Consider the following 121,896-nt stretch of genomic DNA (forward strand, 5'->3'; position numbering starts at 1 on the left):
AAGTTTTAACACCAGTTTTAAAGTCCCTACACTGGCTCCCTGTAGCTCAAAGAATAGACTTTAAAATACTGTTGTTAGTTTACAAATCACTGAACGGCTTAGCACCACAATACATTAAAGATCTGCTGTTGTTGTATCAACCTTCCAGACCTCTCAGGTCTTCCGGTTCTGGTCTGCTCTGCATCCCCAGAACCAGAACCAAACGAGGAGAAGCAGCTTTCAGCATCTATGCACCACAAATTTGGAACAAACTTCCAGAAAACTGTAAAACAGCTGAAACACTGAGTTCTTTTAAATCTCAACTGAAAACCCACCTGTTTAGGATTGTATTTGAAACGTAATCAATTACAAATTTAACCTGACTTAATGCTTTGTTTTGATTGTTGATTCTATGTTGCATTGTGTTTCTGTGTTTGTAATGATGTAAAGCACTTTGAAATGCCTTGCTGCTGAAATGTGCTATACAAATAAAATTTGATTGATTGATTGATTTAAAAAAAGGTCACATACATATAAGCCATTGAAGAGTCGAGTTAAATCCAGGAGGGTCTGGATAAAAAGATACTGGAGGCTGCAACAGACTTCACATTGTGCTAGAGTCTTAATTCTATAACTAAAGCCCAATGTGTTAATCTACTTATTCTAATCTAAATAGAGGAGAAGGTAAAGAAAGAAAATAAGGTGCAGAAGTTGGACTGTAACAGGTGCAGCGCACAACATGCAACTCCGCCCCGCTTTGCTCTCATTAATCCCTCATCCCAGAAGATTTGCACTTGACTCACCCTGTGGATATAAGAAGTGGCAAGAAGATGTTTAACAAAAGCTAATAACAGGGGAAGTTACAATACTAAGAAAAGTCAGAGGTCTGAAAGTCCTTTAAACTGGTAGCAGATTAACATAAGATGTCAGGTTTACTTTGGGCTCAGGCCTCCAAATTAGACTCAATTAGTTGGGTTGGATCAGGTTCGGACACGACGTCCACATGCTTGGGGCGCGTCGGATTTTTTAGGCCCAATCTAAACTCTAGACTGTGCTGGAAGTTCATCTTGTAACACCAGACGCAGTGTTAGAGTGGCCTAGATAAAGTCCATACATAAATCTAAACAGTGCAAAAAAGATTAGAGCAAATCAGAGCAAAGGGAAAATTAACCACACACTTTTCAGAATGTGAATTCTAAATGTTATAAACCATTTATTTTTTTCTTGGACTTCACAAAGATGCTCTGCTTTGTGTTAGTCTATTATCCCAAATCCTAATAGAAGACGGGTAAAAGTGGGAATACTTTTGCTATGCACTCTAGAGGCTTCTGAGAGGCAGCTTTATAGCTTTGAATAATTCATTACTTACATCATCATCGATGTGATTCTTATCCCCTCTGCACCTCTGAGCTTTACAAGGCACTGTAAAAGCAAACCAGATCAGACAGGCTCACAACTCTGAGAACTTGGTAATAAAACCAATCTGCTCTCCAGGATTGAGCAGATTGGTTGATCTGTTTGAAAAGGTGTTTCCTGGAAAGAGGGGCCCTCTTGTAATTCACCCGTTTCCAACCTCTCTTCCCTTTGTTTGCCACAGAGTTGTGGCCTCGGCATTTCTTTTCCACTCATCCAGACGTAGAGAGGCTACTTTCCACACCTATAACAGTGGACGTTGGACACTGGCGTCACATTTCCAGAACTGTGCGATAAAATCATCTACCACATGGCACATGTTGTCAGTATTATGCTGAGTAAATAGTTAATAAGCTCTCCTGTGGAATGAAACTGGACACACCTTCATCTACTCTTTGTGCTGTGCCTGTAGCATCAGATAGGCAACCTTTACAACTGTTGGACATATGGGATGTGCGGCTCTTTTACAATCTTATTTTACTCCAGTAATGTTTGTTGTAACCAATATTAAGCTACCAAACAGAAAAATACAAAACATCCCTGGAGAAAACTTTACAGAGCCAAGGGATAATGCCAGCTGCATATTACTACTTACTAGATGCTAAAATCTGAGATTGCTGGCAATAAAAAATGGTATCGGCTTTCATTTCTCTTTTTGTTGCAGTCTGGCCAAACTATTCACGAGGGATATATGCAGTTGCTTTTTTAGCTGCTCTCACTTTACCACTACGCCAACAACAATATGCATCTGTTGGAAAAAACAAAGAAACGAGTCACATTTAATGAAATTTCAAGTCTTGTCACAACTCTAAAGTGTAAATGTCACAAAGCGTCATTTGCTGATGCATGTACTGAGTGTTGTTTGGAATAAAGCAAGGCAAGTTTGTGTAGCTCTGATTACACACAAGGCAATCCAAAATGGCTTATAAAAAATGAACACTAAAATATTAAACACATGAAATACATCGACGATGATAGTGCGCGTCACAGTTAAGCGTCACATAAAGAGAAAGAAATGTCAAAATGCCAGCTTGAACAAACACAAAGGTAACACAGAAGCAGGGATAAGGAGCAGAACGATATTACGCAAGACTATTCTTTTTGGGATTTTTTGTTGCATGTAATTCACTTTCAAGTGGACATTTTATTAACAAAAACAATCCAGAACGGAGTAAATCCCATTCTTGGCTCACTAATTTGCCTCTTTTCTGATAGCAGTAATGTTCTCAGGGGTTCTAGGAGTTTGTTTCAGAGCTGAGGCGTATAAACCAAATCCCGCCTCACCTTGATTAATTCTATTCAAGGAAACACAGACTGAGTGGGTCTCAGCTCATCTGAGAGGTCCACATGGTTTCTGCCCGACAACTCTTACGGACCATTACCAAGAATTTAAAGTCTAACTTTTTTCGAAAAATATAAGGCAAGGGCTGCAAACTGAGGTTTTAATTGGCAAATGAAAAAATTTTTGGGAAAAATATCTAAATATAGTTTCTTGAGAGTTCCTGAAAGTCACTTCCTTATGATTTTGCCCCTTTTTGATGTATTGAATCATTCAGATGGATGAATTGTATTGCAGAGATGTAAAAGGCCTAAAGCAGGTTTGTGACTGAGGACAAGATGGCACCATAGAGGTCCTGTTCGAATATATGCAAGTCTTATATCAGTAAAAGTGCATGACAAGCTAACGTTGGAAACTTTCAAATATGCAACATCAGTGCAGTGACAGGATTTGCAATTCACCTTGGAGTACTAATGAGGGAAAACACAATGCATTTGGGTTGTGTTAACCAGAATACATGTTAACCATCTGCAGAGTAACATAACAACTTAGGATCTGGAAACATGGCAGACTTTCTCAGAAAGGAAATGACTTTTTCTACTAACTAACTTCTCAGAATCCGTTCTACTCAAATATCTCTGTCGTCTGTCTCAGGCTGGCCTGTGAAAGTGGATAATTGGTGAGACTAATGTAAGTCAGTGGTCCGTTTAGAGACACACACAAAGACATAGCAACGTAGTCATTGAATGATTAGGGATCTTCTTATGGGGTGCTGCTTTTAGAGTGCATTTACATATATTTTACCTTTTTCTGCACATTTTAAAAGTGACGTTTCTGTTAAGTAATGTGGGTCTCAATGTATAAAATTTGTAAATGTAACTCGAAAACTAATTGAATAGCAAGAACTGCAAGCACTTAACAGGTTCTGAACTGGACTGAGCAGGTAGCTCTTCACTAACAGTCAACTAACATTTAGAGAAATGCGACCATTCTACATCAAGAAAAACTGTGAAGGGTTTCCGACACTGTTGCCGAGGGGAAACAGATTCAGATGTAGGAACTTGACTAACTTCAACACCGCAGAATCAAAAAGTTGAACTGCTCAGAACCATGAAGTTCAGAATGTGGTCCCTCTGGTGGCAGATATTTCTATAAGCATATATATTCTGCATAATTGAGTTTTTCCACTACAAAAACTATTGCAGCATTGTCTCAGCGTGGGATGTTCTCCAACAATCAAAGTTAGCCAGATAAAAACATTAGCACGTGGTGTGTAGGATATCCTGGTCTTGCCTGTGAAGCCGTCCATCTCCAGGTATTTACTCAGGTGGGAATGGCAAACTCAAAGTTACTGATTAATTGCTGACGATCATTTAATTATTGTAATTATGCTGGAGCATAATTATTTACTTTGGTAACAAAAGTAAATATACAGAATCAAACTGAGAACCAGAGACATCATAACATGCTTTGTTTTTGTTTTTAGCAATTATATTGTCTTTGTGTGCTTTAGCATTACTGCTAACCCACAGGCAAAGCTAATATATATAGAAACATCAACGTCTAGAATGTTTTTTCATTTTTATTCACTATTCAATGATTACTACATTCATTTAGCATACATGCTGCCTCACGCTTTCTGATTTTAGTTCTTTGAATCATTTTCTTGAGAATTTTTTTATATTTTGCACCGGCTAATGCTAGCTTGAAGAGCAATTGAATACGACTGAGCCAACTATAGCATAGCAAATAACATTTCAATTAGTAATTTTCGCCTATATTTTACAATAATGATTGAAAAACAGATTGGACATTATGATATCCAATAATAAAAAATGTATTTCTAGAATATCTATTAGGGGGTGTCGTGTGGCGCAGTGGTTAGCGTGGGCAGCTCACATTTAGAGGCTATAAACAGACGTAGCTAACTAACATCTACCGTTTCTTTGCTGCATGTCTTTTCCACTTCCTGTCAGATTACTGTCAATTAAACGCTTCTAGTGCCAACAATTGTTTTATAAAAACAAAAATCTATTAGCTTTATTTTATTTATTTTTTTTTACATTTTTTTTCCTTCAGCTTCCGTCTCACTTCCTCTGGAATGAATACTCGTCTCTGCAGAAAGCCGTGCTGCAACCCTGAAACACAGCTATAGTATTACGGTAATGAGACTTTTGCTTCAAGGCCGAATCCACTGAATGCTCAGCCACAAACAAAATTATGCTTTGATGGAGAAAACATTGCGCGTCCTGACTTGTATGTGTTGTCAAATCTAACCATCCGAAACAACCATTCAAATCTAAGCCTTGGGATCTTTGTAAACTCTCTCCATTATTTACCTTTTATCCTGAAAAATTCAGCTTTTCAGATTTAAACAAAGCCTCTGTGTGCTTTTTCTTTCTCATCTGAACGTTTTCACTCCCATTTATTTACCCACTAAGCACATGATTTGAGGTTTACTAAAGCCATTTTAGCCTTGCATAACTACACCTGCTCTGACCTACATTATAAAAGCCTAGGCAACACTAAACACATACAGTGTAGAGTAACTTCAGAGGCATGCAACAGGTGATTTAATCTTGTGCTGCAGGCCAAAGCTAATCCATCATTCAACCAATTGTTTACAGAACAGTAACAAGGCAGTGCTATCTGCAGGAATACCAGCATTGCTTTAAATGAAATGGACCACATCTGATAAGAGTTGTCATCAGTTGCCAGCTGTTATTTCCTATTGTTTATCAAGTTATCTTGTATCCATGCGACTGCACTACGCATCCTCAAAACATTCTGAAACATTTTCAAAAGGTGATTTTTCTCTATTAGGGCAGTGGTCAACATTAGCTTGAGACTCCCATAATAACAGGAACATATGCTAGCTTGTCAGATATGACAGTGACTTTTGGTGTGAAGACACCAAATGGCATTGTCCCTGATTGACCTTTCATTGCTGCCTATCTCGGTATGCAATTCCTTCTTGCTACTCGAGTGGAGATTCAGCAGGTAGCCGGAGGCGCTCAGAAGATTGAGGTTTTGTCAGCGCAGAACCATGGAGGCAATTGCATAGTAAGTGTGAGGTATTTCCACCCTGAAACAATCTGTAAACAAAACATGAGCAACACACAGAGCTTAAAAGCAAAATGTCAAACGTTCTGCAGATTCTAACATTTTTATCCAACCTTCTTTACTCTTCTACCCTCTTATAAATCAGTATAAATACAGCTGTTCTACCCTAAACAAACAGTCACACCCGCAGCATCAGATAAAAAGCACATCATGTTGAGATGGCCAAGTCAAAGTCCAAACCGAAATCCAATTGATGAGCAGTAGCTTGACTGTAAAACTAATGTACACTTTATTACTTCGCGTTGATCCGTCATACACAGTTCTGAAGAAGACTGTGAAGTGACACATTTCTAAAGGCACAGAGTTTATGATCAAACTGACTGGTTTTACATTCATTTTTATGTTACCCATTAGATTCAGATGCTAAATATAAATTCCCTCCTATAAAGAAAATTCTGTGCTCTTACAATAATCAGTACATGTAGCAAGGGAACTGTCATATGATCAGGCTCGTTTTGGTCACATGTCAAGCATCAATTTCGAAGAAACGAAGCGGCCACTTAGGATAACCGTCTATTTTTTAATTGATGGTTGCCCTAAATGCTTGCTCTTACTAAGTATGTTCAAAATATGATTCTGCTTCACCAAATTTCAGACCCTTTACTCTACTTTACAAAGGTAAATACATTTGTTGAGTGGTGTGATAAGAATTATCTGACCATTAACATTGTACCACTCATGTTAGCATCAGTGGTTAGAATTGTACCCCACTGTCCATCCACAGGCAGGAGATAAATCTGGTCACTTCTTATAGCTATCTGGGTATTCATCTGGCTAACCCAGGCATGTCAAACATACGGCCCGCGGGCCGGACCCGGCCCGTTGGATGATTTAATCCGGCCCGGCATAAATTTCTGAGTATGTCAAAAAAAAAAGCGAGTCTCTAGCTCATTTCTATCAAAAATTCTGATTTTTTAAAAATAAATACAAACCAAATGCTCCCTCCGGCCGCTAGAGGGCAGTAAATGTGTAAAAGCGCTCACGTCCAGCATGCGGCACTGACACGAGTTAGTAACAGGATGTAAACATTCGCAATGTGATGCGTCCAAGTAAAAATAAACTGGCAATCTTACTTCACCATTCACCACTACTAAACAAGTTATCGGTCAACACACCCTTCCCAAAATGGCACTGTCAAAAAAAAGAAAAGTGGACACAGAATGCAGAGGGTTCCAGAAAAAATGGACTGAGAAGTATTTATTCACGGAAGTGAACGCAAAACCAGTGTGCTTGGTATGTAATCAGCAAGTTGCAGTATTCAAAGAGTTTAATATTCGGCGCCACTATGAGACTCATCATAAAGAAAAGTTTGACCACTTGAATGGACAAATAAGGAAAGACGAGATAAACAAATTGGTCGCTGGTCTGAAGAAACAGCAGTCTACTTTTACACGCAGCCGCGATATTTCTGATGAGGCTGTAAGAGCCAGCTACATTATTGCCAACGAGCTAGTGCAGGCATCCAAGCCATTTTCTGATGGGGAGTTTGTAAAAACATGCATGCTGAAGGCTGCAGAAGTCGTGTGCCCTGAAAAGCGACCTGCTTTTGCCAATATTAGTCTAACAAGGAACACTGTCGCAGATCGGGTGACAGAACTCTCAAGTGACTTGAGCAGCCAACTGAAAGAGAAAATCAAGTCATTTATCGCATTTTCAATTGCAATAGATGAGAGTACCGATGTCACAGATATTGCTCAACTGGCCATATTCATTAGAGGTGTTGATGAAACTTTGACCATCACCGAGGAGCTTCTTGAAATGGTGCCTATGAATAACACCACAACAGCAGATGACATTTTCAGCGCTCTCGTTGGCGCGCTGGACAAGGTGGGAGCGGACTGGTCCCGTGCCGTGAGCCTGGCTACCGACGGTGCGCCATCAATGATCGGGAGAAAGGCAGGCGTTGCCACAAAATTCCGTGACAAAGTACAGACTGCAAATGGAGGACAAGAGTTTTGGATATTTCATTGCATTTTACATCAGGAGGCGTTATGTTGTAAAACACTGCAAATGGACCATGTTATGAGTGTGGTTGTGAAAACTGTCAATTTCATCAGAGCGCGCGGGCTAAATCACCGTCAGTTTGACACATTTCTCAGTGATAATGACATTCATGCTGGCCTACCATACCACACTGACGTGCGGTGGTTAAGCAGAGGTGCAGTACTTAAGCGCTTCTTTGAGCTACGAGGGGAAATTGGACAGTTCATGGAGAAGAAGGGATGCCCAGTAAAGGAACTTAAATGCAAGGAATGGGTGCAGGATCTTGCGTTCATGGTTGATATTACACAACACTTGAATACACTTAACACTAAATTGCAGGGCCGTAACAGAGTTGTCACTCAATATTACGACAGCATAAGTGCGTTCAAGATGAAACTGTCACTGTGGGAGACGCAGCTATCCAACGGTGACACCGCGCATTTCTCTTGTCTCACAGCTGTGCGTCCGGAGGCACCGGGCCGTCCCGATAATGATTTGGATAAATATAAAGATAACATAACAGATTTGCTGCAAGAGTTTGAGCAGAGGTTTCAGGTATTCGGTGAACTTCAAAACAAATTTGGCTTTTTTCGCTTGCCATTTACAGCGAAGCCTTCTGATATGCCAGCTGACATTCAACTCGAGCTTATTGACTTGCAGTGTGATTCCGCTATGAAGGATAAATTTAGGTCAGTGGGATTGGATACGTTTTATCAATATCTCGTGCCAGGTTACCCCAAATTAACAGCCATGGCTGCAAAGGTTCTATCCATGTTTGGGACTACTTATCTTTGTGAACAGGTGTTTTCGGTAATGAATAATAATAAAACAAAGCAGCGCTCAAGGTTAACAAATAAACACTTGAATGACATTGTTAAATGTGCTGCTACTCAGGATTTGACACCTAATATCGATGCACTTGTGAAGGCAAAAAGATGCCAAGTTTCAGGAGCCAGCAGCAGCAAGTAGACTGCAGGAGTGCATTGAGAGAGAGAAAAAAAAGTGGGATGACACAAAATTTGTTTGCACTCGTGAATACAGATAATTAAAAATAAGATTCATCTGATTTCATATTAAAGACAATTGATATTGTGCAGTTTGTTCTCAGCTTCAGTAGGCCCAGCCTAGTAGTTTGATCTGACGTAGTCTAATCTTATTGCCCATGCACTGCACTTTTTGTATTTACTTCAAAGCAGTATGACAATTAAGGCGAAAATATTTTTTTCATAGCTCCCACTTGAGTTTGTTATTGTGGTGAGTTGGTTCAGGTGTAAAACTGCATTCAATCAACTGTTAAAATAAACCAGTTAACACCTTCATACCCAAACATGAAAATCATTTTTTTCCATTGTTTGTTGAATAAATGTGTTGTGCTCAGAAAAGATCCCTTGTCATCTATAATTATAATATGTAGGGTAGGCCACAAATGTAGGCTGAATGATAACACATAGTACTGAAAAACAAAGCTAAATATTTGGAGTTGACATTCTTTTACTGATCCGGCCCACCTGAGAACAGAAAGTCTGGATCCGGCCCCAGAGTCAAACTGAGTTTGACATGCCTGGGCTAACCTCTTAAACTGGAGTGACCATGTATGCTACCAGTTACAGAAAAGAGTGAGAGTAAGAGGCAAAGAATCCTAAAAACTAAACTGAACAGTTTTAAATACTCTTTTACCCTCCTCCATCAAAATTTTGATCAAACTTTAAATGGCATTTAGAGGCCTGGAAGGTGTACAATGGCTTTGGATGTTGTTCTTGTTTTTTGTTTTTTTTTACACTGTTGTATATGTGTTTCTAGCTGTTTATATCAATTTTATATGTATTTGTTTTCTGTCTGGGCAGCTGCCACTATGCACCTTGAGTCCATGACAAATTTTCTTTAGGGAACAATAAAGTATATTCTGTTGTATTCTATAAAATGGCAGTAGGCGCCTGGAAAAATACATGATGCAGCCTCTTTAAAAGCACTCCAAAACAAAGGGAGGGACGAAGAGTCTGCAGAAAAATGATCTAATATTGACTTGATGATCCTCAGAAGTACTGCAGTCATGGTTAGCAGCGTCGCAGTGGATAATCATAGCAACATGAGGTCAGCGCATGTACCACAACAAGGCAATTAAGTCCTTCAAATGGCTGACCACAAGCCCACTCATGGCTAAACACACTCAAGACCAGACTTGGCCAGTTTATACTGCCACAGGATCCCTGTTAGATGGTTGTTTCCTAAGAGATGTGCGTCAGTGCATCTGCCTTGGCCCCTTCAAACAAACACACACACACACCGACTTAAAAATGGACATCAGAAAGATCCTTGATGAAAGCACCTTAAGTAATTGGTAATTGAATCTTTGCTCCTGTGCCTTGTCTGTGTTCTCATGTGAAGCAGTAGAATATCATAAAGGCAAGACACACAGATCATCTGTACTCATAAACAGGTTCACAATATACTGTCCTCATTCCCGCTGCTGTACCACTGCCATTAATCCAGGAATAAATTGTGTGGACTGCATGGATTAGAAACCACCATTGGGGCTGCTGTAATGAGAAATGTGTTTTCTGTGCAAGAAGGCCAAGTCAGTAACAAAGAACCCCTAGTACTCACAAAAATGAGTCACCAAGCGATAACCTGAGTAGGACTGAATGGTGGAACAGTTGGTGTCGAGCAGTAAAGAGGTTCTGGGTTCGAATCCTTGCCTGGTCTCTCCCAGTGCATGCGTGGGTACTTCAGCTTCCTCCCACAGTCCATGAATTCCTCTTCTTTGTCAAATCTCACTCTAAAAGGTTCATGTATGTTTCGGTTCCACCCCACTTGGGAGCATCTTCATACAGTTTGTTCCTCACTATTGTAGGAGAGAAAATAGGAAGGAACATGGGCGGGCATCTTTGAGAGTATGTGTCTTGTTTTTGCTGTTTTTTGTAGTGTTGCTGGATAAACTACAATACTGCTTGTTGGAGTTACAAAAATAGTGAAGCCACTCCACTATCCTTCTACTGTTCAAACAATGCAATTTTACTTTTTGGCAGATTTAGTGGCTTTTAGCTGACAGTTTAGAAAACAGGAGAGAGGAATAGAAAAAGCCTCGACAGGTTTGGTTCCTAAACTCAGTGGCGTTGCAGCAAATACCAGCCTGTACTTATGGGGCGCCATAAACACAGGCGCCTGCACCATGCTGGAATCCGGGGAATTACCTTTCACATAAACACAGGTTTGCTGGAGTCACGGAAAATTGCAGTTTGTATGTACTCAGGTTATCTCAAATAGAAATTTGAGCAATTAGTGAAATCTAGTGAAGATGAATGTTTTAGATGAAGGAGAATGACTGAAGGTGGGGTTATTAAAGATGCTTAGATTCCAATGACCTAAACTGGCAGGATAAAAACTAAAAACAACTGTAGTACACTAGGGAGAGAAGCAAAAAAAAACTAAGATGGTCTGATAAATAGAAAGTCAGAAATAATCTATTCTGGGAAGAGTGGCAGAGACAGATGTACTCATGGTCTCAAGTTCTTTCATTCCCTTTCCCTTCTCTCTACCCCTTTAATTGAGTCACATTTCCAGTTTTGCAAAAATGTAGAAAAAAAGTGAGACGTATGGAAAAAAAAAAAAGATTTCAGGGAGGGCCTGTAGGGACATAAACAGGAAGTGCACTGGGTGCATTCCTTAACAGTGAGCCGGTGTATGACCCAGACAGCAGTATGAAAGAAGGAAGGTGGAGTTTTCAAGATCTGCAATCCATTGAACAAAACTCCCCAATTTGCTTACAACTTATTGTATGATTGTGTATTATTGATGCTGCAATAATTTTCTTTTTTAATTAATATTTACCCTCCCTCCCCACATCCCCAGGACGTTTTCATTCTTATTCTTCCATAAGCTATAAGGCAATATGGCAATAAACACTATGGAGCTTGAATAAACCTGAACCTCATTTGTGTGTGGTTTAACACGTGTTCACATTGCAATCATCTGCTTGGGCTTCTCAATACATATGTATATGTATATAAATAAAGGAAAGGCATTTCTCGATTGTCTTGCCGGGCAGGAAATGGTGCATACTCAGCATTCACAAAGAACAGTTCCTGAAAAGCACAACCCACGTTAGCAACCCATTTGCCACCTCTGAAAGGTAATGCTTATTTTCTTGCTTTTTGATCTACTCTAATGTGTAAGAATAACTTCTTGCTTGCGGATACTGAAGAAGTTACTTTGTAGATTTAAAATTAAATGGAATCATCTGCATGTTTGGTGAAAGGACGTAATGAAAACTAGAAGCATTTAAATGAGGAACGTTTTGAATATCACATAGCACTCCAAAACAGTGACGTGCGGTGAGGTTCATAGCTGGGGAGGCACTGACTTAATCATAATAAGATTTACAAATATAGACACCTTGCATGTTATTGTTTACATACACAAATTTTGCGCGTGAGGACAACGCTGGAGGGCAAAAAGACTATTCTTTTACATGCCATCCATAGCAACGCTGCCGTGGTAGAATAATTCCGTTAATTCAATGAAACTTGGAAATGCAGGTATTATTAATTTAGTGCTGTGCTCCACAACGAAGGGAAAAACCGTTGAAGTACAACTCAAAACCACTTCTTTCTCACCCTCTGTATCGGCCAAGCTACACACAGACTGCCACAGCAACCGACAACAAAGCCTTACCTGTCAAGTCTCCCGTTTTGACCAGGAAACTACCATTTTGTACCCCCTTTTCCGTCGTACTCGTATTATTATTTTCCCGTAAATATCCCGGATTGTGCCGCCGGCTCTCACGTTAGTTTTCTCGCAGGTCTTACTAAACCCCCCCTATCTTAGGGGCAGTAGACCAACCTAGATGTGACCATGCTGGCATAAAAACATATCTTGGGAATTAAAAAGCTACTGTCCTAGCTCTTCAGTTTTCATATGCATTTGCAGGTGTGTTTCTTCTGTCTTCTTCACTGAAAGGGATCTTATGATTTGTTTTGGTTATTAAAACTGTTGTATCTCTGCCTTTTCAGCCAGTTATGGACATCGTTAACCCCCTGAAGTCCCTTGTAGGGTCTGTTCTGTCCACTGCTGTTGAGATCTATAAACTAGCTGAGAAAGTGAAGGCCAATAAAAAACAATGTCACCGTATTGGGGAGCGAGTAAAAGCCTTGGAGAGGGTGGTTAATTCAATCGACTCCATAGAAGCAGCCCAGCTCTCTGCAGAGGTGACAAAAACCCTGGAGGAATTATCGACCGTCCTCAACTCAACTTTTGGACTAATTGAGAAATTCACTTCGTCAAACTGGATGAAACGTTTGTATAAGACCAGCAGCCATGCAGGGGAATTCCAAATGGTAAATGATCGCCTCAGTGACAGCTTCCAAAACCTGACTATAGCTCTGCAACTGAAGCAAGGAAGTGACATGGGCAAGCTGCTAACGGGGGCCTTCACGCGGGAGGAAGATGAGAAGGACCGGAAGGAAGATGAAAAAGAATTAAACAGAAGTGAGAAGAGACATTTTGGCATTACATCATCCTCCTCTTACTTAAATGACTTCCATGTTTTAGAGCACTCAGGGAACTTTGAAAAGTTTTTCATAACCCATCTCATTAGATAGCAAAGCAGAACCTTAATCAGCTAACCAATGACAGCCGCCAAACACGACAACACATGGCCACACACCAACTTCTTTTCTCCCAAATTTTCCTAACTGCAACGGTAGGCTAAGAAAGCAAATGAGTAGAAGTGATAATTCATTACTAGTGTTGGGTGCATCATTACAGCAGCGTTTGTTTGTTCCTCAGTGCTCATGGAATACATGGAATATGTGGAGACCATGCGAACAGATCTGGAAGATGTCAAAAGCAATGTAGCTCAAGTCGTGGAGATGTGTGAGTACATGGTCATTTAACTGGAAATAATGTTGGCACACCAAACGGACCTACTCAGTTTATTTTCAGTGTGTACAAGCATCGCAGCTATAAAGTAAAATGTATGGTTAAATATTACAACTGTGTTGTCATGATGAGACTGCACTGTCTAACCCTTCATGACAATTTATCATCCAATTCCTTGGAAACAAATATTTTACCTTCCTTTCAGTGACCTAAATGGTGTGATGTGCTAAGTGCTAAGTCAGTGAGTGAATGTGGAGTCACAGTATACAAATTTGATTTTGTCAACGAATGTCACACCCTTCCCAATAGCTCTGAAAAAAGTCTAATCCAAATTTGTTGTTTGTTTACAGGCCTTGAGCAAAATGATTTTAACCAGGCTTTTATGTGATATTATAAATAATTTAAATTCCTATTTAAAATATCTTTTAGCCTGAGCCATAATAATTACATACCTTGAGATCATTTGTAGCAAAGGAAGCATCAGCAGCTACACACACAAAAAATATGTACTTGTAACAACATTTGAAAAGCCCAGCACTTTTTGCTTGACTTAACATCAATGCTAATTTGCTGTTTTTGGATTAACCGATTAATAATTGGATAGGAAAAGGTGCCATTACAGAATAGCAGGATACTTTTTCCAGAATTTGAACCATGTGAAGCTAATGATATGCCATATGAGTTGTTCTGCATATAACATGTTTAGAGACAAATGTGTTTCCAATAGTTTATTCATCACGAGTAGTCTAATTTAAGCTGCACTATGTAAATTTTCTTAAAGTTTTAAGAATCTGGGGGTGGGTGGAGTCTAGCTTCTCCACCTCCTCCCTGTGCTATTATTGCCATCTGCAGAAATACACCACTCCTGGTCAAACGCAACTAGTCAGAGTCAGGATCAAGGTCTTATTGAAGTAAATCATGCTCATGTACTCACTGTTCAATGTATTAATGACAGAGAAACAAGTTCTCTGCCATTACAGGAAAACTGTTTATTCGCCGTCATTGATAGCCATGCTTAATACCCTGAGCATTCATGACAAGCTATGCTATTGGGAGGACGCTGTAGCATGTAGCAGAGAGTAAGGAGGAGGCTATGAGTTAGATTTTTTCCACAGATTATCTGTCTCATATTATACTGTCACAACAAAGTGACAGTTTTAATACATATGTAAAAAAAAAAAAAATGTTTTGCAAAGTTACATACTGCAGCTTTAATCATTTCTGCTCTGTTTCGACGTACAGCTTCACATCGGAGGGCTCCCTTGATATTTTCAAGTAAAAGTTTTTGCCCCGGTACAATGCCTGTCTACTTTGGAACATTGTAATTAACATGTGTTGTTCCATTTTCTTTCAGTGAAGAAGCCAAAAATCATTACCATGGACATCCGAGTAATTAAAGAAGATGAACTCTGTATTCCAAATTTGGACGAATTGGACAACCTGACAGACCAAGGGCCACAGGTCTACAGAGGAACATTCAAGGACTTCACAGTGGCCGCCAAGATATTCACCAATTTGAACACCACTGCAGCGTCTGTGCCACAGTTTATCTAAATATTGATATACAACGCAGGAATAATAACAGTATTAGGATGCTTTTATACTAATTTAATTCATATTTACCAAATTTACTGTTTTACTGTAACTCTTCCTCAATTCCTTCCAATATTTTAGGTCACATGTTGGTCACATAGAACAATATTTTGTTTCTCCTTAACCTTTTTGTCTGTTTTGTGGCTTTGGGAGGTTAGCCAAAGTACAGGAAACTAGACAAGTTTTAAAATAATGGGTCATAAATTTGATTTGATCAAGCTGACAAGCTCTCTTGTTTTTAACTAGACCTCAGAAATAAAAACTAATCCCATGTACTATAGTTTCTGTAAAGCTGTAGATTTGGAAAGAGTTGTTATATGTGCATGACAAAAGCATTTCTTTACAAAAGCTTAATTACAGTAAACATTCTTGTCAATTGCAGGGAGATAAAGTCTGACTTCAAAAAAGAAGTTGAAACCATGAAAAGGTTTGAGTCTCCTAACATCTTGCGAATGTTTGGCATCTGCATCCTGGATGAGGACAGTAAGTAAGGATGCATGCACAGATCAGAATTACCTAAACAGCAAAAATATAAAATCTTTTATCTGCCTGCAGCTCCTAATACTAAGTACCTCATCATTATGGAGTACTGTGAGAAAGGAAGTCTCCGAGAAGTTCTGAGCTCTGAATGTGACTTGTCCTGGACCAGGAAAGTTAGCATGTGCCGGGATGTAGCGCAGGGTCTTTACCGGTAAGTCTGCAAGAATACGTTATTTGTCTTTGGTTTGAATGATGAAGAAATTCTCTAGTGTAGAGCTCATGGAGGTTTTCTGACTCTCACAAATCGGGTTTGAGCCTCGGCTTTTGCTAATTTCTTTCTCACGCTGCCCAGACAAAGTTCACAAAACGTAAGAGCATTGGTTCCAGGACGGAGGTTTTTAACTAGTCATTCAAAACAGGGCTGTTTGCTTTAATGGCTCTCAATTTTGTCTCTCCTTTCCAGTAACTTTCTGTGTTACTGGGGAGAGCGACAGACGCACTCCACGTTCTGAACCAGAAATAGGCATGCTGGCTGCTGGGCTAGTAATGCGCCAAGAAATTTACTGTAAAACATCTGGTACAGCAGCATGTCGGCCCATCATTCCTCTGGATGCAAAAAAATTGATGTCACCTGGCAGATCAAATGATCAGGTGCACAGAACACTCCCTGGGGCAGAGCACACATCAATATGTGCATATAGACAGGTAGCTGGGAGAACAAGAGAAGTTTTTAGGCCTTCATGATCAGCTCGGAATGATCAGAAAAAAGACAAGAGTTTGAGTTTTGAATGCAAGATTCCAATGTGCACAGAGATGCACTTAAAAGGTTTGCAAATATGCCAATGGTGAAAATAAATCTACAGTTTACATGTACAACAGTGCAAGAGGTACTGTATGTTTGACTTTTGTTTTTTTCCCCTTTCCCCTCCAGGGGGTCTTTTGTGGACTCTAGTGTCCCTTATATGAAAGTAGGCTGACAGGAAAGGGGGAAAGAGAGGGGGGAAGACATGCGACAAATATTGCCGGGTCCGGGAATCAAACCCGTCGAGGACTCAAGGCCTCCAAACGTGGGTTGCGGTATCCCCTACGTCACCACAGCACGCACCATGTTTGACATTTTTGACATGGATGTTTGATCTCCTTAGGCTATAATCAGTTCCTCTGTCTTAAGCTGTGACATTTCAGAATTCTGAATCTCTGAGAAAGTGAGCATGAAAATCTCTGCTGAACATAAGTGTGATCAGGGATGATAAGAGTGGTTCTACAGTGAACTCTGCATGAACAGATGTGTTGTAGAGATAATGGAATACCACAAATGGTGGAGATGCAGCACCAAATAGGGTTACTGTGTTTATTACTGAATCCTCATACTGTCTCAACCATACTATGCCTCACCCAGGCCAAATCTCACTCCAAACCCGAATCAAAAGTTAGCAACAAAACAGGCAGGTGCAAAAACAAGTTAGCCTTAAACCATAGTGGTACAGGCTTACAAAGTTTTACACACAGTTAAGTCACAACCCCACATACAACAGTAGATGGCGTTACTTTCCACTGGCCCACCACTATCGTAGTAAAACAGGTCCAGGGAGATTTTATTACACCCATGCCCCGGCCACAACCCCGTTTAATCCACTATCCTTATCTGTCCCACTACTCAAGTGTCCTTTAATCTAAGTAGAATCTGGAAACGATATCGAGGTGTATCACCAAGCAACCTGTAAGTTGCCACACAGATAAACAAAGTTAAACATACTCATAGACACACTTATTTATCTCAACCCAACTTTGCTCAATTTTCAACAACATACATACTGGAAGATTTTTAACTACAAGATTGCATCAGAACCCAACCTCTCTACTTCTCTACTTCTCAATACCACATAGGTAACAAAAACGTTAATCGTTCCCTATGTGGTACATTATCTGGCAAAGGTTTCCAACACAAAAACAAGATTGGAAAAGATTTGGGACCCTGATGATGAGTCCAGCATACAAACCTTTCCACTAAATCAATAATGTTTTTATTTATTATCTTACATTTCTATTATAAAAATACTTTTGCTTTATCTTATTTATCATTTAGTTTTATTTCTAAAGAGAATCATAAAATCATGCACCATTGGGAGTTTTGAGCCAACTCTTGGCCCCGACCTCCCACTGAGCCACTAGAACAGGCCCTTCTCAGGACTGTGATTGTAACCAGGCAAAAGGTTAAATGGCACCTCAATACCATAAAGATGCCAACAAACAAGCCATTTTATTTTTGTCCGATGCTGATATATTAAAAAGTGACTAACATCACAACAATTCTGCTGTTGATATCAATAAATCAGGCATCCCTAATGATGATTTTTGTCAGTCTGTTGCAGGATTGGGCCAATTGTCCTCTTTTTGTTTTTGGAAATCAAAATATGGTCACCTTAGCTAATCAAGCTGAAAATGGTTTGACGCTAAAATTAAGATGTGTTATTGATGTCTCCTAGACTGCATCAGACCGAGCAGAAAAGTAAGCTTCACACTGACATCACCAGCAAAAAGTTCTTTGTGGATAAGAACTACGGAGTCAAGGTAGTGAAGCTAAAGCCTCCCGCGATTACTCCATGGCAACTCTTCCACACTTCTCAGGCTGTTCTTCTTTCCAGCTGGGCGGTTTGGAACTGGCTCAAACTGAGACGTCGCTGAGAAATGCAACGGTCAATAAGCGTAAGGACAAAGACATCAGTTCTCTGTGCTACTCCTCCCCCCAGATGCTATCTGAGGGCATGAAACACTACTGCAAAAAGTGTGAGATATACAGGTCAGTGTCATGAGAGACTGCTGCTCAACCAACTAGATATTCCAAACATCTAGTCTTTAAAGTTTTCCAAAACACTTGGTCATCCACAGTAACGCTCTTTTATCGGATTTTTTTCAGCTTGGGAATCGTAATGTGGGAAATTGCAACTCAGAGGAAGCCATTTTCAGGTGTGTATCTGCTTTGACAGACAAGGACGATCTCAATTTTTTCAAGTCATTCTAATCACTTTTATTTCTATATTTTTAAATTGTAATGACATAAGATAAAGTATATGAGATTTTACCATAGGCAAATGAATGCCCCAGTTCAAACACCAAGGGATTTTTATATGGATGTTTTGCTGAGAATTCTGTTGTTCTGGCCCAAATCCCTTTGGAGATACAATCGTTTTATTCAAAATAATGAATTGTGAAAATGTAGTGTCTGATCATAAGGTACTGTCAAGTTGCTTACCATGTCTATTTTGTCGTCAGGGTGCAAATTATACCACTAAAATCGAGGGGATTCGACTACTTTCCACAAGATGAAAGCAGATCTAAGCAATAATGGTTGTTTAGTTTTTTTATATATATAAATCTCAATCTATGTATCTGAATAAAATCCCTCACTCTTCCATTGAAGGATTCCTATCAAATGTATAAAAACATTAGTTATTAATCAGTGAAAGTTATTTTAGCAAAGGCAGCTACAGATAAAGGAGACATCATTATGAGTTGGTAATGAAATCAAAGTGTAAGTGTATTATAAATTAAACAATATAGCAACAGGAGGTCCAAAGTGTTTCTCGGTTTGATTAACAAATTAGGGGAAAATTGTCTAAAGTTTGATGAGCTACATAACTGTAGATAGTAGGCAAATTAGTATCAAGGGAGCAGTGCAGGTATTCTTTAATAAAAGGTAAGTTTTTCTGATATAGGCTGAGTTATGAGTTTTACGAGATAATAAATAATAATAATGGTAATAATATTAAAAAGGCACAGCTGGCTGGGCAGAGGGAAGTCTGGGTCTCCTTGTAATGCTCTGCTGAACGCATGTTTTTCTGCCAGTACATTTAATCATACTGGAACTATCTACTATAGTACAGCCCCACTGGTTTGGTGTGGACCAACAAAAGCAAGGTTATTTTGTGGCTAAATACATGCAGAATGTTGATGTGCAGAACAGTGACGTGCGGTCAGGGGAGGCAGAACCTCACCTGTTATCATGGAAAAATAATATATAATGATAAAAATAATTTATATTGCTATATTCACCCTATGGTATGTACTGTAAAGTATATATTTTTCATTTAGTTTAACCAATTCTGATTATTTTTTTCTTCAAAATCACTGGATTTTCGCATTTCCCCATTCAAATACTGGGAAGCGAAGCCCGTGAGGCAGCAGTGAGCTGAGCCTCACCTGGGATTGATCAACCTCTCACTAACTGCACTGGCTGCCACTCTATGAGAGCATGTTCCTCCTGTCTGTACGTCGCCAAAAAAAATGGCTAAAAAAAAATTTATGTATGAACTGATTTTCCATAATTTAGCTTATGTATATAATGTACAGTGTTTTTGTCACCACCTGTGTGTGTAACGTGATTCGTGTGCTGAGGAGCGATCAGAAACGGCAGAGAACAGATTAGAGGTGAGGCAGGCAGTTCTCTTGCCTCATGGCAGGGGGCGCTCGTGATCCCAGACATTGTGACTCCACAACTGCAGAGTAAGAGACAGTAACAGCGAGCTATCCATACAGTAAAGTCAAGTGCAGCTATATATTTATAGTTTTCTCCTCTTATCACAGCAATCACTTATTAATAATAGCAAAATAAACATTAAGCCTAAAACCAGACTACTGCAACAGGCTGAATGTTCTGCTGTTTGTGTGGGAAATATCTGAGTGTTTTTTTGTCAGTTCTATAATGTCTACCTTTTGTTTTTATTTCTTTTGAAAGAAGCAAACTGAACAAAACCATGATGTTACAATTAAACCACAACCTTACCCATGATTTTTTGTGTGCCATTACATCCTTAATATTTGTTTAAGGGAGTAGTGACGCCCATAAGCAATTACTCCATCCATTGAACTTTCCAGACGGATTCATGTCCAAGCCCTTGCATCCATGGTCTTGAACTGTTAAAAAGGTGAAATATAAGAAACACACACTTGAATTTAAAGTTTTCCTTTCCCACTTTCCAGATTATAGTGGTAATAAGGACACCCTTCATGTAAAAGTGGTTGAACAGCATTATCGAGAACCCGTTCCCCGTCAATGCCCCGAATCCCTGGAAGAGCTGATCGATGCCTGTAGAGGCCATCATTGCGCCCAAAGGCCACCTGCTGGAGGTACGTAATCATCGTGGTTTTTGCTGTGTTAGGTTGTGCTGTTATGTTTCAGAGCTGCTATAGATGAACACTAATCATTAATGAACTTTCAGTCGAATAATCCTCACTTCTTTGTATTTCTGCAGTGCTGGTGGATAAACTGCGATGCTTGTTGGTAAAGTTAGAGCAGCAGTGATGCTCCTCCGAAGTTCTCCTCCAGGTCCAATCAACCTCAGTGGAGGAATCAAAACTGCAGAGGTTTTCTGTAACATACTAACAATTAAGGGTTTTTTTAATTGATTTTAAGGATATTTTTTATTCAACTCATATTTCCTAATTAGAATCAACCTATTCTATTTTTAATAGCCAATCTCTGTATTCCTAATAACTTCATTAATGTTGAAAAGCAGTCTGAAGAAAGGTATTAATTGGTTTGCATACATTTGAACTAAAACTTGTATGTATCTTGTATTTTCATCAATGTATGGGCAGTGTTGATGCAGTACTTCTTGTTGCTTTGAACTTTCCTTTGTGACGTGTAATAAGTGCCTTATAGCCACTCCAGAGTGCTTTCTGGAAAACGTTTGAACACAAATTACAGAAAACCACACCAATGAAATTGTTATGAAATTTACAAAAGAGTTTTGAGTATAAATACACGGAAACATCAAGTGGAACATAAGGAGCAGCAAACATATTGAGACGTCAAGTAATTTGTCAGGAGAAGTAAAAAAGCATTTCACCCTCTTTATCGATGGTGCATAACAAAGCTGGAGTGCCAATTTGAAATCTCCTCTTGGAAAAGTTTAATGAGGTCCTAAAATTTCCATGATTTACTTGTAGAAATTCTCATACAGAAGAAATAAGTGTAAATGTAATTAAACTGCATCCTAAATGACTCCAAGCAAAATGTGAGCTCTAGTTAGCTCCTTGTACTTGCTTAATTTTTTTTTAACATGTCGGCGCTTCAAAAATGTGTCCTTTGATATGCTGTGGAGATTCTCTTGATCGTTTCTCCTCTTTTGGTCAAATTCTAGTTTGATTTTCTTTGTTGTCTGTGCATTTATTTGTAGTTTGAGGACTGGAGCTCAGATGGATCAGCTGCTATTCTGTGACATGCATCACAGGGTTAATTGGTCAATCTGAATTGCCCTTAAATATTTGCGTTTAGCTGCTGTCGCTGTTTCCACCCTAATCTTGGGTTGGCGTGCTTTGCCAATTCATTTTTTTCTTGGAGTTCCCATGTTCTCCCTATGAAAGTGCTGGTTTTCTCCAGGGACAACTAGTGGTCTCCAAAACATAAGTTAGCTTGATTAGAGAATGGCAAAATTGGATTGTGTCTCCTGTGAGGAAGGAGTCCTAACCATGTAGTCCTTTGGCAGCAACTAAAGTTACCAATTAACAAGGTTTTTCCTGAGTAATCGGTGCTACAATAGATACAAAAATGTGGATACTGAAACAAATCCAAGCATAATTGAAGCTATGCTTGAATTTTCTGGCAAATTCTTTTTCTCCATCCACTGTGGAGGCGAGTACAATCATTAATTGGACTCTGTACACAAGGTGTCTTTACGTAACGGTGTGTCAGCAATGGAGAAGAGCTCTGGCAGATTCGGATCTGAAGATGAGGAGGCACAGCTCAGGCTGCGACATAAATACATTACGCATTAAAAGAGCTCAAGCCAGACACTTTGCCACCCATCTCCTCTTTATCAGTCAATCATTTTGTGCGAGAGGTGACAGTTTGGTGTATCAACAACTTCTGTGCGCAGACATAAGTAACAGCCTTCAACTGACCCGTGAAGCCAGACTGAAAAGGAAGCTCCTCTGTTTCAAAGCTGCGAGGAACAGTTTGTTTCGTGCTAAATATTTCATGCGTGCTCAGTTTGTAGGGCAGTCAGTTCATGCTTACCAGCGTGATCTGAGGGGATTTGGAATTAGGAAGCACACTATAAATACATGAGAGCAAAGGTCTTTCAGAACAAAAAGCTACAGATTGATTGCAGCGCCAAAGTAGTTTGGTAAAGTCAGAGATATTCTATGAAGTCTTTGAAGGAAAAACATTGAAAAGCATTGATGCATTACTGGTAGACTGTTTTACAGTTTAGCAAAAAAACTGGCCTGATATATTTTCAAATATTTTCTATTGCTGTATTGTGTTATATTTACTGTTTTCACACCAATAAATCCTAAATCTGTTCCCAGTTAGCTTGTTTGTAGTCTTTGGGTAAGGCCGACAGAATTGCCAACTGTCCTGTTTTAGTTGGGACGTCCCGTACAATAATAGTTTGATTTGTCCCATTTTCTGTCTTAAATGTCCCATAACTTGACTTTTACCTGTAATGCACACAACAGATGGCGCTCCTACAAATGCCAAGTCGTAAATGCCCGCCACTGTATCAGACGAGTGTTTGTGTCCGTTCAGAGCCGTCTAGTCATGCACACCAGATGTAAGGAGTAATGCGTAAGTTGCTGTTTGTTCCGTGCATAATCGGAATACACGCAGGTATGAATAAACCTGCTAAAAATACTTTGCAGCTACAAAAAAAAGAACAACAAGAAGCAAAACAATGGGTTAGTCTTTAACCAGCACGGATCTACTGAAATGCACAAGAGACCAGAGGTGCTAGCAGTATTGGTGCATTAGACAGACATTGACAAAAAGATTGCAAGTGAAGTCCACCAAAATGTATAAACATGGAGGTAGCAATAATAGCACACTGTATGGTTAAGCTGGCTTTTTGGTCCATTACTGATTGTAAAGAAAATGCTCTTGAACAACAAAAGATGAGATGATTACAGTGATTGTACTGGGACATTCCTTGACTGGATTCCTTGACTTTTAAGAAGGCAGTGATGAAACCGCAAGTTATGTTTAACTGTTTCAACTTCACACTGAAGATATAACACTTGATAATGCTAATGTGAACTTTGAACAGCATCATTTTGTCCAGCAGTTACTTTAAAAAAAATCATAGTCATTGCATTCTTAAAGCCAACTGTGCGCTTTATAAACACCGACAGCTGAAAGCATCCTAATGATCAGTGCTCAGTGGATATTGAGTTTGTTTAAAAAATCTAGAATCTAGAACATTTGCTTTTTCTTTCAAATTTCTGAAATACGACCAAACTGGTGACACGATTTTCCCTGTTTTACCCACAGTGAGAAGTCTTCCCTTTTTCTACTACATCCCCCAGAATGCTGTGCTGTTCTGTATCGGAGTTTAGTGAATAGTCTGTAAAATGTGTTATCTATTGATAAGGTATCTTATGTATCGTGATATGTTATAGGTTTATTGTCCCGCGTTAAAAAAATCCATCGGTTAATCTTTATCGGTGGATGGATAAATGTAGAATTAATACGTTTCTCTAATTTGATGAAATGAAGATGTTAGAACTGAAGAAGCTGAGATCCTATCTATAATTATGACATAACCTTAGGCGCATTAGTCCACATCGGCTCCTTTGAAAACCTCATGATTTTTTTCCTACAATTTCTGATGCACTTAAGGTCAGACGTGACATGGTGTCGCATAATCAGACCTTCATTACTGTATGATTAGTTACCAGTGAAGCACTTAGCATCTGAATCCCTATTATCCCGTGCGTCTGCAGTGACGTTGTGTCAGGCTTATCTCATCCTCATGGCTGATTGCGCTGCCAGTAGATTTCACGATAGTTCCTGCTTTTCAAGAACGATTCTAAGACTCCAAGAACTAAAGGCCAAACAAAATGAGGAGGAGATGCGTTTTTCTGTCTTTGCACAACACAGATGAACACGCAACATTTGACCCTGAAAAGAGTCGAGAGTCCTACGAAGACAGGAGGAGAAAAGTTTGTGCTCAAAGGCAACTTGAACTATGAAGATATTCCAAAACGTATGTTGTTGAGAGGAACACAAAGCATCAGGAGACAACCTATACAAGAAGAATTTTAAAACTCCCTTAAGAGGGAAGGGAAAGAACTCAGAGAGAAAACCTTTGAGGTTTTCTTTCTGTGTTGCAGAAAGATTTTTGACATTGCATATATTGTTTTCACTTAATTTTTTAAGTGGCTTTGATTCACGTTTGTTGCTCTGCATAAGAACTTTACTTTGCCATTGTGGGGTAAGAAAACCTTTTTTTTACTAAACTGTTAACACCGATATGATTTTGATTTATAGAAATCAAGTTAGCATACTACTAGTGTCTTAATGCAGTAAGACTTACTGAAGGTCTCAGGTGTTTTGATAGGCTCAGCTGTTCCCTCTCCCTTCTTGAACTTGGGAGAAAGACATTTCAGATGAGGGAGTAGCTTGCAAATGTTGAGCATTTTCATTAAGACGCAGTGCTGCCAGGTAAAACCTGATTAAATAAAGTAGAAGACAATTGTATTTGTAAGTTCAGAGTGGCACACAAAACTCATCTAATAAAACACAAACGATTTTAAAATGGGAATAGCAATATCATAAATAGAAGTTGACGCTACGCAGCTATTTACCTGCACAGCATTCCCAAACGGGGGTCTCCATACTGCCGTAATTTCTTCCTCAATATCAGACAACAGTTGCTGAAGTGTTGGTTCCAACATCACAACACGTTGGTGTCGTCTGTGTGCCTTTGAATAAGCAAATATTAACACTGGCAACACTGACAAATTACATGGCAACGTGTAGTTTGTTGGGGAAGAAAATTGCACAACTACATGCCAAGTACCTTTTAAAATATTAATGTCATCACAATATGAATGAACACTTCTACCAAACAAGGCCTCAATCAGTTAGGCAACGTGAGGGTCAAGAACATCACTGAACAAAACTATACCAATCTGTTAATGTAGTAAATACTCCAAACATACAGGCGTCCTGTCCCCTAGGAGCTAAAAGCTAACACACAGCGCTAACATTAGCACAATGTACTGCTATCAAAACAAAATGGCCACGGCACATTCCAATATATTGCAAGGAAATAAAAAGTCTCTCTTTTAGGAAGTAGTATTGCTGCGTATTTCACCAAATGAAATAAAAATATTTTTGTGTTTACGTTCCCTCATTTGAACAGATGTTCGCCCGGTGCTGCGGTAGGCGCCTCGCTCACCTGGGCTGCGGCTTGCTAGGCGCTTCTCAGGTGTGAAGAGGAGTTTCCCGCTGTAAATAGGTTTTCCTCCTCAGCACAGCAAACAGCGGAAGCTCCTGTCACAATAACAACACCTCATATCGGCCATTCCCAGCATTAAACCCTGCACGGCCCTGAACTCTCCCCTTACTCCTTGTTCAATGTTAATCCAAACACCCACTCATGTCTATGGACACAGCTACCTGTTACCATTGACGGCGCGCGCTCACAGGTCACACGTATGAGCACGCGACTTCTTCTGGTGTTTTTTTCTCGCCAGTCGGAAAGAAACTGAAGGTGTGAATCACCGCCACCTACTGGTACGTAGTGTTGTTATTTTATATATTTTATTTATATATATATACAATATATATATACTGTAAATATATATAATATATATAATATATATATATATAAATATATAATATATATATAATATATATATACAGTATATATATATATATATTTACAGTATATATATACTGTAAATATATATAATATATATATAATATATATAATATATATATAATATATATATAAATATATATATATATATATATATATATATATATATATATATATATATATATATATATATATATATATATATATATATATATAAGTTTTCATTAAGAAACTTCTGAGGCCCTTATTCTAAACTACAATAATTTGTTGTTTTCTACTTTTGTTTCATTTCAACATTGAACATTGAATGTTTATTGCTGACCGGATAAAAAATAAAGACATACACAATTAAATTTGATTGAATTGAATTAAATTGTGTTTTCAATTGAGAAAACACAAAATAGCTGTGTTTTCTCTCATGGTCCCTGAATGCTGTGAACCCCGGAAATTTTGGCCTGTAGTGCATAAAATCTGAGCACTTGTTAATCAACTTAACTCCAAATAAAGCAAATTATAGAACACAGACAGGTGAAAATATCAAGTACCTGACTTGGCATGATGACTCAACAAAGGATTACACCGACATTCCTGTTTCCCAGTGCCGAGTGGAGAACGCATTTCCCCAAATTATCGAAGGCTGCACTGTTTTAGGAAACCTTCCTGATTAAAACTTCTCCTGCCTCATCAGTTTTGCTCTTGGCCTGTCACATTCTGTGCATATTGAGGAACTTGTCACTCCTCTTTCAGTCCTTCTGTGACGATTGTGGCATGTTTACAGCGGTCCACTGTCTGGAAATGTCCAGTGAGGTGTGTTTTTGCATAGTTTAATCGAGGGGTCAGGCCGTAAAGTGTAAATGTCATCACCGGAGAAACGGATATTATGTTTCCTGTTCTCATGCGTTTCTGTTGGTTTGGAGGACACACTGTCCAAAGCAGTCTGGGTCCTACATGTTTTCTGTGAGCTCCCAACTGCTTTTAGACGTTTTCTGTCTCTCTCTCTCACTCACATACGCACACACACACACACACACACGCACACACACAAACAGACAAACAGAGTCCAACGCAAGATGTCCTCTCTTTGTTTCTCTATAACATTCCCAGGGATAGAGTCTGCAGGATCGCTGCTGATAACACTGGACAGTGTGTCTCGCGGTTGACCCTGGAGCAAGTCTGAGGCAGGATTAAATGATGCAGAAGTAAAACTGAGATAAGAGCAAAATGGCTGCCTGGCTTTGATCTGCAGCGAGGCATCTTTTTTTTTTATTATGCAAAACCTTGCAGAACAATCCGTGAAGCATAGCAAACAGAACGTGCTCTGGTCAGACGGGATCATGATTCAACGTTTTGAACTACTTGTAAAGCATTGAGAGAACCTGAAACTGCACCTCGATCATACTCTCGTCATGGGAAAACATGGAGGTGGCAGCATGATGCTTTGGGGATGCCTTTCTTCGGCAGGGAAGGAAAATCGTTCAGAGAAAATCGAAACATACATGGAGGTTAATACAGGGCAGTACTAAAAGAAAACCTGTTAGAGGGTGCAATAGAAAATCAACAACACTAGACATACAATGGTTTAGTTCTAGGATTTCCACGTTAGAATGGCCTAGTCAAAGTCTAAACCAAAATACAAGTAATAATCTGTGGATTGGCCTGACTAAAGCTTAAATACTCAGCATCCAACCTGACCGAGAGTGAGCTATTACTCAGAAAAATATTCCATTCCTCATGAGTTTTGCAGCTGAGTGGTTCTATATTTGGAGACACAATCGACATCCAGTCGTTATGTTTGGTCCGGTTTGTTCAGATGTTTATCATTTCTTCAAATTTTAGTCCTTTGTTATTATTTAGGGATCATAACATGTCTCAATATGATTTACAGAGTTGGAAAAACGTGACTTCCCGATGTCTCGGTTGGTTACCGTGTTTTCCCAAGACATCATTTTCACTCTTAGTTTCCTTTCGGCAACGTCTCACATTTTTTTCTAACATTTCTCAGTAGCCAGTTTGATAACATTATTGCATAAATTGAATTGAAAATATTTTTCTGTGCAGAACTATATATGTCAGAGAGTCGTCTGTTGACTCTGCTACATTAATGTACTTTCCTTTTAAATCAGTGCCAATACCTGCCACAGCAAAAGTAAACCGCGTGAAAAATGATGTCACTTCCTCTTATTAAGAGCTCAAGCAACTTATTGTGAAAAACCGTAATTTCACTGGAGCCAGGAGCTTTTAGCATGTATGCTAGCAAGTGGAGTTAATCACAAAAATGCTTGAAATTGTCAATTTTGTTACCATCAAACTGAATTAGTTACGACATCACACAACTATTGAGTACTCACTTTAAAAGTTAATAATCACTATGCCATATAATCAATCCAGTAAAGATTAGAAGGGCAGTAAAAGCTGAGGGAATTATGTTTTGTTTCCTGACAGGTATTGTACTTCAAGTACAATACTTGAATGATATTTTAGACTTTATTAGATTCTAATGCAACAATCTCCTTTTTAAGGAACACAACAGATCTATTATTGTACAATATTGTTTCTGTTTTATGGTAAATGCCTGTTGAAGTTTATTTAAGAAGCTAATGCTTTAAAAAATTTAACCCTTTAATGAAATGAACCCTTTAATGTCAGTTCTGTTGTTTCAGGCGTCAACTCTAGTAATCTAGTGAATTAAAAAGAAAGAAAATTGTCTTTAGTGTCACACTGCTGATTGACTTTTTCTGTATAGGCACACTTTTGTTCTGAAAAATGTTTGTATTCATTGAGTTTCAGTGACAAATATTTACATCTATTCAACCAGTTCTGTTAATAATGAGGTTATTTTTAGTGTATTTTTAACGGCTCTAACAGGTCCTGTTTGTGGACTGTGGGAGGAAGCTGGAGTGACAGGAGAGAAGTGGTTGTTTCTGCGGAGAGTTTGCATTCAAATCCAGACCTCTGGCCAAGATTTGAATCTTCTCGCTGTGAGGCAGCAGTCCTACCAACTGCGGCACCGTGGTGTAACGACATAACAAATACATCTTTCCTTGAAACAAAAAGCAGGCGAAATTAACCGCTAATTATTTGTCAAAGTTTAATGTGTTTTCAGTGAAGAATTGATGGGAAACGATCTGTTGACTTTCCTTCCTATTGCTTTCAAAATGCCAAATGTGCCTTGAAACATAGAGTTGGCAGAAAAGGGCGTTCCATTTTTGTTGCTCTCCCAGTTATTGAAATCCTTTGCTCTCAGTTTCTAACCACAAAAGTTGAGTGTACAACTCATAATCCCAGTACTGAGGCCTCCTTTGTAAAAGCTTAGATTTTAAGCGGTATTCATTTTCTCATGCATGTGATGCAATTCCAAGTTTCAGATAGTTTCAGTCTTATATTTTGTTTGTTTCTCAGTGTACGTTTTCTTCAATAGGCCAATGGAATTACATCTAACAAGTAGGATCTCAGTAAGATGCCAATTGTTGCATTTCTGTTTAGGATTCTCAATAAGTTATCTTCATTCTTGCTGTTGCATTGTCTGCAAATTGAATCTAAAAAAAAAAAAAAAAAAAAAACATGAATAAATAAGAAAGACCAACAATAATTTTTGATTTTATGTAGTTTTATTTTTATTGGATTTTTCAATTTTCTTTGACTTCATTGCAAAAAGAAAAAGAAATGAACACCAACAATAAATAATACATTCAACAATAAAAATAATCCAGATATAGAGTAAACATTCAAGTGTACTTAGCCTTTATAAAAACCTACAGTAAAATGTAAACAGCCTTCTCTCCTCCTGAGCCGTGTGAGTCTCTGGCAGCTGTCCAAAAGGCGAAACGTCAACAAAGCAACAACTTGCGCATCGGCGCGCGCGAGTCTCACAAGGTATGAAGCCACGTCACAGATTAGGCTCTGACTGACAGAACAAGCTAACATTCTCATACGTCTTGTTGGCAGTGGTTGTTTTTTTTTCTTTTGAAAAAAAAAAGAAGAAGCAGACTCGGTTGTCCGGTCAGTGTCCTTTTGAAACGGTGCTGCGTTTAAGCGCGCGCGCGCGCGCGGCAGCATCAGCGACGGCATCGGCGGCGCCTTCAAAGCTCCGCTTTACGTCCGAGCGGCAGCCGGCCGCCCTGCACGCGCCAGGCTCCTTCTTCTTTTAAAAGATTGTTTTTTTTGTGTGTGCGTTTGTTTGCGCAAGTTTGCGCCTCGTGCTCTCTCCCCCTTAGCTTATCACGCACCTCTCTTTGTCCTTGCCGTGGCCGCCTCCGACGGCCTTCTCCTTAATGTACATGAGGTCGCTGTGGACGCTCGGCCTCCGCGCGCACGGAGTCACCACGCCGTACGCCTCCCCGATGTCCTTCATCTTCTTGTGCTTGAGCGACTTCCTGTGCAGCATGTCGCAGTACTGCACGGACACCTTCCGGTGCAGGTCGGGGCTCATCTCGTGAGGTAGCTTCGCCAGGGTAAACAGCGTCTGAAACATCTTGTCCACGTTCTCGTTGCGCTTGGCCGAGATCTCGAAGTAGGCGCACTTGTCGTCGCCGGCCACCAGCTGCTCGATCTCCTCCTGCTGCACCTGCCGGTGGAACTCCCGGTCGCCCTTGTTCCCGCAGATCACCAGAGGCACGTCGATGTTCTCCTTGATCTTGTTCTTCAGGCACGACTTGGTCTCGTAGATCTGCTTCTTGAGCCGCTGCACCTCCTGGAAAGACTCGCGGTTGTCCAAGCTGAAGACGAGAATGAACACGTCACCTGGAGAGAAAATTGGGGTTGGGGAATGAGTTGGTTAACTTCTTTTTTTTTTTTTTTTGCTAATGCACTACATTTGCTGAAAATGCGTTTTGCATTTGCACGAACTCGCAACGCCATGCACGGGGGAAAGCAAGGCGTGCGTAAATACGCACGAAAGCTGCAAAAACCAAAACCGGCGAGTAAAGTACCTGTCAGTATGGAGAGTCTCCTCATCGCGGGGAAAGGGTGATTCCCTGACGTATCCAGTATGTCCAGTTGGTAAACGTCCCCTTTGATGTTGTACAGTTTCCTGTGAAAGTCCTCGATGGTCGGCGTGTACTGCTCCTCGAACCGGCCGTTCAGGAACCGGGACACGATGGCCGTTTTCCCAACTTTGGTGGAGCCCAAAATCACCATCCTGTAGCAGTTCTTGGCGGGGATGTCAAAGTCGCTCTCGGATGGAGACATTTTCTTGATCATGGTTTATTCCCGATGGCTTGGATTGTGCGTAAAACGGAAAAGAAACTGGCGGTTTCCGTTTGCGGTTCTGTCTCAACGGCGGTCAGGAGTAGGGTATTTATGCGAGCTGGGGACCCCGCCCCCCTGTGAGAGCGTCACGGCTCAGTGAGTAGACACACGCTGCTGTGTGTGTGAAGCAGGAGAGAGGAGGGGAGGGGGAGTGGACAGAACTCCCACTGGTGCGTCAGTCTGTCAGTTCCAACGAAGACGGGACAGGAGCGCAAAATAAATAAATGAATGAATAAAAAAACAGGACATAATAATGACGGATGGGTCAGAGGCCAGCTGTTGTGCGTAAACCTGCAGTAGTTCACTAGTTTATCAGATTCATGTTCTCAAATGATTAACGAATTATGTTGTAAAATTGATTAAAAGAAAGAAAGACGGAAATGAATATTTGATAAAGAAATATAAATATAAATGATGCAGAGTAATCAAAATGCCGCGGTGTATTCCAAAACCAAACACACTGATTTATCCATCCAATGTGACTTTAGCAGGTTTAGAAAAACAAAAAGCCCAGCAGAGGGCGCTCGAGTCTGCGGTTATCTATAACGTGTGGCGCTGCTCGTGAGCGCGTGCTTTACCTATTGCGTGCACGTGGCAAAAAGAAAGAAAATAAGTGGATCCATCTGCTTGTTTACCTTCTCTCTCCAGCAGATTATTTCATCTCAGCTGTTTATTCCCCCGGTTGATCACCGGAGCTGAACGCAGGAGATGCTTCAGAGAGACAGCTGCAGGAAAGCGGGTTAAACAGCAACAACAACCAGCCTGCAGCACCAGTAAGCTGGCAGCACACACTGGCACCTGCGGGTCGATGGAATGTGACCCAATATCTGCAGGAATAATGAGATTATAACAGTTCGCTGTTAGCTTTTGCAGGTAGCTGCAAAAGCTGGGTTTTACAGTTGTGAGGTTAAACTCCCTGACTTTAGAAATAGTTTCAAACATGAAATCCTGAGGTTAAAAAAAGTTGTTTTTTTTGTGCAATTTAATGGTTTGACAAATTCAACTACAGTTTCTTGCAACAGAATTGGAGGCATTGCATTTAGAAAAAAAGGAGTCAATTTCTACCAACAAAACAAAACAAAACTGAAATTTTTAGATTATTCTGAGAAAAAAATTGGGACATTTCTGAGTGTGTGAGTTAAAGTAGACAATTGTGGACTTTTGGAAATGTTCTGTTTCAAAAGTTGAAAATATTCTACTTTTCGCCCAGCCCTGTGTGGACACTTATTCCTGAATTACACCTAAAGGGAAACATGGAGGTGACTGTATGGCATCACATTCCTGCCAGGAACCAGAGCAGCGTATTAAAAAAAATCAAGAGAGCGCACAGCTCTGATCTGTGACAAATATACAAATTACTGTTATTGTCACCTTTACAAAATACTGGCCTGTCATTTTTTGCCAAAAATAATTTTTCTTGCCTGAAACATCTTTTGGAAAAAAGAAGTGCTGATTTTTTTTTTTTCCAGTTTTTTTTAAAAAGCAAAATCACTTTTGTTTTTCAAGAAAAAGGGCCTTAAACTTGCAAAGATTGTTGAAGACCGCGCCCTAACTGCAGACAAAAAGTCACTTCTATTAAGTATGGACTCAAGGGGGATGAATTCAAAAGCACGCTGCACTTTTCAGATTTTCACCTTTGAAAAAATGAACAAAATCAAGAATAATTTTCCTTCTGCTTTAAACTTATGCACCGCGTCTGTCAAAAGTTTGTCGTTACAACACAATAAAATGCTAAGTAAAATGTCTAAGGGGTGAAACAGCCCTGAACATCTTTAAAGTGTGAAATAAGCCGGTACATTATTGAAGAGAGAAAAAAAATGCTGCGCAGAAAGCAATGGGACTAAAAGGCTCAGAGAGGAAATTTAAAGCCTACATTTTCCTCGTCTGTTTTCTATTCCGTCTCGAACCACTCAGCTGTTCATATCCACATAACAGCAGGAGGTGGGAAACACGCAGTAATTTGCATCCTCTGCTGCCAATTATCCGCGATTCTGAACAGAAACGAGGCCGAACACGTCTGAGAGCTCCCGATTTTTATTTATTTATTTATTTAAGGGAAAAAAAAAAAGCATGCCTGGAAACCAGGCAGCAGTGAGTCAGCGCGCAGCCTGGCCCGGAGAGCGGTGCACACGTCCAGTTCTCTGAATCTCTATCTGCTCAGATAAGCGCGCCGCGCGGTAAACTCTCAGCCTGAACGGACTGACTACAGTACAGTTCTGATGGAGTTCGTGGCTTATCTGCTCTGGTGGTGGAGAGGATCTGGGTTTTGTTTTGACTGTCTGAGCCGTCGTCAGAAATGGCTAATCTGGCTGTTTGGTGACAAAGGTCGGCGTGTGACTTGTTGATTCGGACACTTGGGAAGGCGTCTGCCCGAGACGTCAACCCAAATCCCTCTGATGGTCAACATGCTGCGCCGTTTACACACCTTCAGGAATTGTCTTTTATTATTACTATTATTATTTTTTTACGGATGAATTCTACTGAGATTGTCAAAATTATGTGTTCATAAGAATTATTACTCTTCATCTACCACTTTTAACTCTCAAAATAAATCCATTCTTGTTGGTCCCTGCTTCTAATAGTCATATTTAATAAATGTGAATATTCTTCCTGATGAGGCTCATTTGTCAATTTAAAAGTACCTTTTGGAAAAGAAAAACAACCTTTAAACTGGTATGAAGTGTCAAACCAACATTTCTGTATTGTAAAAATTTTTTTGTTTAGTGGTCTTTAGTGTGATATTCTAATTTTAAATGTTATGTTTTCATTAGCTGTAACAGAAAAATTATCATAAGTAACATAAATAAAGTCTAGAAAACACCAGGTATCTATCTATATAATGTGTTTCGCTTGGTGATAAAGCTCCTGAAATAAATGGACTTTTGAATAAGAATAAATAGTCAAATCCATTCTTCTCAAACAATATAGCGTAACTATGTCTTATTTTTGGGGTCTCCAAATTTGATTCTGAAGTTGTTTCTACTTGTTTTGTTCACTATCTAACCTTTAAAGTTCCAGCTAGCTCAGTTTAGTTTGGTTTTTTTCACCTTGTTTCTACGGTAGAGAGAGGAACCCGCTTTACCCGGCAAGACTGCATTGCTATTGTTTAGGTCTCGGTTCTGAACTACAAGCAGAGGAACCGCGAACATCCAGATGAAAACAGACGCTGCCTCCTGGGGCCAGACTTCAGGAAGGGCAGCCCTGGGCGGTAGCCCAGGGCAGCAGGTTTTGTGGGGGGGGAGCCCCAAACATTTAGCATGTCTTTGTAATGAGTACATGTTTTACAAACTTTTTGTCTTATATAAAACTCAAAGTCCTGTAAGAAATGTGGGTGTTTTAATATTATATTTTTGTGAACGTATTCAATAGTCAAACAGCTGAAAATTCTAAAGTCGTAGTCCGTCTTTTTGGGACCAACATGGAACCATCTCACATGGGTGAATAAACCTGATGTACTGTAACTTCCATGAGTGAAATGATTTATTGATTTATTTTTTGAATGACTCATTAAGTAAAATAATTACCCTTCAGATAGATTTTTGATCGATGAGACTAATAGGATATTAATAAATGACTCTGATAAACGTGACTACGTTTCAGCTGTTTGATTCATCGCCACATCCAGCTCAGGTCGTCCGTTTCTCTGCCGGTTTTGGTATGGAAACTAAACCACACTGACCCTCCTGTGTCCCATGACCCAGCTACCTGTGGGAGTCTGCTGTTTTTCTGAGTCATGACCCAGTTTCCACAGAGAATGTGTGTCTTAGGCCGACTTCGCAGCGTGAGACGTAATGTGGTCCGCCGTCTCTGTGCAAGAGAGGAAATCTGTACTTTCACTCGCGAACCGCTCAGGGAGGCAGAAAGACGTCGGACAGAGCAGCAGAAAATGAAAATCTGCTTATTAGAGATGAGAGTCTAATGGACGTGCTGAAATGGGGTGATAGCCGACGCGGTTTCAGACATTATCAAGCCATTAGTTCCATCACAACCACGTCCAAGGGCTGGGAGGAAATGAAAGTGGGGCGAGGGGGAACCGTAACGCGGCGGGAAACGGACAAAGCAACTGAGAAAAACAGGAAATCCAGAGGAGAGGAGGAAGAAATATAGCGGAAACAGTTTTTACACTTTTAAAAAAACTTTGAAAGTTTTTTTTTTCTCACTTTAAAAGTAAGAAATTTTTTTTTTTGAAAACTTAGCAGCTGGGACGACTTTGTCTGACAATTTCACCCAAAGCTAAACTGGTGCTCACACACTGGGTCAACGATGACTCTACAACATGTTTAATAAACCATTTCAATGGACATGAACATAAAAAAAACAACAAAAAAACAAGTTGATCAGTTGGAAAAATAAAAACAAAAAATTTCAATAAGTTGTATGCGTAAGCGTGGACTCCCTCAGACCCTTAAATCATCCTTTTCAGTTGAGTTGTTCACGATGAATCTCAAATTATACATAGAAAAGGTGTTTGAATGTTTTCGTCTCATTTTCTGTCTTACACACTCCTGGCTTTTTACCAGGGGCATGAACGTGTTGAGTAGAAATGTATAAAAAGCAGTTTATGACGTATACAACAATTTATATGAATAAAATTATCAAACTAATCCAGTGGGAACAGGAAGGGCTTTTCATCAGATTTACTGACATCTAATAAGTAGAGATGTTCTGATCTGATTCCAGGTATCGCTATTTTATTGGTCTTCTTCAAAAGCAGCTCAAATTTCTTGTGTCATGTGAGTTAAATCCTTCAGATTCTTTGCTTATGTCATATGACATATATATGTATACACATATCTCCAATCTCCCAGGAGAGTTCTGTGTAGAGCTGAGCAGAAAGCAGCTGAAACACCAGTCTTTAATATTTCTCCTGTTCAAAGTGAATGTGTTCTCTGTGTGAAGCAGGAGAATAAGTTTTACTTCAACTTTAGTCGACCCAAGGTCAACTTGAACTGTATCGAAAATATTTAATGAGCTAAATCATCAACCGCTAACATTAGCCTGGCTGTACACTTACACAAGCTGTACAACATGAAACACAGTAAGCATAGTTAGGCAAGTTTCTGTAGAATTGGATGTATAGATTTATTTTTAATAAAACACCAATAAACTTTGGTTGGGACAAAATATCAGACAAGACAAACTGCCTCATCAAAACTTTATAGGTTGGCCAATTAAACCAACCTATAATGACATTACTAATGTAGACTAATACTAAGAGCACACAATGTTCAGAACTGACTCTTAAGTCAATTACTATTTTTTTTTTTTACCATACCAAAGTCGGAAAGTTTTTAACAGTTTGTGTCCCACCTCCAAATGGAAACACAATTTTAGAGAACCCCAAATCGTTTTTCTGTTAAAATTTCGCCCTTTGCATGTATTCATACGGACAGCAAAAACGGCTCTTTTTGTGAAACCGCTGCTGCATTAGGCCGACCTCTAACCCGACCCCGACCCATAAACCCAAACGCCTCATATATATCACGCTTAAGAACAACGGCGGCGGATTACACGCTCCTCTTGCTGTTCATCAGTTTTAGAATGCGACGTGACGCTGAGAAGAAGCTCGACCTCATCATCGGTCCAGTCACGGTGTGTTGTTCACAGTTCTTCTCTTCTTGTTGTGTTTACCGCTAAGCTAGAGGTTTAAGACGTTCGAACAAGGCCACGTCACATCGGCGTCTACAGCACTGTCGTTTTTTGTCAACCTGAGATTCGACTTCTTTTCCTGCTGACTGAACGCTGGACTCATCTGACCTCAGGACACGTGTCCACTGTCCGTCCGTGTGAGGTATGTGTGCTCAGAAAACTTGGTGACCTTTCTTCATATAGGTGCCTTTTGTTCCTGGGTTCTGCGCTTGGACTGTAAAGTTTCATGTTTGTTTGCCTCATTATGTGTGAGATATTTGCTATGAGTGCTCAGAGGCATTTGGTAAGTAATGACAGTGCCTTGTAAATGTATTCAATAGGGTGGAATTTCATATTTTGTCACATTACAATCCCAAACACACATTCTATGGAATTTCATTTGACAGAGCAACATAATGTTGAGTCCTTGCCTTTTTTTCCCTCACAATATCTCAAGTCGGCCTTCACAATTATGTAAAAACATTGTATTGTGACTAACCAAGTGCTGTCAATCGATTAAAAAATGTAATTAGATTAATCACACTCTTGCGCTGTGATTAATCACAATTTCTAACTTCGTAAGCCTGAATTATAAATATGGATACAGTTGTGGTTCTTGCAAGAATGGCGCCCCAGGCAAGCTCCTTTCTCTGTCGCACTCCAACAAATTAAAATCCAAGCTATATTCTGATCATTTTTGTATCAGAAAGCTGGGATTTTCTACTTCTTAGGTTGGGACGCCCCTTTCTGATGCTACCCCGGTCAACTGCCAATATCGCCCATGTCAGACAGTGCCACTTTATGCATGTTTTTAAAAAAAAAACGTAATATTTTTTTTTTTTTTAGTTGAAAGTTGAAAAATGTTCCACTTTTGTTGCCGTCGCGGAAAACGTTCGCCTTTCGCGGCCGTTCGTCGTTCCCTGTGTGTCGAGTTCATAACGCCCTGCTGTTGCCTTGGTAACCCTCCACCGGAAAGAGGCTTTTAGGTCAAAATAGTAGTTTGATTAATCTGCGTTATATAATATTATTGTGTTGTTACCTTTGTTCACGTTGTTCTTGTATTTTTTTTGTGCATACAGTGATCTAAAGTAGGCTCCTACTTCCTGGTTTGTCACCCAGATTTTTTTCCTCTATGGTCTTAAAAATTTTCCCACCAAAATCTCCGTCTGGATAAGAAGGTGATGTGTAGACAGTCTGGTTCGTCTCCTGGTAAAAATGTAAGCTGTGTTTAAAATCAATGTAGAATCTAACAGAAAAGTGACTAACAGAGGATCTTCTTTAGGGTATTTTCCAGACCGTGTTGCTCTACTGATTAAAGCAGAATGACGATGTCTTAATGCAGGGTTGGACAAAGGGTGTGGAGGGTCAAGGGTCACACACGTTACAGATGTTTACAACCTTTACAAACTTATATGACCCTTTATTTCCTAGAACATTCTCTTAGGTTTAAAAACATAACAAAAATGTTTTGTTTTTTGGGCTTTGAGATTGATGTGTGTTTAAAAAATAAATTCAGCAACAAGTAAATCCTTGGAAAAATGAATAATTTGATTAATTCTGCTTTTAAAAAAAAAAAAAAATCTTATCACTTCACTTGACTGCCACCGATCAATCAGAAGCTTTTCTTTTTCACAATAGTCTTTTGAGATAATGGACAAAATTTTCCACAAAAACATAAAGTTGGTTGGTGAAGTCATTCAAAATATTCTAATTTTTTCCTTGATTCATTGAAATGAAGACCCAACGAGGCTGTATCTGGTTTACCTTGTTCAAGTAAACAAGCCTATTTAAATTTGGTAACTAAGCTGAAGGAAGAAAATTTAGTCTGATGGAAATAAGAGTCTGCTGAGCTCATTATACAGACTAATTCCAAGTCCAACGCTCCTAACAACGACATAACAGATGACTTCCTGAAGGCGGAGTCTCAGAAGGAGTAGGAGCTTCTTAAAGAGACAAAGGCCCAATTTCAAAGCGTCAAATCGCCATGCACATTTCCGGCTTTACAATCTCAGATAATATCTTAATTTTAATGTCATAAATTTATGCCTTTACATTATATAAAAAAAAACAACAAATTTCTTCTTTGGAATTTAGGATTTTTCTTGTAAATATGTGAAAAATAATCTAGAAATACTTGGAAGAAATGTATTTTTTCTTCTCTTATCTACAACGGCCCCAATACACAACGGCCCACTGTAGGTGAAAGCATCTTAACTTTGCTGGTCCTTGTTAGAGGTGACCTTTTCAAGTTGCTGTTGGAAGTCAGTGGAAACAGCCTGAGCGGAAACTGTTGCATAACGTCAAATATGTCTCTTTTTTTTTTATCATCATTTCCCTAAAAGTCTGTCTTTTCCTAGAAGCCATTCACTATTAGCCTGCTGTTCAAAAAAATGTCCAGGTACTGAGTGATAATGGATTTCACAGTGTCAGCGCTGTGAGGACGCAGGAGAGGAATACGGAGGGAGGAAATCAAAGAATCACCGAGAGACGTGGCGGTTTTATCGTCTGGACGTTTCCTTTTGTGGGGAACGAGGTGATGTCACCGCGCTGGCATTGTGACTCTTCTATTGTTGGTTGAGGTCTGCATTCATGGTGATTTGCTTCAACAAAGCAGCTACAGTGCCTTGGTAAGTATTCATGCCCATGTAGCATTTTACATGTCAACCCCCCCGCGCATCGTATCGACCTTAAAAACTGCTGCTTCAGGACCCGGAGAACTTGCATAACCCAGGCACGCCTGGGTTAGAAAGAAAGGAAAAAGAAAGCTGCGGTGTGTAACTTTTACAAAAATATGTTTTTTTTTCCATATTTGTTTCAACTGTCACCATTCTTTTACAGTACAACATCTAACATGAGACAGATCATCTGTGAAAAGATTGAGCTCCTCCACCTCCTCCCTGGGCTGCTATTGCTGTCTGAAGAAATACACCGCTCCCGGTCAAAAACAACCAATCACAGCCAAGAAGAGGGGCTTAGAGCTGTCAATCAACATTATAAACTCAATACTAGATGTGCTAATGGTGGAGAAACAGCTTACTGTTACAGATAAGCCGTTTATCCGCTGTCAAAAGAGGCTATGCTAACTAGCATTAGCATTCGTGGCAGTTTATGTTGTGGTGAAGCGTTGTTGGCAGAACTAAGACCCTCCTCCTGGCTCTGATTGGTTGTTTCTGATTGAGTTGGTGTATGTCTGCAGTTAGTACTGAGAGCGTTGAGAGAAGGCAGAGGAGATCAATATTTTCACAGATTATCTATCCTATATCATACTGTTACAACATACTGATAATGTTAATAAACACAACTCTGGAAAAAAATTAAGAAACCACTAAAATGACCAGTTTCTCTGATTTTACTTGTTATAGGTAAATGTTTGAGTAAAATGAACATTGTTCTTTTATTCCATGAACTACTGACAATATGTCTCCGAAATTCCAAGCAAATATTTTGTGTTTACTTGCAGAAAATGAGAAATGGTCAAAATAACAAAAATATATGCAGCGCTTTCAGAACATAAATAATGCAAAGACAAAAAAAGTTGATATTCATTTAGAAACAACAATACCAATGTTTTAACTCAAGAAGAGTTCAGAAATCAATATTTGGTGGAATAACCAGGAGGTTTTCAATGGGACTCAGTGCAGTGGTCTCTTCATTTTTTCCAGAGTTGTAAGTAAAAGCTATAAGAATTACTTTGTGCAGCTTTAAGCTTCCTGATTCATTTTAAGAAATAAGTCGCATCAACACACATTTCCCTGCGTTTCCGCTTAAGCGGTCCATCAACGCCTACAGCCGGTGTGCGTCCGTCCACACGCCCGGATGGGAATCCTCAGCCGCCCCACCAGCAGGTGAGGGATGCGATCACTCGTGTTTGCGGCGCTGATTTCTCTGCAGATAGATCTGCTCCGTGAATGGTCTGCAAATACAGGAGAACAAACATGCAGTAGGACAATAAATGCGGGAAGGGAACGCTGTACCACACGGTGCCAGGAGGTTGTATGTGTGTAGCGAACCGTGGCGGAGCTCATGGGTGCGGGAGCGTATGATAGGAAGATGTCTCCGGGTTTCCCTTGCTGACGGGGACAATATGTGTGCAAGATATCATTTCCATGGCACGTGGCTGACACACCTGAACCGGACTTCTGAAGAACTTGACACATTTGGAGAATGTGTGGGAGACTCATGGTTTCGTTTGATCTACAGACATATCATCTTACTAGAAATTTTAGTCACATTTGCTTACATTTTATTCTTTTGAAGGGATATTGGACACAACTAAATATGAGGAAATAATATTAGCAAGTAAGAGTACCCATGTACCTCTTAGTGTAGTAAAAGGGAACTCAGATAATCTGTTCCCAAACAGTGTTAGCTTCTGGTCCCCCTATAAATCTAAACATAGGCTTTAGAGGGTCAGAAATGAAACTGCTTGAATAAAGAAAAAAATGTATTACTGGAACATCCTTGCAGCAAGATTGTTTTACAATCTCTGGTAAACTCTTAAATAAACTAGCCAATTTCATAGCAAAGATCAGAAAATCCAACTTCTAAATGAGAAGGCAAAAAACTCCTCAGAGCACACAGTAATGTTTGATTACTTCAGGAAAAATAAAACCATGGCTTTAGAAATTAAATTGTAACTTCTGGTTAAAGAATACATGACACGAAGGTTACAAAAAGAGAACATATTCTTCCGGCTGATATTCAGGACTAAATGGGAAAACTGGAAACGTTTCTATAGCTGTGTTACCAAGGCTAACCTGAACTAAACAAACATTGACCTACTTTTGCCACCCACAGACATCTACAGATGGATTTTATTTTCATAATAATAAATAAAACATTGAGCTGGATTTGTTCTTTAAGTTTTCGTACTTTGAAATTCTGAGCTTTAAGACGTCAAGTGATGAATGTGAAAAACTGAATCAAATGATCAGAATTTTCCTTGCCTTTGCTTATTACACCTAATTAGGAGCAATTAGGTGTAATTGCTCCTAATTACACCTAATTAGGAGCAACTACAGAAACCAAAAGATGAATAAGTAGGAATAAAAAGTCAATTTTAATATTCACAAAGTGTTTTTTTAACCAACATTTCTCTCTCCCTTTTCTCCTAGATTTATGACGGTTGTGAGCTGACTGGGCTGCACGGGATTCACTTCATCACCACCTGTTCTCTGCTGGCCTCCTGCCTCTCTCACACTGGTGATTCTTACCAACTCACTGTGTGAGGTAATATTCCCTTAGCCACACACACTCATACATCTTAACTAATAGCACTACTGAGAATCAGTGAGACACACGTTAGACAAATATAGCACACGGCTCCCGTAATCAGCGCAGCGTGTGGTTAAATCTTTAGCTCCCCAGTGGACGAAAAATGACACCATGGCTGACCGGCGTCGCAGTCGTGACCCGCTCCTGTTGCCCAATATTAAATCTTCTTATACATGGATTGCTTTAATTGGCACGAAGACTAGCGTAGCGAATGAATTTGAGATTCAATGTTGGTTTTCCTACACTTGTCGGTCAGCCTGAACGCCTCATCTTGGGAAAGCTGATTGAGCACCTTGCTGCCATTGCTGCTTGATGTTCAGAGGATGCGAGTTAAGCAAACAAGACAACCCTGATGAGGAAGGAAACAGGCAAAAGGAGTTCATGAAAAGTAATTTATTGCTCAGTATTTACATGGATACTCTGTCATTTTCTCTTAGCTTTGTTTATTATGGCTTTGCGTGTTATGTTGGTATGTTCATAAAGAATGTAGATTAGTGCTCCCTGTTCAGTGTGTCTTGGTACACTGGGCAAACACCCATATATTCTGACGCATAAATATGTGCTTGTGATTGTCAGACAATATGCATGTATGAGTTAGAATGTAGTAGCAAATATACAGTCATGGTAAAAAAAAAAAAAAGACCACTCCTGTAGAGCTTCAGATTTACAAAAGTTAAAATGTAGCTAAACTCAAAGTCAATGTCTTTTAGTTGATAAACTGTAAATAGGGTTTAGAGGGTTCTATATAGGTTTTCTGTGTGAATTGTGACACTTTAGTGTAAATTTGATTGGTTCTGCAGTATTTTGCCTAAAACCATGTCAGTGCTGGTCAAATAGTCCCTAAGGAGTTGAATTTTCGTGCTGGTTCTGGTGGTAGAGCTTGGTACAGGTAAAACCAAAGTAGAGATGTTTGGTTTTAATACAAAATGCCAGGTTTGGTGTAAAACCAAACACAAACACCTCATCCCAAGTGTCAAGCCTGGTGTTGTACACATGATAGGCTGGGTCTGTTCACCAGCCATTCTGTTGACCAGTAAGTGTGTACCAAAGTAATCTAGAGCCATATGTGAGCCAATCTATTTGACAGAAGAAGCTGAGCCAAAACAGGGTCATCAATGACCTTACTCACATCAACAAAGCCATAGCAGACTGGCTCAAAAAGAAGCCTAAAGTTGCAGCAGTCCAGTCAAAATCCAGACCCTAACCTCAGTTGAAATGCTTGGTTGGGCCCTCAAGAGAGATTGAGGATCGTTTGTAAACCTCAATAAACGGAAATCATTCCCCCAAAGCAACATGGGAAGATGTGCAGGTTAGATTTAGTCAGGTAGAGTAACTAGGTTTACACACCAGACCTGATTTGGATCTAGACCCATTTCAAATCTGTCCACACTGAGTTTGAAAAACACAGAGTTTTTCAAGGTGCTTTCTTTATATCACGACTGTGCCTGCAATATATCTCAATTTGTGATTTACATCAAACAGCTGGATGTGATGTGTCTGTATGTTACCTGCTGAGTGGCAGAAACTCATTGTATTTCTCCTTATGTAAAGGTTCTTATTTTAGCTTTTTTCTGTGAGCTCAGATGTGCAGAAGCAGGTCATAGCAGATTTAGGTCACATTGCACAACCAGTAACATAAAATGTACTAACTAGAAAACTTTTAACGTTCGCAAAAAGAGCCTCTAAAGAAAGACGAGATGAAAGCAAAGAGGCAGGTTTCTAAAGCCAGCCGCTCTGCTTCACATATCTTTGTCTCTGCTGACAGATTGCGAATGAATTGGGTGAAATTTGGATTGAAACGCAGTTCATTAACAGCTGGTGCTTTTTAACAACTAAGAGCTCCTCTAATTAAACTCCTGATTTTATTTTGACACAACATCAGTTAATAAAAACTACTACTTATGAAATCAGAAAACACTGTCGATGGAGAGAACTGGGATTAAGGTCAAAACTCAAAGTAAATTTACAGATTCAGTAACATTTTATGTTACCGATTTTGTCCACAAGTCAAATTCTACACTGTTTAAATGGAAATTAACTTTTATTATCCAACAATGTTGCACTGAAGCTGCAGGAGTTCAGTCAAGAGGATTAGAGATGTTTTAAAATTCAATTCTGAAAATAGAAAGCCCATTTTTACTCTGCTGAATGCTGATCTGTGAAGAGTTATTTAATCGCAGGACTACTTTGGAAACAATTTTGGTGTAAGGACTTCAGCATGTTTTCAGATTTATGAATAAAATTACTCTGCAATGGACAAGAAAAAAAATTATTAGGACGAAAGATTACAAAATTTAATATATTTGGTATTAGTTTGCAGTTTGGTTTTGCAGTTTGTGATCATTTTTATTACTTTTTGAAAAATAAAACCAGGAGTTGAGAAATTAAATTTTAAACTCGAGCAAAAGAATATGTGACAACTGAGGTTACAACAAGAGAACATATTCTTTCAGCTGACATGAAGGAATAAGTGAGAAAACTTTACCCGTTTCTATGGCTGTGTTGGTTGATAAGGCCACTCTGAACTAAACACAAACATTGACCTACTTGTGCCACCCACAAACGTACAGAAATATTTGCTCTTTAAATTCCTGAGGTATAAAAACATATTTTATTAACCTATATTCGACTAATCATCACCTCTTTTCTCCTAGATTTATGACGGTTGTGAGCTGACTGGGCTGCATGGGATTCACTTCATCACCACCTGTTCTCTGCTGGGTTCCTGCCTCTCTCACACTGGTGATTCTTACCAACTCGAATCACTGTGTGGGGTAATATTCCCTTAGCCACACACACACACACACACGCACACACCCACCCCCACACACGCCCACACACACACCCCCACACACGCACACACACACGCCCACGCACACACACAAACACACCCCCACAAACACACACACACACACACACACACCCACCTCTTAACTAATAGTACTGTTAAGAATCAGTGAGACACACGTTAGACAAATATAGCACACGGCTCCCTTCATCATTGCAGAGTGTGGTTAAATTTGGTACCTGCACATCTTCAGTTTGCATGTAGCAGCAAATAATACAGAAAATCACACTCCTTCTTAAATCTTGATTTTGAGATATAAAGAATTTTAATTAGCCACGGGGTAAAAGCGGAGTGTACAAAAAGGGAGCAAAACTTTGCACAAATTTCCTCTTTCGAGTTAATTTGAGTCCCTTAAATCTCTGTAAACTGCAAACTTCATTGTGTTTTACTGAGGATATATATATATTTTTTTAATGTCTTAGGGGTGTAGATGCTTTTGCGAGAAAACATGCAGGTCCGTCTGTGTTTGAATCGATGGATACAGCCTCTTCTCAAAAGCACTCAGTAACCTAAAGCAACACTTTCGGTACAGCAGGGAATTTTCTTCAGCCAACAGAAAATTGAGAAGCCTGCCAACCCACGTCAGTCATCGAGACGTCTCCGTTTTACTGACAGAAGCAAAATAAAAAATAAATAAAAACCTACAGCAAGCCTTACATACACCCACACCCGTTCACAGAGCCCTCATACCACTTCTAGAACTATTGTCTGGCTGGTTTGTTTCAGTTTTGTTGCTACTTATTCTCTGTGGAGACGAACTTTAAAATGATTTCAAAATACTTATGAATCATATGTTAGAACAATAGAACATTGTTTTTTTTCCCCACCTGCATTTTCATGGTGAATGTCATTATTGAAGTATCTTTTTTTCTAACTCACTTTACCGGCGTGGGTTGAGTGACGTGTTGGGAGATGTTAGTGTGCCATGTGCTTACTTAAAACTTTCAATTCATTGTCCAAAACCAAAATAAACACATGTGAACACCCAATAAAACCCGGTGTGATAATCAGCTGGGGGTTTTTCCTCCACATCTCCTGAAACAGTGCAGCTAAACAGGTGGATGCCGGTGTTACGCCAGAAAATACACCGACAGTGTTGCTTTTTCAAAATAAAGTAAATTTTAACGTTTCATGACATTTAAATTGATGTCAAACTCTGATGATGATTAATATAGGGACACAAATATAGGCTATTCTGCCCTTATGGATCAGGCACATTGTCACAAAACCCCATCTGGAAATTGTTTTTTCAATATCGGAACCGATACAAATATTAATAACTCTAATACATTTGTGAGAAATGACAACAAGGCTTTTGAGACTTACCCTTCGAATGTTATGGCCACTTTGTAAGCCAGGGCCACCATGGCAGTAAGGACTAACCCAACAGGACTGGCACCACTGGAGACAGAACCAGAGAGAAAAACAGAAGTAAGATAAAAGGGTATGACGACATCCCTGAGACCGAAGGAGATTAACTTCACTGGGACACATAGACAAGAAAAGACTAAGAACTAAGAACTATCTGTCCTACATATTGCAGATGAGAAATGTGACACAGATTTCGATGGAACAACAATATCTTTATGTGTATGTGGAAGTGATCAGAATGCAGCCGTGTTAAAAAAAAAAAAAAAAATTCATTCAGTGACAACAAAAATAAATAAATCTATAACTCATAATGGGCAGGTGTGACTGACGTGCAAAAACCATTAGTTATAAAACAGCATAATATTGGCCAAAGTAAATAGCTTTTTGTGGAGGAAGGATGTAATTTGAAAAGCATAGTTTTTGAATAAATGAAAAAAAAGAGAAAAGTATGCTTCATATTTTGTAAATTCATTTTTAACCCAAAACGTCTGGAACTATTTCGAGCAACAAGGTGGCCATTGAAAAAACATGGAGCAAGAAGTGATTTGCCAGTGAAAGGAATAGTTTCAATTCTTTTAAAAAAAATCACATTCTTTAAAGAGTTTGTGATCTGTAATGAGTCACTTGACAAAACACATTCACAGTATCATCAGTTTTTTTTTTATCACTAAAGATTATTATTTGTTCCTGGAGTCTAGAGGTAAAGCTACCTTGGTTCTTTAAATGCTTCTCTGGGTTCTTTAGTGACTTTTTGGATGAGCTGTTTAACCACTCGGGTTGATTTTTGAGTCCTCTGGCCACTTCACCAATGTTCCATCTCAAACGGGTCTCACTAACTGTGTTTCCATCAATGTGTTTTTATGCGCATTGTGAAGTATCACATTACAAAGGTTTGTAAAAAAAAAAAAAAAGTTTGTCAAAATTCCAAATAAATTCCTCCCTCATCCACTGGTGAATCTGTGCCTTACCAGAGGAACAAAACTCAGAAAAATGGTTAAGTTCAAACCTCCGACTTAGAGGTTTGATGTAGGGATGTACATCAGAGGCAATAACGACGAATGAGTGGGTGAATGAATGTGATATTGTGTGTTTCCGGACGCAGTAAAAGGCTCTTATTATTTTTTTTAGTGCATGTATTTTTTTAGTGGATGTAGTGCATGGCTGCTGTTTAGTGCAGCCATGTGTAGCGTCAACGTCAGATGAAATTACGTTTTGCGTAGCCTGGTTGATTTGCTCCAAACCAGTAGATGGAAACACGGCTAATTTGAATTTTCTTTTTTTTCCCCCTTCTTTTGTAACATTTTTAAATTTAACTCACAATTTGCATGACAGTTTAATTCTTTTTCCAAGAAAGTAATTTAAGACCGGAGCTTTTTTAAGATGGCCGAAATCAGCTTACTCTTCATGGATTAGCTGCTAGCGTTAGCCTTAACAGAAAATGTGAAGGCTATTGCTGGCAGTTTAGCAGATGGTTTTAGTAGGTGACAGGTCAGCCAACTCACTACAGGCACGAGGTCGGCATGGTAACTTGTTTCACAGATAAATCGTACAAGCAGAACGACTCTGAAAGTTGCTTTAGTGTGGGTAAAGGTCATAATAACAAACAAAGTAATCTTTGCAGAAACCCCTAACCAAAATCAGCAAACCAAAAATACAATAACTCCTTGTCTAACACAAACATTAAGATGTCCACAGCCAATGCTCTCCTAAGCAACATCCAGGTCAAGCGTGTGGCAGAAGATCAGGCTGAAGGCTGAGGGAGATGAGTGGCTCTGCTGCTCTGCAGCGTTGCTATCTATGTTCCCTAAATCAGCAACTGTCATCAGTCAGCTGCGGCACACATCGCTGTCATGTGTCCACATCTCAGATTGTACAGATTGACATAAACAAAGGCCATTAAGGCTCATAGTGTATGGATTTTGGGGAGAACAAGGAACACCAATCAACCTGCCTGTTAATGCCTCCAAAGTTAGGAGGCATTAACAGGCCTTTACATTGAGAAGTAGATGATAAACTCTACATCCAGTTGCTGTTATTCCCTTTAGTTTGAAGCAGAATTGGCGGTAAAATATCTGCTGCTCAAGACTCATGTAATGGAACCCAAAAGGGGTCTACCCAACATGGGAACAGCAAAACTGCTGGGATGCAGCCATGTAGTTTTTTGTAGCTCTTCAAAAATCAACCAGCAGTATATGATGCCTAAACAGAGGTGCAGGAACTAAAGGAATTTGAAGATGCAATGAGAGAAGGGGAAGACATGCGGCAAATCTCACCAGGCCGGGAATCAAACCTGTGACCACCGCCACGAGGACTAAGGCCTCAATACGTGGGTTGTGCTTTGCCTCTGTGCCACAACAGCACCCAAGACCAAGCAACTTAAAAGTAATTTTTCAACAAGATATAGAGCAGAGGTGTCCCCGGATATAGAGGCTCGTTTTAAGTCAATAATTCCTTAATATTGATGAAAATGTACTTGTTCTATTGGCAGTTGAATTAACTTATAACCTAAAATGTCTTGTTATAAGTTAAATAATCTCCCATTGGAATAAGTAGTTCTTCATCAGTATTAAGGAATTATTGACTAAAAACAAGCCTCTACAGCTTGCTAAAAAGTTACTTGTAACTAGGTATTTCAAGTCTGCCAAGATATTTGCACTAGAAACTAGACCAAAACTACTTGATACTGCATTGATACTATAATATTAATGCAGACATTGGTACAATACATTTTCATTTAAAGTGTTTTCACATGACTTTGATTTCTATGTCAGCGATGGAACAGCTGCGATTACATTCCTCTCACGGCTTCAGTCAGCTTCAGATGTTATGCACAACATTCGACTCCCACTTATTCAGACGGACCAATCTGACGCCATGAGTCAGCGGACCTCGTTTCATGGTTTCTTTGTGCTACTGACCCACTTCCAAACCCCCGTTAGTACAAATATTATGACCAAACCTGGTCGCCGCCGGTTGACTTGATTGTGCCACGTTATGTCCATTTAGTTGACAGAAACACTCCCTGAATTTCCGCTTCCGCTTGGAAAGCGGCGAGGAAGTGACAATGGAACTGAAATACTATTTAAAAGTTGCCCCTTTCATTTTCTTTCACGCTGTGTGACTCAGCGTGATTCTCAGTACAAGCTCATTATCACCTGATCCAGAAACAGCAGAGCTCCCACTTTGGGGAAAGGCAAATTAACAAAATGTGACATTAGAATTTTATTATTCTCCCATTGATTTGTATGTTATTTTTGGTATAAGTAATCTCATGTAACTTTTTTATGGAAAAGAATGTCTTAGAACATAAATTAACATACAGTCATCACCATCCCAAAATAATGGTCAATTTTTAGCCAATAGTGATTTTTTTTTCTTGCCCAAAATATTTTTTAGAAAGACAAATGTGTTTTTTTTTTTTTGCTAAAAGTGGAATTTTGGGAGAGAAAAAAAATCAAGACTTAGGCCATTATTTTAAGAATGTGACAATACATAGTGTCTGAATATGTCAACCAGTCGATCAGAAGTTGGTTGACATTTCTGTTTTTATTTCAGAATCTTTGCCTGTGCAGCCGACGACACGCGGAGAAGCATAAGTTGGATAAGAATCAAGCAAAACTACAACGGTACAAAATGGCAAGTGGAGCAAAATGATCTTTACTCATTGCTTGTTGCTTTAGTTTTCAGGAAACAAATGGAAAATTTCCAAATTTAATGACCTCAAGATCTATCACCAACAAGAAAAACAACTATACCCGGAGGGACATTTTAACACCAAAAGGGCAATAGCCATTGTTGTCAAAACGACAGTGATTTACTAGCGCTGATCAATACTATCAATACTACAAAACACTCCTTTTTCTCCAGCCAATCAGATTCCCAATCAAGCCAGTGCTTATGTAGCTGCGCACCAACACGGTAGCCCAGAGTTTGAGGGCGTGATGTGGCCCAGAGCGCAGAGTGATCTTTGTTCCGTCTCTCTCGGAGACCCCACGCCCCACCACATGATGAATGTCTCTGATACAACTGACCACAGTTGTAATGCACTCGGCGAAGACGGTTTTAATAAAACAAACCTTTCAAAAAGGAGCAAAGTAGAGTGAAGGGAAGGGGAGGGTGCGCAACAACTAAAAACCAAGGTGATTGTAGAATTTCCACACCATCACTCAACATCTGAATACTATATACTAGAAAAATAGGTTCTCTTATGTTTTTATGCTTAATTTGCCAGAGAAACGCAGACATTAACATAAATCTTTTGGAAAACTGAGTAATTATCGACTTAATTGTATGAACTATAAGCCAAGCCAATTTAGAATGTACTTCATTGTGTTATAGTTTCTGAGAGTCTGCTGTGAATTAGGCTTTTAATAACAGATCTATTTTAGATGCATTTTATCAGCTGTGATGTCTGTTGGACATCATAACGTAAGGCTTCACCAGATGCTCCACATTTCAAAGTGTCACCACAAAACAGATCAATTACAAAACGCTTCTGTTTATAAATGAAGTACTTTAACTTAAATTTTCCTACATTTTGAAAATAAAATTAGATTATTGCAAATGTAGTTCTGAAAATGATTGTTTACTGGATATGTTGGTACTAATACCTGTTGGCTAAAAAATAAAGCTCTACTTCACCAGTTTGTTGACATAATCTAAAAAAAAAAAATCCAATATTTAGTCACTAAATGGAAAAACATGAAGCAGCTATATTTAGATTCCATTTGATATACACCGCTCTGTTCAGCTTGTCTTAATGCAACATTTTCAGTACATTTTCTAACAGGTGTGGGCTCATTTAGTGGCCAGTTCACACAAACAGGAGAGAAAAAGCTGATGAGGGCTAATGGAGAGGCTTTTATCTTTCTACAGCCTCAAGCCATTCACTCAAAGTAAGCAAAAACGCTCCTAAGGTTATTCTTTATTAGTGATAACATGATTTAGAAAATTAATTCAATGAGAAATTTAAGTAGTGATAAAAAGCGTGTGGGAAGAACATGCAAACTCCATTCAGAAAGACAATGCAAACCCAGGACCTTCTTGTTGCAAGGCAACCGTGCTACCAACCACAAAACTGTGCAGCCACAATTTCTTTATAGAATTAAAAAGATGTCTAAAATTATTAAATGAGGTTATTTGCAAAATTTACAGAAAGGACATCTTTCCAACTAAAGTGACTTCATTTTCTCACAATTTGAATAGCCATTTATCCTGTCGTTGCTGGTTATTGTGGACTTTATTTAGCATTATAAGAATTGAGATTCATTGTAGCAACAACAAACTCAATGTGATGATGCTTAAAAATTCATAAACACACAAAAAAAAAGCATTGTTGTAATTGTCACTCCACCAGATTGACGTAGCTTCTTCGTCTAGCACTGTTGTTAGCTTGTGCGTTAGATTTATGGCCACACCAGAAACGGGAATACAAAGGATCCAACTCGGGACTTTAGTATGTTTAAAAATTATAAAAGTGATTAATCACTTTTATAATTTTTGCGCCTTAAAATCTATGTAATTAATTAATGGAAACTAACACGTTAAAGTTCTGGCACTAGTATACATCAATATTTTCATGTACTGCAGGTGTTCTTCCTCTGTCCTGTTTTGTTGGTCACGTATCTACTTCCTGTTGGTGATGCTTTCCATAATTTCGAGATCAAATTTAATTTTGACACAAATGATATCCAACTTTACATTTTCTTTAAGCCCATTACAGACCCTCTTACCTACAAAGCCTCTAAAAGGTTTTCACTCCCATGGCAGTTTCCCCTTTTCACTGTTTTTATAAATGAAATCTTAGGCCATGTTGCTCAGCATTTTGGGAAATATTTGCAAAATAATAATAACTATTACTACCTGAAGTTCCCGCGTTTAATCAAATTACTTTAAATTATTGTTATTCAATTCATTGTTCTTTCTCGACTCAAAGTTTTGGTTTGACTATGCACACAATGAAAAAGAAAATTTGTGAGGGTTTTAATACATTTTACAACGATGCTAGTAAGTATGAAGTCAACTGCATTTAAAACTGACCAGGCAAGAAAAAGGAGAAACATTTGAAAATAGCAAAATTAAGTAGAGGTGTAAGAAAGAGTCCCTAATCCAGACTAGTCTTAACAGCAATGAGGAGGGAAAAAAAGTGATGAAGAAGAGAGAGGGGGAAAGGAGACTCGTAGCTTTTATTAGTCTGGTTCATCAACTCCATAAAAGCTTGCCTAGCAACCACACACTCTAATCTCCCAGCCGTGTTGTCACAGTTGCCATGGAGACTGGGGCCACACGTAAAACTTATTTTACCTTGCTGCGTTTTTCAGCCGTGATTTGCAACTCGGAGAACAACAGCAAGTTCCATTTTTAGGTCGGGAGTTCATCAACTATGCGTGCACTCTCCTCATTTAGAATGCCGTTTGACGTACGCCGGTGCCGTTCTGGCCGGCCAAACGCATCAACTCTGCTGGAGTTTCATTGTCTCGGGGCGGCAAACTTTCAAGGTGGTGATTAACTGCGAACTGTTTGCAACAAGAACATCGGTAGAAAGCTGGCAACATTTACTGTACTTACACGAGCGCGAGGCCGAGGTAGTTGGCTGTGCTGCCCCAATACATCGGGTTCTCTACGACGCTGAAGGGGAAACCGGTCACCTTCTCATCCATCAGGATGCCAAAGTAGTCGCCTACACAAAAAACACAGAAACATTGGATTAAAGGATTTCTTTAAAACAAACAAAATCACAAACAGCTAAATGACAACAAAGTTCGACTGGATTTTTATTTACTTTTTTGATGTTTTGACTGAACGTTGAATTCCGTCAAATGTATTTTTAATGGCGATGATAACGTAAAAACAGTTTTACATTTATAACGCTAGCAGCACTCTGGAAGCATTATTTTCTCTTATGCATTTGTTTTGGGGTGTGTGTGTGTGTGTGTGTGGGGGTGTGGGGGTGTGTGTGTGCGTGTGTGCGTGGGTGTGTGGGGGTGTGTATGTTCCATCTCTACTTGGCACTATTTAGAGATGGATTGGGAAATCGTCTGCTGACCGATTATGGCCCATTTTAAGCCTGGCCGGCCTTACCAGTGACCAGTCAGCTGGAAAGTGTTCAGAAGAAGGGTTTTAAAAAGGCAGTTTTGGGCTCTTTGCACCTGCCTCGCTGACGTCACAACCGCATGCGCAAATGCGGCTCTCTTTTTTCCGCTTTGAGTTACCATGACAGCTAGAAAAGACAAAGTCTTATTTCAGACGCAAATAAAACAATACTATGAACATTGTTGTCTTCCTAATATAATGGGCTTTTAAGTTTTCATGGATTTATAAACAGTCCTGAATTAAGAAGACGATGGCTTGTAAATATTCGTCGCTACCAGTTAAAGCTAACGCCGCACAGCAAAGTTTACAGCCTTCACTTCACTCCGGATCAACTTCTTCAGCCTAAAGAAGGTAGAGGAGCCGTTCTGTGTTATTTCCATGGACTCACTTCTGTATTCAGCCTGAAAGAGCGAGTTTATGCGAACCAGAGAGCAGACCAGAGCCAGACAGCCGAGCTACTGATCCGCCTGTACACACTGCTGTAAACACTGTCCTGCTTCACAAGAAGCATGCAAAACTAATAAAGCGAAATAACACGGAGACCTTAAGAAACACGGCCATATTTTTCTAAAAGCAACAACTTTGAACCTGAACCGTCAGCTGAACTAGAACTCCGACACCAGAGCTGCTCTACTGTTAAGCTATGGGCTTGTTGTTCCTCAGGCTTCAGAAGCAAAAAGCCTGAACCGTAAAATCCACCGTTACTTGGTCTCTGACACTAACGACAATAAATCACGTAATATACTTGAAAATAAGGTAAAAACATTGTCGGTTAATGAATGATGAAAAATGTTTATATACTTAAATAGCACATTTTTACAAGAAAAATGTCTAGCATAAGCTAAAGCTAATGTTAGCCACAAAGTTTAAAGAAAGTAAAACTCACCTTCGTATCTGTGTATAACGAGGCGAACATCTTAAAACCTTTCTCCAGCTTACTTGTTGGGGCTTCGGATCGATGTACATCATTAATTGTTACCTTGGACAAGCCCTGCAAATACCCAGTGTAAAGTGCCATTTTCAATAGATCGGAAAACATTGAGCCGCTTTTCCCCGAACGCGGAAGCTGAGGTGCAAAGAGCCCATTTTAGTATGGAGACACATCTGCTGCCAACCTGAACAGGCTTTCAAAGAAGTTCAAAAGAAGTCAGTAAAGTTGCTGCGTTTTATCCTTTTGCGTTTTCTTCTTCTATCGGTTACGGAACGTGCTGCACTTTAAAAATGTGGCTCATCTTTGAAAATTTCACTTACTGCACGTTTTCGTACTATAAGCCTGGAAAGTACATTATTCGAAATCACTTTCAGACATAGCCTAACCTAAAGGTGCTGCTGTAACCCTTAAACTGCATCCCGGTTATGTTTTTATTAAAAAACAAAACACTGATCTGCCATGTTTTGCTTCTCATCTGATATTTTACACAATTCGTTCGGTTGCTAATATCTTCGTTGAAAGTCAAAATAAAGTGAAAGAACGAACATCTTTAACAGCAGAGATTGTATTTCTAAGTCAGTCATGTGAAGATAAAGTTAGTTAAGATGTTTATTTGCGGTTAGCGTCGTTGGACATGAGGTCAGCTGAACTAGGACACTCCTCACTGCGGCTCGCACACCCACCACATTTTGCTATGCAATCAATTCCCAGTGTTGTGCCCAGGCAAACACAAATGTTATCTGACCCAGTTGTTGTGATAAGGGCAACAGGATGTGCACATTTGAATATTTCTCTTATGCCTCCCCTGCCCACCTACATAGAAATATTCACATTCACACACAAACACACACAAACACACACGCAGCAGGTAAAAAGCCACTGAATTATGCATTTGTTGCTGTTGGCCCCGTTTTCTGTCAAATGGAGGCCAGTAATGTCCGGATTACATAACGCCTTTTCATTATGTATGCTCTTTCTTAACAGCACAGAAAGCGCGCAGAAGAAAGGTGATTATATAAGCGTAACTGCTTGGCATTCAGCGGACGCCCAGATTCACCTGGCCTCCCCACGATACAGCCAGCCTCGATTGTTCTGACCCGCAAAGTGACGACTGGCATTTCATTCAGATCTGGGAGACAATCGCGACTTTAACGATGTTGTTTTTGCTGCTGTACTGTTGCACACGCATATAAAAAAAAAAAAAAAAACGGCCAATAAAGCAGCATCCTGACTTCAATTAAACTGGAAAGTTGCCTTTGCTCCTGCGCCACGCAGTTTAAATCTTCAGGTCACTCGTTTAATGAAGAACATGTCCTGAATGTCCTGTGCTTAAATGTCACAGGAGCTGAAAAGAAACCTTCAGACGAAGCCCACGCTCACACCGAGCAGAACCGAGCGGTGGATTGGTAATCTGGTGAATGGAAGCCCATTTGCTGACGGGTTTTAGAGGGAATGGGCCGACAGCCTGTGATGATCAGACACTTGATTACCTTGTATCAAATGTGGCTACAAAATATCATAATTTGTTCACAAATGAGAATATAAGAATATAATATAATGAGAATATAAACCATAAAGCACTCCGTCAAGTGTTGTCTCGCAATACTGGGTTTGACATCACAATTCTTAAATTAAAGTGTCCAGACTTTAATTTGAGAATTGTTACTTTTTATCCACCTTAGAATTATGACTTCTTTCTCACAACTCTGATTTTTTTCTCCACAAATTCTGAGTTAAAGTCAGACTTTTATTTCTGAATTCTGACTTTGTTATCAAATTTCAGATTTTTATATCTGAATTGTGATTTTTTTTTTCTTCTCAGAATTTGTACTTTTTTCCCATCTCAGAAATTAGATTTTTTCCACACAATTCTGGGGTTGAAGTAAACTTTTATCTTATTAATCTTAGTTCTCAAATCTGAGATTTTAATTTCAGAATTGTCTTTAATGTCAGATTTTTTTTAACTTTTCCCCCCCCCATCTCAGAATTCAGACTGTTTTCCTCATCTTTAATTTGAGACTTCTGATTTTTCCATCTCGTAGTTCGAACTTTTTCCTCACATAAGATGATAAAAAAGAGAAAAAATATATATTTCATGTTCATTTTGCCAACAGACAGAAACCTTCGTGTTTAATTTTTCAAGTGAAATTCTCTTCAGAATTAAGGTGCAGGATCGTGCAACAAACAGCAGCATCGACAGCTTTTGTGTTTTTAACCACCATCGGCTGAAGCAGTGGAATTTAGTACCATGACCTATAGATAAAAATCAATTGTTGCTGCGTTGTTGTTTCTATTGTGACTTGCTGTAAAATGAATTGCCCGTCGAGACATGAAAGAATCTGAATCTTTGCCTATGGATACTTTTTGTTCTGACTTGTCCACTTTCCTCAGTTTTTTGGAAACGTGTTGCTCTTTGGTTCTCCGTAGGCAAACTTCTGGTTTCAGCCCTACCTTGTCTGCTATACTTTGACTTGGCACACGTGTGTTTTCGTAATTTCAGAGCCTTTTTATCCTTGAATGACTCATCATTTGGAGCACAAGACATCATGCTTCTAGCTAAAAGGCTGGACCAGTTGTCTTTCCACATGCGCCACCTTTTACTGGAGAAGTAATTTTCTACTCCTAAAATCGCCATAATTACACCGGAACAAATACAACCCTTTTTTTTTTTTAACTGCTTCCTGCTGTTCTTTCATTCACAATCACCTGCACTTGTTTCTATAGATATTTAAATGGTCGCTGCAGTGCATAATTGCGACATCTTCTCTTGTGCCATCCACTCCCCCACTTCTTCCAATCTCCATTTTAAATGGTGCGTTCCAGAGATGCAAACATGGAGGACTCCTGTTCCCTTCTGTTGGTTCTCCTGTCTGAACCCAGTGAAGGACATGGGCGAGGCAGGAAAAGCATGGGGCAGTCAGTCTGGGTCATTTATGAGTCTCTCCCACTCTGGTCCCTGACCTACAATCTACATATCAAGAATTAGCAAGCGGTCATTGCTGCGGCACTCGTGATTGTTTGCAATGATGCCAGAATGTTTTCAGCAGGACAAGACAGAAAGTCATCACAATGAGCAAGGACTCACACTGAACACACTGACATGCACTTGTCAAACTAAAACAAAGGAGATTTTCTTAGAATAGAAAGAAGCTAATTAGCAATTGGGAAAGAAAATGGAATACATGAATAATAATAGGGAGAATAATAAGTGAAACTATATTCTAAAATCAAGCTGGAAATAAATATTAGAGCTCTTAAGGCATACAGTTAATTATTACCCTCTTTTGTTTAGTTAATGTTGATTAAAAATGGAGGCTATGAAGATTGTTGTTGAGGTTTTCAAATAAAATAAAATATAATAAAAAGTTAAAATAGCTAAAATCTTCATTTTTCTAAGGAGTGAAAGTTAGTGATAGATGGGAGTCCACTGTGTTAGTTTTGGTATCACGTCTAAAAGTCGTGCTACAGAACGTTGCACTGCATTCTCTTAGCTTACATGTGGACCATCAGGTCCATATGGATATTTTTCATATAAATATGTGTACTGTTGCACTCTACATTTACTGTCAGAAACGACTTGAAATTTACCTAAAAACGTCCCAGTGAAGCCCAGAGCGAGAAAACTGCTGACCACCAGAACCGTTCCCATCACTATAAGGGAGATCCCGGCGTAGAAAACATCCGTCCGCTCCATCAGCGCCCATCTGGCCTGGGTCTTCATCACCACTGTCATACTGCACAGCAACAAAGATGAGGCATAACTTTATTTACTGTTCTACACTGACACAGCGTACCATGTTTTAGTCTCCTTTGTTGAATATTGACATTGAAAGAAATCATCAGTCAGTTAAAACTGGAAAAAAGGGAAAGTTATGCAATTTGATGTGAACCACATAAAACAGTTTACAAAACTTACAATAGACAAGAAGCATCACAATAAACAACATTTTCAATGTAAGAACCGATCATTAAGATTGTCTATTGAAGCAAAAATCAAGTTTTTCTCTTTACTTCATTTACCTCTTTGCTTCTCTTTACCCCCAGCGGGCAAAGAGAAGCAGCTTTGTCGTCCATTGCTGTTTGTGGATGTTGCTTGTGCATCACATTTACAGGCACACCAGAAACGTGCAACTACAAAGGTTCTGGCCGGAACCTTTTGTATGTAAAATAAATAAATAAAATCATAATAATAATTGCATTCAAATTTTAATGTGGCAATGTGATATAATTACTAAACCTACAAGACTTTGGGGTTAGAACAAGAAGATATCAGTAATTGGTCAACATAAAGACAGAGCTAGACCCAAGCTGCCCTTGTTTGGCTGTTTTCTGGATAATATATCCAAAGTTTGCTTTTGTAAAAATGCCATGCACATCTTCTGATCCCGACTGAAACACATGATCAGGTGTGCTTACATCAATTTGATGACAGAACAACATTATAACTTGCAAAGCTCAAAAAAGTCAATTTTGCATGATACTGACTATTTATAGACCCTCAGAAATGAAGCAGGTGCACCTTGTTCCATCACTGCATATCCACTCAATAAACACCCACCTCTAAAATAATTAATTGACATGAGATTGAACACCGCATAAGCACTGCACTGCAGATCAAACACACGCCGCTACTTCTTAACTGAACAAGTGGAATCTGTCTCTTTGATGCAAAGAACAACAAGCCAGTTGCACACCTGCAGCAGGTGCACACCCTGCCAAAAGACCAGAGCTACATTTCCATGACTCTCCACAGTCTCCTCTTAATGCATGTTCTGTTTTGTGCGTGAAAGTGTGTTCGTTGAATTCGGAGGGAAAAAGAGAGTGCTTGTTTACCGGAGTGCATTTTAAAGTTGCTTGACGTCACTCTTGATTGCTCTCTCCGGATGATGCGAGGGTCGTGGGTTGTGTAAGTGCAGTCATGCAGTAAAAGCATTTTCATTTTCTATCTGGTGCTCGGATCGAAAGCGCACAGAGGGGTCAGTGACTGCTTTAAAAGGGGCTCAGTTTGGTTTTGGCGATGCCTTTTTGAAAACATGCTACCTCCGAACGTATTAAGCACTAAACTCTGGAGGATTTGCTGCTGGGATTCAGTTTGTTTTGGAGCTCAGAGCAACACAACACTGTAGTGATGAAGAAATTTTGAAGTAACTGACAAGATGCGCATTTCTTATTAGTCTTATTAGGCTTATTAGTCTATGCAACCATCATATGTGTATGATAGTTGCATGGAAAAGTGCAAGACACAAAATAAATCCATTACCAATGCTTTAGCCAAATGTATTTATGTTTGTGTGTGTGCATGCGGGCGTGTGTGTGTGGAGTCCATCACGAGTTCAATTAAAGTGGTCTAGGGCTGAAATGATTCCTCGAATGATTCCAGTGCCTCGATTATTAAAATTCCTCGAGGAATACTTACCTGCCTCGAAGCTTCGTTAATTTATGTTTTATTATTTAGCACACCGTGTTCCAGTGAGCTAAATAATAAATAATAATAAACATTACTTGGGTTGCGTGGAGCTCAGACTTCCGCCTCTGAGTTGTTGACGAAAGCTAAGTGTTAGCGGCATAACGTCCAATTTTTAAGTTCGGCCCGTGGGGATTTTATTGATTGATGATAGTGTCCGGCTTTTCTTCGTTTTTTGGGGACCAATAAGCATCCTTAAAATGACTGGCGCGATGCCTGGAGTACAACAACTTGAAATTTTTGTAAGAAAACTATAAATATTTAACGGTGTCCTCATTTTTTGCTCGGACAGTTTGTGGCTGTGAATATTCGAGTGGTGAACAGTGAACAGAAATTACTGAGTCTGGTCTGCGAACCGACATATCAATCAGTTCTTGTTATGAAACGGCTTGTTTAACAATGACGATACTTACAATTCCACAAATATCTGTAATACTGCAGCTGCCGGGCTCCAAAAGTTTAACTACAAACACTGATGACTTTAAAAAAAAATTATTTAGAAGCTTTTACAACAAAAGAATGAAATGTGGGCCTCTAGAGCTACACAAATTAATAGTAGTATCAAGGGAAACAGTGTAGAGAAAACATGTGTTAGAGCCAAACTTCAAAATTATATTTATGTTTTATAATAGTTTTACAACATTAATAATTATTCCTGTCTAGTTCTGGTAAACAAACCAACAGATTTTATTACAACTTTTCAGATATTCTCCTCAATATCTTGAATCAACGTAATTAAATACTTTTAATCTAAATGCACTCTGTTTCACTTTCTACTAGGTTTAAAGTGTCTCTTTTGCTTTATCAGCTAAATATGATCAATTGTTGCTTATTTATGTCGACACTTCCCTAAGCTTTTCTGAATCTGCTTTACAAACGTAAATAGCCCGCCGCTTTTAGCGCTTCTAGATTACGCAAAACTGAACAGGTTGTACAGTTGTGAGTCCACATTCATATGTGGGGAGCAGTGAGCAGCATTTTACTTGGGGGCCTAAAATGGCTCCCATGTGAAAACTAGGTTTGGGGTTAATTGGAGAAAACTGGGTTACGGGGTCTGTGCTGTGACTCTTATGGCGCGCTTCCTTTGTTAAAGGTGACCAGGAAGTGAAATGTGATGTGGCGCATGTTGTTGTACCACGTCAGACACAAAGAGCCACTGCTGGGCAAACTGTTGAATAACACGGTCTGGACAGGTGCACTGCTGGGATTTGGATTAGAAAAGAGGTCTGGTAGGATGGGGACGGTGGGCAGGTGGTCAGCGATTGTAAATGGATGAACCACCATAACAGCGGACAATGAGTCGGTTCTAAAGTAAGAAAAATTTCAGACGAGTATTCATGTAACCACAGCAGTTCCACCAGATTATGGCAAATTACGAAAAAGGCTATACATATTCAATGCTGTTTTTGAACCATTCAGGAAGAGAGAGAGGGGGAAAAAAAGTCTAGTTGTAGAAATAAATAGAGGTACGAGGAGGAAGAGGAGGAGGCGTGGGAAGGCCAAGGTAGAAAGCTTTGGTTTGCGAGTCAGTTCTCTTTAAAACACAGAACAAAAGGAAAGTTGTGTTGCTGTGGTTTCACAGCAACATTTTCTGTCTTTTCAAGGTTTCAACAACCATTCTGGAACCATTCCGTACCCAATTTCTTTGGATGAAAATGGGGGCCAACTTTTGAATAACAAAAATGTAACTGTCAAATATATAACAATTTTATAATTTAAATCACAGTGCTACAGTGAATATTTGTCCTCCTTCAGATTTCTTTTGTCCTTTGCATATAAATGTTTCAGGCCACCAACCTACTTTTAGTTTCAGAAAGAAATAGGCTTAGTAGAAAAAGATTATTAATACTAAACAGAAACATTCACTCAATTTTACCTGTAGATTTAAAAAAAAAAAAAAGTTATGTAGATTGAACCTGTATAAAAAGAAAGTATGCTTAAAGATCTTAAAAATCAACACATTATTCCCCAACTTACGGAGCATCAAAAACAGTTGAGAAAGAAAGTTACTGATATCTGTCAGTTTTAGAAAACGTAAAGAAGGCTTTAGGGGATCAGAAAACCATTAATCACCAATAAAGAAAACATGAAACGGTGGTGAGAGAGTCCAGCTTACCAAAATTACTCCAAGAGAGCACTAACAATTACATGATTTAACCACAAGGAGACATCAACGGGAGAGTTACCAGAAATAATAATAATAAAAAAAAACATTTGCAAAGAAATAAAAAGCAGTCTGATCATCCTCGAAATGTTTGGGAGAATATTCTGTGTGCTAATGAGACGAAAGTGAACCTATAGAGTGTTTTTGGAACAGAAAATCTACCAAATGTCAAACATGATGGTGGTGATGTGATGGTCGGAGGAGGCTTTGAAGGGTAACTTTGTTGTTAAATTTCATTCTCTACTAAACATTCTGGTGAAGAATGTCCAGCCAATCAGTTTGTGACCTTAAGCTTAAGCACATTTGTGTTACACAGCTGGAAAGAGATTCATAGCACAACATCAAGTCAACTTCAGAAAGGACAAAAATGCATCACCTGAAACAGGTCTCAAAATCACTCCAATGTGGGACAAACTTTCTCCATAGTGAAGTAAAATATTCCTTATAATTTATTGCAAATACTTGATGGCAGTTGGTGGTTGTGCCAAACCATCTGTTAAGTATTGGTGCAATTTTTTTTGCCACAAAGACCCAGGTTGGTTTGGGTCGTTATTTTCAGTTGATAAATTAAATTATTCTAAACCTGTCTATTGTATTTCCTTGTTTGTTTACATGTTTGTTTGAAATAACGTTTTGTTTTGATGATCTGAAACATTCAAGTTTAACAAAAAATTGGCAAAACCATACAGAAGTCTGTAGGGACCGATGTCTTAGCCCCTTACAAAATTTCCCCCTTAGTTTCTTCTCTTTGCAGGATGAAAATATACAAAAAATACAGTTCTGTAGTATGAAAAACAATTTTGCAGAAATCAACAATAAGCCGTTATTCTCTCTCAGCAAAGGCAAAATATGTAACTGTAGCAAAGAATCCGGTCGTAGAGGTTGGACTTGGTAATATCCAATATGATGCAGAAATGGACAGACCGTTACCTATAATCTCTGCAGCAGTTTGCCAGTTTGCGAACAGACAAAAGAAACCATCACAAGTCTTTTTTTTTCTTTGTCATATTAGAACTGGAACATAAGTAAAAAAGAGATTATTCAACCCTCAACTCATTGCACTCCATCCTATTGCTGTCAATCATTTAGACTGTCCAGATTCCATTGACTTTGGTCATAACTCAGAAAGGCATCGCCAGATTCGATTACAGGCCAGGACAAATCCAATGGGAGGAAAAACACCAGCAAGAAGAATCTGGTTTGACAGCCACACATGTTTTTCTATTAAATTAGCATTTTTTAACTATTGTCCAAAGTGATGTGATTGAAAACAGCCTTGGTTCTGTCCATTCTCTGAGGATGGAACCTCAGAGTCTGCCTTTCCTGTGGTGTCTATAGTCCTCAAGCAGCTGTCGTAGTGAACTGTACTATAAATAACTAACTACACAAAGACTGCTGAGTACTCATAATGTTGTCTTTAATGGTAACACTGAATTTAGACCAAAACCAGCAGTAGCTTAACTGCTCAATATTTAATATTAAATAAACATTACAGTCCGTATAACATCTGGTTCACACGGCAAGAAAAATGATTCTCAAAAACTGAGACCACAAAAATTAAGATAAAAAAAAATATCTGTGTGAGGTATTGAGCTACACAGCAGGAGCAACACACCACTCACAAACCAATTTCACTCACCAACATCCAGATGTCAGATGGAAAATCTTGCAAAATCTCTCAAGACCAAACGTGACTTCATAGTAAACAGACAAAGAGACAGTTAGTGAAACAGTTAGTTAGAAATAGACGTGTCTGACATCCACCAAACATTCTGGGTGTACCGTGACAGTTGTTTTGTCTTCTGTGTATTTAAAAGTCCCTTCTGTGTTTTCCTGGCCTTGCTTTCTGATTGGCTACCCTTTACATTCAACAGGCTGTGTTCTTGTTTGTCCTCGCAGAACACCACACTCTGCAATATCTGTGATACCAAGACAATCTAACATGGCGAATATTCCTGATTGCAGATAAGAGCGGTTCCGACATCCTTCCACGCGGACCAAATCACTCTTAACACACCACACACAGCAGGAATATTTCTTAAGATTATCTAAACAGCCATCCTGATAATTGGAGCGTCTTTAAGATTGTTGACATGAGGAAACTGGGACAAAATACCGTGTGAACTAGGGATAAGAATTTTTAAAACTACCAGACGTTCTCATAATGTGAAGAAGCTCAATGACCTCTGCAGATAATCGAGATTCCATAATCAAGTGTACCAAGTGCCTACTTTTCTTGTGACAGATTCCTTCATTTCTGACAATCTGAGTGGATACTATCTGGGGAGCTATTGCACTAACAGGTTAGTGAGGCACAAAGTGGCAACCTGGCTGATGTACTTCTAGATGGACTAGATAGACTAGATGGGCAGATTCTCAACCTTAACAGCTTGGTGTCACCTTAAACAAACGTTCAATGTAAACACCATTTCCACCTGAGCCGCTTACTGTGCGACATCAAATTCACATCCATGGTTGTAAAGGTTTACCTTTGCATGAACGTATCCGGTGGACGTCTGCTTCGAGTACGCATGGACATCCGGGGAGTGAAGTACGGCCAAGGGTGTTGGGGCCTTAAGACTCACTGACCACGAAAACGGCTTACCCTCTTATCCACAGCCACACACACACGCAATGATCAGCAGATTGCAGTACACGGTGGATCAGCATGGATCCACCACTGATCTTCACTTGTCGCCTGAATCTTTTGTGTAATGCCCGCCACACTAATGCTTATCTGCCTTATGTTTCAATGGCGCTCTAAGAACTCCTACATCGTCTTGCAGCACAGTACTTTACACACTTTGATATCAAGACTAATCAGAATGCATAAGATTTGCAGGACATGATTATGAAATGACATAAACACATTTTCCACTGCAGTCAAATCAGTACAACTACAACTTTAGATAAAACATGCAGTATAAATAGATAAAAGACAACCAATTTACAATCCATTTGCATTTTTCTGACTTCTTTTTTTAAGCACAGCATTTGCAAACAACAACAGTTGATGAAAGGATATTCTATGTTTATATTTAGTGCTACTAAATGTGGCAAGCCCTATATTACAAATTTGATTAGGGCTGTTAATAAAAGCATTGAGTGAGTTCATCTCCCTCAAGCCTTATAATTACACTAACGAGAGGCAATGGTGAAGCATAAACAGAACGGAAAATTTCTGCTTCTGGCTAAGCAGGGTACAGTGCATTTAGTCTCACTGACTATGTTTATTTTCCTACATTTAAGCAGGTACATTTGAATGATTTTACTAAATAATTCCATTGATCAGATTGGTGAATAAACCTGGTTTCAACGTTTTGACTGTATGGTAATTTTGCGTTTTAATCAAAAGAACCCAGTCCTTTTGGTTACACAGAAGTTCTCCCTCAAACTATTGACTTTGAAAGAACCTCAAAGGATCTAAAGACCTCTAAGGTCACACATATGCATATTTTTGACAAATAGTTGAAATCATAAGATGTAAACTATTTGGTCTGGTAGGATTGTAGAAAGTATCAGTTTGATGAGTGCCAAAATAAGCTGTATATACTTATCCATTTGAAGTAAGAAGCACTGCCTTCCACAAGCTTCACAGAGTAGTGGAGAGTAGTGGAGTTTGCAGGTATTTTGGTTCATTCCTACAGACCTGTGTAACTGATTCACATTTGTACATCACCTTCCTCGTATAAACCTTTTCAACTCTGCTCACAAAATTTCTATGCGACTGATATGTGAGTTTTTGTAAGCCAAAACATTAACTCTATTGTTCTTAAGCCAATTTGTTGGTGAGATTAGAGTAATTGTTCCAATGGAAGACCCATTTGTCACAAAACCTTTAATGCCAATGGACTTGAGATGCTACCATATTTTCACATAATGTTCTTTTCTCACCGCGCCATCTATTTGTGAAGTGCATCAGTCTATCCTGCAGCAAAAATACCAACAAATAATGCTGCCACCTCCAAACCTTTTCTGCTGCAGTTACGGCGGTGTTCTCAGGCTTGCAAGCCTCCCCCTGTTTCTACCGCATTAAAAAACTTCCATTATCATCAATGTGTCAGCAGACCACAGCAGGTGGGCTGATGAAATGGATCTAGATCTTTGCCCTTGGTACATTTGCAAAGTGTAATCTGTCATTTTATGCTGCTTTTGAAAAAACTGCTTCTTCCTCAATAAGTGGCCTTTTAGCACCTCTTCCCACAAAAACCAGAAGCAGTCTGGCTTGTGTGTTTTTCACAGTTGGATTTATACAAACATACATGAACACTGACCAAGGTAAGAGAGGGTTTTAGTTGTTTGGACATTAGGGTTAGACATGTGAAGAAACATAGCAGTTCTGTTTGTTGTTGTTTTTTTTTTTTAGCTCTGCTTGATTTTTTTTTAAGGAAGGAATGATGGAAACAAGGAAGGTATGAAGGACATGGCTTGCTTTGGCAAAAGTCCTTCAACAGATAGCAGTTTACAGGATTGTTCAATTAGTCGTCAAAGCATGACAGTACACACCGACTAAAAATAAATAAACTGGTTCATCACACTTAAACAAGAAATGTATTCTTGAAAAGAAAAACATTTTCAGAGGAAAGAAAAGGAAACAAAACCACATCCGAAATGAAAAAGTCTATTGAAATTGAAAGAGCGGAGAGGAATGTGTCAGTAATAGTAAAAGGATGTGATATTCGATGTCAATTACCTGAGAGAGAAATGAATGAACACAGTACTGACTCACACTGGGAAATGCAGGCCCTTGAGGAGATAAAACATAACGGCTGCTGTAAAAGCAGTAACCGTGTAGCTCAGATTGGATTGCTCGTATCCTTCTTGTAAAAATTTGTACATGTGGCGTTTGGTTAGACAAGTGGAGGGAGGCACAATTTGCACATCCTCTGTCTGTGTGATTAAGTATCAGTGTAGTGCTTCCTCAGAAAAGATTTCTTCTCCTGTGCTCAAAATACAAAGTAAATTTCTATAAAACAAGGGTAATTAAATAAAACTATTTAACATAAAATAACCGACTTCATGAATATTCATCCCCTTTAAGATGACTGACTTTATTCAACCAAGATTCAGGCATACTCTGCATGCCGGTTTTCTGCATCAGTATTCAAATAGTGGAGAACTTGCAAATGATAAAGGTTTTTATTGTGCTGTTGTGATTGTCAGACAAACTAAACTCTTCAAATCCTGAAAAAAGATGTGAAGCATTTCTGTGAGCAGGCTTCCCATTAAGATCGAAGGTTCTTTGACTGGTCAATGACATAGGATTGGCTAAGAAATACTTCCATGGTGATTTTAACTTTTTTTATTAACAGACATGTCCCTCTTCACAAATCTCTAATATGGGATAGAAATAACCCCTAGTTTACTGCTGAGCTGTCTAGTCTTTGAAGAGATCAAGATAACACTTGGTGTACGGCCAGGCACTCTAAATCACAGAGTGACTGGCTGGCATTCAAACATCTTACAAAATGCTTTACTTCCCTTGTTAAAAAGAATAAATTCCAGCTTTATGTTGAGAAAACTCCATCGAAACTTAAATGACCCCAAGAAATTATAGAGATTGATTAAATCCTTATTTGGAGATGAAATGAGCTATGAAATGCCTACTTATATTGTCAAGGATGCACAAATCATCCATTGACCATAATTGCACAGTTTGACATTTAAAAAATAAATTCACTAAATGGAAACACGGCAATAAAAAAATAAGCAAAAAATCGTTTCTAGATAAAACGATTTGGCGCTGGGACGAGGTGGGTTTTTTGGCCGTAATGAAATTGGTTTATTTTTGCAAAACTTCAACAGAAATGGGTTTTTAGCATCACACAAGTCATGTGACCAACAACAGGATGTTGCCACTGGCACAAACCACACAGAAGACGACCACAGGAAGTGGTTGGATGATCATGGTGTAGCATGTTTTTTGGGACTTAAACTTATTCATGTGATTTTAATTGTTTCTCATTTAATGGAAACACTGCAATTGTGAAATTGAAAAGGTTTTGTGCATATTTGTAATAGAAATGCACTAACTGACAAAGTCCCTCAGGAACCTTGTTTGAGTCTTTGGGGCTACAATGTAACTTACATCCATCAGTGTGTGAATGTGTGTGTGAATGAATAAAAGGCTGAACGTATTAGACCATAATGGATGTATTGTTGAATTTTGGTTGCCACGACGACCAAATATACCAAATTTTGTGATTAGTTTTGTATCTTGTTGAATTTTGACAGCAATTAATCTTGTAACACTGCAATCATCAGTTGAAAATCCTGATCTTTTTTCTTCTTCGTTTTACCTGTGGCTCCTAAAAACGTTGAGCAGAATGATGACGATTGCCAGACCACAACAGGCCACGTAGGGGCCGCCAAAGAGCCTGGAGAGGCCCCGAGTGCGATGCTCCCATCGTGCCACCTGCAAAGCAAAAAGATCATCAGCAGACAGCAGTTACCGTCAGCTCAGAAATCCCCCACATTCGTCCCAAAAATGAAAACAAATGGTAAAAAAAATAATTAGATGCAAAAAGGTTTTAGGCACCAATGTGAAACCCTGGTCCCCTAAACGAGTGCAAACTTTTCTCGTTAAAATCTTCTTTTCGATAAAGACGAAAGAAAACATTTTGATAATATTTAAAAATTTTTATACTAAAAGATGTAATACACAAAGTATTTTTTTTCCGAAGTTTACTTTAATGTCAGTAATATCCTCTGCTAAGCTTTTGTAGTCTATATAATTTAGATTTTTTTTAATTCATAGATCACAATGTAAAGTGTCTGCTCTGGATTACTTTTGATTAGAAGCTATTCTGATTCAAAGACCTTGACACATTTAAGGCAAGTAGGGGTGTGTGCGTGTGTGTGTGTGTGTCGCAAGTAGGGGTGGGCGTGTGTGTGTGTGCGCGCACTTGACTTTTATTTTACTAATGTGTAAAAAGGAGATGCCACAGGTAAGTACATTTTAAATGAAATAACTTGAGACTATTAATCCTGGCTATTTCATTGCATTTCTTCCAATTTTTTGTGTGTAGGCTGCAGAAACAAAGGGTCAAGGAAAGAAACCTCAATATTTCTCTCAAGAAAAACATTTCAGCACATTTCCATTCTGAGAGCCCACTGAAAAAGTGGCAGCCTAAACAGTAAAAAATAAAAAGCTTTGCTGCAATGGTAAGTTTTTTTTTCTCTTGGCATTGGCACATTAAGCAGCACATACATGAAAATGATTGAGAACGCTAAGACCTTCCTCCTGGCTCTGATTGGCTGTTTTTTGTTTTTTTTTTACCAGAAGCAATGTGGATTGCAATAGTAGGAGTGGAAGGAAGTGGAGGAGTTTGATTTTCTCACAGCTTATCTGTCTCATATTGACAACTTTGTTATGCCATAGTGACGGTTTTAACATGTATAGAAAATTTTTTAATAAAAGTGACAAATTTCGGCCTTAATACCCACAGTGGAAACTGTGACTCTACAAATGCTAACATTCAGGCTTAGCTTCATTTTCACTCATGGGACTGCACCCAATCAATGAAAAGGGAAATAAATGGAGGTCCTGGATTGGCTGCCTCGTAAACACCAGCCAATAGTGAGCTAAGTAGCATTGCTACATTTTCTTTTGTATATTTCAGATATGCTCTAAAGGAAAATCTGCGAAAAGTCGGAATTTCCCACTGATTATTTGGCGTTATGTCTCACAGAAAGCAAATAAGCAAAGTCCAGCCTATTGACCGTTTAGTTTTTTTTGAGTTGAGTTCTTTCCACTCAGGAAATGTCCCTCTTCACCAATAATTCATCAATAATTCCACCGTTTCTAAATTGACCAAAGAAGTTTACTTTCAATACATTTTGACCTACCAAGGCAGGATTTAGTGCAGCAGCTGTGATGTCATCAACATTCTTGTTTATGAATGCTGCTGGTGCCTTCATGTCAGTCCGTCATAGCACACTAATTTACAGAAAACTAATTCTATCAGCTCTGCAGGAGAAAATGTATTTACTTGACCAGTTATAGTTAAGAGTTCCTTAAGAAATGATAATAGTCAAATTATTTTCAAACTGCGGGCTGAGGAAGTACGTAGATGCGAATCAGACAAAGCAGACAGAATAAAACTGTTTCTATGGTAACATCTTTTCTATGTTTAGAGCTAGTCAAGCTGGAAAACAACATGAAAAACAGGTAAAAGTTAGAGGAGACAACTTTTACACAATAAGAAAGTAATTCATTTAGAATCTTCAGACAACGAGTGACGGAACGAAGCCTCCAGTTTCCTTTACGCTCTTTTTTAATCCTGGCCGCCAGCCGACTCCAGCTCATTGTTCTCTGACCTCTTCCTTTCAGCAGAATGTGGATGTATAATTAGGCCTCAAAGCTTGAGAAGGCCCGCTTGGTCCGGACTCATGCTTCACATCCACATGCTGATTACATCAGAGTCTGCTCTGTGGGACACTGAGATACAACAGTGCACCACAAAGCACAACAAAGGCGATTATAAAAGAGGGAAGAATTAATGACTAGTCTTTCCAGATAGGACGTTTGGGGAAAGTCACATTTATGATGGCGTTGCATAATAACGTTGCTGTGTGGCATTTTAGGCCTGGAGGCATTATGTAACGACATTCTTTTGTGTTGAACGACAAAAGGTTTTGGCACCGAGACTCGAACACAGAAGAACTGATTAAACATACTGATGAAATGCTCTCACACACACACACACACCCCCCCACACACACACACACACACACACACGCCGACAACTGACTCGAACATGTCAGAGAAACCCAAGTATTGCTACATGCTAATAGTATGTATGTAGTTAGCTTCTCAAGGCTAATAAGGGTAAGGTCACAAGTGCGTGTTTACTGGATTTTGCAAATCTGACCAGAGTTTAATCATTTTTATGACAAGAGAAGTCATAAAGAAGTCAAAATAGGCCCATGTTGACATTGGTGAACATGCAAGTAAACAGTGCCTCTAAAACCAATAAAGCAATTAATCCAGAGTTAAACATACATTGCTCTTTCCACTAGCACCTAGCAGCACAGATTGACTCAACTCTACACAGCTATTATTTAGGATTAATACTGGAACATTTAATAATAGATTCAAATAGGCTTATTTGAGGACAACTGACATTAAGCTAAAAGAATCATCGAGTCCGTAGTGCCATAACAGAACCAGATCTCTTTTAGCACTTGTACTTTCCATTTTCACTGCCTACACTCTAAAAAGAGTATTTGGGCTGTAGTTCATGTTATGGACTTATTTACATTAACCTCACTTAATTCGTTTCCTTTAGTTATGACAACTTACTTTCTTGAGTTCAATTAACTTAACAGTCATGCATTTTATCTCAAACGAACTTTTTACTTTGAGTCTAAGTGAAACAATTAAGTTTAATGCAGCTTTACGTCTGACGTCATTACGTAAGCTTTGCCCGGGACAGATCCTGCATCTCTGGTACCGACCACATGTGCGACCGCCATTTCTTCTGAGTATCGACGAGCTTCAAATAAAACAGTAAGTATGCTGCCCCACCATAACCAAACATTAAATAAACGGTGTGAAAATATGTAAAACTTTTTCTACCTTAAATTTGAAACAGTGAACTGTGTTTAACGTCGAAGTGTCATCAGTTATTTGCTCTTAGCACATTTGCTAGTAATTAGCCGCGCTGTTCGGCGGGGTTCAAATCTCAACATGTTTTAACATAACTACTCTGAGTTAGACTGAATGTTTATTTTGTGTGTGTACTTTTACGCTAAAAAACGTAACTTGAAATTACAGAGGTGGGGGTGTTCTATGCAAAACTAGTTTAATGTGATGCAACTCCACTGTGCTAATCACTGTGAGCTGCAGCCGGTGAAGCCATTTTTTCCAGTCATTAGCACTAGCGGTCGTTCTGCATCGGGCCTACATACATTACCGAAAATCCTCGCTAAAGCTACCCTGCACCCGAGAAATGTAACTACATGTTCACAAGGACTGTGATTACTGCCTAGGCTTCAGAGGTGTTTTCTGGTTACTTATGTAGGCACTGCCACTCAATTAACAAGTGGGAGCAGCTTTTAGCGGTTAGCATTCGTTTGCTAATTAGCATTAGCATTTCTGGCTAGAACCCTGTTGTGTTAACTTCTCTTACCCACTTCTCTTTCCAGGCCTAGAACCAAGAATCATCAAACCACATAAGGTGAGCCATATTTTCTTCATAAAGGATTTGCGTAATATCATCAAGCTTCTAATTTTAGAAAAAAAGTTAAATGCAAAATGAATATGCTATTTTGATAATGTGAAATATGTGTGCTCTAAACTAATTCAAATAGGCTCTATATATAACATAATTTTAGTTTATAGTAAAAGGAACAATAAGTGGGTTGTGACAGAACGAGATGAAATAAATTTCCTCCAAAGGGTTGATGGGCTCTCCCTCACAGATGAGGTCAGAAGCTCAGTCATCTAGGAGAAGCTGAGAGTAGAGCTGTTGCTCCTCCACATCCAGTGGAGCCAGTTGAGGTGGCTCAGGCATCTGATTATGATGCCTCCCTGGTGAGGTTTTCTGGGCACGTAGAAGAACTATGTCACTCAGCTGGCCTGCAAAGTCTTCAGGATTCACACAGGTGGGAAGGTGGCTGGGGAGAGGGAAGCTGCCCTCGCAGTGGAGAACTGATTATAGTCAAATAAGCATTTTTTTCCCACCAATATCTAAAGTTACTGTAAATTTTAACACTAAAGAGTGGACAGATATAAAATAAGAATAGAAATGTAGTTTATTGTCTTTCAGTGGGAAATTTCCAGTGCAACAGCAGAAAGTGACAGGCAATTTATTCACACAAACACACATACATAGTATATACGTATGTGTGTGTAACACAGTAGAGAAGGGTATTACATATATTTTGGATAAATGGGCCAATAGGTTCGGCTATCGGAGCACAGTGGAGTGTTTAAATGACACACAAGGGCAGTTGGGTGTATTTAAAGAACTGGTGTTAGTGACAGAAAACACACAATTAACAGTTGCACAAAACACACAATTATGAAAATAAAATTACACACAATAAAATGAAAAAAAAAAGAAATAACAATAATACTTGGCCAAGTGCTAATTCTTAATTTCAAATAATTCGGGTACACCCTGGTAATCTGCACTCCAAATTGTATTAGTCAGCAGATTAATCAAATTAATCCCAATTTGGTTTGATTCAACTTCATTCACAGAAGAATTTCCACCACAGCTGTGCGTCACAATGTCCGAAATAAAACAATCCAAACAGTATTGTCCAAAAATCAATAAATAAAAAAAAACAATAATAATGGAGAATGTCAGTTGTAGGTTTCACACATAACCGTGTGTGAAGATGTATGTTGCTCTCCTACCACACCGCAGGGTGCAGCATGACTCCAAATGGGATAGACGAAATCTGGTTCTCTCTTTAGGTCCAGGTGGGAAGGCTCGCCATCAATATCAAAGGAGGGATCCACTTCAGGAATGATCCAGTATAAAAAAAAACCTGACCGATCTCAGTGCGACACACTTCAGACAACCGTATAGTGGGTCTCAATCCGGATGTGTGGGGCACTTTTATCTACGAAGAACAAGCTGAAATAACTGCCAGAAAGAGCCAACGATTCCTAACGGCTTCTGGCGCTGCCCCGCTCAGCAGTCTCACCGCGTCGGATCTCTAGAGCAAAACCAACGGTACTGCAGACCCGGGGGAGAAGGGCGGGATCCACAACGGCAGCCTGCACCCTGATTGGTCCAGACGCTCTGGAAACCAAACTTCTCATTGGCCAGGCAGACCACCCAGCTTCCTTAACCTCTTCTCTTAAAGTGGCATACCCACTTTATGTGGGTTACACCCTCCCCTCTGAAGGGTATGCCCGTCCCTGGGCATCTGCAATGTGACATGGAGTCACACAGCTTAAGGATGCCTGACGGAATTATGGGATACATTCTCAAAACCATTCAAGGAGCTAGTCAATGCATCACTTAGACCCTGGAACAGAGAATTCACCACCATCATCAGAGGATTTCCTAGTGTTACATAATCTAATCTGTTAGGCTTTGTGTGCACTCTTTGAGATCGACGGAGAGATGTTTCAGTATCTTGAAGTCCATCAGTCTGAAACTTTAAAGGTTCAGGCTGGGCAGTGACAGGTTCATTTACTTCACAAAACCCATCATTGCATGCTGCATCTGAGCTCATCTCATTATCTGGAGGAGTTTCTTCAGATTGCTGCAAATCGAAACACTGAGGGGATCTGTTTACTGAGTTCAGTTCAGGTGAAACGTTTGCTTCGGATAATCTGTCTTGTTCAGGTGAGTTGACACTTTCAGGTGAGTTGACATTTTCAGGTGAGTTGACACTTGATGCACCCTGAATATCTCCAGTACTTCCATCTCTTACAAGGGATTGAGTTGTTGGAGCATCAGGTGAGAGGGAATTTTCAGACTCCTCTGTTTCTGCTGAGTGTCGGACTGCACAAGGAGGCTCACTCAACTTGTGAGTTTCAGGCACCACGACATGTGCATCAGGTTTTGACATAACATGAGGGAAGAATGTCCAATCAGGTACATCATCCAAATCTGAGATGATCTCCTCTTCACTCTCGACGACTGGACGTCTGGGCCTCCTGTTTCGACAAGGCTTGACTGTTTCAGTTTCTGCAGCTACTGACAGGAATCCACATGGCAGAAGCAAGTCTCTGTGCAGAGTTCGCACTGGTCCATCTTTACTTTCTGGTTTAACTGTGTAAACTGGCATTTCTCCAGCTCGCTTGAGGACAATATAAACATCCTCCTCCCACTTGTCTGCCAATTTATGTTTTCCACGCAGCTTCACATTTCGTACGAGAACTCGGTCTCCTGTCTGCAAGGTTGATTCAATCACTCGCCGGTCAAATCTGGCTTTATTGCGACTTGCGTTCTTTCCTGCCTTGCTAGTAGCAATACGGTAACTTTCTTCCAACCGAGATTTTAAATTGCCAACATACTGAGAATGAGTCTGCTTAGCAGCATTGGTGGGCAATCTGAAAATCAAATCAATGGGTAATCTGGGCTGTCTCCCGAACATTAATTCGTACGGGGAGAATCCAGTCACATCACTCTTTGTACAATTATAAGCATGTACCAGAGGTTTGACAAAGTCTTTCCAGCGGAGTTTATCTGACTTATCAAGTGTTCCGAGCATTTGAAGAAGAGTGCGGTTGAATCTTTCAACCGGATTTCCCCTAGGATGGTAAGGGGTTGTGCGCACTTTCCTCATGCCAATGAGTTCACAGAGTTCTTTTATGGTTTTTGATTCGAAATCAGCACCCTGATCACTAAGGAGCTTCTCAGGAAAACCATAATGAACAATGAAATTTTCCCAGAGGCATTTTGCTATGGTCTGTGCCCGCTGGTTTGGAGTTGGTATAGCCACTGCATATTTTGTAAAATGATCAGTTATTACTAAAATGTCTTTAGTGTTTGCGCGATCTGGCTCTATTGATAAAAAATCAATGCACACCAGTTCGAGAGGTCGGTAGGTTTTAATGTTCATAAGTGGAGCAGCTTTTTCTGGATGTGTTTTTCGACGAACACATCTCTCACAGGCTTTAACCATTTTATCTATGGTCATGTACATTTTCGGCCAGTAAAATCTGGTTCTTGCCAAATCTACTGTTCGTTCGACTCCAAGGTGGCCCATATCATGATGAAGACTCCTAAGTGCTGTAGCTCTTAGCGCCTCAGGAAGCACAAGCTGATATGAGACATTTGGACCGTCTTTTCGCTTACGATAGAGAATTCCATTCTGGATCTCTAACCGCGACAACTCTCTGAGTAACAAAGGTAGTTCTGGGAGTTCCAACCTAAGGCTGGGACATGGAGTTTCACCAGTCTCCAAGAGTACAATGACTGCATTGATAGCAGGATCTAATGTTTGTTTTTGCCTCAACTCTTCTTCTGAAAATGAATGGACCAGAGGGGACCCATCCACTTGTTCCTGCTGGAAGCAGTCGGGAATGGCTGTGGACTGGTGAGTGAGGGATTCAACTAATGTCAACCCAGGAGCGGTGGCTTGAACACCAGCTACAGATGAAGTAACCATATGACGTTCACAAATTGCCTTTATCACTTCCTTGGGAACAGTTTCTGGATTGTCAGGATTGCTCAGATGGTACAGTGTGAACTGCCGGATTCTCTCACTCTCCTTCTTGGATGCATAATCATCCTTTGGTGGATCGTGAGGTCGGCGAGAGAGTGCGTCAGCATCTAGATTTTGCTTTCCGGCTCTGTACTGAAGATTGAATGAGTAAGTAGAAAGACTGGACAACCACCTGTACCCTGTCGCATCAAGCTTTGCGGATGTTAAAATATATGTCAGTGGGTTGCTGTCAGTCACTACTGTGAAGTCTGTACCATATAGGTAATCAGAAAATTTTTCTGTGACTGCCCACTTAAGGGCCAAGAATTCGAGCTTATGAGCCGGGTACTTCCTCTCGCTCTTTGAAAGTCCTCGACTCGCAAAAGCTATGACTCGAGATTGACCATCTTGAACCTGATATAATGCAGCCCCCAGGCCAACAGTGCTGGCATCTGTATGTAGGACATACGGAAGTTGGGGGTCTGCAAATCCTAAGACTGGAGCTGATGTTAGCTTTCCTATTATGTCATCAAAGGCTTTCTGACATTGGGATGTCCACCGCTCACCAAAGGATTCCTTTGGGTTGCGATACTCTGGACTTGGATTTATCTTCTGCTTCTTGTTCAGCTTTCTGAGTGGTGGATAACCAGACGTTAGTTCATTAAGTGGTTTTACAATAGTAGAGTACCCTTGAATGAACCGTCGATAGTATCCAGCAAATCCTAAAAAGGATTGAAGTTCTTTAAGATTTGCGGGGATTGGCCAGGTATTTAAGGCCGCAACTTTTTCAGGATCAGTTTCAACTCCTCTCTCAGAAACAATGTGACCAAGGTATTTCACTGATGTTTGAAAGAACTTGCACTTCTCTGGTGCCAGTTTCAAACCATATGTCATCAATCGTCCAAGAACACGCTGCAAGCGCTGTTCATGTTCTTCCAGGGACGATGAGAAAATAATCAGGTCGTCAATGAACACTAAAACTTCTTTTAGGTTCATATCACCAACACACTTTTCCATCAGTCTTTGGAAAGTTGAAGGTGCATTCGTTATTCCTTGGGGCATCCTGTTAAATTCCCAGAATCCAACTGGACACACAAATGCAGTCTTATGCTTGTCTGCTTCTTCCATTTCGACCTGATAGTAGCCTGACTTGAGGTCTAAAACAGAGAACCACTTAGAACCAGCAAGTGCAGTGAAAGCATCTTCCAGTTTTGGAAGAGCGTAGGCGTCTTTAATGGTCTGCATATTCAGCTTTCTGTAATCCACACACAGACGAACAGAACCATTCTTTTTGCGAACCACAACGATTGGGGAAGCAAATGGGGATTCAGATTCCCGTATGACTCCAGATTCAAGGAGTTCCTGTAGATGTTGTCTCACAGCATCCACATCGTTGGGGTGTATCGGACGTGCTCTTTGCTTAAAAGGCGTCTCATCGCTGAGCTTGATTCTGTGTTTCACCTTATCAGTATGGCCAAAATCTAGGTCATTCTGAGAGAAAACGTTTGGCATGGTGTTTAACATTTTTGTTATTCGCCTTTTCCATTCAGTGGATAAAGGTGAATCTCCAAAATCAAAGCTCAGTTCTGGGGAAGACTTTGCTTGAAATTGAGAACCATCTGGTTCATTGACAGTGTGTTCTTTGTGTAACACCTGTACTATAGCATTAACATCTGCCACAATGGTTTTGGGAGGAATGACTATATCATGATTGGTGTCATTTCTTAGTACAACAGGAATATGACATGAGCGTTTGCTTGGTAGAGTTACTGCAATCGCTGAAACGAGTAAGCCATTCGGTAGAGAAGAAGCTGATGGTTGCTCAAGAATGACATCTCTCTGAATGTTCAATTGATCAACATGAACAGAAGCTTCAACAACAGTGGTCTGTCTTGCAGGAACAACTCTAGGCAACTTGCCCGTTAGTTCTGCACAACCAAGACTGCTGTAGTTAAGCTCCCATTGTCGTATCTCAAGTATTTTGAGAACAGCCTGATATCCATTCATCAAAGGCTGAAAAGATGAACGTTTCCGGTAATCAGCATAAAGAACGTCTAGTGTGTTTGTGCCTATAAGCACTTGTTCATGGGCTGCAGAGCGGAGGTGAGGAATAACCAAGGCCAAAGTGCTAATTTCAATATCAGAACCAACAAACTCTTTTGGAAAGGTGATGGTAAGCTCGACATATCCTAAATAGGGAACAAACTGGCCATTAGCACTCTCCACTTCAAGCAAATCATTTAAAGAATGAATGGTCAGATCAGAAAGGTGTTCTTCATAAAAGGACTGGGGCACAGTTGTGACTTGCGAACCTGTGTCCAGAAGACAGTTTGTTTCTTTCCCTACAATGTATACTTGAGCTGTGGTTTTAGTTCCCACAAGGCCATGTGGCAATTTTAATCCTTCTACCTCAACACTCTTGACAATAGACTTCATGGTTTCGGGACTGGAGTTTTGTAACTTCGCTCCCATATGTCCCTCTATGAGAGCAGACACTAGTTTAAATGTGTCTCACTTTGAGAAGCATTAGAGGCTTCCCAAGCAGCCTGCTTTTCTTTCAGTTGTTTTTTCTTAGCTGCTACAAGGGAAGGATTTGGTACTTTATCACAGACTGACACAACATGACCATCCTCTCCACAGTGGAAACAGTACCAGGGACGTGGTCTGCCATTTGCTTTAAATGTGGAAGGATAGCTTGTTTTTGGTTTCACCACATGGGCTTCATGTGTGACACTTAGAGGAACAGACTTTGCTTTTTGTTGCTTAGGTTGTTTTGGCTTTTGACTCCCTGACACAATGCTCTTCACCTGAATGCTGAGGTCAGCAATTTGTTGCTTGAGCATCTCAAAATCAGTCTTATTTATCAAATCATTTGTATCATGTGCAAGATGCACTTGTGACATGGCATGCTGCTTGCAAGCACCAGACTTAGTATGGCTGAAATGCTGTCGCATGCGAGTCATTTTTGCAGCCTGTTTATCTTCTTCTGTCCTAAGAAGGAGCAACAATTCTGCAAAGGTAGGAGGTTTTTCTTTCTTTTGTTCTAACTGAAGATCAACTATTAAAGTGTTCTCCCAACAGCCTCTACAGAACTGCTTTAAAAGCTGTTGGTCAAACTCTGGAGCGGACACACCACCACGTCTCATTGTTTTGCTTAAAGCAGTGTGCAATCTCTGCAGGAAAACAGAAGGTAATTCTCCATCATTCTGGAACGTGCTCATGAACCTAGCATAAAGCTCGTCACCATCTTCAACTGTCCCGTAGGCAGAGTCAAGCAACTTGAGATAAGTTGAGGGACTAGACTGTGGGCTCAAATGTTTGATCATTTCAGAAGCAGGAGGAAGAAGACTGTCCAATATGCGATGTGTGCAATGCAAGTCTGACACAGATGGATTTCTGATAAGAATTTCGACACTTGCACGCCATGTATCATAATCTGCTTCATGGCTTGGACGTGGACTCTTGCCTGAAAAAGCTCTGAGTCTACTGGGTGAAGCAAACTGGGGTGAGTTATCATTACTGCGCACCACATGCTCAACCACCACTCGCTGAACTGCAGGTGGATTGACATCGATTAGGGGCGTAGCAGTGGATTCAGATGAGACAGAGAAAGTCTGCGAGGGATTGAGATCAATCAGGTTTTTTCTGAAAATGGAAGGGATGAGAGGCTTACTTGGATCATTTGCTGATGTCAAAGTCATGGGATCTGTAGGCATCACTGACTGAGGGGTTTCAGAAGATGGGACATTTCTTTTGATGGTTGAATCTTTTTGTGGGGTCGGACTCTGCGGAGCTGAGGATTCTGGATCAGTCTGAAGTGATTGGGAAAAGGCACATTCTGCAGATGAAACCAGATTTTTAAGTTCTTCTTTCAACATTTCTCCTAATGAATTTCCACTCAGCCTGGCAATTTCAGAGAGCTGTTCCATGTACATCTTAGTAGCTTTGCTTCTGGCATCTATGGTGTAGACACTTCCTAAAGCCTTTAACTCATACACAATGCCTGCTTGAGTCATGCTTGGAAACTGAAGAGGCAACAATGGTTCCAATGTCTGCATGGCAGTTTCATGTGCAAACTCAACGATCATGTTTTTATGGTAATCTGACTTAGGATCATCTAAGCAAATGTAACGGTTAATGGAACCATACTTCTGGAGAAAGGTTGACACTTCCTCATCTGTCTCTGACCCTGTTAAACCACTAACAACCACAGAATGGGGAATTTGGATGGACTCCCGGAGTACCACATCCATATTTGGTTTTTTATTTTTTTTTTGTTTTTAAGGAGAAGTACTTGGCACGTTCTAACAATATGTGTAAGATGTCTGACACTTAAACACACACACTCATGCTCCTGGCTGGCTCGCCATAGCTTCCTCTGTAACACAGTAGAGAAGGGTATTACATATATTTTGGATAAATGGGCCAATAGGTTCGGCTATCGGAGCACAGTGGAGTGTTTAAATGACACACAAGGGCAGTTGGGTGTATTTAAAGAACTGGTGTTAGTGACAGAAAACACACAATTAACAGTTGCACAAAACACACAATTATGAAAATAAAATTACACACAATAAAATGAAAAAAAAAAAGAAATAACAATAATACTTGGCCAAGTGCTAATTCTTAATTTCAAATAATTCGGGTACACCCTGGTAATCTGCACTCCAAATTGTATTAGTCAGCAGATTAATCAAATTAATCCCAATTTGGTTTGATTCAACTTCATTCACAGAAGAATTTCCACCACAGCTGTGCGTCACAATGTCCGAAATAAAACAATCCAAACAGTATTGTCCAAAAATCAATAAATAAAAAAAACAATAATAATGGAGAATGTCAGTTGTAGGTTTCACACATAACCGTGTGTGAAGATGTATGTTGCTCTCCTACCACACCGCAGGGTGCAGCATGACTCCAAATGGGATAGACGAAATCTGGTTCTCTCTTTAGGTCCAGGTGGGAAGGCTCGCCATCAATATCAAAGGAGGGATCCACTTCAGGAATGATCCAGTATAAAAAAAAACCTGACCGATCTCAGTGCGACACACTTCAGACAACCGTATAGTGGGTCTCAATCCGGATGTGTGGGGCACTTTTATCTACGAAGAACAAGCTGAAATAACTGCCAGAAAGAGCCAACGATTCCTAACGGCTTCTGGCGCTGCCCCGCTCAGCAGTCTCACCGCGTCGGATCTCTAGAGCAAAACCAACGGTACTGCAGACCCGGGGGAGAAGGGCGGGATCCACAACGGCAGCCTGCACCCTGATTGGTCCAGACGCTCTGGAAACCAAACTTCTCATTGGCCAGGCAGACCACCCAGCTTCCTTAACCTCTTCTCTTAAAGTGGCATACCCACTTTATGTGGGTTACATGTGCATATACATGCACACAAAAAAATTACAATTACAACCTAAAAATACTGTGGAGTAATTAAAAAAAGCTTACTCCCATCCTAAGGAATGTGCAACTGAGAAGGACAATTTAAGAAATGTGTATTTGTGCATTAAAAAAATTACTTGCAATACTAACAATATGACATTGATTAATATAGAGTGTTTTCAGTGGGGTATTAAAAACAGTGAAATAGTTATGGTAACAAATCCATTCTGAATCTATATTTTACCAAGCAGTAAAGCAAACATCTAAAGTATTGCATGGGGCTAGGGTTGTCACAGTATTCAAAATTGACTCTTGCCTCCATATTTGTTTCATCTTCCTTGCCTTCAGATTGGGCAACATATAGGTAACAAAGTTCCTCTCTTGTCCTTCTAGTGTTGCACTTAATGTGGAGATGCAAAGACTGCAAGAGAGTGTTTTCCAGAAGATCTGAATTGCTCAAGCACTACAAACTAGACCACAGGCATTATGGACGGGGTTATTCGTATCCATGCTCATATTTAAGTTGTGCATGTAGATTCAAGACCTGGAATGCTTTACTGAGCCATTTATCAAGAAATCATCCAGTCAAACAAACAGTTACCAAAGACTTAACCAGATTCAAATGCCCCATTTGTGATTATAATCAACTTTCCACTGAGAGAGATTTTTTTCAACATATATTTCAACATCTCAAGAACAAGGAAACTGTCACGTGTGTGTTTCAGGACTGTGTTTATCAAACAAATATTTACAAGAACTACAAAAGTCATAAATACAGAAAACATTCTGACATTAGCAATACATTTAAGACTGGGATTACTGAAAAAAAACAATTAGACTGTGGTGAAGAATTGTGTGTTAGTTTTGGTACTGATATTTTTGATCAGGACAATACTGCACAAGCTAATCAAGATCACACATTTAATGAGACTGATTCTGAAAACTTACAGAGAGATATTGAACTTAAACTTGCATCAGTTCTTCTAAAATTAGAAAGCAGTTTTCTTGTTTCAAATGCAGCTATTGATGAACTATTGCAGGAGTTAAACTATTTAATTGGTTCTTTGTCCCTGCCAGTTACATGCAGAGCTGTAACCCAAATACTACATGATCATCTTTGCCAGTTTGACCAGTCAGTTATTGAAAAACTTGCCAGGGCCCTCTGTGAAACAAACCCTGTAAAAAAAGCAATAGGAGATAACGGCTCCCTTTCTAGTGCTTGGGAGACGAAAACAATTCTATAAAAGACATTTTAAAGTGGTAGAACCTGAAGAATATATTCTTGATAAAAAAAATAACAAGTCATTCCAGTATGTATCAATCCTAAAGTCTTTGCAGCAAGTTCTTGACTGTGAGGTTATCTTGGATCAGACTGATAATTTAAATTGTGTGAATAAACTACTACAAAGAAGTAGTGTTCATACATATAGGTCTTTCTATGACGGGTCATTTTTTAGTGAAAATGAGCTTTTGTGTAAGGAGGAGAGCATTTCATTAATATTGTATATTGATGATTTTGAAATATGCAACCCTCTTGGTACATCTAAACGGAAGCATAAAATTTGTGGCCTATACTGGATTCTTGGTAATTTGCCACAGGGGTGTAATTCTAACTTGTCTTCCATTTACCTGGCTGCTTTAATCAAAACTAATGATTTGAAGTGCTATGGTTACGAGAAGGTTTTAGAACCTTTACTTAATGAGCTCGTGATTTTGGAACAAGAAGGGGTCTTTGTGTCAAAGTTGGGTAGAGCTGTAAAAGGCACAGTTCAGTGCGTGGTTGCAGATAATCTTGCTGCCCACAGTATTGGTGGCTTTGTAGAAAACTTCACAGGGTCATACATATGTAGGTTTTGTTTGGCAGTTAAAACAGACATTCGAACTACAGAGGTTAGGAGTGGTGCATTTACCCTGAGAACCAAAAGCATTCATGCAGATCACTTAAAAATTCTTGAGGAACGTGAATTGCCAAGTTATCAGGGTGTGAAATCAGCTTCCATTTTATCACATTTATTGTATTTTGACATTACCACAGGTCTTCCTCCAGACATTGTGCATGACCTTTTTGAAGGAGTTGTTCCTTTTGAACTAGCTTTGTGTCTGGGTGTTTTGATTAAGAAAAAATATTTCACATTGGTATCACTGAATGACACAATAGCATCTTTCAATTTTAAGGGGACTGATAAAACTAATCGACCTCATCCAATTGCTCTCAATTTTGAAGCCAAAAAAAGTGTTGGGGGTAATGCACATGAGAATTGGAGTTTGATCAGATTTTTACCTTTGTTGATTGGACACAGAGTGCAACATGAGGAGCCAGCTTGGCAGATCTTAACAGACTTAAGGGACATTGTTGATCTTGTGGTCTGTCCCATTCACACAGAGGACTCTATTGCCTACCTTGACTTTAAGATCTCAGAGCACAGAACACAATTCCAGGAGGTTTTTCCTAATTGTGACCTTAAACCAAAACACCATTTCTTGGAACATTACCCGCACTTGATTCGCCAATTTGGTCCTTTAGTAGCCTTATGGTCCATGCGCTTTGAAGCTAAGCATAGCTTTTTTAAAAGAGTTGCACGAAATATCAGGTGCTTTAAAAATGTCCTCTGTTCCCTTGCAGAGAGACACCAGTATCAGATGGCACATCATTTGCATTTATCTGGTTTTCCTAAACCTCTTTTGGAAGTTACAAATGTTTCCACAGTAACAACTGATGTTCTCGACAAGGGAATAGTAAATGCTCTAAAACGGAAGTTTTCAAATCTGGCCACAGTGTGCATGACTAAAAGTGCAACATTTAATGGACTGAAGTACAGATGCGGGATGATCTTGATCCATGGCTCATTGGGAGGATTACCAGAGTTCATTGAAATAATCCAAATGGTGATCCTGGCAAACCAGTTATTCTTTCTGGTCAGAAAATTTGAGGGGTGGTATGATGAGCATTACAGATCTTACTATCTGAAAACATCATCAGACAAAGAACTGAAACTGGTTGAGCTACAAGACCTAACAGATGTATACCCGCTGGAAGACTACAGAATTAGAGGAATGCGTCTTGTTACTGTGAAAAGATATATCCACGTTTAAGGGTGAGGTAATACAAGATTGTACAAAAGATTTTTGTGTTTGTATGGCTGAACTTAAAATACAGTAATATTTTAATAACTACCTTAATATTTTTTTGGCCCTCTACAAGCAAATGCCCAAACATTTGACTAATAATGTATATAAAATATTTTGTAATGACTTTAAATAGCGACCAGCATTGCTTAACTCTGTATGTGCCCTTTTGTCAGATTGTCATGGCAAGTTCAAAACCTGCAAGACTGAAGGTGATTCTAGGAGAGAGCAACACTGAAAAACTGACTCTTCCAAATGGCATACCAGACTCTCTGGATGAGCTTCTCCGCAAGGTGAAGGATACCTTTGGTTTAAAGACCAATGTCAGATTGCAATATATGGACAAAGACTTTGGTAATGACTTCTTCAACCTCAGCTCAACTTCTGACCTTGAGGACTTGGGAACAGTCAAGGTGATTCAAGAAAAGCCCATTCAAACTTTTGTTGATGTCATTGAAACAGCTCCATCTTCTTCTACAGTTCACTCTGACGACAGCAGTTCTTTAGCCTCAAATGACACTATAATCCTCTCCTCCCCTGAATCCTTGTCATCGCGAACACAACAATGGCCAGCCAACTTTCCCATTCCCATGTTTTCATATGACACTGAACGTCAGCTAGAGAAGGGGAATTCTGAGTATCAAGCAAACAACAAAATGTTGACAGTCACCTCCCGAATGAAGACTGACATCCTAAATAGATTAGAAGAGATCTACAGATACAGAGCCTACCCAGAGGATGCACAGTTCTGTGTAGTTGCAGAGGCCTTGGTTAAAAAACATCCGTGTTTAAAAGAGCCCGGTTCATTCAATGGTTGCTACGGTTGGAAGCAAAGGCTGAAGTACAAAATGGGAAACTACAGGACTCTACTCAAATCACAAGGATGTCCAGAGTTCTCTGTAAACTCACTTAAATCCAAAGCTAGTATTTCTGTTTTTCCCGCTACAAAAATAAAGAAGCCAAGACGAGCTGAAGCCAACTTTTATCCATCCTTTCCATTGGGAGAAACACAAGAAAGCATGGAAAAAGAGAGAATTGAACTCTTGACAGCAATCAAAAGGAGGAACAATGACAAGGTCATTGCGGACAAAATGGCTCGTACCTTTGCTTACAGGCGTCAGGAGGTGGTGAATGAAGAACCTGGTATAGAGGATTTCAAGGACAGATGGCCTGCTCTGTTCCAACAGAAAGAGGTAGTAATGCAGATTGAAATTAAATGTCAAGGGTTTTGAACTTAGACTTTGGGAATGATTGAGTATTTACTTTAAGTAATTTTTTTGAACATAGTAAGTTTTATTTTGTGTTTCACAGATTAATGCGGAGTTCCAGAGGCTCATGGCTCTTCCCCTTGAGCAGACTTTCTTGGCCCAGTTGGACAGGCACTCAAGTCAGCTGATTAAAGTCATCCAGGCCAAAGGAGGAGCAACACATGCAAAAATGGCTGGCATCATGAGAACTTATGATGAGGTATGGATATCATCAATAGGGACACTGAGTGAACTAAGCTATAGCCATTTACTTTTTTCCATTTAAAACAAAGAACTTAAAGTGATTAGTTACTTCCAGACTTTGTTTTAATTATAATATTTGATACACTTTCTGTGCAAAGCTGATATCATTTGAAGAAAAGCAAGTTTGCCTGTCATGTATTTCTGCTGCATTTAGTTGTTATAGTAAGTCTGTGTTGTGGTTTATTCATGAATTCAATAAAATACACTTTTCTATCCAACTTGCCAGAAACCGGTGCAATTTAGCCAAATTTTTGAGCTTCTGTTGCTTTTAAATTTTAACATTTTTAAATGTTAGACTTGTATCAATTCTATGCTGTAAGAAATCTCTTTAATGGAAAATGATATTCACTAGCTCTGGTAGATTGTGCTAAGAAAAAGCCTTAACCTTAACAATACAGTCTAGTTTCACAAATTGAGATGTGAAGGATAAAATATGGCAGAGGTGGAATATGAATAATTTTGAAGTGCAGCATTAAAACCCAGTGGACATGTGGGCTGTACATTATGGCATCTGATAGGCCTTTGCTGTTGTGAACAGCCCAAATATATTAGTTATATCATGAATCTCTTCAGATATGAAATATTGAAATGATAACTTTCCTCCAGGTTGAAGACATTGGGATTCGAAGGGAATGTGTTCTGAAAGGGCTCATCACCTTTCTTGGAGAGGATGCAAAAGACCTTATTAAGGAATACTGTGTAAGTTTTTAAAGGTTTAAAGTTGCATCTCATCCCATTCAAGCAAATGGACACATTCAATGTCAGTTGTTTTTACCTTCTTAAATGATTTATGGACTGGCTTTTCTAAATGTGAACATCTGTTTGAAAAAGTGGGGCAGATTTGGTGTCAGACATGTAAATTTAACATGGCTGTGTCCTGCTTAAATCCAGAAATGTTGTGCTTTGCTGTTCAGCAGAGCGCATCAACTTCATTTCTTGTTTACCAATATGCCAAACAAGTTAATAAGAATATGTTTTAGAGTCATGGTATTTTGATACCAGCTCCAAAATATCTGACAAGCAACACAAATATGCATTTTGTATTGAGTTCCACCCTAAGATGACCATTGGCTGGATCAGTATTCTGCTTTGATATAAAATCTAAGAAATTGGTTTTTAACCTAAAGCCTGTAATATAATGGAACATATATAAAGCTATATACATGCATTATCGTTTCAAAAACATTAAAAATCACCCTTTGAGTTATTCAATTTGTAATGCAACTTCGAACTTGGAAAATTTATTAAGGATATTTCAAATGCCAAAAACCACTCTTCAATTCACAAGCTGTACATCTTATACTTGGTGTTTGCATTTACAAGGCTTTTATTTTCCAAATTCTGTAGTGAGAGATTAGTTACAGTGTTCAAGTTTTAACATATTGTTTAACTCACTACAGGGCAGCAGCAGAGATGGTGCCCAGATGGAACTCAAACAACTCACCATGGCCGTGTTTGTGATTCGGAAGGAGGGAGAGGGATTGAAAGAACCCCCAGAAGACATTGGCATCGTCATTGAGGGAGTGGAGGTGTTGCATGACCTGACTTCAGTTGCCTCAGCATGTGCCCTGCTTCTGGGTTTGATATATTCCCTTAACCTGGCTTATCCAAAGGCTCTGCGCTTCACATTTGAAGTGTTCCAAAAAATCTTCATGCAGCTTGAGCAGCACAAGATGTCTCCCAAAGTTCAAAATTTGTTTGGAAGACTTCAGACCTCACAGTAAAGACACTGGCATGTTGTGCAACAGGACAGATTATCTTCTGTCTTCTTTGTTTGAACAGAAGAGCGCCATGTTTTGGAAGCTCAACACCTCAAGGAACTGCACTTTGTGAACTTCTGTTGGGACATTGTTCACATTAAAGCCACAAGTAATACAGAATTTACTGGATAACAATTGTGACTGGTATTTCTGGAGGATGTTTATTGATGAGGTTGTGATGAACATTATCATTTTGGGAGTAGGTCTTTTTTTGTTTTTGACATTTCATAAAGTTACATGGTTCATCTCTTTGGTTTTGTGTTGGAAAAAATACAGGTTAAGGGGGAAAAATTACAGTAGGAAAGTAGTAGGCTACTGCAGTTTGTGGACACTTTCACAGAATTTTCTGTTTCCATTTTTTATTTTTAATTTGAATCAACAGATTTGTGCAGTATTTTTTGAAGGAGGTTGAATGGATCTAGATCATAATGTTTACTATTGTGTTCTTTTCTGGTGTCAGTTAAATTAACGAACTTGGTTTAAACTAGGCAGCTATTACATCACATCTTTGTTTGAAAACTTTTTGCCTAAATATTTTTTGGGTATTGCTCTTGTTTTCAGTGTAAAAACAGTCACTAGTGTCATTATATTTTATGTCAAAAACATGTTATCAGCAAATGTTATGGTTTAAGAGTGTGGATTTTCTTTTTTAGGAGGACTCGTGTTAAATCTAAAAAACCAAATTTTTTTCCTGAGGAATACTTCTGGATTCTACAACCTCACACAGGGGTGTCCAAGTCTTGTCCAGGAGAGCTACCATTGTGCAACTTTCAGATGGACCCTATTTCAATACCACCTGAAGCTAATTTCTGAATTCACACACCAGCAGACATTCAGCTCAGCAGAGGCATTGTAATGAGCAGTTCATTTGATTCAGATGTATTGGAGATGGGATGCATCTGAAAGTTGCAGGATGATGGCTCTCCAGAACTGGACTTGGGCACCTCTGATCTAGCAGGTCGCTGACCAAAAAGGTTGAAGTATTCAAAAATACAACCCCAATTAAGCAGAAAAGTAATATCCCTTATAAAGTTTCAAAAGATCTGTGTAGCATGTTTAATGCATAATATTTTGTGAAAAACCTGTAAGTTTGTGATGCTTTCACAATAAAATTTAAAATGTTCCATTTGTGTAGATTTATTTTAACCAAGTGGAATTTCTGAGTAGCATAAAGGTATTTTACTCCTATTTGAAAAACTAAAATAACATGCTAAAAAACACTTTTAAAATGATTTAAGTGCAAGCTATATTTTAAGTAAAATGTGAGTGATAATTTAATTTGGGGTAGTTTAGTTTTTTAAGTTGGAACAACTTAAAATTTTGAGTTGACTTTCTATAAAATTAAGTAAGATGGATTTAAATATTTTATTTGGAATAAAGTAAATGAATTGAGTAAGACTGACTTAAATTTGTCAAGTTAACCAAACTTAATAAATTAGGTTGGATAAAATTAATTGAATTACTTGTTACCAATTGAAGCAATTCAATTAAGTTGGATCAACTATTTTCTTTTTTCAGTGTAAGAAACATCTAATACCAAAAATCTATTGACACCAACCTTGTTGCTGGGCCAGAATAAATAACCTCTTTTGTTGAATGGAGGCAACTCGACGGTTAATATGTTAGTAGCGTCAGAACTTGTCTGAATTTTTGCTTCAGGTCTGCTGATCTGCTTTAGCGTGTTTTCACAGCTGGTCGTCCCGTAGACCCGGTTTAATTGGGACCAAATTTGCAACATTTGTTACATTTTCAGCTGGTGTGGTTTGCTTTCACTCCAAACTGTGTCAAGTAAACCAAAATTTTTGAAAAAAAAAAAATCATTGAATCTGAAGGAAACGACAGGAAAATCTCTGAAGAAGACACCGAGCACAACTTCCTTCTTCTAGAGTAGAATCAGCTGTTAGAGGATGCATGACTTCTCTCTGGAATCCCAAACCAATTAATAAATCCTTTCTTTACTTCTATATTTTTAAGCAGAGCAACTTTAGAACCAATCAGACACTGGAAAGGCGTTGAGAGTCCATTTTCAGCATGTTTCAGTTTCAATTTCGCTTTATTTTGGTGAATTATTAATATTGTACACAGAAAACAAAAACAATACCACTTTACAAGCCTATAGTTTACCAAGAAACAAATAGACTCAAGCCATGGCTTCAGCCTATTTCATGAACTTTGCAGCCAATTGTACTGAAATATATCTTATGGCACGACCTTGATCACATACAATTCCCCCCAAAAACAGTTGCATATCAATTATTTTGTTCTGCAAAAAACATTATGCTTTTTTGATTCAGAAAACTACATTAGTGAGATTTCAGGAATGCTTTGTTTTTCTTCACAGTTTGAATCGATGCCAGCGTATTTGCAAAGGCAAACCAAAACTGAATAATCACAGTCAAACTATCAGATGTTGTGCATCATTATGGCTTGTTTTCTACATCTAAAAAAAAATTAAATAAAAATAATTCAACAGATTGTTTTTCAAAATCAAAGGAATATCATGAGATCCTTGTAAAATGAAGAGTAAATAAGAAGGGGGAAAAAATTACATAGCCATTTCAAATGCCCTCAGCAATACGGGATGTTGGAGATGAAAGCAAGATAAAAAGAAAAGATGGGGAGAGGAGAGGAATACAAAACGCTTCAGTATAACTCCAATATTATGTTACTGCTGATTAGCACAGCAACAGGTAAAAATGGCAACCACTTCAAAAATGGCAACCACTTCAAAACCTTTGCAACATGATCATGGGCGCCATATAGGGGGGGAAAGTTAGGACGATTCCAACGGCCCCTGACTGACAGGGGGCCCTCCACAAAATAGTTTCTTTGTTGTTGTTTATAGAAATAGAAAAAAATTGGGGGCTCTGTTAATAACAAAATTAATCATATTGTGGTTTTTTTTATTGCTTTTAGCACTAAAATGAAATATTACCCCTTCCACTCTAAAAAGCACACATTCATATTTGCCCTGTCAGAAATAGTCTTCACTCAAAGGCCTGCAAATATTGACTGCTATCAGAGATCCTTCCCTCACACAGCCACCACCATTCAAAAAAACCTTTTTGAAGACATTTAAATAGTAAGAGTTACAACCGCATTTGCTTTCCCTTTTAGATAAATAAAATATCTATTTTTGAATCAAAGTGAATGTTAATTTTCATGGGTTTGTAGTGTGTAAAAAGTCTGGACTTAGACTTGAAGCAAATACTTTACTGAAAAACATGCAGGTTGTTGTTGGAGACAAAAAAAAAATCTTTATCTGGACATCCTGTTGTTTTGGACCACTTATAACCAGAATAACAGCCCAATCAGGACAGCAATGGCTCACATAAACGCACCAAGTGGATCTTACTAATACGCGGTTGTTGAACTTAAAACAAAAATTCAGGTTTATAAATGAGTCTCTTTTCTCTGAACAAAAATGTTTGGTCATTTTAAGATGGAAATAGCAGTGTGTGAAAGGATTCTTTGCAAAAACAACACAGTGTATAAAAACATATTTTCTTCTGCTCATGTTTTTTGTTTATTAAAAAACATGAGCCATTTTTTTCGCATACCAAAATAGCTGCATAAAAGCACCATTTATCAGCTGTACTTATCCAGAGCACACACAAAGGCTTAAAGAATATAATTGTACTGAAGAAACTTCCATGTAAACAGAGCTCTCCTCAACGTTAAGAGGATAACGTTGAGGGTGAAACATAAGAGCCGAGCAACATCTACAAAGATCTTGCCTCAATCTAGCTGGATAATAACTTGATTTATTCATTTAAATTTCCCTACTCGAGTTAAATCAGCATTCATAAATGGGGCACTTTAAAAATTATGGAAGCCCAAACGGGACAAAACTGAATAAGTAAGTCCATTATTTATTCAATGTCAAATTTATCTATGTAGCACATTTCAAAAAGCTTGAACTGCACAAAGTGCTTCACAATGTAAATGCAACTAAGGTACATTAAAATACATAAAGTAAAGCAATAAGTAAATGTACCATTGAATAAACACATGTTGAGTCAAATGTTTAAATGATTTATTTACTATGCCAATAAATCATTAAAATGCAAACTTATAACATTTAGTTATTTAGTGGCACATGTAATTAATTGTTTCCTTATGCACCTATTTATTTAATGTTGTCCCTTATGGCCCTTCATAAAAAAAAAACAAAAGCTGGCAAGAGTAATCAATAAAAGCTGTTCAGCAAATATTAACAAAATAGTGATGACAGTGGGTGGGGATCAAACTGACTAGGGCAGACAGAGTAATGAAAAAAATTATAGTGTCAACTGAACTAAAAAGAGATTAAAGTACAGCATGATTACAAAAATAGAAAGAATAAATATATTTTAAAATGATGACATAAAAGGTATGGATCACTCTCTGCAGATCCTCGATAGGGAGGCAGCATTTTGTCTTTGGCAGATTTCTTTAAACTCTACCAAAGACCACCGCACCAGGATGAAAAGCGACTCAACAAACTGAAATCTGACTGAAACTGAAATTGGACAGAAGCTATCCTGTTATTTTCTCATCTCTCTTTAAGAGCCACATAAGAAGATTTCCACGTAGCCTCATTTTCAAACCCGAGGACACGGCAGGAATCACAGCTGGCACCCTCAGCCAAAGATACTACGGGGTGGCGTTTGTGGCCAGAATGTCTCTTCTCAGTCAGCGGTAGAACGGCGGCTTCACACATCATCAGTCAGAAATCATTTGCAGCCACTCCAGTGGTCGGTGGAGTGTGCTAAAAATACTCAGGTGTTCCATGAACAGAAAGCAGATGATGTGATTGAAGCAATCTGGAAGAGTAACACAAAGACTGGGCAGGGAGAGTACAGGGAGTGGCGCCAGAACAGCAGAACTGGGAGCCCTTCGAGACTAATTCAATAGAAGCCTTAACAAGCTCCTCTTGTACCACCAGCCCACTTCTGTCTCACATCCAGGTGCTCCAAAGACATCTGTTATGTGCGGCGAGACGGCAGAAATGGAGAAAATAGAGCTTAAGACTCCGCCCAGACATTGTTTACACCAAAAACAGAAGGAAAAAAAAACCCACACAGAATTGAACCCCAAGTAGAAGTTATGTAATGTAAAAATAAAGGATGACTGTGGTTCTTTTAAAGCAACGTTAGCTGTGCTAATTTGCGGAGCCCCAGGGGACCCAACAGTGGACTATGATGATTCTCTCCGCCTGATCAGCAGCCGATGGTTTATTGACTGTATTAATGTGTGGCCGTGCTTGATGGAGAACACTTTGCACACAGGCACAGCCTAGTAATACGGGTAATAAGGGAACGAGAACAAGAACATGGACGGTGTCATAAAACGGTGTGTTGAGAGTGGTGAGGCAGACGCTGTAGACCCAGGATGTGGTAAATTAATGGTTTTAATGATGAATGTCCCACAAAACACGGTCCAAAATAACGGGCAGCACGGCCGAGCTGAAACCAGGGCTCGACGCCGGTAGCAACCGTAAAAAGGAATCGTCAACGGAACAACACGAACGCACATTAGACGAGGACCCGACGAGGAACAAGGAACACAGGTGGAGTTAAATACACGGGAGGGTAATCACAGAAACGAGACACACCTGGGAACAATCAAGGGGAGGACAGGACAACGAAGAGACTTAAGGACACAGAAAACTCTAAATAAACACAGAAAAACACAGATCCTGACAGACGGATCACATGCTTACATGCATTAATAACACTTTAATAATAACGCACCTTGGGTTCAACGGATAATTTCTCATCTACTGAGTTCAAGAAAAATACAGACTACCAAGAACTGACAATGACTAAATTGATGACTCCTCAAGTTGTCTGAGTTGGCTTTCTCTTCCTCTCTTCTTGCTTTCCCACCACTTCTTCTGACAGAAGTCTCTTCCTGTTAAAACTGAGGCTACCTTTACATGAGATCGCTGCCCGGAACGTGCTGGTACTTTCAGATGTTAATTGGGAAACGGTTCCACGTTTAGACTGTGCTGCCGTTTGAGTCAGCTGTCATGCCGGGCCACTAGATGGTGCTGTGATTTTAACATGTCATCAAATCTGCATGTGCTTTTGACCCTTAAATTCCACCTCATTGTAAACAGTAACTCGTCTCCGTCTCCCATGGAAAAAGGGCTCTTGTAACATATATTACTTATCAGAAATTGTGCTAAACTGAACAGGGTAAGTAGCACAACGCTATCCGCCATTGTTTTTGTTGTTAGCTGCCAGTTCATGTGTAGAATAAACCCTACAGCCGTGTGTTCTGCACTCCACTTACAGAAAACTTTCACCTGGTTTCAAAAAAGAAGTGCTGGAGTGAGAGACTCTGGTCACCTGTGTGGCGTAAACGACTTACTGGATCGCAACAAAAATGTTAGTTTACCTGAAGAGCGGCTCTGTGTAAACAGGCAGTGAGATTCCTTCTATGGTGAAAGGAATCTTTCAAAAGCAATGCTTTTTTTCATACTGTCAACAACTTCAAGCTATTTTATGGGATCTATTGAGATATACCTAAACAAATTGGATTATTTCATCATTTTCACAAATAAAAAGGTGAAACGTGTTTTGAGTCTAAATATTGTACAAGCAATACAGGTTACGCCTGGTGGTAGGGGGACTAGGCTACTGTGTTTTCATGTTTAAAAAATTTTTAAAGTAAAAAAAATTTACAGCGGTGCAAGCAGGAATTATAGTTTGAAAGTTAGTGCATACCACCTTCGTCTGAGTCAACAATAAACCTATCTTAATCAGTCTTTACTGTCACTGTTAAAATATACAAACAATGCTTGGTGGGGGGCAAGTACAGCCTGGTGGCCCGCCATGCTTATAATACACTGGAGGAAACCCTGCGGCTTCAAGTCCGTAGGAGGTATTTCTGTACTAGCTTAGCACATTATAGTCATAAAATGTCAAGCTCTGTCAGGTCAAATGGAGTGAACATACATTTCTATGTGTAGACATACTGTAGATGTTTTAATTGGGCTTTGCCAGGGCCATTGTAAGATGTGAATATGGTACCATTCATGAAACAATGTTGACTTTCAGCAGCTGTTGCACTAACATTTATACAGAACTTCCTGTACAGCCCCCCAAAAAGTCATTATGCATCTGCCAAATAAGTTTTACCACTGCCTTTTCCTTTGTTCCCCTTATATGTAGGTCAGTGGGAGGATCAGACTCAGGTAACTGATGAGTGGAACCATCTCCATATGTAGGGACAAGATCAAATGATGTTTAATATGCTGTTTAATACGCTGTTTGCGCCATCAGCCTGACCTCCGCAGACGGATTGGTTAAAAATGCATGAATCAAGTTTGTTCAGATGAGGCTGAATTCTGTTTGGGAGGGTAAAGTACTATGAATAATTTATTATATATTTAAAAAGTCTCACTAATTGGAAATGTAGTCTAAAGCTTGAACCCATATTATGGAGTGGTACTGAAGTGGAAAAAAATACCTTTAGCCAATTGCCAAACCAGATATTTTTCATTATTATCAAGGGTGAGTTTCTACCCCATTTGTCAAAAATAATCTATTTATGCATGACTGATACCGAAAAGACCAAAACAAATCTTTTAAAAGAGTCTCTGTTGGCATTGATTGGGTCAAAATCAATATAAACTGAGTCATTTTCATCTTCCGGGGATGAGACACAGCTTCGCACAGCAGAGCTACAGCCTCACATAAAATACAGAAGTGGATTCGCTGAAAATCCCAAAATTATTTGCTGTAAATATACACGTTCACGGATTGCTTTGCTCCTGGGGGGGAAATGCAGTTTCGGGAGGTAAAATGCTAAGTGCAACAGTGAGACATTAACCATTGGAATGGTGCATATTCCATGGAGACAGAACTATTAGAGTTCTGTCTCTAATGGTGAGACAGAAGTACTTTGGTATATCTGCCAAAGTCTAATCTTTGGCAGATATACCAAAGAGTAATCCAATCCACTGTGGGCTATGGCTAATGACAAAACTGTTAAAAATAAACTCTGTTAGACATGCTTCTCGTTTCAATGTTGTGTCTAAAAACAGTTTCACTGGGATTTTTGAGGAGCTAAACCAAAAAAGACAAAGTGGACCAGAAACCAGTTTCTAGTTCGCCATAACTCACCAAAGAACCCAAAGAAAATACGATGTAAAGTGACCAGAAATACGGTAACTGAACAAGGTAGTCGCAGTACTACATTTAGGGTCAGATGAAATAGCTGTTAAGATATTGCACAGTGAAGTCGGGGAAAAAAAAAACTTAAAGAAACTGTTTGGTATCAAATCTCACATTTTCTTTCACTTGAACAAATGCCACAGTTTCACCACTTAGACTGTATATTTAGTCAAAGAATGTATTTTGACAACGGTTGTAAAACTTAGAGCAACAAATTGGCCAAACCCCAATTTGTTGGTAAATAAACAAAAAATAAAATCTATGGATGTGTACATACTGATCCACAGCGGCTATGGATAGGAGTATTAGGATCACTTGAATGGTGTGATCCTGCAAAAATCTTTTATGGTCAAAGTCACTCAGTCAATATTTTATATAACTTATTTTCAGCTGAAGGTAATGTGGGACGCGTCCATCAGCTTCGCACATCTACGGACGGAAATGTTTACCTATGCTTCATAAACTCTTTCAACATTAAGATTAATGTTGAAAGCTCCTTTTCAAGACATTCTTCCTCAAAATTCTGACTTTTCTCTCAGAATTCTGAAAAAAATGTCAGAGTTGTTGGGTTTTTTTTTCAGTGGCCCGAATCCTCATCTGTAGCTACCTGCAATATCAGCAACTAAGAGGAGCTTTTGGCTCCATAAACAGTTAATTATACAGTAACGGTATAATGAAAGAGCGGCAAATTAGAATGAGCTATTCAAATTAACACACAATCACTTCCATGCAGCTTGCAAAACAGAAAATGTACCAAACTCTGAACACAGAAGGAGCATATTAAAGGTCTGGCAGTACTGATCAAGGTAGACACACTCATACAGTAACACAAACTGACACCCACACACACGCACACACACACACACACACAAAATCAGCAGCATGCTAGCTGACACTTTAATGCACAGTCCTTGGCAGACACAGTATCACTAATAATTATCCTGCCATTAAGTTTGCCTTCCAAAGCCAACGTTGTGCCTCCATGTACGCAAGTCTTGTACGTCAGATCTCAAAAATAACTTGGCTGGATGCTGAAAGTTGAATAAAAATATGACAGAAGAAGGAAAATGTCAGCAACATCAGTCTTAAGTCAAGTTAGATTCAGAGAACCACAAACTCTCAGAATAAATGAGTGCAACACAGCAGCTTCGACAGAATTGCTTAGATTTCCTTTGAAAATCAACTGTTTGTTTGTGATACCAGTGTAATTAATAATCCCAGAAACACGGTCTATTAATTACAAACAGAAAAAACTAAATTTCCAAGCAAACCCATTCAGCAAACATATTACAAAAATAATTACAAACCAACGTAAGACTGAGAAATAAAGTAAAATTTTAGACCGATTGCTGGTAAGTTTGATGACCAAATAAACAAATGTCTAGGAAAAATGGATGTCAACTAACAAAGAAAACTTTTTCATATTTAATGCAGTCAGGAATGGCACCACACAGGATGAAAAGGGACACAGCAATCTCTTTGTACCAGAAACCACCAGGTCTCCTACAGAAAAAGATAAAAACTATTGGGACTTAATGATGTAGAGAAATTAAACTTTGATAAAGCATCTTGGAACTGATCATTTCAAATTGAGCTGAATACATTTATTTGCATAGGGACAATTGTTAAGTATGAACACATGCCCTGTACTTTATTTTGTAACCCGATTCATTTCCAATGTCTGTCCTTAGCTGGGCTGAGCAGCTAAGTGTTGTAAAATAATATATTAGTCAGGATATTATAGGCCTGGCGGCCTGCCATGCTTTACTAGCCCCACCGCCAGGCTAAGCCTTTCTTGTTTATGTTTTTAGGAAAATAATAATGGATAAAAAAATTGCTTCTTTTTTTTTTTTTTAAGGCGGATTGCAAGCGTCTCTTTTGCTCTGAGCGTTTCACTGGTGGAGCAGATTTATTTCTAAGAGATGTTTATAGAAGATAGGTTTATAGTTTATGCATTTAAAGCTGGACCAATCACACCGCTGGCGCCTCTGCAGCAGCTGGATGTCGTCCTTGACTGCCCAATCAGTAAACCTGCACATCATTAAATGTGTCACTGGCATATTAAACCTGAATCCAGAATTTACCGAAACTGAGTTTGTGCATATTGAACACATGCCCTGTGCTGTGTTGATTGGTTTCAACACAGCATAAATTTGACATTTTGCTAATGTCTGCCTACTCTCTGAAGAACTTGTGGACTCTTTTTAGGTCATTCCACAGCCTGTTTTTCTTTAGTAGTTTAAGTCGTTCTGTTGTTTTTCTAGATGAGTGCTTGGACTTGTAGTGACGCTAAAAATTTAATTCCCCTTGCTCTTTTATTATATTGTTATGAAAATATCTGCTGTGACAAATCCATATTTTCTTTCTCATGGTGTGTGCTTTCAGCACTTTGTGACTTTTCTGTTCTCTGTATAAAAATGGGCAATCCGTGCAGAGACATCACGCAGGCTGAATATCCTATTGGCATGAAAAATATGCATTCGTTAGACTTCCAATATACACTGCCTGGCCAAAACAAAAGTCGCCACCTGGATTTAACTAAGCAAATAGGTACAAGCCTCCTATTGGATAAGTACTGCATAGGCGATTATCTTTCAGCTGGCAACAAGTTATTTAACCCCAGCTGATGCAATGAGTAACTCCTCATTTCTTAAACAACCATGGCAAAAGACACATCCTGTGGTCGTGGAAAAGACGTTAGTCTGTTTAAGAAGGGTCAAATCATTGGCATGCATCAAGCAGAGAAAACATCTAAGGAGATTGCAGAAACTACTAGAATTGGGTTAAGAACTGTCCAACGCATCATTAAAAACTGGAAGGATGGTGGGGAACCATCGTCTTCCAGGAAGAAATGTGGTCGGAAAAAAATCCTGAATGATCGTGATCGGCGATTACTTAAACGTTTGGTCAAATCAAATTGAAGAAAAACAACAGTAGAACTCAGGAGTATGTTTAATTGTGAACGCAAAAGCATTTCCACACGCACAATGCGAAGGGAACTCAAGGGGTTGGGATTGAACAGCTGTGTAGCTGTAAGAAAACCTCTAATCAGTAAGGCTAACCAGAAAAAAAGGCTTCAGTTTGCTAGGGAGCATAAAGATTGGACTCTGGAGGAATGGAAGAGGGTCATGTGATCTGATGAGTCCAGATTTACCCTGTTCCAGAGTGATGGGCGCATCAGGGTAAGAAGAGAGGCAGGTGAAGTGATGCACCCATCATGCCTAGTGCCTACTGTACAAGCCTGTGGGGGCAGTGCTATGATCTGGGGTTGCTGCAGTTGGTCAGGTCTAGGTTCAGCAACATTGTGTGCCCAAAGAATGAGGTCAGCTGACTACCTGAATATACTGAATGACCAGGTTATTCCATCAATGGATTTTGTCTTCCCAAATGGAACGGGCATATTCCAAGATGACAATGCCAGGATTCATCGGGCTCACATTGTGAAAGAGTGGTTCAGGGAGCATGAGACATCTTTTTCACACATGGATTGGCCACCACAGAGTCCAGACCTTAACCCCATTGAGAATCTTTGGGATGTGCTGGAGAAGGCTTTGCGCAGTGGTCAGACTCTCCCATCATCAATACAAGATCTTGGTGAAAGATTAATGCAACACTGGATGGAAATAAATCTTGTGACACTGCAGAAGCTTATTGAAACAATGCCACAGCGAATGCGGGCTGTAATCAAAGCTAAAGGCGGTCCAACAAAATATTAGAGAGTGTGACCATTTTTTGGTGGCGACTTTTTTTTTGGCCAGGCAGTGTATATTCAGAGCAGACTCTGGTCAGACCGGCAGATTGATTGGCATGGCTGTCCTATGGCGGCTGTTGAATCTTAATGTTCATTTCTGTGTAGGTGTTTGTCATTGCGCATCGTTTTGTCCTTTTTGTTATCTTTTTTTTTCTTTACTATATTTGTGTAATTAAAATGTTCTGCTTGTGTAAAACATGCCATCCTCTCCATTTGATAACCTGTCCTCTTGGTGTGGATTTATGTGGGAGTGTGTGGGTGGGTACACAGCCCAGTATACTAAGAATGTGTCTGTCTTTTCAAAAAGCCCATTCCAAAATCTGCTGCGTTCCAGTTGCTATGCATTTCAGAGCTGCCTCGGTGATTTACTCACTCAAACTGACCAAGGAGCTGTTTGTGCCAGCTTTCAGCATTCTGCTTTAGTCTTAGTGTGCCACAGATAAAGGAGCGCAGTGGTGGCCAGTTTAATTTTAAATCTAGAGTCTGGAGTTATCAGCAGTGAAATGTGTTTTTACCACTGTTTCTGAACGGTAGCCAGTGTTTTCTGCACTGTAAAGACGACAAATGAAAATAGTGTAGAATTAGAAAACCACCCATGGGGTAGTAAGAAGTAGAGCTACAATATTCTGACTTGTACTGAAGTGATTAACAATGAAAATAAAAACAAAACTCCATCACCTATAATTCCTTTCATCTCACTTTTTTTAATTCATTATTTTCCCTCAGCTATGGACCACATCTCTGAGGAGAGACGTGGAGGAAATTAGGGGTTGGAAACTCCACACAGCTGCTCTGTCCTTTTGCAATCAGTATAAAATTTAATTTCTAGTCAATCTTATTGAGTAGAAGTTCCCAGTTTCACACAAAAACTCGGACTTTTTGTGTGAAACTGGGAGTCGAGTGAAGGGGCGGTCGACTCCCTTCGCAGACTCCTTCCATATATTTATCATCGCTGTAGTCTGCTTTTTTGATTAAAATTTTATTATAAAGTTGTGATTTTAATTTACATTAGTATATATTTAATCATGTAGAAACCTATTTTGATATGGGCAAAAATAAAAAAAATCAATTGCTCTTGGGTTCCCCCTGGTGGCCGCGGTAGGTAATGTTTCACCGGTGATTTGAGCTGCTGTTCAATGCGTATTCAAACCTCCAAAGCAGCGGTGGAAGATAAGCAAGCAAACCAATGTCGCAAAAAATAAATAATTCTTCAGGGAGAGAGGAAAAGTCAGGATAAAGGTATGTTTTGATGTCTCTTGGTAGAAGAGACAAGAAAATTAGCTTCATAGCTACCTTGAACGTCCTGTTCAACATCCAAACATTTATGCTAGCGTCCTTGTATTTGTGTGAAACTGGGTTTGAGTTCATTCTCGAGGTTGGCCGTATATATATATATATATATATATATATATATATATATATATATATATATATATATATATATATATATATATTATATATTTTTGGCTTCATAATGTTTAAAAATTATAACTTCTCAATGTTTGACATTGTCTAGCAAAATGTTTTTTACATCAGGCCATAGTAGAATGTTCAGTTCCATTGGTAACAATGACATCCACAGTGATGTCATAACTCTATGATATCACAAAGGAATCTCTCTCTTGACTGTAGCTCAGAGACAGTGTTTTCTCAGACCTGTTCCACAGTTCTATCGCGACAGATCACTCTTCAGAGCACTTTCGAAATTAATCCTTTCAGAGAAGCAAGAAGTTACCAGAATATAGATATGAAGCAACAACAGAATACTTGTGAACATGAAGCTTTTCTAGCTGAGCTTTCATGGATTGAAATGATGGAGCAAAACATCCAAGTCGACTACGACGAAATCCTTGTTTTTGACGACGACAGCGAGCCGGAGGATGAATCAGCAGAGATCCAGGGGGAACCAAGTCCTTCCGGCGACTTTGAGAGCCCAAGATCATTGGAAGTCGAGCAGAAAACAACTCCTTCTGCTGGCTTCCAGATCACCCCCTTAGTGGAAGACGTGGAAGAGTCTAGCCAACACGTCATCAATCTCACAAAGCAGGTAGACTATCTTAAAGAAGAACTGCAGAGTAAGATTTTTGAACTCCGTGAGGAAAGAGACAAAAGGATTGCATGTCAGGCTGAAGTGAAATCACAGCAGGAGGAGATTCAAAAGCTGCAAAAAATGTTGGAAAGAGAACGTCATCTGCAAGTCAAACGTGAAGGTGAATCAAAGAGCGTTCTTCAACAGCTGGATCACTTCAAGAGGGAGGCAGAAAAATATGAATCCCGCAATAAAGGTCTGATTGAAGTAATGATTGAAGGATACAAAGAGAGACTTAAATTTGAGGAACAGATCAAAACTCACACTGAGCAAGCTTCCAGAATCAAACAACAGGAGGAAACAGTAAAATCATTGCAGGGTCAGGTTGCAGACCTGAAGATAAAGTTGAAACTTGCTCTGGAAAACAAGCATCCGAGAGTCTCCACCCAACCAGAGGTCCCCCTGCAAAAAGAAGACTCCCTGCAAACAGAAGAGACCAAGGAAAGACGGACCTCCAATCAATCAGGGAGGTCCGAGGAAAAATGGACCTCCAATCAACCAGGGAGGTCCGAGGAAAGATGGACCTCCAATCCATCAGGGAGGTCCGAGGAAAGACGGACCTCCAATCCATCAGGGAGGTCCGAGGAGAAGCAGACCTCCAATCAACCGGGGAGGTCCGAGGAAAGACAGACCTCCAATCCATCGGGGAGGTCCGAGGAAAGACGGACCTCCAATCCATCGGGGAGGTCCGAGGAAAGATGGACCTCCAAACAACCGGGGAGGTCCGAGGAAAGATGGACCTCCAATCAACCGGGGAGGTCCGAGGAGAAGCAGACCTCCAATCAACTGGGGAGGTCCGAGGAAAGACGGACCTCCAATCCATCAGGGAGGTCCGAGGAAAGATGGACCTCCAATCAACCAGGGAGGTCTGAGGAGAAGCAGACCTCCAATCAACCAGGAAGGTCCGAGGAAAGATGGACCTCCAATCCAACAGGGAGGTCTGAGGAAAGAAGGACCTCCAATCCAACAGGGAGGTCTGAGGAAAGACGGACCTCCAATCCAACAGGGAGGTCTGAGGAAAGATGGACCTCCAATCCAACAGGGAGGTCTGAGGAAAGATGGACCTCCAATCCAACAGGGAGGTCTGAGGAAAGATGGACCTCCAATCCAACAGGGAGGTCTGAGGAAAGATGGACCTCCAATCCAACAGGGAGGTCCGAGGAAAGACGGACCTCCAATCCAACAGAGACATCCGAGGAAAGATGGACCTCCAATCAAACATCGAGGTCCATGCGACCAACCTCTACTGGTTGCATGGAGGGGCTTCGTGTTGGCGTTGGCCTGAAGGCTAGTCTAAGCCCGGCTCGGCCTTTACGCCGACCCACACCCAGGTGGTACTAACCTGGATAACAATCCAATCCCAGGTTTTGCCAACACTGGGCATTATGAAAATTCAATGTTTTTCACAAATTTAGGAAATTAAAACAGACACTGGCAAATAATATTCCTAACTCCAAAGTGAATGGATGAAACACAAGATCAATTTCAGAGTTAAAAACACCAAAATAAACATTATTAAAACTTTCCTATATATAAAAACTGCAGCAGGTAGAATTTCTAAAAAATTAATTGGTCTCTCTAAATTGTCCTAAGGCAGCGCTTCTCAATTCCAGTCCTCAGGCCCCCCTGCTCTGCATGTTTTAGATGTGCCTCTATACCAGAACAGCTGATTCAAATGATTGCATGACCATCAAGTACCTCAGGAGCCTGTTAATCACCCATTATTCAATCCAGGCGTGTGGCAGAAGGGAAACACCTAAAACATGCAGGCAGGGAGGGCGTGAGGACTGGAATTGAGAAACACTGTCCTAAGGTGTGAATGTGTGTGCGCAAGGATAAATGTGTTAGATGATGATGGATGAATATTTGTTAAAAGTGTCTGACAGTAAAATATGAAACTGAGAATCTGAAAATTCCTCTGACTCTGCTGCTGTCCAGAAACAACCAATCAGAACCAAAAGACAAACTTTTGGTTCTGATTGGTTTCTAATGCGTTGAATGTGTCTCAGCACATTCAACACATTAGACTACTAATGTACTGCAGCTATGCAATTGGCAGAAATACAACCTAACATTATATCATCATTATTTATAGAATGATTTAGAAAACAAAATGCTATACAGATTTGTCAAAACTATTTCGACCCATATTAGAACTTTGCATTCATTTCCCTTCATTTTAGTTGCTGTGATTTTGCTTAACACAGACATTTTCCCTAATCCTAACCCTATCTAAAACTTAATTCACATTTTACCTCTAAATGTTACCCCTGACTCAAAGCAATGAGTCCATCATATTAGGACCAGGCCTTGGTCCTAATATGATGGAACTAATATGACACTGGACATATAATGGTGTGTTCACACCAAACACCTTTTGAGAGTCAGGCGCATCTGGTTTACATTCAAAGTCGAGGGCCGATGAGGCGTTTGGAGCGTTTGACTCGCTCGTCAAGCGAGTCCAACATTCCACATAGACTTTGAATGTAAACGACTCACCTGACGCTCAAAACGTGTTTGATGTGAATGCGTCATTAGAATGTTCAGTTCCATTGGCAACAATGACATCCGCAGTGATGTCATAACTCTAACTGCTAACTGTGGAGTAAAAGATGCTTACGAACATCAGACAAAAAGATTTGTTGCACTAAAATTTCCCTTAATTTAAAAAAAATGACATTGATTATCTTACCATGATGTGATTTTCAAATGCAAAACAAGTGTCGCTAACTGTCATGGGGAAAATGATCTGCACCAGGATTTCAGAGTGTACTTAGCAGCCAGAAGCTGCTTATCAAATGCACTTGATTCATGGATCACCAGCAAGTGAAATTGATCTTTAAAATGATATATTTAAATTTCCTTATTAATGATATTAATGAAGTCCACAATAAAAGGCAAACATGAAATATAGACGGTATCCAAAATGAAAGGGAGGCGAAAACCTACCCTGCTTTCCTACAACAGCAGGTATTTTGGCAGTCAGATGTGTGTTGACACACAGTTAAGGAGGACAAACCACCAGCCTGAAAAGGGCATTTAGGCTATTTCCAAACAATGCAGATTCAGTTACTTTGTAGTAGCAACTAAGAAGACAGCAGACAGTTATCCAACAAGAGAATGTCCATGCATTCCCAAGGTCAGACCCTTTAAAGCTTGGTTTGCAACAATCCAAAGAGATGCACCTCAGACCTTAACGTGGCATAGTATTTAACATACTAAAGCCTGTAGTTACAAAACTCTTTGCACTTTGCTTGACAGGACGGTGAGAAAGAAGTATCTTCCCTCAAAGGAATGGAGTAGCACAAGTTTACAAAGTGTCAACTAGATGAACCAAAGACTTTGGGAACAAGGTTCCATCCCTTGTTCCTGATTTACCTGTTTTCTGCTCCCTGGCTGCCCTGTGAGTTAATCTAATTTTGGTTCTGAACCTCACTTCATGTACCTGGACCCTGATTACTGTCTGATGGACTGTTCTTCCGTTTCTGCCTCTCCTGTTGCTAATCTAGACAATCCATTGACGTTTGGATTGTGGACATTGTAACACCCAATTAGTCCATGGTAAGTGAAGATGATCTGTGTGTCTATATCAACATATCCCTCCTGCTGGTCTCCCCACTCTGATGTCCTCAGTTCTGGTTTCTACCATTTAGAGTACAGTTCTGCGGGTGAAACAATCCCCAGTAAACAAACATACTAATATCCTCTACTGTTACATCCACAAGGATATGACTTTGTTGAGGTCCAAGTCTCCAAAGAGAAACTCGAAGGAAACAACATCTGCTTTGTAATCCATTATTTTCTGTTTGCACATACTGTTTGTCCTCCCAGATACTAACTTCTTGTCTGTTTCATAGAGTCTGATCTGGGATCCAATCTGAAAAAGAAACTGCCTTCCATCTTGCATGTTCTTATCATTGTAAAGAAAAAACAAACAAAAAAAGGTTTAACCTTTCTTTGGTTGTGGTCTGAATTCTGGGTCTGGCTCATAAATTACCAGTTACCTAATAAAAATACTTGGCTATAACCACAAACACCACATACAAACTGTTAAGCATGGAGGTGGAGGAGTGATGATTTGATCTTATTTTGCAACCAAAGGATCAGGGTAATGTCACTAAGTCAACCAAAAACTTTTCAGAATGCCAATATCTTCTAGAGTCAAATGGGAGGCCTTCAGTCCAACACATTACTGTACATGAACTTGGGGCAAGGGATAGGACAATATTCCCAAACACTGCTGCTGCAAATCAACTACAGAAAGATAACAAAAGAGAAGCACTAAGGAGTTGCAATGGTCTTTCAAAGTCCAGGCTTCAGCTTCGTTGACACTGAGGTGGGATGTAAAGAGACCAATGCAGAAACAAATAACTTTTAATCTCAAGAATTACACACAAACACACACATTAGGAAGAAGATAATGAATGGTTCAGTGGATGCACCGTTTAACAAACCATATTACCTTAAAGAGACAGAGGGGAGGAAAAGTGCTACTACCATAAAAGGAGAGCAGAGCCCAAATCATTACCAAATACAAAGCCAAGAAAAAACACTGGGCTCTTTGGGTGATTGGTGATACAAAACCTAGTCATACATGGAAGAAAGAGAGCTACTACTGTGATTCATGAATTTTCCTTTTGATGAAATTATTGAAATAACAGAGCAGAACAGACTGAAAGAAAAAAAACAGCAGGGGGCACGGAGAGAAAAATAATGCAAGCATGATAGACAGGAAATAAACAAAACGGAGCAAAAAAAACAAACAGAAAAGGCACAAGGTGAAAATTCCCAAAGATAACTTTTGAGAATACATAATGAAACATTTGAAGCATTAGTAATGTGTTCGGAATAAAGACTTGCTCCTGTAACCTGCTTCTGGAACTGTGTGATGCCAAAAGTGAGTCAGCAGGAAGTGATCCGTTAACAGCCAAACGAGATTAGAGGACTTCTCCAAGTGTGGGCTCTTCTGGATGGTAGAGGTACTTGTTTATCGATGCAGAATCGAGTCCAATTATTTCAGTACTCAAGGCCATGTAATGATGAGCAAAATCAAGTTGTGACAAATTTAGACAAGTCGTAGTCATGCCTCTTATGGTAAGAGACATGATTACAACATGTTTTACTTGTCCAGCACGTCATGTTGCCAAGATGAAGAGGCAGCAGCAAGCCTAGATCATTTAAAGATACAACACAAGAAGAAATGTCTATGAATATGTACATAAGGCTACATGAAGTGTGCACAAATGCTGACTTTAGCTTATGGTTGGCGAGAATCTTGAGTTTCATCTTGATTGTCCTCGTTTATGAAGATAGAGAATATGCAGTTACATCAGATTATTTTACCAGCAGTAAATATACAGTCTGACTATATACTGTGTATATATATATAGTCAGAAAACGTGAACAGTATACAACATATTGTAGGCAAGTTATAACTGGCCTTGAAATTTTCTGTAACAAACTTTTCTGACCCATAAACACCTTTTGGAGAAGCACTTGTCTAAAAAAACAGCAACAGATAATTCTACTATTCGGAAGAATCTCACAATACAATTGCCTAGTCTTTTATACAAAAAAGACCTTCCTAATAGGAATGTCAAAAGAATCTAACATACCACATATTTTTATTTTTAGTTTTAATAAATTTTCTTCAATATGGCATTCAACATTATTTGGAAATGACAAAAATTTACTTCATAAAAAGAACACTTTACACTACGAGTGTCATTCTTTCCAGAAATGTTATGCTTATATATTGTATGAAAATGCCAAGTATAAACTAATAAAGCTAATATTTTTTCATAGAATAGCATAGAAACACCCTTTATTGTTCTCCAAAGGGAAATTCAGGTGTAACAGCAGCAACAGATATAAAGGTAGCCTTTACATTTTTAAACAGTGCTAAAATCTTTAGCATTTTTGGACGTTCTTCAATAATAGTTAGTAAGAGCTAAAGTGCATGCTCCATAGCTGCAGGTTGCAAACCCCTGTGGTAAGGTATTACCCCATCTGCATGTGTTCTTCGCACTGGCCATCAAAGTCAAAGGAACAATGTAAATCAACGTAACCAAGCAATACTGTTTGGAAACTCGTGTCTGGAACAATGGCTACAGAAAGAAAAAATCCTGATCTTTTTTAAATATGCCTACACCGTTTATATACTGCAATTAGGTCCAAACTTCTTTGTACTTCATTGATGTACAAAGAACAAAAAAAATTTTACTTTCCAAGTAAAATCATAAAAGTGTGCTGTGCTTTGGCCTTCTGCGACAGCCTGAAATTATTCTAGTACAACCACCTGCCTTCAGAAGACACCTAATATGAGTGAACCTGAATGTGTACTCATACTGGACAGAGCATAAAATGTTCCAACCAGACTGAATGGACTCAGAAGAATGGGCTTTGAAAAGACAAAAAGCTAATGTTTTCTGTCTCCACATACCACATACCCCTGAAGGACTGGATGTGTAACTGCAGTGAAAGGTGATTTTACAAAGTATTGACTCAGAGGGGCTGTATACAAATGCACACCACAGACGAAGAAAAAAAAAACTGTTTTAAAAGGTTACGAGTCAGAACATCAAGATCTGACTCTCTAAACAATGGTTAATGGTTTTACACGGCTCTTAGGATTGTGCTTCGGTCCTCACGTGGTACACGACACTGACGTGATGGCACCTGATCATAGCACTGCAATCAGAACGCAGGTTATTAGCATCAGACTCTAATGAAAGTGCAGCACCGCGCTGGCTGGCATTCAGAATAGCTACGTGGGGACAAGAAGAAAACAATGTGAACTTTCCCCAAGGCCTTTGGAGGCTCTGTTCAGTCCACGTATGAGTCACATCGCAGCTCACCTACACACAGGTGTACACACTCGCTATTAGCCCACACTGTGCAGGTGTTGCTGAGTTGGGTTAAGCCTGCAGAGAATGCCAAGGCTCACAACAAATAGAGTGCCAAAGCCTTAATTGTGTTGTGAGAGCTCCTGGGGCCTGACTCCAGCACCGGGCCTTTTTTCAATATGAGGTCAATGTGTCACAGCGGCAGTGTGGCACACTGACCTCCTGACCCTGCTGAGCAGCTGGGCCTAACCCAGATCCACTCTGTTCCCCGCCTGTGATTCAGCGCCAGCTCCAGTTGTGCCTTGGATTACAGCTTTTACATAAGACAAACAGGAATCTTCCTTTCAGAGGGAAGAATTTACTTTTATTTCAACATGTTTGACTGTATTTCCACTACTGGATAGCATTTACGTCAATCTGAAAAGATTTAAAAAAGAAATCACATAGTGGCCGCCAAGGGTATGGTATGTCCTGATCTGTTACCAAAGAGAAGAACTCAAAGACCTTGCTGTGTATTTGTTCCCTGTGGTACACTGTGTTCAGAGCCAATGAAAAGTATACCACATTAATAAAGAACATGCGAGAAGTCCTTTTTCCCTATTTGACGAATCAAATGCAACACAAGTGGAACATTTAAAGCCTTCACAGGGTTCTAATTCATAAAATGAACAACTGATTGAGAAAAAAAAACAACACAAAGAAAGAATTCATACCTTTTTGGCCACGTTACAACTCTGAGACGTCACTCCCTCTCCATTCATTTCCTATGAAGTTGCGCGGTGGGGCGACAATTGCTTGCCGAGCGACCTGTGAAACGTCGAGTTCATACACGTATGGGTGCAAACGCAGGCTAGTGACGTAAAACAAAATTGGAAAATATTGAACTTTTGTCCTGTTGTAGCTATCACGTCTAAGTTTGTTGGGTTCACTTCTGAGTGGTGGAAAACCTTTGCCTTTTCGTTGTCGTTCGTCGCTCCCCAGTGTGTCTAGTTCCTACGGTTTCCACTCCTGAGAAGCCACTTGTAAGCCAAAATGTTTGATTTGGTCTCTTTCTAACCACATCCCCTACTTCCAAATGACTCTTTTTACTTCAAATCTACGCACTACTTTGTGTTGGTGATTAAAAAGAATGGCAAACTGTGCCAAAAAGGTGGAGCAGCCTTCATATCCATTGTATATGAAGATTTTTGCTATAGAAATCGGGATCAGTTGTTTGACAGTTGACAAAGGAAAGGATTGGCCTGTGTGAGTTTGAGCAGCCCAAAGATGAAGTTAAAGCGCCAAGACCTGAGTTATTATGCAAGGCCGGTGTTTGCCTCAAAATGTATAATTTGATAAGACGAGTGACTCACACTTAAGAGCTTTCTACGAAATGGCTCCCAGACACTGTAAGTAGATGTTCATTATTCAGAGAATTTAAATGAGTGAAGCCCTAAAAGCAGCTTATTTATTTAAACACAGCACTTTTGCAAGACATAATTTTCCTAGGGAGCAGGTGGCCTGGAAGAAAAGAAAAAAAGTAAAACCTCCACTAGATGTGAATGTCCTTCAAGCTACAAAGATGCAGGCCTGATTAGTAGACCTGCAGCAACTGTTTGAAATCCTACATTTCCAAATCACAAAGGCTTAATTATGGCCTGAGGTTGTGTAACAGATGATGTATGGAGAATATTTGGTTGATGCAACAAAGACTGGAAAAAGGTGAAAAGGACATCCAGTTAAATCCAAATTTAATCACTTCAACTTTAACAAATTACAATATAGAACATGAATTCAGGTAAATATTATTCCAGAGGGAATTTTTACCCACTTTTTTTCTGTGTACAAACAGTTATTTGAAATTTTACAGGTTTTATGTAACACTCCGTCCACCTCCACCTGCCGATTCATGACTGACTTTTGAAAGGTTGAACTTTATGTCAAAAGCGAACATTTGACACCTGCAGATTGTAACTCCAAGACTATGACTCCTGATGGATGGCTTCAAGTTGAAAGCGACAGTGTTAACACACACACACAACCACACACACAACCACATACACACACAAAAAGTTGCCACAGAAAAACTAAGCTCAGAAACAGCAAGAACCGTATTTTCCGGACTATAGAGCGCACCATACTGTATAAGCCGCACCTACAAATTTTTTTTTTTAAAAACTGGAAACTTACATATATAAGCCGCGTCGGGGTATAAGCCATAGTATCTCCGCCGCTCTCTTGATAAAAGCTTCCAGGCAGAATTAAAAAGCAGAGAAATTGGCCGTGCAAATGATGTTTATAGATTACATAAGTAGTAGTTTTATCAATTGATGTTGTGTCAAAATAAAATCAGGAGTTTAATTAGAGGAGCTCTTAGTTGTTAAATGTTAATGAACTGCATTTCAGTCCAAATTTCACCCAATTCATTCGCAATCTGTCAGCAGAGACAAAGATATGTGAAGCAGCAGAGCGGCTCGCTTTAGAAACCTGTTTCTAAGCTTTCTTCTCATCTTTCTTTAGAGGCTCCGTTCTTACAACATGTTAAAAGCTTTATCATTAGTACATTTTATGTTACTGGTTGTGCAATGTGACCTAAATCTGCTATGACCTACTTCTGCACATCTGAGCTCACAGATATAACAGAGTTAAAATACCTTTAGGTAAGGAGAATACAATGAGTTTCTGCCACTAAGTAGGTAAGATACAGACACATTACAGGTGTTTGTCTGATGTACACTGAAATCTAATCATAAACATGGCAGTATACATGTAAATAATTGTCCTGCTGCATTTAGGGTTAAATTAGGGCGTGACAGCGATCTGCCTAATTCCTGTTGAGAGAGCTACAATAATTCAACCGGAAAGTTATAAAAGGATTACTGTGACCAAGTCACACCATTTTCTTTTACTGAAAAAACAAACCACTGAAATTGAAACCACTGAAAGTTATACAGTTTTTAAATCAATCTGTTGGGTCTTTTTATCACTGCGGGTGGTTGCGGTCAGTTTCAGGGCCTCGCTGTGAAAAACCACAGTTGGTAAATACAAAATGAGCGCGTCCAACTGGTTGTGATCACATCACACAGGGGAGCAGGAAGCTCCTGTTACAAACAAACACTAGCAGAGACCCTTACCTAATCGCCGATTAAAGTTTCAGCCAAGTTTTGAGGAAATTTTGCAGAAATGTTAGCTAAATATGTGCAGTGTAGTTCTTTTATTAATTTTTTTCTTAGGAAACAATCAAAGCCAAAACCACTCGAAAAGCAAAGTCAATCTTTGACCAGCCCCCATAATAATAATAATAATAATAATAATAATATCACACCTGATAGTCTCGGTTCGATTGGGGACCAAAATTGCAACATGTTACATTTTCAGCTGGTGAGAGACCCTTTGAGGAACCTGATCCAACTCCTCGCCTGTGATGGCACAGCACCAAGAACCACTGAAGGAGACAATGAGCGCAATTTCCTTCTTCACAAAATGTAAATAAAAATGGAGTGGTGTGAGATTTTATAAGCTGTAAGATCTCTCTTTTCTCTTCGGTAAAAGACCACAAGCCATTTCTACTGCTGGCGCTTGTTTTGGTTGTATTTACTCAGAATGCACTGCGCTTTTATGCGCTTACTTCTTTTGGAGCAGTTTCCGGTCCATTGTATCCACACATGCATTTGAACAGAGCCAGAGTTCACTTCAATCTAACTTTGTAGGCAGACCAGAGCTCACTTTTTTGGTCCACATCAGAGTTCACTTACGCATTCACAAAGAGTCCAGGGAACCAAAAATAGAATAAACTCAGTCCAAACGAAAAAAACAGCACGGTCAAGGCAGGGCTTGCCGTGAACAGTCCAGTGGGCAGTTCGACGGGCGTCGTCGGCGCAGGAGGCAGACCCCTCGGGGAAGGTCCGGCGGGCGATGAACCAGCTCGGGTCTAGGACACCGGCAGACCACTGGAGGCGGGTCCGGGGGGGTCGGCGGAGCAGTCCGGGCCTCAGATGGCGGACTGGAGGTTGCAGGAAACCCGGCAGAGGGCTTGATGGGGGCCCTGGGAGGCGGAGACTCGGAAGAAGCACTGGGAGAAGGAGACTCGTAGGGAGAACTGGGAGAAGGGGGCAACTAGGAGTCACTAGGTGGCCCACTCATTAGGGCTAAGAACCCACTCACTGGGGCAGATTACACCACCAGCCGTGCCGCCTGTAAGGCCAGGTGCCAACCTGGCTGCCTGGAACCCCATGACCATTGGGACTGTGGCTGGAGGCGGGCTGGCAGAGGCGGCTGAAGGAGGTGCTGGTCTCGGAGATGGCGGAGACAATGCTGCAGCGACAACGAGGGGAGCTGAGTCGGCAGAGGCGAGAGGCGTAGTGTCTGTAGCACTGGCGGCGAGAGGCGCAGGAGATGTGACTGGAGCTTTGGCTGGAGGTGGTGCTGGTCCCGGAGACGACGGAGAGGCTGGAGCTGGGGTGGTGGAGCGGAAGAAAGGAATATCCGATTATGGAGGCAGAGGGTCGCTGGCCATGACAGCTAAAGCTGTCTGGCGTTCCCACTCTGCCTCCTGCTGCAGCTCCACCAACTCCATGGACGGGAGATGGGTGGATCAGTCCTTCAGCACCAGGAGAAGCTTTATGGCGACCCCGAGGCATCTGTACGCGAAATACGGTTCTGCTACGGTCTCTACAAAGTCTTTTATGGTTGATTTTAGTTCATTTAAACGAGCAGGGTCCATGTTGATGTTATTTCCTTTTGGCGTACCTCACCGTAGTCACTTGTGGTCGGGTCCCTCTGTCACAATATGCGGTGTGGGGTGGTGAGGCAGACGCTGAGGACCCAGGTTGAAATGAAGAAATGAAGATTTTAATGATGAATTCCAGAAATATAAAGTCCAATAATTCAGGCAGCACAGAGAGAGAATGGAAAGCGAAGGCTCCTCAACTGGTAGCAACTGGAAAACACGATAGACAAAACAAACAAGACCATCTGACTAGACACGACTAGAGGTAAGACCAGACAGTTTTGACAAGGACCCAACAGAGAACAAGAAACTCAGGTGGGTATAAATACACAGAGGGTAATCAGGGAACGAGACACACCTGGGAACAATCAAGGGGTAGACAGGACAACACGGAGACTCAATTAACTGAAAATGACACACAAAAACCTAACTTAACACAGAGAAAAACCAAATCCTTACACCTAATGGGGGTACTCAAGAGGAATCTTTCTCTAATACTAAAATCCCCTCAGTTGAGTCCTTCTGATGCTTAGAGCAGCGACTCTGACCTCCCCATTGCCGACCTCCCCATGAAGCTCCTCTCCCTATCTCTTAGGCTGAGAAGAAGCCACGGACTCACCTAGTAGTAAACTAACAAATGTTTGTCTGCTGATTCTTCAGGGTTAAGACACCTGCCCTAATCAACACAAAATGGGTCAGCGAACACAAAACTGACCTTCTTCCATAAACATGTCAGTCACCAAACCTAATCCTAAAGAGCACAAGTAGAGCCAAGAGGCTGGATGGCTGCAACCTTGAAAAGGGTTGTAGGATAACATGAAGGTAGACCCCCATTGGCTGCTGAAAGTATTGACAGTAAGGATATCAAGTCTGGTTCCAATGGTGATTTTGAAATTTTCTATATATTAATAAATATGTACAGTACCTATATATTTCTTGACAAGGGATTTATCTCTTCTGGATAAATATTCTCAAATTTCAAAAAGGCTCAAAGATCCATTTATAACTGTCATGTGTGAACATGTTTCATCACTTCTTCAAGTCTTTGGTTGTATAACTCTTATTATGTCCATTTACGCCCATGCATACTCTGTTTCTGCACAATGTAGAAAAAAGGAGCAATTAGAGTAATGTGCAAGGCCAAAAGCTCTCCAGCTCCATTCTCTCTCCTCATTGGCTCATTGTAGATAATGGTGGGCTGACTCAGCGGACTGCGAGTAATCACTAAGAGGTACATCAAATGACCACTTTTGAATGAATCGGCTCTTAAAAGGGGGTGAAACTGGGTTTAAAAGAACTTGGCAAATTACTGTCATGTCAGCCAGCGACCCCAATGGAAAAGAAAATATCAGTTCAAGAGCTCATTAAATAATTCGCATGTAATTATGACTCAGTAAGAGGCGAGTTACGAATCATATGAGAATAATCAAACCACAGCACACCTTCTTAACCTCACGTTAGGCTTGATTTTTTCTGAAATCTTCTCCCCTCTCATCAGTGTTTAAGCACATTATTTCTGCTCTCTTTTATTAATTAGCAATGGGAGTACGGTATACACAGCATGTGTGCTAAATTTAAGAACCGGAACAATTAATGCCTTACATGTGGAGTGGTTTATTTTGCCTTCATGACTGTCTAAGTTAGGAAGTTGTTAGCAATTTTGTGTGATTTGCTCACTAGCTGACTTGTACTGTACTTGAAAAGTAGTTGCTGTTCAACAAAAGGCCTCAAATTGCAATTGACATCTTAATGTCTGTGAACATTTAAACATCCGGTAAAGGTCTGCTCAGATACAGTATTTGGTAAGAAAATCTAAAACTATTCTACGCAAGCAAATAGAACTGCTAATGACTACGCTCGTGCTTGTAATTTCAATGGCTGAGATGCAAAAAGACTCCCAAAGAAAGAGTGATGGAAGAGAAGGACAGTATTCAGTAACCGATATTGTCATCTCAATATTCTGAATGGTATTGCAATAAAATGTTCCCCAGTATAGTTCAGCTCTACTAAAAAAGGGTTAAAAAAAAGCCATTCCTAAGGATTTGAGACTCCATAGAAAGCTAAGCCAATAGCTAAATAAAGGTTCTGGCCTAGTCAAAGTACATCAATTGGATATTTTTTTCCCCTCATTAGTAAAATCAGAATTTCAAAACTCCATTTCATGTTTGCAGTCATACTTTTTGCAGCCCTTTGTTTAATGTATTGAAGGTATTAAATGAAAAAAAGATTTTTTTTAAAAAGAGTTATTTAAACGACGCTCTAATCATATTATCCTAAACATGAATCCATAAATCCAGAATCAGTCTTGGGATTTAAAAAAAGTTCAAATTTTTATAATATTTGCAAAAGATTGTGGAAACAAAAAAATTTAATAAAATAAAAAAAAGAGCCGGTAAGGGTAGTTTAGCAACTCTGAATCGTCATGAGGTCGGATTTATCAAATGTATTTTTCACAGACTGCCTTGAGTCAAAATGCTGCCAAACCAGAAGTAAACCATGTTCATCTGTTTCCCCACTATAATGCAACGTCTACAGCCCTATAACTATAACTTACTATAGTTAAAAACAAAAACAATGACTCGACTCGGTTGGTCGTGTTTTGTCAAACCAAAGAAAGAAAATCACGAGTCTTATGACTGCTACCACTTGTAAAAAGTATTTTTACGTAGAGTAAAAATATTGCCGTTTGATTTCTGGTAGGAAAGGTCAGGGGTTTTTAAAAGCCGAGTCGTTTATCACAGAGAGAGCCTGCTCAGCACCAGCAATTTTCAATCAGCAGGATTTCGTTTCGAAAGGCTTTTTTGTCTCGATTTGCCTCAGATCTAAACTGGCTCCTTTAAAAAAAGGACAATAAGTACACACAGAGGCATGCACATTCAAACAGAATAGACAAACTCCTATATAATCCTACCTTTACAGGCATTTTCACTTTAATATGTGCAATGCCTACAGAAGTTTCCACATTTTGCCATTTTACAACCACAAATTTAAAAGTAATTTATGGAACTTATGGGATAGAAACACAGCATCTGATAAATCATGGTGGTTGTCCATTTGGAAGGTGAAACTCCTAGCCGCAAGGCTACTGGCTATCTCATTTTTAATGTTTCTGTATCTTTTTAATGTCTTGTGTTTTAAGGTAATTTAAGATAAATTAAGTGGTTGAATTAATAAAATTGGCAGTTATAATCATTTATTAAGGGGAATTGGACGTATTCGCTGATTTCAGCTATTATTCACTGCTGAGGGTTTCCATTACTTTTTTCTATTCATACACAGTTTACACTAATTTCATATTAAGTTGAAAAAAAGATGTTGAAGTTTGTAACATGGCAAAATGTAGAAAGGCTCAAGTTTGTCAAAAGTTTTTCCAGAGGACATGTACTGATTTACTGGGTAGAAAGAGAAAACTCAACAACAACATGCTATAATATTTAGATAACACTTGCTACTAACTTGACTAAAGATTAGGGCGATGGTTAGGAGGCTTCCTCCTGTCAAATCATCATGGTTAAATCCTAAAGTAACAGAGCAGACATACAAAAAGCATGCAACAGCCATTTTAAGAAGAGCTTGATACCAACTACGATTGTAACAAATGATTGGTGTGAAGGGCATAAATAGCTTTTGACATGCACTTTTCAGTAAAATATAAATAAAAAATGATAATGTTACATTGTTACATATTTTATTTAAAAATTTGTGGATGTTTTATTTTTTCTATATGATTGTATTTCATAAAAGTATGATCGACTGAAGAAGGATTGTATCATTGAAATATATTTTTATACTACTTGGGTGGAGGTTTTATTTAATTTTTTAAAAATACATTTAATTCTGTACAGTATAGTATGCACTTGTTAAATATAAGCTGTGCTCATCACAAGTTGGTGAATTTGTGAAAACATTACTGTTCTTCTGTCTTACCTATTTTTTCTACAAAACAATGTTTGTATATAGAAGAAATGTCATTAGCATGAGATTGGGATTGTACTGTAACACAGTTCTGATTTCTTTTATTTTATTTTTTGCTACTTATTATAAACGGCTACGTACATTAGAACTTTCTCCTTAAGCTTCAACATCGACAACAAATTCTTACCACATTCCAGAAGAGAGGGTTGAATATGATGGCAATCACTGCGATGGAAAGGTTTGGGTCATGAAAGTTAACGTGTCTTGTGAATTCTTCAATCGGCATCAAGTCCATCTGAAAAAGCAAAACACAAATAACGAAATCATAAAAAGGGACCAAACATTTTTTTCTTTTGTAACCATGGAACAAATGGGTAGATGTAGCTTAATGCCGTTGCTAGAAACGGCACTAAGCAGCTGGTAGAAGCTGGTAATGCCAGCTGCTAAAAACCTCGGTGGCCATTTACTTCATGCCATGATTTTTCCCCATTGCACTTTATTAATTCAAGGCAACGTTTATTTGTGTAGCCCCGTTTACACACAAGGCTCTTCAATTTGCCTTGCATAAAGGAAGAGGATGTGGAACAGGACACATATTACAGTTTTGGGACAGTACAAGTACATTTTCTTCCATTACAAAAGCCTAATGGAACCTTAACAGATGTACAAAGCTACAATTTAACTTAAAAGGATAAGATAAACCTGCCAATTTTTACCTGCTGACAGTTGCTTTTGCTTAATGAATATATTTTTCCCTAAAGCCCTTGATTCATTAGTTAACTTCATTAAAGATGAATTTGATTGCTACATGTTTTAAAGAGAAAAATTAATGCTAACCCACTGAGTAATGTTAAGGCAAAATACTTTCCACCCGTCTGGTTTAGACTTTCCATCTGATGCCTCGTTTCCACTAAGCAGTATGGCACAGGTCAGTGACCTACATGGACCTACAACTGAAGGTCCATGCAGGACAATGGCATGGTATGTTTATTCATATTCTCAGTTAATACAACAAATGTTCATTCAGTGACAATATCTCAGTCTTGGCCTTTAACTAGCAATCTTGCCTTGGCCCAGCAAGGATAAGTGGGTATGGACCACTGGATGGAAGCTTGAAAGGCATAAATGCTCTGAATTTAAAGTTGGATTTTCTAAATCAAACTCATTTGCAACATTTTGCTGCAATAGGCCAAGAAGAAAAGAGGAAGAAATTATTTCTGTATCGTTTAAAATGACCTATAATAATAGGGTGATCAAATTAGCTCGTCTAACTAATGAGAGTCGGGGCTACATAAAGGATGATCTACTGTTGAGACAAAGTGAGAACAAAAACATAAAGTGCTTCAGGTTGAGTGTAGGTGCTTAGGCTCCAGGGTGAATCATGTTTTACTGCACAATGTCGGGGAAAGAAGAGCAGCACCATCAAAGCTACTGCAAGCTCAACAAGGACTTGTAATTTCTCCCTGGCATGACTGAATACAAAAAAGGAACTGATGAGTTAAAAGTCACCAGGATGTTTACTTAAAGGGGGAAAAACTGAACTGATTGGGGTTTCTTCTTTGATTCTGAGTTTGTGGGGAATGTCACTGAAATTAGCGGTAAAAGCTACATAACAAAAAGCTCTATGATGACATCAAGTAAAATCTGTGATTTTGCCTGATTTAACATGCAGCAAGTAGAAAAGTAAATGAGAAAAAAAAACCTGAAATACTTTAAAGCTCAAGTAAATAATCGCAATTGTCCAATTAATCAAGCTAAAAAATAACCTTGCAGGGCAAAAAGTTATGCTAAATAGTTTAGTCTTATCAATAACTAACAGTTTGACATAAATGCCCCTTTTTCTAATACAGTTTCAATGTTGTCAAGTAAAATGAAGCCAATACAAAGCCATTCTGAGGCAAAGATGTAGTAAGAAGCTCCTTAGGATCCACGCCACCAGATGGGACCCAAGGGCACTAAAACTGCCAAAGATGTAAAATTTACATGTATATTTTTGCATTAGTAAAAAAAAAATCTGGTGCAGCTGGAGCTGTCTGTTTGATCATTTCAAACTCCTAATAAAGCAAACCGACATTTTTAACTCTAAGCTCAATTTAGACAAAAACTAAAAAAATTACTTTAAATGATTCATATTATTAACATTAGAAAAGGTAGAAATAGCTACATTTGATAGTCATATTTCCAATTTACTGGTCTTTTTAGACAATAAGTGTTTTAATCTCTTTATCATGACCCAGGGTCACTGGATAAATAGTCGTTTTCAAGGTCTGAAATTCTTCAATGTTACTTCTTGGCCATTTTTGCATAAAACCTTCAGTACAGGCCTAATAACGCTTGAGCAGTGTTCTCTCAGACAACAGTTCAGGGAAGAGAAAACAGAACATTAAAAAGAGCAAAACATATAAAATATACAAGCACTTTCGAAGAACAGTAGAATGTGATAACTGCACATATTGCCCAGATAGAATATTGCACATTTTACAGAAGGGTGAAACCTGCTTCACAAATGGTGATATGTCACATTAAATATAACAATGTGGGAGTATCATTATTGCACATGTTTGAAATGAGTGTGAAAGCGGCCAAGCTTGTTTTCAGAATCATGCTTTTATTTTGGAAAGGGCCTCCCACCCGCTGTGTTCCGGTCAGACAACACTGAAGGCAGTGCCGCGTCTCAGCCTAGCTGCCTAGCTTTACCTTGGAATAGTCGACGTTGTTCAGACCTCCGCAGCAGTCGAGCGGGACCAGCTGGTTGCTCTGTTCGGCAGCAGGTCGTGTTTCCCGCTCAGCAGCAGCAGCAGCGCCGCTGTCGCTCATTCACTGTCCCGGATACGTGGCAGAAAGATAACAAATGTTGCTCAATAAATAGGGGAAGGGTCCAATGTAAGCTGTAAGAACAGGCTCGTGGCCTAGCTGTTACGCTATTCATGTCTAAATAACCTCTAACCCCGCTCGGTGCATTCTGGGTAATGTGGTTCAAATTTATTTTCGTTTTTTTTTTTCTTAATGCGTTATATATATGCATATGGTCCGATTAAAGCCTGTTTCTTTTTGTACATATTATTGATATTTATTGTAAATTCGAAGAAAACTGAAGAATTCAGGTTGCATTAGGAAACAATGAAAAACTGAAGAAAAATACTTAAAAAAAAATATTTCGGAAAATGGAATAAATCTCATCTATTTCTGGTGAGGAGTAAATTTGGAGACTTTTAAATATTTTCCCACTTAAAGTAGTACATGCATATGTAGCAGACACACGTCATCTGAACTACGGAAGAGGATTAGGGCCACTGAAAAAAAAAATTTATGGCCCAGAAAAAAAAAAAAATCTCTGAATTTTCATGTAAAAAAAAAAAAAAAAAAAATTCAGTGTCCCAAAAAAAAAAAAAAAAAATTCAGTGTCCCGAAAAAAAAAAAAAAAAAAAAACATTTTCAGTGTCCCGAAAAAAAAAAAAAAAATTTCAGTGTCCCAGGAAAAAAAAATAAAAAAATTCAGAAACCACAATTCTGACTTTTTGCTAATAAAATGTTACTTTACCCAATACTTTCCTGGTATGGTTTTCAATATGTTGATTAAGCTCATTTTCTATTTGAGCAGGTCTAAAAGCTATAGTCTAAATGCATTAAAAGACAGTTATCCCTGATAATTACTAAAAATATATAAACTGTTGCATTTGAAGGAAGTCACAAAAACGCTCTAAAAATGTTCTCATGTTTTTTGGAATTTAGAAAATACAATTTTGCTAATTCTAACTAACTTAAAACAAGAAACGTTGGGGTGGTGCGGTGGAAAAGCACAACCCATGTATGGAGGCCTCAGTCCTGAATGTGGACATCACAGGTTCAAGCCCCGGACTGATGACCTGTGCTGTGCAGCTTCATTACTGGCTTTCCTGTCTGATCACTCTCAAAGGAAGAGCAAAAAAAACCTTAAAAAGCAGGAAAAGTTTTGTCTTATAACGTCAGACAGTGAGAAAAAAATTGCACATGACTTTTTTTATTATTTATTTTTTTATTATATATTTTTTTTTACATTAATCAACTGCTCATAAATATCTGGTATCAACTCTACTATGCAAACTCTTGGTAAACAAAACAATGAAGTTCGTTTGTATTTCACAAAGAACTGGTTTTCATGTGTTCAATTTATGACGTAATTCTTGCTGTACTGC

At 39.3% G+C, this 121,896-nt stretch overlaps 4 protein-coding genes and 2 long non-coding RNA genes across 6 annotated transcripts; 4 read left to right on the forward strand and 2 right to left on the reverse strand.

The window, feature by feature from the left end:
• Positions 1-11,846: 11,846 nt before the first annotated feature.
• On the forward strand, positions 11,847-23,041 carry LOC116726763 (mixed lineage kinase domain-like protein). Its single transcript, XM_032573643.1, has 11 exons — positions 11,847-11,906; positions 12,787-13,261; positions 13,562-13,648; positions 15,009-15,186; positions 15,630-15,730; positions 15,803-15,938; positions 18,214-18,298; positions 18,373-18,527; positions 18,645-18,694; positions 20,708-20,854; positions 20,980-23,041. Exons 2-11 carry the CDS (start codon positions 12,793-12,795, stop codon positions 21,027-21,029), a joined length of 1,458 nt encoding a protein of 485 aa, XP_032429534.1. The 5' UTR covers positions 11,847-11,906; positions 12,787-12,792; the 3' UTR covers positions 21,030-23,041.
• Positions 23,042-29,926: 6,885 nt separating this feature from the next.
• Positions 29,927-32,380, reverse strand: LOC116726779 (dexamethasone-induced Ras-related protein 1-like). Its single transcript, XM_032573663.1, has 2 exons — positions 31,260-32,380; positions 29,927-31,071 (listed from the first exon to the last, which is right to left on the reverse strand). Exons 1-2 carry the CDS (start codon positions 31,528-31,530, stop codon positions 30,542-30,544), a joined length of 801 nt encoding a protein of 266 aa, XP_032429554.1. The 5' UTR covers positions 31,531-32,380; the 3' UTR covers positions 29,927-30,541.
• Positions 32,381-40,777: 8,397 nt separating this feature from the next.
• On the reverse strand, positions 40,778-121,009 carry pemt (phosphatidylethanolamine N-methyltransferase). The gene is made up of 7 exons (XM_032573666.1): positions 120,419-121,009; positions 117,909-118,016; positions 68,650-68,765; positions 58,311-58,456; positions 53,267-53,378; positions 46,655-46,729; positions 40,778-41,119 (listed from the first exon to the last, which is right to left on the reverse strand). Exons 1-7 carry the CDS (start codon positions 120,536-120,538, stop codon positions 41,065-41,067), a joined length of 732 nt encoding a protein of 243 aa, XP_032429557.1. The 5' UTR covers positions 120,539-121,009; the 3' UTR covers positions 40,778-41,064.
• Positions 41,126-51,184, forward strand: LOC116726798 (uncharacterized). Its single transcript, XR_004340668.1, has 3 exons — positions 41,126-42,435; positions 45,135-45,254; positions 50,255-51,184. It is a non-coding gene; the product is annotated as an uncharacterized LOC116726798 (long non-coding RNA).
• LOC116726799 (uncharacterized) lies at positions 72,009-85,199 on the forward strand. The gene is made up of 2 exons (XR_004340669.1): positions 72,009-72,531; positions 85,154-85,199. It is a non-coding gene; the product is annotated as an uncharacterized LOC116726799 (long non-coding RNA).
• LOC116726778 (uncharacterized) lies at positions 85,686-89,372 on the forward strand. The gene is made up of 4 exons (XM_032573662.1): positions 85,686-86,170; positions 86,289-86,444; positions 87,095-87,187; positions 87,889-89,372. Exons 1-4 carry the CDS (start codon positions 85,826-85,828, stop codon positions 88,210-88,212), a joined length of 918 nt encoding a protein of 305 aa, XP_032429553.1. The 5' UTR covers positions 85,686-85,825; the 3' UTR covers positions 88,213-89,372.
• Positions 121,010-121,896: the final 887 nt, after the last annotated feature.

This window comes from Xiphophorus hellerii, chromosome 10 (genome assembly GCF_003331165.1).
Source record: "Xiphophorus hellerii strain 12219 chromosome 10, Xiphophorus_hellerii-4.1, whole genome shotgun sequence".
In the NCBI taxonomy this organism is placed as follows: Eukaryota; Metazoa; Chordata; class Actinopteri; order Cyprinodontiformes; family Poeciliidae; genus Xiphophorus; species Xiphophorus hellerii.

What these genes read in the sequence shown, in the direction of transcription:
- LOC116726763 (XM_032573643.1), top strand. Translation starts at nt 12,793, where the DNA reads ATGGACATCGTTAACCCCCTGAAGTCCCTTGTAGGGTCTGTTCTGTCC. An exon ending in TGAAAAAGAATTAAACAGAA is followed by an intron (nt 13,262 to 13,561) that starts GTGAGAAGAGAC and finishes TTTGTTCCTCAG; the next exon opens with TGCTCATGGAATACATGGAA. An exon ending in CCAAAGGCCACCTGCTGGAG is followed by an intron (nt 20,855 to 20,979) that starts GTACGTAATCAT and finishes GTATTTCTGCAG; the next exon opens with TGCTGGTGGATAAACTGCGA.
- LOC116726779 (XM_032573663.1), bottom strand. Translation starts at nt 31,530, where the DNA reads ATGATCAAGAAAATGTCTCCATCCGAGAGCGACTTTGACATCCCCGCC. An exon ending in GAGACTCTCCATACTGACAG is followed by an intron (nt 31,072 to 31,259) that starts GTACTTTACTCG and finishes TTTTCTCTCCAG; the next exon opens with GTGACGTGTTCATTCTCGTC.
- LOC116726778 (XM_032573662.1), top strand. Translation starts at nt 85,826, where the DNA reads ATGGGAAACTACAGGACTCTACTCAAATCACAAGGATGTCCAGAGTTC. An exon ending in CTCTGTTCCAACAGAAAGAG is followed by an intron (nt 86,171 to 86,288) that starts GTAGTAATGCAG and finishes TGTGTTTCACAG; the next exon opens with ATTAATGCGGAGTTCCAGAG. An exon ending in TCATGAGAACTTATGATGAG is followed by an intron (nt 86,445 to 87,094) that starts GTATGGATATCA and finishes ACTTTCCTCCAG; the next exon opens with GTTGAAGACATTGGGATTCG.
- pemt (XM_032573666.1), bottom strand. Translation starts at nt 120,538, where the DNA reads ATGAGCGACAGCGGCGCTGCTGCTGCTGCTGAGCGGGAAACACGACCT. An exon ending in ACAACGTCGACTATTCCAAG is followed by an intron (nt 118,017 to 120,418) that starts GTAAAGCTAGGC and finishes TTGCTTTTTCAG; the next exon opens with ATGGACTTGATGCCGATTGA. An exon ending in AACGTTTTTAGGAGCCACAG is followed by an intron (nt 58,457 to 68,649) that starts GTAAAACGAAGA and finishes GTTGCTGTGCAG; the next exon opens with TATGACAGTGGTGATGAAGA.